The sequence below is a fragment of the Podarcis raffonei genome, chromosome 17 (assembly GCF_027172205.1).
Source record: "Podarcis raffonei isolate rPodRaf1 chromosome 17, rPodRaf1.pri, whole genome shotgun sequence".
In the NCBI taxonomy this organism is placed as follows: Eukaryota; Metazoa; Chordata; class Lepidosauria; order Squamata; family Lacertidae; genus Podarcis; species Podarcis raffonei.
The window spans coordinates 38204355-38348533 of NC_070618.1; the positions used below are offsets into that span (position 1 = coordinate 38204355).

Below are 144179 nucleotides of genomic sequence, written 5' to 3' on the forward strand. Positions count from 1 at the left end.
ATCATTTTAAATTGCGAGCATGAAGTAGGAACCCCAACAAAAGAAAGCTGTCTCCAGCCTCGCCTTGTTTATTCCCCATCCTTCTCCGACTTCCTTTATGTAATTTGCAAGAAACTTGAAATCTTCTTTACCACCTCATTCCATTGTCAAAGCAATGAAGGTTCATCAGCTACCCCCTGGTAAACAGATTTGGCAGATTTGATCTTGTTTCAAAAGCATGCAAAACTTGTTTGACCAGGGACTTGTTGTTGTTGGCATCCGCCTGTCTTAAGAGGCAATGGAGTACACCTTGGTGTGTGTGTGTGTGAAGTAATACCACTGGAGAATCACAGCACCTGCTGTGGCTGCAGAGACCAGTAACTTGTAACTGCTACCTCCTGCATTGTTTCTGCTGTGATAGTAGCACCAAAGGAACCTCCCTGTGGTGCACGCTTGGGCAGAGTGTATGGGGGTCCTGGGCAGCCCAGACAACAAGACCCCCTCTCCCAGCCTCACTGATGGGGTCCAAAGGAAAGCAGAGCAATACATTTGGCACCAACTTGGCTGCAAGAGTTTCCGGAAGGAGGCGTACAAGAGACTACTGTGGAACAAAAGGAGTATGTGAGTAGCACACCACATGAGTGCAGTTCTCTCATGTTTTAAAAAACTATTGTCTGTCACTGGCCTAGAATTAAATATATTTTTGCTAAAATGCAAAAGTAGCTCCCAGTATGTTTATCCTGATTTCTCAGCACTCAGCAAAACCCTCACGATGCATCTCTCTGAAGGATCAACTCATTCTCTCTGTTGCTTGTGGCAGCAGTCCCGTGCCCAGAGTTTTCCCTGTGTTAAGTGCCCATGCTGCTCTTTCTCACTGAATTCAGATGGAGTTCAGCCTAGGAGATGGCCAGGAGATTTGAACATCCTGCTCTTCTGACCCAGGTAGTAGCTGGTGGATGATGTGTATGAAACATTTCTGTCAAGGTTGTAGCAGTGCAAGCTGCCGAGTATCAATTACTGATGGGAGTACAACAGTATGGAACTGGGCAGGTGCCAACTCCTGGCTCCTTCGCACAACACTGCAGCTTGGCATGATGTGGCTTCTGGCAAGGGTGCTAAAGAGAAGTTTTAATCCGCTCCCCCCCCCCCGTGTTAATGAGATTCAAGCAGGATGTTCATATGGGAGGAGGGGAGTTAAAGGGGATTTAGAAGAAGTTCAGGAGCCCCACCCTTGACTCACCACCATTTCCCCTCTTCTAAAAGCAACCAAATAAGCTGTCACAAAAGGCAAGGGGGACAGATCCCCTCTGCCCCCCCCCATATATCAAACACTGGTTTTCAGCTACTGCAAGTATTAGATACTTAGAACACATAATCTAAGACACAAAGCACAGGTTTTAATATAGTGGAAGATTTTCACATCCTTTATTGGAATAACTCAGGTGAATATAAATTGTTAACCATCAGGGCTGTGTGATATTGAGGAAAACACAGGAAAACCTGAGAATATGTTAGTCTTGCTAGAATTCACCTTTAAGAAAGCTTCATTTACTATAAACTAAACTAAGCTACTTTCTGCTCCTTCTGGTTTCAAAATTCTGTTCTGAGGTTCTAAACAACTTCAGCCTTTTTTAAAAAAAAGATATTTATTGAGATTTTCCACCTTAATACATTAAAAAATCAAAAAACAAAAAACAAAAAAGTTAAAAACACATAAAGTTTACAATCCGTATTTTCAATAACATATTTCCCTGACTTCCCCACACCTCCCCTTCTTATATTCCAATTCAAATTGTTAGTTCAACAAGTTCTTATCCCCAATTTTTGACCTTTTTATATTTAATTCATTTTAGAAAAACCAATTTTAACTTATAAACATCAATATTTGTACATCAGTGCTCATTCTTAAAACTTTTTTCTAAAGTCGACCCAAATTCCCTTCCACAAATTCCCCAATTTTCATACTAATAACAAAACAAAATAAAAAAACAGATTATAATTGTACACCCTTTGGATTCCCAAACCCCACCCCACCCCTTTCCCGGTTTCGATCCCCAACAAATGTCCATCAGTCTTAGTCTACTATCAGCCTGGAGACCTCACGTCCGAGGCTCTTAATTCTCTCTCAATTCCTCTCTGCCGGTTTTTTTGGTAGTCCTTGGTATTAAACACCAGATCTCGGAGAAGCTCTGTCCCAGTAGGGTCCATGTTTCTTCCAGCCAGACCTCCATACTTAAAAGTGGAGCCCGAATCTTGTTTCTTACTCCTTTTAAGTCCAAATGTCCCGAAAGCTCCAACTTCCACCTTAATCAAATTTGTAATCCATAGGTCTTCAGATCTCCACATAAGGAGATCTCTCCATTCTTCAATCTCCAATTCAGACCAGATTTTCATCATCCAGTACTTATTTTCCTTTGTAACCATCATGTCAGGCCTCTGGCTCTCCTTTGTCATCTGCAACATTACATCTCCTCCTTCCTTTTCCTCAGAAACAACATATATCTCTTTCTCCACACTCTCAAATCTCTCAAGTTTCTCTTCTTGTCCAGCTGCATGAACTTCCTGAGTCAAATCCTTATCAAATTCAATGAATTTGTTTACTGTTAAGTCCAGAGTTGCAACATTGGTAGCCAAAACATCAATTTGACCTTGTAACTTTCCCAAGAGAAGAAAAACTCTGTCCAATTTAGCTTGAATTTTTCCTCCTTCGGCCATTCTTGTAATGTCCCAAAACCCCCTCTAGAGGGATTTTGGTTACTTAATCTTCCTTCCAGTTCAAATCCAAAAATCAAGTTAGTTTGTATCAGTTCTTCCTTGTTTTCAGCAAAATATAACCAAATTGAAACAAATATATCCAGCAGAGACAGCAGAAACAAAGTTCTCTTTTTCCTTCTTGACAGCTAATTTGACAGCTGTCAAACTCTTCTATATCTCCTCAACAGGCTCTCTCGCGGATCACTCCCGGGTCCGGGGGGGGTGGCACTTCAGCTCTCAAAATTAGCTCTTATCCTCCAGTGAAATTACTTATACTGCCAAATCGTGAAATTAATGTCTTTTACCCAATAAAGAAGAAGAAGTTCTCTCGACCTTAGTTAACTAGTCCTTGCTTTAAATTATTTACAAGACGGGGAGACGGACTTCTTGTTTGCGCCTTCCCTGATCGTGCCTAATTCAAAAAATTTTTTTCTTTGCAAATCCAATTTCCGTACTACTCATGGGTTGTTGCTTTTAAAGTCCAATTGTTCACAAGAAGAAGTCAGCGCTCTCTGACCATGGCATGCGGCTTCACTCCGCAGGAGAAGCAGTCGACTCTCAGCACCGCACCGCTCGCCCCGTCCCCCGTTCCAAAGCCTTTAAAAAGGCTCCTTCGCGGGTCGGGGGGGGGGCGCAAATGGTGCCCGCCGAGTCACCAGGTTCACAGGCTTCAGCGCCTGTGATTTCTGAGGGTCCCCGCATCGCCGCAGCGGCAAGACCCAAATCCTGCGGAGCTGATTCCCTCCGGAGCTCGGAGAGAATCCGCCATTAGTCGATGGCGCTAACCCAGAAATTCCAACAATGTTCAGCCTTTGAACATTGTTGTTGTACTACTACTACTACTACTACTACTAGTATACTGTCCTTCGACCACAGGACAGTTCACAACATAAAAATACACAAGAATACATCACAAAGCAAAACGAAGAATAGCAACAAGCCAATAAACCCTTTCCTTAATTTACACCATCATAATAACTTACGTACATCCCCCCCCCCCCATGACCTACAGATATTGCAAGATAATATGTAGTATTTGCGGCTGAGTTGGATTTTGAAACCAGGTTTCACATGGCCAAGGCCACAGCATTATTTGCTGTGGCACACAGTATTCAAGCTCTGATGTTCCAGAAAATGTAGGTCATGTTTTGTTTGTGGCTTTTATCTTGCTATCTGAATATGTTCCTTGCACTTCTGTTACCTTTAAATCGTGTTCACTGGGTTTTTTCTTCTGGTGTACCTCAGTGCCCAGTGTGCTCTTCCAATTTACTCTATGTATGTGGTGAAAGTTAGGTTAGGCTTAGTAAATTTGTATTTATATGTCAATAATTTGCACTTCGTGAAATTGACCCTTGACTATGGATTTGAAAGTGCACGTCACAATAAACTGCCTGATTTTTCAGATGCCCCAGGACTTTTTCACTGTGACAGAGACTTGAACCTTGGAGGCATGTTCCTCAACAGCCTTCTAACGAAAAGGATATCCTCCCAAATGTTGTTTCAGACCCTCAGTCACTGCAGTACAAATGCATAGATTGAAAATGTGCAACCAGCCATGAGTTGAGCAGTCTGCACAAATGCAGGACATTTCCTTTTTTCCAGGCTTCATTGGAGAACTCCACTGGAGGCTGGATGGGGTTGGGGCTGGTGAGGCAGTGGTGGGCTCTCCCATCCATTTTTTTCACCTGCTTCTATCATTTGTCTCAACTCCCAGCCCCCACCCTACCAACCTGCTTGGCGAAGAAGTGTGTGAATGGCAGCACCAGATGGAAGAGAGACAGGAAAAGACCCATTCTCAAATTTAAAGGGGGAAACTCTGGGTTGCAAACTGACAACTGTGCTGAAACTGACCAGAGGCTTCCAATAGGGTAAACACCATGTGTTTTCCTGTAGAAACACCATTGTGCACAACTAGATGCCCTCGTCTGCCCCAGCTGCAACAAAATATGCCTCTCCTGCATTGGTCTCAACAGCCATAGCAGCTGTTAACTCTCCAACGGGTTGACTTTGCCCCCAATGGCACACTCTTCCTGAGACAGACAGATGCCATCAAGAAAACCAAGATCAGCTGGCTCTGATGTATATTATGGTATAGAAAAAATAGGGGGGGTTGGCTTTTGATGCCCAACTCCCCAAGGGACTGAGTCCCCTAAGTCCATGATCAGTAAGAGATGAATGGATGGAGGCAAGATCCATAGAAAGCAAGGCAGATCTTTATTTTTCTGTTGCAACAAAGTTCCCTCTCCTCCTTGCAAGGAGGTGGCAGAGACCCAGAACAATGGTGCGTAAGCCCTTATAAAGACTTTTGAAATTGCCCACCCTGTAACCCAAGACCACCCCCAAAAATCATACCTACGTCACAGAAAGAGGTGGTCTTCAGCAGAAATTTGAGTGTGTTGCTTCTCCCCTGTCTGCCAGGATACCAGATAATGCCTTACTTGATTGCATTTTCTGGGCAGCCTGGCCATTCTTTTGAGATGGTAAATACTTTAGTTACTGAACCTCTTACACATATTGATAGTTTGCTCAGCTTAACAGATACTTGCCAGACTGTTTTTTCAGGGAGGTGTAAGCCCCTACAGTCCAAAAACAATTGGAAAGCTTTACCCATTTCCTTCCTCCTTGCAGAGAAATACTTGAAGTCAATTTGGGAGAGTCAAAATGGCTTCAGGATTGCTCTCCTGTACTATTTCAGAGATGTGGTTTATATATGTTTGCCTTGTACATTTTTGAACATTGATTCTGTATTTGAGACCTTACAATTGTCATCGATGTGCACGGTACTTTACAGTCTAATATTTATTTAGCTGTGCAGGGGTTGGACTCCATGACACTTTGTGTCCCTTCTAAGTGCAGAGTTCTATGAATCATAGAATTGTCGAGTTGGAAAGAACCACGAGGGTCATCTAGTCCTACCCCCTGCAGTGTAGGAATATTTCGTCCAATGTGGGGCTCAAACCCCAAACCCTGAGATTAAGAGTCTCATGCTCTACCAACTGGGCTATGATTTGTATTATAAGATAAACAGGAAAGCAAGAGGACATGTTCTTTTTCCTATTTTTTATATATGTTGTGGTGTTGGTTATATCTTTTTGGTAATGCACTATATTGTTTTTTCTTATGCTGTCTTTCCCCCCCTTTTTCTTCTTTGTGTTTTGTTTGGTCATAAGTGTTATAATTGTGGAAAATGTAATAATTTTTTGGGGGGGAAAAAAAGGAAAACAAGAGGACGCGAATGGAGGCAGAGCAAACATGTTGTTTCAGTTGCCTTGCTTAGGCTTAGGTCTAGTGTATGCTGCTGCTTAGCTATTTACTCAGAAGTAAATTCCACTGTGCCCAATGGGAGGCTTCCTCCTTAGCGATGGGTAACTCCGGACTGCAGCCTCATCCATCCGTCAGGCCATTTGGTTCCAAATGAATTTTGAACCGGCACCCTCTCGTGGGGAATCGTCGTAAAACACACGCCACGGCTCTTTTCAGTTACAGGTAACTCGCATCTTACACTTGCACGACCACAGGTTTGTGCGGGTGGCGGGGAAATAAAGCAAGGGCGAGTTGGCGGGGGGGACGGGGACCTGTCCGTGGAAAGAGCTCTGCCTTGCTCCCGGAGCCCTCGCCAGTCCTTCCCGGAACCTGGAAGGCTCCAAAAGCTCTTTCCGCGGTGTGTTTCCCCGTTTGTGTTTCCCTGCTGCTCACGGAAAAACCTGCCCGGGCCGGAGCTTCAGGCCTCCGCTTCCCTTGCTTCCCCGAGCCCCGGAGGCGAGGCGGAGGGCGAGGACGTGTCACTGCAGCGCTGCGCCGAAGAAGCGCGCCCGGGGCAGCAGCCGGCGAGGGCAGCGCTGCGCCTGGAAGCCTCGGCGGGAAAGAAGTCTCCGCCCAGGCGAGGCAGGGAAGGCCGGCCGAGGGGCGGAGAGCAGGAAGAGCGCACCGGAGCGCGCGGAGGAAGACGGCGCCGCGCCCGAGAGGACGTTTCCTGGCGCGCGCCTCCGGCCCGGCTCCGCTTGGGGGCGACGGGGCCCGGGAGCTGCGCGCCGGCTCGGCTGCCTTTGGTCCGCGCGGAGGCGCCACGCAGGGCTGCAGCGCGCGGCCGGGCCGGGCTCCTCCTCCCCCCGCGCGGCGGCGCCTGCTCCGCGGCCTCCCGCGCCGGCAGCTGCGCGCCTCGGCTCCCGCCAGGAGCAGGTCCGCGGAGGCGAGCGAGTGCCCGGGGTGGGTCGGGGCACCGGAGGGGGGGGGCGGCGGGCGAGGGCGGGGCTGCGCCCTCCTTTCCTTTGTGCAGATGGAAACCAGGGAGGCTCCGGAGCGGGGGGTGGGCTCTGCAGGGCCGGCGCCATCCTCAGGGCAGCCGGGCAGCCGCCCAGGGCGCAGACCTCTCGAGGGGCGCAGCCTTATGCAGAAAGACCTTCGTTGTATCTTACAAAGTTCTGATAACATTTTACTTTTGTATTTTATATTTTGAAGGATGTTATAATTTGTACAAGACATGTTATTTTTTGACAAATCGAGGTGAGCAACCAAAAAAATTGGGTGGACATACTTCGCCTTCCTAGTGTGCAAACTAGATTGGCACCAGCTGGGCTGAACTTTGCAGGCTCTGGGTTCTGCTGCCTCGGCCTCGGCACTGTAATGCCAGAGGGACTTTCCTACCATGGTTGAGGGGCTGGGCATGGTGTGCCTTTCTTGCGTTCCTCCTTCCTTCCACTCCACTTTCTTCACTGACTGCAGAACCCATTTTTGGAGATACCTTAAGAAATGTTGGTGGATGCAACTCCCCTGATCTCTTACTGTTGCTCAAATCGGCTGGGGCTTTTGGGAGTCCCAGCAGTACCACAGGTTCCTCCATCCCTGTTTTTAAACAGCCCTGGCATTAATGAATTGTGGGTTTCCCATTGGGGCACCTGGTCAGTCAAGGTGAGAACAGGATGCTGGCTTGGAAAGGCCATTGACATGGTCCGGCAGAGCTCTTCTTCCGTTCTGATTCATGTTAGTTGATTCTGAGTGTGCATACTTCCTCTAGAGTAGAAAAGATAGCTGGAGGAGGAGAGTGGCTGCCCATATATATATATATATATATATATATGCATATGTATATGTGCATATATACACATGCTCCCTCCCTTGCCTTCCAGAGCCATATTCGCTCTCAGATAACCTGGCAGGGGCTCCCCCACTTACACAGAGAGAAAGACACATCACCCTCCCCCCACACGAAGATGTATCATCAGGATGGGGAGGGAGGGCAGGTTTAACGCCCCCCCTCCAAATCCCACGCACACTGCTCTTAGCTTTTCTTAACTCATTTTTATTGGATGGGGAAGTGAAGGCTTAAGACTCCCCCACCCCAGCAATCCTGAGGAACATCACCCATGAATCCTGCCTCTGCTGAACTGTGGGTGAGGTTTTCCCTGCTCTGACGGAGGAGGAGGAGGAGTGTGGCCTTGGCAGAGGTGCCATGGGCCAGATCCGGCCTGTAGCTTAGTGGTTCTTTCTCACTGGCCTGTACAGATACTTTCACAATGTCCTGCTGGGAACTCCTCTGATTTGTTTGCAGTGGGAGGAATATCAGTGTCGCACTCTTCCAGTTCGGCTTGCATGGCAGATTCATCTTCCCTCCTCCTCCTCCCATGTGCTGTTCTGGGGGTTCTCCAACACCCTCTCCCACCCACACCGCTGATTCAGTGGAAGTAGGCCAGAGCTGCATCCCTTCTCTTAGTGTGAGCGTATAAAGTGTTGCCTTACCATATGTTAGGAACAAGCACGTTCTTGTATTTTCTGGATGCCGTTTCCATTTAATCCTGTCCTCCTTGCGCTACAACTTGCTATGAGCATGGGTGCTAGTATTAGGTGCTCCTCTTGACAGGAGTTATAAATAGTGCCCCCCAGCTGTTTTAGATAATGTTTTGCTTTTAGGCAGAGATGGACTTCCCTCCATAAAAAGGTAAAGGTAAAGGGCCCCTGACAGTTAAGTCCAGTCACAAACAACTCAGGGGTTGCTGTGCTCATCTCGCTTTATTGGCCAAGGGAGCCGACATTTGTCCGCAGACAGTTTTTCTGGGTCATGTGGCCAGCATGACTAAGCCGCTTCTGGCAAAACTAGAGTAGTGCCTGGAAACGCCGTTTACCTTCCCGCCGAAGCAGTACCTATTTATCTACTTGCAATTTGACATGCTTTTGAACTGCTAGGTTGGTAGAAGCTGGGACCGAACAACAGGAGCTCACCCCGTCACAGGGATTTGAACCGCCAACCTTCCAACTGGCAAGCCCTAGGCTCTGTGATTTACGCCACAGCACCACCTGCGTCCCTTCCCTCCATATCTGTCCTTAATTCAGTGCAGCCTGAGCATGCAACTCTTGCTAGACTGCCATGGCCTTAGGGAGTGGAGCAGGTGGTAGCAGCTGACTGTCAGTCAAAGGAATGGGACTCAAAGAGCAGCATCATATTGGGAGCAAGGGGCTTTGCCTAGGCCGTTTCCTAGGGGCGTTTCCTAAGGCAGTTTTGGGTTCTTTTTGTTTCTGCAGGCTCTTTGGAACACACCAACATTCATGGATTCTGCTGGGTTGTCAGAGGCCGGTCAGGTAGCTGCCGATGCCAGGACACACTTCAAAGTCTGCAGGTTCATCATGGAGGCAGGTGAGAGGGGTGCTGGGCTCTGCATTTTGTTGCAGCTGAGGAACGCTTGGTCAGTAGTGCCCCAATTCCTGTGAGAAAGGAGGGTTATGTTGGAAGGGGAAAGGTGATTTGAGGAGACACAGGACCAGGTGTGGCAATCTTTGTGGCTTGGAGGGTAGAGGGTCCTGCCTGGTTGGGTTGGAGGCAAGCCCAGAGCTGCGAAATGAAGGAGTTGGTGGCGCCATTGTTAGTCAGTGAGAAACAGGAAAACAATTCAAGCAGTATGCTCTTTTAAAATTAATGCTGTTTTCGGTTAACTGTAATAAATTGTTAAGCTCAATGACATTTTGTTTTTAAAAATAAATTGCATAGTGTCGGTACTTTTGCACTCACAGGAAAACTGAAAGGTGGTGGAGGCAGGCTTGGGGTAAAAACATTGTCTGAATAATTTGTCTTGTATCTCCAAAAGGAAAAGGCTGGTTGCTTCATTTTAGAACGGAAGCTAAAACGTCAAGGAAAATCAAGAAATATTGTTTAGGAGGAAATCTGCCCTGATTGAGGGAAGGGGGAGCCCATAGGAATCTCTAGGGTGGAAGCGACATTTAGGTGCCTACAGGCAGAAAATATGAACGCCCCTTCCTCCCAATGGTTAAAATGGGATGTAATCCACTGGAAAAAATTTCTGAGTCTTCATCACTGAAAGGAATTGGATCTGCGCATGGTTTGGCACAGCTCCCATTCATTTTAGAGAGGTTTGCGCAGGAGAACTTCCCAGTGGATTTTCCCTCACCACAACCTTGTTAGTTTGCCCTCTCCCTCTTCTGCACCCTGCTTTGTGGCCAAGCCACCTGTGAGTCAAGGGGCCCTGCACTTTGCTTCCCCCCTCAGCCCCCGGTCCTGGCCTTGCTGATTCTTTTCTCCATTGACAGGTGTGAAGCTGGGCTTGCGCTCTGTCCCCATTGCCACAGCATGCACCATTTACCACCGGTTCTTTATGGAGGTGCCTCTGGAACCTTATGATCCCTACTTAGTAGCTATGGCTGCCCTTTACCTGGCGGGGAAGGTAGAAGAGCAGCACCTGCGGACAAGGGACATCATCAATGTCAGCCACAGGTAATAGGGACTGAGTGTGAGCGCTGGACTTAGCTGTATTAGGAGTATATATCTACATGGATGCAGAATAAGGCAAGCAGTTCAAATTTTTCTATTCCCTCCCCAACAGCCATTCCTTAGCCACTGAGTACGCTTTGTTCTCACTGGCCTTTTTGGGGGGGAGTCGCTTTCTAATTTACTTTTTTTGGACTTCTGCAGACCTTGGGGTTTCCCCAAGCCTGCTGATTCCGCCTTCTTGTGCATGAATAGTGGTGTTGTACCTACATAAGGAGGCATACTTGGAGAACTGAGTTTGCTGTTAGGATGTACAGTATGAGGGATTATACAGTTGTGCCCCTCCTCACTCATCTTGCCATTGTATCCTCCGCTTTCCACAGTGGGTGGGTGTGCTTGCAAGAGCAAGGAATAACAAAACCACCCCTCTTTTAATTTGGTTAAAGACATACACATCCCCACTTGCTTTTTTGAACTGCTTAAATCCAGTTATCCTCTTGACTGGCTTATGTCAAAGTTTATTCACAAGTGGCAGTGCAGACATTTGCCCCGTATAGTAAAATTTGTAGGTCAACCCTAATGTGAACAGCCCATGTGGCATAAACAAAAAAGGACCCCTTGCTGCAACCATCAGCCAGACTAAAGAGAAAACTGACTTAAAAAGTGAAATAAATGCTTTATCCATTAGGCTTTCTCCTTGTTGATTAAAAGTGCCCCCCACCAATTAATCAACTAACAGCTGTAGTTGATAAATCTACTAGTTATGGGGAACAAAGGCTGTAGCCCGATTCAGAATTCTAGGCAAGGGATTTGGCTTTCCACAAGATTTCCATAGAAGATTGTTCAGGCTTAGAAGGAACGCCTCCCTCTGTAAGACATTTGCACACAGCTTTTTTTGGGTGTTCAGAGAAAGAGAAAAATCAGTTTAATTTGTCACCTGCAAGAAGGAACCCCATAAACCCCCAGAATTTTTCCTCTTCTCCCCCACAGGTACTTGCACCCACGAAGTGACCCCCTGGAACTGGACATGCATTTCTGGGAGCTGAGAGACAGCATTGTCCAGTGTGAGCTGCTCATGCTGCGGGTGCTGTGCTTCCGTGTCTCCTTCCAGCACCCCCATAAGGTGCGGGCTGCTCAGGGTGCAAACGGGGTGCTTGACTTGCTTGGGAGGCAAAGGGCTACACCTTCACGACTCTCCTCCCACCTGGAGGAGCTCTTCCTTGCACGCCAAGCCTCTGGGTTCTGCTTCCACCTTCCAGATGGGAACAGACTGCAGAGGGTTAGACTAGGAGGAACAGATCAGAAGTCACAGTTCTGGCCAGAGAAGGGAAGGGAAGGCAGACATAGTAGCGGGGAGGAAAGATGGTACCCAGCAACACTCGTTCCCCAAGTGGTGGGGGAATGAACCCAGGCACGCTGGGAGCCAGCACTCCTGACTTTGGAGCCTTTCTCCATGGTTGAGAGCAGGTGCAGTAGGATTGGACGCTGGGGCAGCAGAATGTAGGAATGCAAAAGCCAGTATGGTGGCATGAATAAAGTACTGGGCTTGCGGGAGAGACCTGAGTTCAAATCCCTCACAAGTCATGAAGCTCACTGGGCAAATAGCTTGCCAGTTTCATCTGTGTTCCAGGGTTATTGTGAGAATAAAAGCAACACCTATTTTGCTTTGAAGAGTTGTATAGAGATTTTTCCACTACCAAGTGGCCAGGTGGTCTTCAGTGGGGCTGGGGAAGCTGTGGCTTCCACCATTCTCAATCATTAGTTGGGCTCAGGTTGTGCCTGATGGGAGTTCAGCAACACTGAGGGCCACAGTGTCCCTGGTGTTCAGGAGTCATCCAGGTTTTTTCCTAAACCAAGGTGACCTCTATGGTGGAGAGCCACACGCATGTGAGGACAAAGTGGGGGAAAGTTGTGAGTTTGTGTTGTTAGCCCCAAGGGACTGAATTATGGGACCAGAATCCAGTGGGGCTGAAGCAAGGGACATGGCCTTCGAAGAGCATCTGCCATGGATTTGCCACAAGCTCTAATCCCTTTTTGAAAGGAAGAGCTTTTGTGAGAGATGCTGCTCACAGGCGAAGCCCCTGGGTTTTCATCCATCGCTGACAGTTACTGTTCTCTTTCTGCAGTACCTTCTCCACTACTTGTTGTCCCTGAAGCACTGGATGAACCGGCACAGCTGGGATCGGACCCCAGTGGCCGTGGCAGCCTGGGCCTTGCTGCGGGACAGCTACCACGGGCCTCTGTGCCTGCAACACCCCCCTCAGCATATCGCTGCATCCGTCCTTTACCTGGCCCTGCAGTGTTACGGGGTGGAGGTGCCTGCTGATGCTGAAGCAGAGAGGCCTTGGTGGCAGGTAAGGGCGCGGGAGTGAGAGGTGGGCAGGCTGCTGGCGGGGCAAGCAGTCGGGTATCCCCTTTCAGCCCAACCTGGACCTGGACTCTTGTCTTGGAGCTGGCCCACGCAGTAGCCTTCTTCCTTCTTAATGGTCTGTTTCTATGCTGAATCAGAAGTACAGATAGTGCCACCCGTCGGCTGCTGAGCCTCTGCAGTCACATGGACTCCATGCTCCACACCAGCCACTTCCCTGCCTGTTATACAGTCATACCTTGTGTTGCGTTCCGCTCTTGTTGTGGACTTTCAGCTTACGAACATGGCAAACCCCCGGAAGTGTTTACTTCCGGGTTCGCCGCATGCACGGAAGTTATCTGAGCTCTTTGCACACATGCAGAAGCGCTTGATCGTGCCGCGCACATGTGCAGAAGAGGCACTCTAGTTGCAGACTTTTCAGGGTGCGAATGGCACCCCGAAATGGATTAAGTCTGCAGCTAGAGGTACCACTGTACAGGGATGTGCTAGGCCTGGGAACCAGCACAGGGGGAGGTTGCAGGCCTTCCCCTGCTGCTCATCAGACCCCCCTTCAATCCTCGGTGTGCCCTTAAGGGACAACTTAGGATTCAGAGGCCAAATGATACAGGATGCAGGTGATCTGCAGTCCTCCCAGTTTGTTATGGGAAAAAGAAAAAAGACAGATGCAGCCACAGGGTCATTGCACTGGATCAGGACGGGGGCATTAGAGAGCTGCTGCTGCTGCTGCTGCTGCTGCTGCTTTGTTTAAAAACCCTTTCTAGGACCCTCGTACCTACGGGGCCGCCTCTCCCGATATGCCCCACGAAGGACCTTAAGGTCCATATATAGCAACACCCTAGAGGTCTCGGGCCCTAAGGAAGTCAGATTAGCCTCAACCAGAGCCAGGGCCTTTTCAACACTGGCTCCAGCCTGGTGGAACGCTCTGTCTCATGAGACCAGGGCCCTGCAGGATCTGATTTCTTTCCGCAGGGCCTGTAAGACAGAGTTGTTCCACCTGGCCTTTGGCTTAGAATCAGTTTGATTCCACCCCCCCTTCTTTCCTTTCTCCTCCTGTGAAAAGGCTGCATCCTAATGTTTTAATGTTGTATTTTAATCTTTTTGTATTTTAATCAATTTGTTTTTATTATTGGTTGTTAGCCGTCCTGAGCCTGGTCTTGGCTGCGGAGGGCGGGGTATAAATAAAAAATTATTATTATTATTATTATTATTATTATTATTATTATTATTATTATTATTTCCCATACCTTGTGTGCTTGGTTCAAGTGTGCCCCCCCCCAACCAGCTGCCCTTTAAATTGTAAGCCTGAGGGCAGGACAATCCCTTGTTTGTTTTAAATAAATTGACCAGACATAAAAGAATAAATTGACCCATGGAGCAAAACATTCAAGTACCATATGGGGCAAACAGTAGCTGTGTATCAGTTTCAGCTGGGGAAACGGTGTGTGTGTGTGTGTGGGGATCCCTGCAAATTCATCTAGTTGCATCCAGAGACTGGAGCACATCCTTGCTTCTCTTTGGTGAGAGGAATGGTCACCAGTGCTCCCCCCCCCCCGAAATAAAGGTCCCAGTACTCACTATGAAACAGGGACGCGGGTGGCGCTGTGGGTGAAAGCCTCAGTGCCTAGGACTTGCCGATCGAAAGGTCGGCGGTTCGAATCCCCGTGGCGGGGTGCGCTCCCGTCGTTCGGTCCCAGTGCCTGCCAACCTAGCAGTTCGAAAGCACCCCCGGGTGCAAGTAGATAAATAGGGACCGCTTACCAGCGGGAAGGTAAACGGCGTTCCGTGTGCTGCGCTGGCTCGCCAGATGCAGCTTGTCACGCTGGCCACGTGACCCGGAAGTGTCTGTGGACAGCGCTGGCTCCCAGCCTCTAGAGTGAGATGAGCACACAACCCTAGAGTCTGTCAAGACTGGCCCGTACGGGCAGGGGTACCTTTACCTTTACCTTTTTACTCACTATGAAGTTACAACACACACACAGAAATGGGAGTGGGGAGAGAGAAATGGAGGCCTTTCACAATATCTGCAGCCATTTTACAGATATCCCCCCCAATATTTAACTGTTAAGCGAACATGTGATATCTGTACCCAATCGGAAGCACACCTATTTCCTACTTGGCTACTGAATAATCTTCATACTCCAGAGCTGTGACAAATTCCAAATATATCGGAGTGCTACAAAATGCATGCGGCAAAGGAAGCCTAAGGCTTTCCCATAAGGTGGGTAGGTAGCAATTGAGCAAAGGCGGGTGGTGGTGGCAGAGGAGGAAAGTCTCCCGCATGAAGCAATGGAGAGTTTCAAGGCACTGGGGAGGCAAAGAGGTTGGAGACAGTGAACGCCAGCGAGTTCTGGGCTTCGCCAGCTTCAATGCTAATAAGGAAGTGGGAGCAGCTAGGTCTTGGAAGAGGGAGACAGGGGCGCCCACTTTGCTGCTGCCAAAACCAAAGCTGCCACCGCTTCTGCTGCCACTGGAGCAAACTGGGAGGGCAAAGCAGCCTGCCAGGAGCGGCGGCTTTGGACTGGCAGGTCGGCCTCTCCAGGAGGCCCATCGTATTTTGACAGTGGAGCGGTCTCGCTCGCTTGGGAGGTGGTGACCTCTAATTCCTTGCAGGTTTTTAAGCAGAGGTTGGGTGGCCATCTGTCATGGATGCTTTAGCTGAGATTCCTTCATTGCAGGGCGTTGGACTAAGTGATCCTTGGGGTCCCTTCCAACTCTACAATTCTCTTCTGGTTTTCTCTCCTTCTAGGTGTTCAGCGAAGATCTCTCCAAGAATGTCATTGACCAGATTGTCTTGGGCTTGATCCAGATCTATACTCTGGATACAGAAATTTCTTAAGTACATCGGGCCGTAAGGAGAAGGCTTCAGTGTCCCAAGTCGACTGGTCACTTTAAGTGGGGTTGAGGTGATAGTGTTGCCCCCTGAAAACACACCAAATTTGTATCCTGTTTGTTTTGAGCGACCCAGTAGAGCAGAAGGGGCTGGATTGGTGTTTGTGCCTGGATAGACTGTGTTCTGTGGTGTCCCTGAATCCCTCTCCTGCCTGGAATTAGTCTGAAGCCTTTGATCCTCTACTCTCGACTTGGTGCCAGCTCAGAGTCCATGGGGAAAGAAGAACATGGGGAAGGAACCTGTTCCCTCCCTACTACAGGTGAAACATGTTGCCAGGATATTTCCCCCACCTGTTTCTGGAATGGCTCCCCAAAGCTTCAACGTACCAGTCATAGATCTTGGATAAAGTACCATGACTCCATGACATCTGACAAAGACTCCACTGCTGTGAATGCCTTAATTCCAGAGTACGAAAAATTCATGGATGAACTATGGCTGCCAATGAATCGAGAAAAATGGCATCACTCATTTCGAGCCTCATCATACCCCCTGCAGTTCTTTCCTCCCAGTGTTAGAAACTCAGACATATAAACTAGGAGCCAATTGGCACCTTGAATCCAGGTTGCGGTTGCTCCAACAGGGGTTGGACTAGATGACCCGAGTTCCATCTGTCAAGCTGAAATTTTGGCACTGATTGAACAGTCAGAAGTTCAATCCTTGAGTTCTTCCCTTTGCTTTTTCAAAACTCTACAACTCAAGTTTCGTCCAGTTTCACGGCAGTATCTTCAGGACATGCCAAAGTCTGTATGCTGATAGCACAAAATAATTAACATGAGATTTATTGCCATGGAATGTGATGGCTCTTAAAAAGGATTAGGCAAATTCATAAAGCCTTGGTTTTCACTGCTGTTAGCCTTGGTAGCTACTGGATGCCTTACTAGAAGCAATTCATAAATAAAATTAATATTAATAAAATTAATAATAATAAGTAATGTGTCCACAGACAGTATACCTTCTGAGTGCCGTTTCATTCTTATACCTCTGCCTGTTCCACTTGGGGTGGGGGTCAATTCTCCATGCTTCATAATGGCCAGATAACAAGAGAAAGCTCAGGGAGGCTGCCTGCCTTTGGCAACTTTCAAGGACATGCTGCAAGTCAGGTCGAAATGATGAGCCACTGCTGCTGCTGCCATGTGCACTACAGTCGCCCCCCCCACCTGTGGTTTGGGGTGGTTTTGCCCCCATCCCTCTGAGAATGAGCAGTACAGCAGAGGCAGATGCCAGCAGAGCCCTTTCTAGGGCATAGCTCTTGTGCCACAGCCCCCTGCTGCCTGTGCCACTGAGGGCTGCCAGCTCACCACTTGCTAACTAGATCTATTCCAGATTGACCTCTCATTGCGGTACATTTGCAGCTCAGCTCCTGCATGTCTGCCATATTTAGAGAGAACTTTAGTGACACACAGCCTGAACTTGTAGGAATGACTCTTTAGTCTTCAGTGGCCCATGGAAGCAAAAATGGCATTTCTTTATCTCTAGGGTGAATGCCCTTTATACTTCGTATTAGAAGTCAGAATGGAAAACCAGTTCAGTTTTCAAACGGAAGTGAACGTAAGGACTGAGGATGTGTGTGCTTCTAGTCCCCCCCCACACCTGTGGTGCGTCTTCCAAACCTGGCAATACCCTTAGCCAGCATACTCTAAGAGACCATCTACAGAGAGTGTTGTCAGGCATCAAGTGGAGAGGATGCTGGAAGTGGAGTTGTAATAAAGGAAGCATCTGCTACTGGTTAGAACAAGTTGGACTAGCCACACGGTGTTGCAGAGAGACGTGCTCCAGCTCTTGGTTCTAGCAAGCCAGCCACCCCCTCTCCCCCCCACTGTCAGTCGGCATCTTGTGTCCCACACTGCATACTTAGTTTTCATTGTTTTGCGACCCCCTTCCACTTTTAGGGTTTTCTTCTACAGTTTTTTGGGACAGTGGATGGAGCTTACTATTAGTGTATACTCCTTAGGATGGAGGAGAGGGGGGAAAAAGGTTTACCAAACTTACGCAAACTGTAGGTCCCTTGTGGATGGTCCCCAGTGTGGTCCACTTGACACTGATGATGGTAGCAGCCAAAGAAAGGAAATAAACTCTACATGCTATTTATTACAGCCCAGTGCATTTTGAGAAAAAGTCCTTTATCAAAGGCACTGTAAATGTACAAGTAACAAGAAGGATAACTGGTACAAAATGCAATAGATTATCATAAATGCATGTTAAAATTTATCCAATACCCAAGTTTGGTGGTTTATATATTACTTGTACATTTACAATGCTCTTGATAATTCCCCCCCCCCCAAAAACAAATTGGGTTTACAAACAATATTTTGTAGCACTTGTAGTTTATTTCTCCCCCATTTTTGCTTGAAAGTATTGCTATCCTGGGACTATGGCTGGTTTTCTGCTTTCGCTTTGGGTGTTGTTTTAATAATCAAGTCATTAAAGCAATTTAGCAATCCTGGGGGCTTTTAGCCTGATGGCTTTGTGATTTTTGGATGGCCTCTTCCATTTGGACAAATGTACAAGCGCTTTTTTTTTTTTACTTTATTATTATTATTTATTATTATTTTTAAAAAACCTTTCACCCTCTCCCCCTTTTTACTATGATTTAGGAAAAAAAAATATCCCCAATGAAACGCAATCCCCCCCTCCCTTAGAAGGAATGCCCTTACCCTCCCGCCCTTGTGAAATAGCAGAAACTCACTGATAAACACCTGGCAAATTTGTACAGCAGCAAAGTGATCTCTTTTTTGTTCGGATGGGGTGTGTGTGTGCATATATAAGTCCAGACTGGGACTAAAGCTTTCCTTTGGTGGCCCATTCCGTTTACTTGAAAATTAAACACTTAAGATTTCCATTTTTATTTTTTCCCCCTTTAAACACTCAGATGAGGAAAAAGAAACTTTTTTTGTGTTTTCGTTGTTTTTCTTGGAAAGAAAAGATGACGACAAAAAGATTTACAGATGGGTTTGGCATTTGCCCTTCCGAAGAAGGGATGGCTTTTCTGACAGTGCTGCAGCTGGTATTTTCAAGCAGGTTTGCCCTGGGAAAACGCAGAGTATGTTCCACAGTTTCTAAATATTACAGACTTTTAGCTACGTGTTTTTCATACACAGAGAAAGCTGGGGCTGCAAGGGGTTGAGGGCGACTCATCTTTGCAGCAAAAGAGAAAACAGTCTGGTCAGGGACGGCACCCATGAATCCTGACTCCTTCTCCATCTCCCCCTGGCTGCTGTAGGTGCAGCTCCTTTGTCACCATGTGTGGCAGAACTATGAATGGTTCTTTGGTGGCCTCTGTGTAGCCCCACATTGCGGAACTGTATCAGTGCAGACCACGGCACCAGATACTTGTAAGAAACCCTCAGCATCAGCAAAAGGGTGCTGACCCTTCATTTAAGTTCAGTGGTTGCACTCTGCCCTGATCCGTGCTTGCTGCCATGGAGAGCCAGTGGCAGTTTGGAGCTTTTCGCAGGTTCTTTCTGGCAGGAATGTTGTATAACTGAGGTTAAGATAAGCTGGTTTGGTTTGGAAGAAGATGAACGCAAGCTTAACCTGGTGGAAGCCAGTATTCTCTCTGGGCGATAAAGGCGTTTTTCTGACCTTATGACACCATGTGCTGCTGTGCTGTGAACCTCAACTTTTCTTTCTCTGCCCTCGCCTGCTAGACCAAAGGTTCTCTAAGCGAGAGCCAATGCAGTGCATCCATCCAATAGCGTGTCATAAACAAGGGAAATCACACCCAGCCATGGAAGCTACTTGGTGGCCTCTGATACGGCATGAGATTCTTGATCTCAGGGTCGTGCGTTTGATCCCACCTTGGGCAAAAGACTGCTGCAATTTTGGACTAGATGGTCCCTTTCAACCCTAGGATTCTATGAACTCATTCTCTAACTCTCTGTCCTGACAGGATTTTTGCAGGACTAACATAGAATAATGTGCTATAGGCTACCCTGAACCGAGAGGAAGAGGGGGATATAAACGAGCCAAGAAAACAGTACCTCCTCCCCACCCCCTCACAGCACTTATCTGTGCATAGGATCAAGGTAGCATGTGAGCCAGGAATACACACTGTTCAGCAGCCGGAATCTCTGCCACCTTCAAACGGTTGCCTTGTGATTTTGGCGTACGAGGCAGAAATGTGTACAAATGGTACGCATTCTCTACTGCTAACTAGTATGAGGCACAGCCCACCAGGCCATTCACCCAGACAGGCTGAAAAGTAATGCATGGGAGCTGCAAGAAAAGGCAGCAGTGCTCTCTTTTCTCTGTGCGGCAGACCAGCTTCCCAGTGAGTTGGGCCTCATGGACCTGTCTCCCACCTTGTCACTCCTAAGGGCACCCCAGTCCTTGCTGCCATGGTACCTTTGGGATCTTCTCTGATTGTGGGGATTGCAAAGGCTGAATTTGTGGGTTTGTGGCTCCCATGGTACACAACTGTGTGAAGGAAAAAATAGTGAAGTAGAATGGATATGCATGAAGTCTCCTTAAGGAAAAGTGGAATTTTCTTAATAACCTTGTTTCTCCCAGCCCAGCATTTGCAGGTACTGTCATTGGGTCTGGAGATATGCAGTCCTTGAAACCAGTGTAAAAGGAAAAGCATTATAACATGACTAAACTCTGGAATAAAACTGAATATAAATCAGCATTATTAAGTAAAAATGAGTGGAAGCCAGAACTACTTGATGAGTAGTCATTAACTGCTGGCCACTAAGCCTGCATGCTTTCAAATGTCTTTCCACAACCATGAGGGCTAGAAACCTATTCCTTCATTTTGGGCACAAAATATAAGATTATCAGAAATACAACTTCTTTGCCAGTCTGATCAATGCTTTGAATGAGAAATTTCAAATATCAAGAAAGTTGTTGCTTTCTTTCTTAGTAGATTAAAAAAAAGTAGTTCAATCTTTTATCTTTCCCCCCCTTCTAAACAGTCTCTTTTGCTCAGATATTTATTGGAAGCTGATCAAAATTACCAGCTTTAGGAAGCACTTGGATTGAGAGTACTTCCCGGGCGGGGGCTTGGTGGGCAGGGCCCCATTTCAGGGAGGCCTGGTTTGGGTCAGGTTCTGGATAACTGAAAAGGCCCAAATTTGTGCCAGTGCAACTAGACCCTTAATTTCCGCCACTCTGCATCTGTGCAAGACCCAGCCCACCAGGGCTTCTGCCCCACAGTCAATTCCCACTCCCAAGAGGAAATAACCAGTGTTCTTTCCCTGGCAAACCCTGATATAAAATACAAGCTACAGCAAGCAATGATCTTTTTTTAAAAAAACAAAACAAAAACAGATTTGCCCCAGGCTGAAATTCCCTTGGGGGAGAGGGGAAAGGAGAAAAGAGGGTTTGATAACAGGCATGCGTTATGGTCAGAAGGTCCGTTAATACATCTGTTGGTTGGTATCATATATATATATTTAGGATAATAGATGTCTAGATTATTCCTCTTTTTTCCTTTTTCCTTTTTTTTTGGTTCTTTTTCCGGTGCAAATATAGTTCCTTTTTAAAACTTTTTTTTTTGGGGGGGAGGGGGAAACCTGAAAAGAGGTCCCAGAAATAAATCAAAGCAACCCCCAAACGGGGGATTATCGTGGGTTCGGTGAGTGTGTTTTGTGTCCAAAGAGAAACGAAGAACAGACTAGAGAAATGGGTGGTTGTTTTTTTTTTCCTGTACACCCTCCGGGACTCAGCCACAAACCCCTCATGGGTGATTCTGAAGAAAACTTTTCTCCCCCTTCACAGTTTGTCTATCGCTTTTCATTGCATCAATTCAGTTTCTCGTCTTCATTTGCCTGAGCCAACCAGTGGCAGAAACCGTGTCCATTTCCACCCCGTTAAGAGAAAAAACCTCCAGTGTCAAGAGGAGAAACACCATCTCCTGCCCGCTTTCTTTCCTGACTCACTCACTCAGCTAGTCCTTGTCTCCCAGGAGGAACTGAGCACCCCTGCTGTGCACAAAGTCATTTTGACTGGTTGCATGGTGGGGTTGTGTTAGAGGGAAGTTTCCATGCTGTGGAGCGGGCTAACAGGGCTGGACGAGGAGGTAGGTGTCTTGCTGGCATCCGTGCTTAGGTAGATGCCGCTGTCAATGGCGTTGTTGTTCTTGTTGGGGGATGGTGGGGGACTGGCCCGGAAGCGCCGTCTCGGGGGACCCTCGCTCTCCTCCACGTCTGTATCATCAATGAGGGGGATGTTGTGGATGTAGTCGTTGATCAAGAACTCGGGCGTTGTCATGAAGTTATGGATGGAGGTCTTCGTATCTGGCTTCTCCAGCCCTTCGTAGAGGGAACTACGGAACGCTTTCACTACGCGGATCTGCAGGGAAGGCCAAGAGGAAAGAGAAGAGAGAGAATGAGAGCTTGCCTCTTGAGAGCCGGAACTGACGCCAGGCCACATTGGTGGGACTTGCTAACTTTGTCCTTTGCCAAGCTGGCTTGGTCAAGGAGAAGGCTGAGGAGAAGGGATAGGACCTTGCAGTCCTAACACTTAACTTTCCTCCTCATTCCAGCCCATGTCAGTGCAGGCCAAGCATTGTCAGTGGTTCTCCAGGGTTTCATAAATATCTCAGGTGAATTTGTTTTCAGCCCTGCTAGCTAATTGAGGGCACTTCTATGCTACAAAACAGCATATATCAGCTTTATACCAGTTTAACTGTCATGGCTTCCCTCAGCAAACTGTAGCACAGTGAGGGGGCTAAGAATTCTGTATGTCCCTAATTCCAATTAAAGAGTTACGATTTCATGGGAATGACTGTTAAGCCAGGATAAGTCTGTGATGTTGTACATTTTAAGGTGATGGTAACTTGGACGTAAGCCATACACATTTTGTGTGCTGCATAAGCTCTGCTCTGACCCACCTTCCATAGGCTATAAGCAGAAGCAGAGAGGCCAAAGACAGGCTTGTGCAGCTTTATACAGCTTTATACTGTTCTTGATATCACCTCCCGCTGCCCTACTTCATTTTCTTTGGTTTCTAAGTCCCAAGGCCCGACTCAAAGATGGTGGAAAGAGCGGCCGCCCATGCGGACAACCAGCCCCTCTGCTTTCTTAACTATAGCCCAGTTTTCGTGTGTTTTGTTGTTCTTTATTTTCCATTTCCTCGCCATACCTGGGATATTATTTATGATTCCTGGTGGACATTGATGGAAGGGGTGATTGGGGAGAAAGGTGAGGGGGGACTAAAGGAGCCCTCATCAGCAGTGAAGAACTAAAAAAACTAAAAGGGATGAGAAGAAGAATCAATAGAAAAAATGGCAAGTGCGGATGGTTAGAAGAGGAATGGGGGAGGGTGTTATGTGGCCAACATTTTTTCATTGGGTGAAACAATCTAGTGGCTTTGTAAGGGACAGACAGTGGAGGGTGGAAATGAATTTAATCTAAAGAAAGTGAGAGAACGGAAAAGAAAGTGTGTGTGTGTGTGTGTGTGTGTGTGTGTGTGTGTGTGTGTGTAAAATCCTCTACACTCAGGAAAAATCCTGAACTTTTTGTTTTGAGGTACAGCATTTCATACCTGCTCTGTTTCTTTGCTGCTTGTTTCCCCCCATCTTCTCGCCCCTCAGTCTGGCAATTGACACAGGCGTTTAAAATTCAGTTGGGCTCCCCTTAATTTCCTCAGAGTTGAGAACATAGCAGCTAATTTACCAAAGGTGACAGGGGAGTAGCATGTGATTTCCCAGCTTCAGAAAAAGCTTAAAATATTCTCAGCCTGTCTGGTTTCACGAACTGAACGAACCTGCTGCCTCTTTCAAGGAAGGGCTGGGGGGAAATGGCCCCAAAATAAACAAGCAGTGTGCTTACTGCCATGTCCATCTTAATCAGCCCTGCAGTGCTTTGTGGGTAAAAATCCTACACCATTCTGCTCCTAGCTCAAAATTTCTGGTGCGTTTTGGTGTGGGAGAAGGGGGAACACTTTTTCTCCCATGAGAGAGGAGTGGCTCATCTCGATTAGCGCTTAGGAAGCTGGTGGTGGACAAGAGACGCATAATGTGGACTCGTCTGCATGCCCAGTGAGCAAAAGAAGTAGGACAGAAGCGCAACATTCTAGGGCAGCGCATGCAGTTGGGTGCCTTCATGCCACATCATGCTTTAGGGGCCCAGAATCCAGTTCCTGTACCCAGGAGATGGAGTGGGAAGGATCAAGCTGAGGAGAAGGCCTAAAAGAGAAAGACAAAAAGCAACAAAGCAAAACCCAGAACCCCAGCACAATTCGGAAGCATGCAGGAAAGGCAGAAATACTGGCTCATATACTGAAAGGTAGCTAAGCAAGTAAGAATGGAGCTTAGAGAGAATATGGCATTTGAAGGTCTGAGGCTCCTAAATGCTCTTTCCTCCATTGGGAAGGGTGTGCGGCTATTATGTGAGAAGAGAACCATTTTAGGTTCTACAGTCAGCAATGAGAAAAATATGGTTCTGTTGCTGCTGTTCATGGTAAAGCAAGGAGTCCTACAACCAACTTTCAGCTTTGCCCAGAAAGTGAAAAACAAAACTAGAACCCAACATTTTAATGTGGCTGCTCGGAGTAAACTTTTAGTGAATACACACGGTTTTTTGCTGGGTGGTAAGATACTAGATGGTTCATACAACCATTTGGTAAGCCCATTGTTTCTATTGTTCTGCCAGGTTGTGAGGAAAATCTTCATACTTATCAGAAACCCAGGAAATAAGGGGAGAGGTAAAATTTGTGTTAGCACATGATAAAAACCATGCTGGCTTAACAAGTGGTTACATGTACACTGGTAAATTACCAGCTAGTAAATGGTCAGCTACATGAAGGGAAAGGGGGCAAGTTCCTATGCAATTGTGTAGTCATGAATGTAGCAGGTGCTACATTCTACTTAGGCCCCTCTGGGACTGGGAGTGGAAAGATTTGTCTTAGCATCATATAATAAATCTAAAAGACTAGGAATATGTTCAGTTTACTCTGTGCCATGTTGGCAATGTCATTACTTTGCTCTTCAACCCTGGCCTCTGATTAGTCAAAGAAGGTAATTATATCACCCTGGGTTATACTGCATTGGTTGCTGCATTATGTGTTTAACTTAACATTATCTGTTGAGCCTTTCCCCCCTCAGGGTAACACTGTGCCCCTGCCATGAGGTAAAGCGAGCTTGTTGCCTCAGGCAGATTTTGTGCACCATTAAGGGCAGCAGAGTTGGAGACCAATCCAATGCATGAAGTTCAATCCACCAGGATGTTCTCATGCACAAGTCCCACTAAAAGGAACAACTGCTTCATAATGATACAGTGGTTCATTTCAAAAGGGTGTACATATGAGACATTTTCAAGGTTAGTTAGCAGGAGGGAGGCCATGTTGTTTTTCCATCTCATTATGTCTTTGGTCAGCCCTGTCTACCTTAAACAGTGCTCTCCTTTTTGGTTTCCTGGCTCTTTCTTCCTCCCTGAACTGTTGGCAGTTGACTATCTCAGACCAGTGACCTCTCAGCATATCACCATCTACAGGGCAAGTTTTAAACGTTTCTGAGCACAGTTCAAAGTGTTGGTGCTGACCTTTAAAGCCCTAAACGGCCTCGGTCCAGTATACCTGAAGGAGCGTCTCCACCTCCATCTTTCTGCCCGGACACTGAGGTCCAGCACCGAGGGCCTTCTGGCGGTTCCCTCCCTGTGAGAAGCCAAGTTACAGGGAACCAGGTAGAGGGCCTTCTCTGTAGTGGCGCCTGCCCTGTGGAACGCCCTCCCACCAGATGTCAAAGAGAAAAACAACTACCAGACTTTTAGAAGACATCTGAAGGCAGCCCTGTTTAGGGAAGCTTTTAATGTTTAATAGGTTATTGTATTTTAGTGTTCTGTTGGAAGCTGCCCAGAGTGGCTGGGGAAAACCCAGCCAGATGGATGGGGTATTATTATTATTATTATTATTATTATTATTATTATTATTATTATCATCATCATCATCATCATCATCATTATTATATGATTGTTAAGGTTCCCCCTGTCAAAGAAGGTAGATTGCCAATCATCATACTGGAAAGACCTAAATCACTCTCAGAACTACATTTCTCACAAGAGGCAAAAAGCTTTTGGGGGGCTGGTGGGGGGGTTTCTTTTTAGTAGATAAAGACCTAAAGGGCAAAGGGTAAAAAGCAAAAATAAAACAGCCCTCCATGCAGCATGTCTTCATGTGCAGTTTGTCTCTAAAACCTGAAGGTGGAGCAGGGATGCATCACCTTTTCTCTGTCCGGTTCAAATTGTCATAAATGGGTATTGTAACCAGACTGTATGTAGCTCACAGGAGAGTTGAGAGGATGAATTAAATGAGACCTACATAATTTGTAATTCACCAAGCCAGCCCACGAGCTTCCTGTTTTTGGTATCTGCCTGTTGGTGTCAAGTATCTACCAACTGGTGGTATCTACACAGCTGGTGGGCTACATTCAATTTGCAGGGCCAAAGGCTGTGCAGAGCTGAATGAAATGGTCCCATAGTGCTTTTTCCCTCTTAAGAAGGGATGGAAACACAGGATTATTACTGGGGCAGGAAGGGAATCAACTAAAACAATTTGAGATTTGAAATAGAGATATTGGTCGGGGGGGGGGGGGTTGTTTAAAGGAAGCTGGTGATGCCATCAGACTACATTCCTAACCAAGCCGTGGACCCACTTGGAGTGCTGCCCTCTTAGGAAAAGGTTGCAGTGTTGTGCTGTGCAGATGGGAAAGCAAGGTGGTGGATGGTTTGCAGCTGCTGGTACATATAGCAACACGCCCCCCCCCCCAATGCACCACTGGGAGAGTGCAAGTTTTGGATGGAGGAAGTGGAGATGAGGAAAGAGGGGTTGCTTTCATGCTGCAAGAAAACCAGGGCAAAAAACCCAAACTGTGACTTCAGAGAAGCAAAACAGCTCAGACAGACAGACAGACAGACAGACAGTGAAAGATGCCTCCAATTACAGCCTCAGGACACGAAGTGAAGAAAGACCCATGCATTGCTGCAACAGTACGGTAAACTTTCGAGTATTGAGGCCCATCCTTGCTGTTTTGGGGAGGAGACAAGGGAAGGGAGGATTATGAGTTCATGCTGTGCCACTGGTGCCTCCGTCCATGCCCCACAGGCTACCCTCTCGCCCCTGCCCCAAAGCGGATGGTAAGACACAGAAAAGAAAGATGAGCCAGCAGGTTGAGGGAAAGCAGCAGGTGAGGGGGGCAGGATAGGACCCTTTTGGAACATAAGGTCTCAAGACACTGGGCATATAGTGGAAATACATATGATTCAGCATTGGCTCTGCACTAGCAGTTCAGGAAAGGTTACAAAACCCACTGCTAACACTCCCCCCCCCCGACATGTCTGAATTCCAGCCATAAACTGATCAAGTAGCAGTTCTGCTTCTGGGAAACTGCAGTTCTCTGACAGGAGCTATGCTTCTGTAATGGAGAATTCTCACCACCCTTACCAAACTACAATTCCCAGGTTTCCCAAGGGGAAACTGACCTGGGCCAGCCCCACTAACAGGCTGAAGCTTCAAGTGTTCCAGATTTTATAGAATTTACTTTGTACTCTAGAACTCAGATGAAACCACTGATTCCTGAAATTGCCTGCCATCCCTTCGTCTTGGCACTTCTTCCTCAGTAGAGGCTGCCTCGAGGTTCCATATTGTGGTCATGTTAGAGCAGGGGTGGAGAACCTGGTACTCTCCAAATGTTGTGGAGCTCCAGCTCCCATCAGTCCCAATCCAGCATACCCAGTGGCCAAGGATGATGGGAATTGCAACATTTGGAGGGCTACAGGTTCCCCCAGCCTGTGTGACAGAACCACTGGCTTTTATAAGATGAAATTTAGATGCCAGATCTAAACTCCAGCCCTCTTGTGTCTCCAACCTTAGCGAACTCATTCAGACAGGGGAGGAGTTCGGTAATTCAAATTTCAGCAGCACCCTATGCAAGGCAAAAATTTGGCACCTGACCCTTGCCTTCCTTTCTGCTCAATTCACTACTTCATAGTTGTGGTGCCCTGTGCTGCCCCCCTGGGCTGAGTGCCTGGTGCAGTGGAAATGGTTGTGCTGCCCTAAACCTGCCTCTGATTGAGCTACTGTAGGCATCCCTCGCAAGAGAGCCTTCTTATATTAATGGGGGCTGGACAAGTAGAAGCTCCTCCCCTCCAAGAATGAATGACACCACTCACATACATGGGTGGAAGTAAAGGCATGTCTTCAGGAATACCACATGGATAGGTGAATCCAGTGGGTCTTCTTCCTCTCAACACTGTTCTGGATTTTAGCATTTACTTTATTCTAACTTCTGATTGGGGATTTTCCAACTAGATCAACCAGGTCAACCATGTGGGGCCTCTGGATTTCAGATCTGCTTTCTCCTTCATTAAGAGGCCCAAATGCCTGGTGAGCCTCACTCTCAGCTTTCTAAAAGGCCCTTTACACAGTCAGATAGAAACCATATTCTAAAACTGGTTTTAGCAGGCATCTCTCTCTTTGTTGATCCTAAAGAAGCAGCCACTATAGAAAATCTGGACCTTACATAGCTGAGGGCCATGCTAAAATAGCTGAGGGTCTTTCTATCTTTTCCATTCTTTCTTTGTTTGGTGAGGTGGCAAGGGTTCCTGGGAAGGCAGGCTGCATCCTGTACCTGCATGTGATGACCCAAGTCCCCATGAGAAAGCAGAAAGCAGCAGTGATGAGATGAAGGTGGCAGGTGGAGAGAAAACGAGGAAAGGGAGTTGGGGGAGGGAGAAGGGAACACCTTGGCTGGTTTATTGTTTGGGGTTATTGTTTTTTGTGTCTATTTTTGCTTTTTCTTTTTTTTACAAAAACACTACAGGAAATCCCCGGCTGATACTGAGGTGGTTCCATCCATGATATCTCGGCAGCTGCAAAGGGGAGAGAATAGGAAGGGAAAGTTTGTAAGGGAAAGGTGCAAGGGAGAAGGAAGAGGGCAGGGGGTTCATGTCAGGCTCGTGAAAAGGGGTTCCAAAAATAGGTTCCAAAAAAGTCCAATGCAGCCTTCCCCCACCTGCTTCCATCCACCTATTTTGGATTACTGCTCCCATCAGCCTTAGTTACTGAGTTCTGAGGTTGATGGGAGATGTTATCCAAAACTCCTAGAGGGGACCAGGTTAGGGAACATTGAATATTGGGCAGTGAATATTGGGCAGCAGCCTGTGTGAGGCTGCAACCTTCTACTTAGGTATCCAATATATCTTAGACTTGGGTATCGAATATTGGGTTTTGTTTTATGTTGTTTTTGTCATGCATATTGTGCTTTGTGTATGTAATATGAACTCAGCCTCCCTGGGAAGGTGTTAGCGGAACTGGGAGTGTGTCCCTAATACTTCCTATTGTCAACTACAACCAATTATACCTTGATAACATTATTAGTACAGACTTCAACTACCACATTCTGGTTCCAGATTTACAAACATGAATCAGAGCCCAAGTCTTTACTAGCCCTTGTTATGACGACAGCAGGATGGCTATTAGTGGGCAACGAAGTCTGTGTTGTCTTATACATGCTTATCTGGGAGCAAGTCCCATTGAATTCAGCTTATTTCTGAGTAGAGAGGTTTAGGCTTGCAGTGAAAGTTGCAAGTTGTGATTCTGATTATGCACTCCTAGGATGCCTCACGTCATGGCTGAGCTGGCAAATTGTGTACAGATTATAGCTTTCCAGATCCATGGAGGTGGTATTGTAGAGGTCATACAATGCTTATAATACATGTGCCCCATTTTGTGTGTATGTGCAACTGCTCTCACAGTATTGGCCAATTTGATTTTGCAATATAACAAATTCCTGAAAGTATGACCAGGATTTTGCTGTAGTAGATACTTTTACCTCAGCAGTGGAGCACTTGGGTAATTTTAGATTCTGACTAATGTTCTTATGTATGAGAGATGTCTTTAGAATATTTGATTATTTCAATATGTAGCTAGCTAGTCCTTTTGAGTTTGGGGGCTCTCCTGATCATTCTGCTGACTAGGACCTTGGACATCTGCCCCAGAATCCTGCCCTGACAGTATCACTGCTGTTCATGATAAACACAACTAATTTTGTCTTTCTAGCTTATGGTCAGGGAAAGTAACGCTATGATAAAAACATATAAGCAAACATTTAAATTGAATGAATTTTCTTAAAATAAATATTAAAACTCCACCCCACTCTTATTTAAACACTAGCCCTAGCAAATAATAAAATGTACACCCACATCCAGATATGATTCTTACATAGGGTCTACAATACCTGGCACATCTTTAAGAGTACAGGTAACTCACAACTTACGCACATTTAACTTGTGTGCATTCAGCTTTACATGCTTGGCAAAAAAAATGTGCTTTGACTATATGCAGAATGTAAGCCAGTGTAAGTTGAGAGTCACCTGTATATCAAAACAGATGAGCACTTGAGCAGTCAAAGTTTTTCCAAGCAGGCAGCTGCAGCCTTGAAGAAACTTTCACTTGTCACCAACTTGGATGTCGGAGTCTGCTATGAATGGCACAGAAGTCTTGCCAATAACTGCTCAGCTCATGTGTATGAGATATGATGTTAAGGGCTCGTCCGCACTTCCACTTGTTCCACTGCTTTTCCACCAGGGAAACCTGCTGTTTACCACTGAATCAGAACAAACCTGTTTTTCTGCAGATTGATGTTTGTCATAATTCAGCAGTGGGTTTTCCCAGGGGAAAGTGGTGGGACAAGCGGAAGTGTGGACAAACCCTAAGCTACAAGGGGAACTGCAATTGACTTTCCACACTATTAAGAGGTATATGTGTAGTTTTCTGTGCAGGCATCCTGTTGTGTACTATCCCAAGCTGCTGTGGTTGAAGCAATCTGAAATTCATTCACTATGACCCATGCAGTGAGTGGCATTTTATGACACCACTTTTTAAAAAAATCATTTAAAATTAGATCTGAAATGTTATTCCACCTTTATTTTCTTTAATGAAAGACAGTTATGCAACAGGAAAATGCTGTTAAGTGTCTTTCTGTATTAAGGTGTTATAGTGCTAAAACACTGTAAAATAATAATGCTAACTAGTAATTTCTTGCCACCCTGCCACAGCCCTGTCTAGGTAAGCTGCAGCAATGCTGGTGTCAAATAGGGGTGCTGGGTTGTTTTTTTTACTGCTCTGCCTACTACCGATGCTAATTCTTTATTTAAAAAAGATGTAATAAACTTTTGGGATGTCATCCATTTTATCAACATGGTTAACGGCAGTGACCAAAAAGGGTTCTTGGTGTATAGGACTATACACCTCTTTAAGTAAATAAATCTACATTTGTGGAAATTGTGTCACTATTCTGTTCATGTCAGTTTCACCCTAATCATTTAGTGTAGAAGCACTCTTAACACAGAAGCATTTGTGCCACCATGATGAGAGGAGGAAGGTTACATTGGAATCTATCAGGCCTTATTCCAAGAGGTGAGGTGAGATAGCTGCCTGCGGCAGTGATTTTAGGTGTCATTAACAGTTGTAGGACACAATCCACCGGGACGTTCTTGTGCAGCTGCCACTTTGAAGTGAACTGTTACATGGGTTTATTCAAAACAAAAAAATTTTTCCCTTCCAGTAGCACCTTAAAGACCAACTAAGTTAGTTCTTGGTATGAGCTTTCGTGTGCATGCACACTTCTTCAGATACACAGTGTATCTGAAGAAGTGTGCATGCACACGAAAGCTCATACCAAGAACTAACTTAGTTGGTCTTTAAGGTGCTACTGGAAGGAAAAAATTTTTTTGTTTTGACTATGGGTTTATTCATTTCATTATGACTTGATCAGGGGAGCTGCTCAGTATTTTGTGCCATGTGCTAATTAGGGGCAAGGAAGAGGGAGGGTGGGAAGTGCAGTTTGGATTTTCTGTTTCATGCACCAAAATGTTTCAGGTGGTCCCTGTTTATACTGTGAGCCTGAAATGACAAACTCCCCTTTGGAAAAATTAGGGTGGAGAAACCCATTTGCCATCCACAACATGGTTCCTAAAAAAGAAACATAATCATCATCAAAACAAAATAAACCAAAATAACTGACACAGCACTTCCAAGATGCAAGAGGTGGGGGAAAGACCAAAGGCCATTAATGGATATCAATTTCCCAAGGAGCAACAGCAGTTCGCTGGAAGGGAAGGAAGAGAGTTTAATATAAAGGCAGCATTTAAAGAGAAAAAGAGAGAGAGAGAGAGAGAAACAACTGCTGAAATTGCAGCAAAGATTACGAGGCCATACTCGAAGGTTTACATGGTAGGGTGCACACCCTTTGAAAAGCAAGGCCAGTACATGTCATACCAAAAGGTACCATGAAACTGCCACACCACAGCGCTGGCATGACCACCAGCATGGCTTTGATTGGTTAAAAGAAAAGAAAAGAGACTGTTGAAATATTCTAAACAAACCAACTTGCTGAGAATACCTGAGACCTAATCCGAGAGCTGGAGTTCAGGGAGTGGACAGCTTACCTCTTTGGTTCTTTCACTGTCGTGCAAAAAATGAAAAATAAAGAGGGTTTTTGTGCCCCCCCTCCAAGAAAGCATTGGCATAGCATAGTTTCTGAAGAGGGAAGGATAGGTGAGGCGCAGGAAAGAGACTGAGGAGGAAAAAAGGAGCAAGGGAACCACTTTTTTCATTAACATACAGAGGAACTGGTCCAGGACACCCCTGTGGGTGCCTTCAAGAGGCATATTCTCACCTTTTGCTTCTGAGCAAAGTGAAAGGCTCCCCTTTCCTGACACATCCCAGACCCCAGAGTTTCAGTCCTTTCCATAAACATGCTTTTCACTTTTGTAATGCCTTGAGCCTTCAGAGCAAGGATTGTTGTTTTCTCACACAATCTCTTTCAAAGTATTTGTTTATTCAGAGGCTTTCTATAATAAATTCACTTTGAGTGGGGGGTGAACAAGAGCTGCTATGACATCTTCTCTGGACCCCATATGCTGTCTACCATGCATATTTAAACCAGTTTCAAACCTGCTGCGCTGCTTTGGCTCCCAGTCTAGGAACCAAGACATACAAATAAATGTAGTTTGCCGAGGATGCTGCGAATTCTGTTCGAGATCCTTGCCCTGCTCCTCCACACAGAACTGCAGTTCCCAGGGTTCCCAAGGAAGAAGGAGGAACTGTTAAAGCAGTTTGTCTCTAGTGCAAATGTGCCTGGAACCATAGATTTATGATAGCTATCTTACAAAAAGAAAAAAGAAAAAAAAAGACAAATCTACTCAACACCCTGGATTTTTGATGGGCAAGCCTGACACTAAACCTGCCCACGCTGGTTTAAATGGGAAGTGTAGGTGGAAGATGATATTTGGAATCATGTAAGTGAAGATGTTTGCAGCTGCTGTTGAGCAAAGCCTCTTTATTCCAATGTGAATTGCACTACAGCTGTGATTATTAGTGGCCTGAATCAGCCTCATCTGGTGTTTAGAGGTAACAATACGAGTCTGACCTGCCAGCTCATTCTAGTGTCCTCTCCAGTCAGGGGCATGAAGTCACGGTTAGAAGGAAGAACTTCTCCTGTGTTGGTTGACTGGTTCTATGCAAAAAACTGCATTTCTTTTTCTTTTTGGTACTGACTTCCTACAGATTTGCCTTGATCCTCACTATGATCAGCAGATGACTTCATATTTATCCCAGGAATGGTGATGCAATAAGCTGTTATTGTCCAAAAGTTTCATGTTGTGGGGTCTGGTACCCAATCTTTTGCTCTCATCTATGCAACACCCATCCACCCCACCTCAGCAAAACTCTGACGTGCAACAGTGAGTGACACACACCAAACACCACAATAAACACCAATCACCATCAAGATGTGTGGCCAGGCAGAGAAACGAAGCTGGATCCCCAGCTGGTAGTGTTCTATGGTGCTTCAGTTCTTTTGACTGAAGCACAACCCCCTGCCCATGCAGACCCCTCCCTTCCTGCCCATGACCTCACCAGCTGGGGATCTGACTCCAGTCCATTAAAAACCAGCAGCCACTGATAGAGAAGGTGAAAGAGGTGAGCAAACGAAGGAGAAAAGGGGTGCAGGTGGCTAAAGAAGGAGGGGCAAAGCGCAGAAATTGTATGGCTTTATATAAGTTGTAAATCCGGCATGACTGAGACCGGACAGAGAAAAAACTGAAATAAATAATATTGCAACAGTGATTGCAGCAACGAGGGGCCAAGGGGGTGGGTGGGTGGAGTGGATAGAAGAGAAGGGAGGGGATACTGGAGGAGGGCAGCAATAGGATGGGGTTTTTTTTTGTCTTTGTTTGGTTTGGGTTTTTTTTAAAAAAATCACAAGCAGTAAGAGGAAATCAAGACTCACTCCCGGCACCGGCGCTGGCATTTGCGGCGGAGAGAATTACGTGAGTGGGGGTAGAAATATTGGTTACATCGTGCAGTTGGCTGAGGACGGAAGAGCGGCGTCGGACAGCCCCCTGAAAGGAGCCACTTCTCTTGAAGGTGCTAACTACCTCCATCTGCGGGAGAGAAAATGAGATAGAAAATTTGGATGGCAGCGGGCAGCGGCTGCAGTGGAACAGCGCATACCAGCCAGAATTGGCCATGCTGGGGGTTTGGCCTCCTGCCACAGTTTATGAAGCATTATGCACCAGAGGCCAGCTAGTGGGAGTTGGCACCACACTGATGTTCTTTTATGGAAAGAGCAAATTGCACCAGCAGAAGATCGAGGCAACTGGTCACACTTGAAGGCTCCATTTCTAAAGAGTTTACACGAAGTACAAACCCTTAGCAGCATATTATACCAGAATTGTTGGGGGGAAATCCAGCAAGACACAAATGGCTGTAGCCAATCCATTAAGAACAGAGTGCAAGGCACAACTGACCTGAGGAACTCGTTGCTACAAGAGGTTTGTGAAGACCAGTGTTACAGCTTCGTTGGGGGAAATAATAAAATAATTAAAAGACAAGAATCATGGACAATAGGTTCATCATTAGCCATCACCAAGGGGCAAAGAGTACAGCCTCAAACAAGAGGATGGTCATAAAACATTTGCACATTTCAAATTGCTATACAGTGGTACCTTGGGTTACATACGCTTCGGGTTACATACGCTTCAGGTTACACACTCCGCTAACCCAGAAATAGTACCTCAGGTTAAGAACTTTGCTTCAGGATGAGAACAGAAATTGTGCTCCAGCAGCGCGGCAGCAGCAGGAGGCCCCATTAGCTAAAGTGGTGCTTCAGGTTAAGAACAGTTTCAGGTTAAGAACGGACCTCCAGAACGAATTCAGTACTTAACCCGAGGTACCACTGTATAACTGAGCAGTAATACAAATCTCTCATTCAAGAAAAGTCTGTTCCTTCTCAACACATTCTAGCATGACCAAGGAACTGAACCCAAGATAGGATTTTACACATGAAGGGGTGGGGTTTTGTAGAACAGCTGGCTGGATCCTTGAGGTCTGGGGTGACCAGCGACAGGGAGTAGGGTTACCTCCACTTATAATTGTGTCCCAGTGTATACCGTTTCACTTCCTCTTGTGCATGTGAACAGCTGGCATTAATTCCTAAGGGGAAAAGAAAAGCTCTGCCCTTGAAGTCACGGTTGCTGTCAAGGCAAAATCTGCTCCCTAGCGCCTGGCCTTCCTTGGCAGGATTCTGACAGAAGGAAGTGCAGTCTCTAAACGGTGCATTTTGCAGTTCCCCTGCTCTGAATCTTGGGGGATACTATGTATGTTTTGAGCAAGATTGTCCTGAACCCAAGCACAGTTGATTGCATGAGAAGTCGCTGTAAGAATATACCCAGCTCCATGAAACTTTCCACATGCGTGGAAGCCCACCAGGAGCCATAAACAACTGAAACATAGTTGTAGATCCCCTTATGTTATGTCAGCCACTTTGAGATCTTCTGGTGGATAAGCAGCATATAAATATTTTCTAAATAAATCTGAGACAAATTATAAATATAAGGCTAATTCACACATTCATACAATGAGATTCTATTTCTTTTATGCTGTTGAAGTTGCCAAAGAAAACCAATTCTCCACTTCTGATTTGTTGAAGCAACATGAACACAGTGGGCTTACTCAGAACAAAGTGCTGTTTTGTTCTGTTGTTTTTATTTCCTGCTAACGCACTTAGAATTGCAGCCTAAATATTGTATATAAAAACCATCCCTATTTATTGTTGAAGGTTGATTATGAGTAGCTTTTCATTCTGTAGCCTATCTCATTGTTGGAGGCTGGCTAGGAACTTGTTTTGTTTTGTTTAATCTTAGTTATGCAAATAAAAATTGTTGGCAAAATTAAGTATAAAATAAAATGTCTGGCAGCAGAGTGCTAGGGGTGTGGCCAGTTTGGGTGCAGAGCCCCAGGGGTTGTCAGAACTATACTTCAGAATGGAGAGGGGGAAGGCACTGGATTTTGGCCCTGTGCTGTTGTGCAGCTAGCTAGATGAGTGCTCCAGTGCTGGTTTGTATAGAAAGGGAGCACACTGCTGCCCAAGAGATAAATAAAAGAAACAAAAAGAATAGTAAATTATCATTAAATTGCTCAGTCATGTGTGAGCGGAGACGTTTGCTACCTACATTTGCCACTTTTTTGCTTTAAAATTGAGCTGCCCTACATTGAAGCATGCTGTGCCATGCCATATAAGTAATGAATCAAAGGACTAATATTCGAATATTACTGTGTAGAAAAGGCTGTCTACCTGAACAAAAAAAATCACAGAGCATCTACCTCCCAATCCTGCAAATTACCCTCCTTGAATTCTTCTTTGATATAGTTCACTACTATACCAGAGTGTGAAAGCAAACAGGCCAAGATGTTTATCGAAGACTCAAGCAAGCAAGTCATAGTCACATGGTTAGGAAGACACCCCCTCCCCAGATTTAACGGGGGGGGGGCATTTCACCTGCCCAAATATAGCAGTTGTATTTGGTACTTCTGAAACACACATAGCTAATTCATGCAGCAGGGTTATGGGACCACTTTATACAGAATTGGGGTGGATAGTGGTGTCATCCATTTCTGTAAATGCCTGAGTGAGTATGCATTGCTCACATTATTTGTCCATTGAGAAAAAGGAGTGCAGGCATCCTATGGACAAGCCTGGTCCCATAGGCATTTATGTTTGTAGACCCTGGTTCAAAGTTTTTGACGGAGGTAAAAACACACCTGACTGCATGTGTCACCTGCATGCCAGGGTTCTGTTTAAGCCAGCCCTTAGCCACTAACCACCATCTCATCTCCTTCCCACCCAAAAAAGCATAATGAGGTATTAAAGCTATTGATAGATTCAGCAGAATTAACCAGTGAAGCGCTTCCTAGCACTTTGGGGAATGTTCCCCAGAAACAAACTTGCACAAGTAGAAAACTAGTATGTCAGGGAGAACATGCCTTGATATGCCATTTTTCTAAATGCAAGGATGTGTCATTTATTTTTATTTTTTTTGTAGGAGGAATCATTCCAGTATGTAAACAACACCTGCAATAGTAAATGGTATAGTGATAGTCCATAGAAAGCCTTACCATTTGAATTGCACTGAATGTATGAACAAGGTGTATCCCATGCACCTGACTGAGCAACTATGTCTAGGGGGCTCAGGGGAAAGGATGGTGGGGAAGGGAAAGAGCCCTTCAGTCAACCATGCGTAAATAACTGAACCATAGAATATAGGAGTTGGAAGGGATCCCAAGGATCACCTAGTCCAAGATCCTGCAGTGCAGGAATCTCAACAAGAGCATCCATGACAGGTGGCCATCTGAAGTACCAGAATAAGAAACAAAAATCTGACTGCCGTTAGCAGTTCTCAAATATAGGCAATTGTATGGAACATGTGATGAATTTCTTCTGTTGCAGAAATCACAATTCTCTCAATTCTCAGTCTTGTGGAGTATTTCAGTCACACTGCAAGCTCACCTTCATTGCACCTTCACTTTTTCATGACTACCAGCAACATGTGAGCAGTGGCACAAAGCCAGTGTGGCTCTGCAGGGAAAATAAATTAAGTGTGAGAGTTTTAGCTCAGACATGGACTCACTGAGGTGGCCTTTGGCAAGTCACTCTCTTGGCTGCACTTCCCCCCAGTTATGCAATGGGGAACCTGTCCTCAGTAGGTTGCAGCAAAGGTTGTGTATATTATTATAAAACCAAATGAACCCATCAGGGAATGGAGGGAAGGCCATGGACCAGTTGGGAATTCTTGATCTCCTGCTGGTGCAAATGGGATGAGCAGCTGGATGCAGGAGAGCCTCCATCGTTCTGAGGCCAGTCATCTTTTTATGCAAGGCATATTCTGAACCACAGGAAGCACCCTGCTCCCTTCTTCCTAGGCTGGCACCACAAAAAAAGCAAACGTATCAGCCAAAAAGGGGGACAAAAGAGGACACAGATTGCATACAATTTGTATATGCTAGTTTATATGTATAGGTGTAAGTTTAGAAATAATTACTTTAATTTAAGTCAAAATACAGCACATCTCACCATAGCAGGGAAGAAGACCATGACTAGCTGAGCTCTGTGTGTCTGCACAGTCCATATGCTAACTATTGATGGGCAACTTCAAGACAGGGCTCTTTAAACAGTGCCTGGACCAGACAGACAGCCCTTCAGGTACAGGATTATCCCCTGCAGAGCAAGACACATGGTCATCCTACCTCTTTAACAGCTAGCCGACCTCTGGGGAAATGCTTCCACCTTGCAAGTTGATGCAGATTGGTATTAACAGCAGGTTGCTGCCATGCTTTGCCACCATCTCACAGGATAAAGCCAGTTTAGCGTGCTGGGGATAAGGCACAGTGCTTAAAAGTGAAAGAGCTGGGGCTTGGGCCTGCCTGGAAGCTCTACACTCCATTCTGGAAGCCCTGCTCCTTCATTCCTGTAGGGGAACGTCTTGTGAAGTTTACCGTATGGAGCAAAACCAGGATCCCTGGGTTGCATTGCATTGCTGACACATGCTGCATATGAGTGTGTGTTGTTTTCTTCTTGGAAAAGGGAAACAAGAGGATGGGGACAGCTGAGCAGTCTCCCTCACTTTGGGATGCCTTGGAATCAGCCATATTTACATGGAATGGAGCTGGTGCAGGAGAAGAGTTGGGATTCCGGGTTCTATTCATTTCATTTCATCCATTAAGCAACAACTTTGCTATGCAACATGCCATTGGTCATTCCTCATCATGCTCCAGGCCTGAGAACTTCTGAGATCCCATGAGCATCAAGTCTTAAGGCAAGAACAAACCACCTTTTGTTTGACTTGCTAAAGGGAAAGAAAAATTGCCAGGCACATGTCCCACCCCCTCTTTAAGGCAGTTTGAGGAAGTGGGAAGGGAGGAGGGGGTGGGGAAGGGCTGCAATCAGAAAGCATGTTGTTAGAACATAGAAGCTAGACATGGTTGTCTTGAAATCGTTCCTCTCACATGGACCTAGTTTGAAGTATGTGGCACAGAAGCCCCACAATGGCTAGAGGTGGTACAACCTGCCCTCAGGTGGGTTTTGTGTCCAAGTATAATCTTGCATTCTTTTTTGCAGAGCTAAGACTGTGGTACTTGATCTTCAGTGCTGATGTCAGATACCAGATAATCCTAGATTTGATTCGCCTTTTAGAAATAAGTTTCTGGACCTCATGGCTGTTTACAAGCCTGATGAAGTAAAAGTGGTTGCCTGAGGGTGCTTCCAGACTGTAGGCTATTAGAGCTACCCAGACATTGCTCTTCTGCTTTAAACAACATGTGAAACTGAAATGGACTTCCCATACTTCACTCAGCATTGCACTTTTGGAGTATGTACATCTTATTCTGTTCTGTCCATATTAAAGGGCGTAACATAGCATTATGGGTAAGAAAGTAAGGCAGGTTATTGTGGACACTGGGCTTATCCACACTTGCATTTTGCCCCACTCTTTAGTGTGGATAAGCCCACTGTTCTGCTCATGCTTCCAAGTTTTTCACAGCATCCACACAACAACAACATCATCAAAAAGATGTCCCATACACCCCCCCCATTTAATCCCTATTTATAATTTTCACAGGTTCCCTTTTGATGAAGACGACTTTGAGTGGGTGCTGCACAAAACTTGTATATATGAGCAGCACCAAGGCTGCTACAATAAACTGCCACGTGGAAGCAGTGTAAAAATGCATTTCAGAAGCATGTTCATTTTATTTGTTAATTTTAACATTTGCAGTAGAATGCTTTTTCACTGAAGTGTTATTGTGTTGCTGCTCTTATTTTTTTGTTAATGTGACAAAGCATTTTAACACAAATCTAAAAGTAAAGCTTAAAAAATTCAACACACTGCTAAAATGGAGCCAGATGGATAGGTAATAATGAGTGTTCTAAGGTGAAAAGGTGTGGCAGATTAGGGCTCAGTTGCCCCAAATGTCACTGCACACATCAAAACCACATTTCTTAAAAAGATAAAAAGAAGGACAGAAGAGTAGAGTTAAGGTGCTTCTGCAGCAGTTCCATTCTATTCAAACAATGTCGGCATTTGTGGGCTCTCAAAATAAGTTGAAAAAAGTACAGGGAAAATATAGGGCAGCTGCACTTTAATGACAATGTCATATAGATGTCCCTTAAAAGAGTAAGTGGACAAAGAATGGCAGTTCCAGAATAAACCCCTAGTGTGGAAGCAGCCTGAGACTTGAAGGAGAGTTGCAAGGTTTCCAGTGACTATGGAAGGAGTTCTTTTCTGTGTGTCACAGTGCCTATTTTCTGTGAATACCTCTTTTCCTTATAACTGGGATAATGTCAGTGTCACTGGGTGGTATTCAACTAAGATTTACTCAGGATAGGCCTACTGAAATTAATGGATCTGGCTTAGGGCTTATCCGTACTTCCTGTTGTCCTGTTGCTTTTCCCTGGGGAAAACTGCTCTTTAGCGCTCCATCAGAGCAAACAGCAATCAGGTTTTCTGTAGATTGTCATTTGTTCAGATTTACAGCTAAAGAGGGGATTTTCCCCGGGAAAGGAGCAAGGCAAGGGGGGAACTGCTTGGACCCATGCCTAGAAAGTGGGTTAAGCAGAAAACTGCTTTCTGGGCATGAGAAAAGTGGAAGTGTGGATGAGCCCTTAGTCATGTTCATTAACTTATATAGGTCTACTCTGAGAAAAAACTTGGATGAAAACATCCACTGTGTCACTGTTGTAGGTGCCAAATGAAACTTGTGTCTAATAAATCACATTTGAATGATTTATGGGTCTGGTAGAAAACCAACTACCCAGTCAATTAAGCACATTTGCAGAATTTGATCTCCATATTTTATTCTTCTTGTGGCAAACTTGTAAAATCTGGCTATAAGGAAAGCAAGGACTGTCTTACAGAGGAAACAAGGTGCATGTTCATACTTTGAGGCTCTAGATGCTACTCAGTGCAGTTGCCACCATATGGGGACTATAGACATCATTAATCTACAGGGAGGTATGTTCCTGCCACTAGTAGGATGAAGAGTTATAAAACCCAAATGACTTGGGCCAAATTCCTCATCACTCCACCACCGAAATGCCCATTCTCCTTCAATCTGACAAATATCATTTCCCCTAAACCTATATTCCATTTGTCCACCACCCACTGCAAGGCTTCACTTTCTAAAATATATTCCAGGCAGGGAAGAAAAGAGGCTTTGAAAGAGGGTTCATAACAAAAGTCTGCTTCCTGGAATCTGCTTACTGCACCTCCCCAGTACAAGGAAGCACACAGACATTTGCAAGCGTGTCTTAGGCACAGATACCAATTTAATGTCAATAGCTTGGGCTATTTCCAACAGTGGCTTGGTTTGAGAGTAAGTACACCAGCCTGTGGCTTTGTGGCCCTGCAAATGTTCAGATTGTGTAGACTATAGTAGGGTGAAAACACTGCAGGATCTTATGTTTGATGCCCCAGCTTTAATACCACACTGGGTTCCTGAAAAAAAAAGCAGGAGCAATGGAGCATGGAGCATAACATCTTGGGTGATTTAGACAGTGCATGTTCTGCTGGCCTTACTATGGCTGCCTTTTGCCCTTCAAATGGGGCAAGAGCACAGAATATGGGCTCAGCTCAGGGAGCATGTGGCTTTGCAGGGATCCTTGCTACTATCAGAGAGGTCAGAACTGAGTCCGTCTTTAGCTACAGCCACACTGGATGGCCTTGGACAAGTCACCATCTCTTATCCTCCATTCCCTAAAAGTAATATGGGAATTCAAATGACCTGCCTGATAACTATAGAAAGAGCTACTCTATGACTGCTGCTACTCCTGCTACTTCCACCACCACCACTTCTGCTGCTACCATCTCAGCCACAGATTTTGTTCTCATTTTCCTGGGCATTTCCAAACCACCCAGCAACTCGTCATCCCATTTCTGCTTCTATAGGCTGCCTCTGTTCATGCATCCAAGCACTGCATTCATTAGTTCTTTCTGCTGAAACAAGGCAGCGGGGAAATGAAATGCTTAGACCAGCATTGGAGGTCTCTCTCTCTCTCCCCCAGGCATGAGCATTGGGTGTCTTGGGATGGGGTAGGAGATAACCAGATGAAAGGTTTTTCGTCAAGTCACTGCTAAAGCAAAGGAAGGGTTGGGCAAGGGTGAGGGGAGCCCTGGCGGGAGGCGCCTCCCCATTATCTCATACCTGGGTCTGGATACGGTTGAGGCCACGGAACCAAAGGATCTGGCCACGACGGAGTTCCCGCTCAGCATGGTCAATTTCCTCCTCATCCTCCGCCATTTCCTCATCAGTGATCTCATCCTTCCCGGGGCCATGCCCTGCCTCCTTCAAGCATTTCAGGTGGCTGGTGGGGATGGTGGCGATGACCTACAGAAGGGAGCAGATGTTGGTTGAACATTTCAACATTTTCTCACTAGAATAGGAGCCCTTATGTGACTGCATAGCTTAAGCCAGGGTCAGCAAACTTTAGGAGTGGGGAATTTGGAGAGAAGTATTAGTAGGGCAGAAAAGGGGCACTCAATCATTTACCATGTGATTTTCATCCCTATCAAGATCCCCAGAATCTGCCCAAACTCTCTAGCACCATCACCTCCAGAAGCAGTAAAACCAGGGTTTTTTTACAAGTATAAATTTGCTTGATTGCATGCATTCGTGTGCAATGTTTGGTTACAATTCCCAAGATTCACAGCATTATTTTATTTATTTTACAAAAAGATTCTAGCTCTTCAGGTGAGGCCATGGGTTTCAGACAGTGGTGGATCACCTTGACCTCACAGCACTGGAGTTGCTGCAATTTACCCAGAGGATATGAGGGGCAAGGCCAGCATGCTGCAAACACATTGGTGGGAACACTACATAGACTCCCCAGCGCCTTGCCCCCCTCTTAGTGACCCCTGCCAGAGGGGTCAGGTGAGAAGGCCCTCCACTCTGCTCTACCTACTGCCGACAGTAGGTAGGGCCTGAGGGCTTCATGGCCTTCTGGGGAGCCCACTGAGGATCATATGCCAGTGCCCCAAAAGTGAACACCCCGCAGCTCTAGTATGTCCAGTTAATGAGTCAGCTCATTAACTGGACATACTAGAGCTAAACAAGGGTGTTGATTGGTGCTTCCCCAGTTCCAAGAGAATGTGGCATGCCTGTCTTTATCTGACTATATGGTGCACTCTGACAACTCACAATAAAAGAAGAGGTATAAAAAACTCGATCTTCTAATCCTACATGGTTGTTGTGCCAGTGGGCAGGATTCAGTGGCTTGCAATTTCTCAGGACAGCAAGAAAGAAGTACCTGCATATGCTGCCTCTGTGCACAGTCCTGCCTAAACATTAGTCCGCCAGATCAGCATTTTGTTCCCAAGCCAGGGCCGGCCCACTCATGAGGCAGTTGCCTCAGGCAGTGCACATGCCCAGCTGCCTGCCTCCTTTTACTCCTCAGGCTGCCTCAGGTGGCAGCACAGGCATGCAATGGCATTTTCCATTGCCCAGGGCAGCAAAACAACATAGGCCCAAGGTAGCCAAAATTCTGTGCATAGAAAAGCTAGAGTCTGTAACACATGTACATCATGCAAAGCAAGCATGTTTTCATATATTTGTGTTGAGTTCGCAAGATACATTCTGTTTCTCCATAAAAAAGAGGTAGGATACAATCAGGACACTGAAACCATACTCATGGCTTCTGAGATTTTACTGTGCATTTTAATGCCATCTTTGCAGCCACAAGGACTAGAAACTTGATGTTTGTTTTAAAAAATGAAAACAAAGATACTTAGGAAGCTGAGTTCTGCACTCTGCACCCAGAGGTTTTTCTGCACTTGTTTGGGATACTGCAGTTTTACAGCATGGCTGGGAAGTTTAAATGCTACACGAGTGTGGGAAATAATCTTGAGCCAAAATCATATTTCAAGTTTTGCTAGATAATCAAAGGTTAAAAGACACATGGAGTTCCTCTATAAATTCCCAGAGGTCTCATCTCCTGCTTGCCCCGGTGGGAAAAGTAACAAAGGAAAAGAGTCCTTACTACTTCCTCTCTCCTCAGAGTTCAGTCTCATTTTGCCATGGAACTGAAGAGAAAGGATGCTTGTTCTGTGTTCTCTTGAGAGCAGATTTCATTTTTTATCTCAACCATACATTTTATAGCATAGAAGTATATTCTGCCTGTCTTGTTTTCACTGCTGTAACCAAGTCTGGAGCTTTATGTAAGCAAACAATATTTTTATCCTGCCATGGGTTCTGTGTGATTCTTTTGTTTAGAGGGATGAAAAGGGGGAAGGCCCAGCCTGCTAAAATATTATCCGTCTTGAATAATTATTAACAAGGTTAAGCAACCTTGTCCCAGAAGTTTCTACATTTTATGCTGCACTCTGCTAACCGGACACTAAACTCACACAAGTGAGGAAGAGGAAGGATTAATAATAAATAATATCCTATCCTGCACCAAAACCATCCAATGATGAGCACAAATGAAGACGTCAGAAGAAAGGTTTTTTTACCTGTCCCCAGACAAGCTCCCCAAAGCCCACAAAGAGACACCAGAGCCATTGCTGCGCATTCAGCGGCGAACAGCTGAACGGTTTCCCCCCAAACTGCACAATGACGATCTGTGGGGGGAAGAGAGGCAGAGTGAGACTAACTCCTGTAGAGGGAAGCCCACCCTCCATATCTACACACACTGTTGGGAAAGGGTGGGCTCATGGGAGCTGGTGGCCAGGCAGGACTGCATATAGACGAGAGGAGATAGAAGACTGGATCCAGGAAGATCAGAGTGGGCAATACTGACAGTGGGAACAGAGAGCACACAACCAAGGGTGCTTAATACTATCAATGGGTCATTGGCAACAAAGCTGTTGTCATTATATTGGACTTCCCCATAAAGGGCTAATCTGGATTAAGAGTCATCTTGGTTCCCAGCTTGAGAGAAAGGTGGGATACAAATACTTTGAATAAATACACTAAAAATATGGGCTGGAATATTGATGACAATAACACTGTGTGGACACTGCAAAAAAACAAACCTTGCATGCATGAGAACCAATCCCACAATAAAAACATGTCTGGAAGCACCCCAAGTTGAAGGAAAGAGTCACAGATGTAACAGCAGGACAAGGAGAACCAGAGGTCTGAAGAGGACAACCACGAAGATAGAAGGAAGCAGAGCTCTCTCTGAGGCAGAACTGTGGAATTTGCTCTTCTTGTGTTCTTAACCAGACTGCCCACAGACTTGTCCTGACTTTTTGAAGGGCTGCTGGGATATGGGGCTAGAGCAACAGATGTTTATTCCAGCTGTGCCTCATTCCTCACCCCTCAAGAGAAAGTGAAGCCTAAATACATATATATGCAATTGCACACACCTGTCTCCTGTTAAGGATTCCTCCCCCTTTCCCTCCCTCTCTCATCTTCCTCACTTTCAACATTTATACAGTAAGCTCCTTGGGGCAGGGGCCTGTCTATTTCCCCTTTTGTTACTTGAGGCTGTGTATACACACCACACCTTTAAAGCATATTCAAAACACATACTTTCCCTCAAAGATTTCTGGACACTTGTTTACCTTTCACAGAGTTACAATGTTCAGCAACCAGGGCTCCCCCCCCCCAAGCTGGAACTCACCAGAGCTCAGTTCCGGCACTTCTCAGGTGGGTGCCCTTGCCATTCTAAGAGAACGAGGGAGGCATTGAGTCCTGGCACCTCTTTTTCTAGAAAAATAGCACTGCCAGCAACCCTCAACAAATAACAGCGCCCAGAATTCTTTGAAGTGGAAATGTGCTTCAGATATGCTTTAAAGGTTTAGTGTGTACACAACCTCATTTAAGATGCCTGATATATTGATATAATAGCAACAACAGTCTATGGAGCCAGGGGCCTATGAAACCTCATAAGACACGAAGAGCACAAGCAACACTGTATGATAAAATTTATTATTAAAGCAAGAGTGTATGAAAAGCCCAGTTTCTTAAAAAAACAAACTAGCCAGCCAGCCACCAATACACATTTCCATCCATGTATTCATCCATCCATCTTGTCTTTCCCACCCGCCCCAACTCAGTTTGGTTCTTCACATCCATTTAGACCAGGCCTGTACCTGTATGCCAAAGGTTCCCAGCACAATGCTGCAGAAAATGGGGTTGCCAAAAATGCCATCAAAGACATTGCGCTCGCCGTGAATTTTGCGGGCGTTGATCTCATTGAAGAGTTGCATCATGACAAAGGTGTTGAAGATGATGGTGTAATGCTCTGAGGGCGGGGAGTGCAGGGGCGCATTGCGGCCACTGTCAATGTCAAAGAAAACCTCACCTGTGGGTGAGGAAGGGGGGGGGTGTAAAACAGTGCATCACAGAGAAGACACCATGCCCAGCAAACCATGCCTCTCCCTCCTCCCTCTCTGAACAGTGGACCCAGACCCACCCCTGCCCCTCCCAACTCCAGCTCAGTGTCCTAAGAACCCACCCACAAAGAGGAGGGTGAAGATGATAATTAGCTGGTAGACAGCATGGCCCAAAATATTCTTCATCATGGTGCGGGAAATGAGGGGTTTGTTCCGTCCGTATGGCTTGCGCAGCAGCAGGGCCTCCGTCGGGGGTTCGGTGGCCAGAGCCAGGGAAGCAAAAGTGTCCATAATCAGATTAACCCACAGCATCTGAACTGCCTTGAGTGGAGAGTCCTGCAAGAAAAGTGGAGATGAAGGGGCATTGCGGCATTGGAACATCAGGTATTTGATGGGCAGGGATGGCATTTTGATGGCAATGACATTGTACGGATGCTGTGAAAAAACATGCATACGTCAGTTCCACAGTAAATAAGCTCCTCTATCTGGAAGTATCCAGCGCCATCGGGCGAATGGGGTGGGAACTCCCATTTGTCTTGAAATAGGTAGTTCTGCCCTGAGGGTTTGGAGAGTCAGAGTAGTCATTGGCTCAGGAAGTCCTTAGACCTGACGGGCCAATGGTCTACGGGAGCCTCATATGCTTGCATTTATTTTGGTTCAATCCACTTTGCAAAGGTTTGTTAGGGCATGGAAAGCAATGAACTGGACCGGTATTAAACCATCTACAGGATTAGTTCAATCCAGAGAGAATTTACAGATAAAATTTGAAGGTGTTTCTTCACGCTGTTCCTGTCTGCTAAAAACTCCCCTGTTAAGGGTGTTGGGGGTTTTTATGTCTCTGAAATATTCCTGATTCAAAATCACAAAGCAGTGGTTCTGTTTACCTTTATCCTTCAAGACAAATGGGCCTTACCTCACAGATTATCTTTGGAGCCTGGTAAGCAACTACTCCTAAAGGACCAATTTACTCAGCCCCAGAATTCTTCCCCACGTTCTCAACATTCTGCTCAGAACATGGAGCTGGGCCTCAAATCTGCTTCCTGCCTGGTTCTCAAGTATGTTCTTATAGGAGAACCTGACTTGATATTCTCCAAGAGCCATGTATAATAGAGAAACTGTATTCAGCATTTCTCTCGTGTCAGCTTAACCTCTCTGTTCCTCAAACATTCATTTTCCACGCACCTTTCCATGATTCTCCCCATATGGCTACTCTTTTCCAGCAAGGCTATGAGATACACCTAAAACTCCCAAATGTGTAATTTCCTAATTTTTAGGCAACATTAGCTATGTTCAGCAGGCATTTGCTTAAACGTGCAGTTGAACAGGGATGGGAACAAACATACAAGGGACATACAAGCACCCCACCCCCAATGTCCCAGGGCACACACGTCAGATCTCTATGCAGGTTGGTGAAGAGGGTTTACACCCCTCAGAAATGGTCCCCCCAATCAGGAAGCCTGATATGGCTGGCTCCTACTTGTGGGGAAGTTTCTAAGCAGATCGCATCAAACACACTCAGAAATCCTGCCGGGCTGGCTGAGGGCAGGCTGAGGTTGATGGGGCAAGTGTCCTCTTCCTCCTCATGGGCCAGCCTCCTCTAGGCTTTGCCACTACTGCACAGCAATGAAGCCTACCTGTGTGATGCAGGCGCCAGTGAAGGCCACAATGACTGCCACCACATTGACTGTGAGCTGGAACTGCAGGAATTTGGATATGCTGTCATAAACGTTGCGCCCCCACATCACTGCCTTCACAATGCTGGAAAAGTTGTCGTCAGTCAAGATGATGTCAGAGGCCTCCTTTGCCACATCAGTGCCTGCTATGCCCTGGGAATGGCACAAAATGAGGGGTACTTTATGGCACAGAATCCTCAACCGTCTCTCTCCCTTGGGCCTAGTGGGTCAACTTTATAATAGCACTTTAGCCTCACTGATGCACAAGGACCAAGCCAGCAATTCAGAGAAGGACTTCTTCTGCAGGAGCTTGAATTGATTCTGCCTTCATCGTCTCTTGTTGGGAAAGATGTAACCTGTTAAGTTTTTCTATAAACAACACAACCACAAATTTCATGCCTTTCTCCACCACTTCCTTTCCTCTTGGATGTCAAGATTTACCTTGCCAGAAAACTCTGAACACTTTCAAAACTTGACTGCTGGGAATATAATACATTATGCATGGTAACCAGGGAGGTAAATTACAGTGGTACCTTGGGATGCAAACGGGATCCGTTCTGGAGCCCTGTTCGCATCCTCAATGGAACGTAAGATGCGACGGCACGTCTGTGTGTGTGCGGGTTGCATTTCGCCGTTTCCACACATGCGCGTGACATCATTTTGAGCGTCTGCGCATGCGCAAGCGACGACACTCGGAAGTAACGTGCTCCGTTACTTCCAGGTTGCCGGGGAATGCAACCCAAAAGCACTCAACCTGAAGCACATTCAACTCAAGTTATGACTGTAGTTGCATTTCCCCCGGAAAATAAATGAGGCTTAAAATATGTCACACAACTAACTTCTTCAGTTGATTTCAGTGGGATCTGTGTTCAACTAACTGGTTAGTCTGCATCCATCCCTTTGCAATTTGAAGCATGCAGTTTTATTTGCTTTACATAATTAATCGGATTGCGAATGTTAAGATATAGAGTTAAGATATATGAAAGAGGGTAAGGATTTGCTGACTTGATTATGTAAATGGGAATACAAAAAGGGGAGGTGTGAGGAGGTCAAAGAAACAAGCAAAGGAGTTTAAAGTTATGAAAAACGGATTTGTTTTTTAAATTTTTCTTATTTTTCTTTTTTCTCTGTCTTTTGTATGTTGTATTCTTTATTCTTATTTTTTTCTTTTATGTATTTTTGTATTCATGCTTTTGTAAAACTTTAATAAGTATTTCTTAAAAAAATAATACATAATTAATCGGATTGCGGTATTTGTGTTTCATCAGGTAGCTGCATTTTAATTGCATATTCAATATTAAGTCTTCATTTACATTTATCACACATCTGCAGAACATATCCGTAAACTGAAGGGATAGCAACGATGTTAACAAAGAATAACTGCTCACCTGGGGCTCTGGGTGGGCAACATCTGCCACATGGCATGGCTGTGGTGGGTCCAGAGAAGCCGCCATCTTCTTCCGCGGACAAGGGGAGGGGTTGGTCACCTGGTGCCACCCCACCTCTGGCTGCGACAGTCTATCAGGTATGGGCAGGCAATGCCCAAAAGGCCAATCAGGGGCAGGGGCTTGGGGGCTGCACCTGGCCCACTCCTAGCCTATTTAAAGGAGTGGCAAGGGGCAGGCTGGATTTCCCCAGCCACCCACCATGTCTGTTAGGGCCTGATCAAGTGGGGAGCGGGCGTGTGGTGTATTAACCTTGCTATGGTTTACTCAGTTGCCATATTCAGGGCCAGGAAGGAATTTTCTCCTGGGCAAGCAAATTGGCCGGCTTGCAGGTTTTTGCCTACCTCATAGCAACAGTAACAACTTTGGCGGATAAGGCATTGGGCTGGATCCTTAGTCACTGGAGTACCCCGTTAGAGGGGTCCTGGAGGGGTGACTCTGTCCAGCAGTCCACAGGGGGCCCAATGGGCCAATACACTTTGCCCCATGGTGGCCTGTGTGGGGTCATGGCACCCAATCCATGTTGGGGGCAACTCCCCAACACAGGCTGACCCCACCAGGTTCCTATACATGCCCAATGCCTGAGCCAAACCTACTCTTTCCTGTAATCAAAGTTGTGGCCCAATTCAACACAAAGCCACTCCTGACATACGGGGGTGGGTGGGTGGGTGGGTTGCGGGCTCACGCCCCATTCACACCCTCGTGGGGCTGGCTGCAGCCCCGCGGACTTGGGGAATCCCAGGATTCATTAGCATTCATCATTCACCGCGCCAGCCAATCGGCTGGGGCGGGGGCGGGACCAGTAGGGGGCATTTAAGGTCAGGGCAGCCCATGCTTGCCCCTTTCTTTTCTTTCAGCAGCTGCGGTAATCTTTCCTGTAATCAAAGTTGTGGCCCAATTCAACACAATACCAGTTTCCACTATGTGCCTGCGCTGGCAAAGAAATGTCTATGGAACGTATTTTAACCTCTCCTTTCTCCTGCCAACCTAGAAGCCTGCCTAACCATCACTCCGACAGTAACCTCTCATTTCCCTCTACATCCCACATGTTTTGCTCATCTACATTATTCCCATAATACACTAGGCATGTGTATTATCTTAGTTTGATCGATTTTAAATTTAAAACAACATAAAAAACAAATGTTAAAATAAAGGGTGTGACGCATTCTACCTAATGGGAGATATAAGAGAACCCTGCAATATTTCACCACCAAAGCATTCCAGAATGGTATTCATATTTTCCCCAAATTATCTGTCTTTTAAAAACCAACCAACCTATGTTTGCTGTTTTGTTCTTCTATCTATGACTGGTGTGGGATAACCAGCCTCATATAATCAACATGCTTAAGTCTAATTAATGCCTGAAAGGGTTAATACCATAGAGTAAGCTGTCCTGCCAGGTTTAGCTATGTCCACTTCCCTTACCTTGGGAGGAAATAGGTAATCAGTCCTATTGTTCTTCTCCAGTCTACCTGAGAAGCTCAGGGTGTGAAGAGGTTTAAGCTGGTTGCTCCAGCTCAGACTGCACACCAAGCCACTTTAGTTCCTATACAAATAATTTAGAAACTTATACCACTTTGTAACTAAGCCAAGTTTTACTGCCTGTGCAACTTTTTCTGAATGCTGTATGGATAAAGCACATGAATCTGATCATGGGAGACTTTATAAGTACACCATTTTTAATTTTTCTCTATGCTAGGGAAAGAGGGAAACTTCGGAACTCACTTTAATAGGCCACATCTTAAGGTTTTACAGTTTATATTTCCACACTTTACTTTGTTGCATGTTTTGTGCATGCAAAATCTCTACAGTATTGGGGTTCTCTCACCAAAGAGTACTTGCCCCAAATTTGAATTCTCTTTTGTATATACTGATTTTTTCCCTTGGACTAACAAATGGAATGGAATTTAGTGAATTTTCAGATAAATTGTTTGGCAGTTACACAAGTTCTTCCAGGACAGGCTTCTTGTGATTCACTCACTGTGCAAATTTCTGGGTTATGACAAAATATTTGGCAAGTGTAAAGGTGAAATTGCTCACTGCACTGATTTGTTATATAGAAATTGTCCTCCGAAGGAGCAATAATAATAATAATAATAATAATAATAATAATAATAATAATAATTTATTATTTGTACCCCGCCCATCTGGCTGGGCTTCCCCAGCCACTCTGGGCGGCTTCCAAAAAATATTAAAATCCTCTAATACATCAAACATTAAAAGCTTCCCTAAATAGGGCTGCCTTCAGATGTCTTCTAAAAGTCTGATAGTTGTTGTTCTCTTTGACATCTGGTGGGAGGGCGTTCCACAGGGAGGGCGCCACTACCGAGAAGGCCCTCTGCCTGGTTCCCTGTAACTTTGCTTCTCGCAGTGAGGGAACCGCCAGAAGGCCCTCAGCGCTGGACCTCAGTGTCCGGGCAGAACGATGGGGGTGGAGACGCTCCTTTAGGTATACTGGGCCGAGGCCATTTAGGGCTTTAAAGGTCAGCACCAACACTTTGAATTGGGCTCGGAAACGTACTGGGAGCCAATGTAGGTCTTTTAAGACCGGTGTTATGTGGTCTCGGCGGCCGCTCCCAGTCACCTGTCTAGCTGCCGCGTTCTGGATTAGTTGTAGTTTCCGGGTCACCTTCAAAGGTAGCCCCACGTAGAGCGCATTGCAGTAGTCCAAGCGGGAGATAACCAGAGCATGCACCACTCTGGCAAGACAGTCCGCAGGCAGATAGGGTCTCAGCCTGCGTACCAGATGGAGCTGGTAAACAGCTGCCCTGGACACAGATTTAACCTGTGCCTCCATGGACAGCTGCGAGTCCAAAATGACTCCCAGGCTGCGCACCTGGTCCTTCAGGGGCACAGTTACCCCATTCAGGACCAGGGAATCCTCCACACCTGCCCGCCTCCTGTCCCCCAAGAACAGTACTTCTGTCTTGTCAGGATTCAACCTCAATCTGTTAGCCGCCATCCAACCTCCAACCGCCTCCAGGTACTCACACAGGACCTTCACCGCCTTCACTGGTTCTGATTTGAAAGAGAGGTAGAGCTGGGTATCATCCGCATACTGATGAACACCCAGCCCAAACCCCCTGATGATCTCTCCCAGCGGCTGCATATAGATGTTGAAAAGCATGGGTCAGCTTTAGAATGGGTCATCCGCCACCGGCGCTCTAGCCGTCTCAACGATTGTTTCATTGCCCTCAGATCCGTGGAAAACCACGGGGCTGTTCGGACACCAATAGGAATGACTGAACATGTCCCACAACATGCGGACTAGAAGCAGCCATTCCATCAGGTTGCAGCAGAAGGAGAGATGAGACAACAGGGCCACTCCATCAGCTCTGCTGGGAGACCAGCTCCATGTGGTTCCTCTCAACTGTTTCCACCTCAGCTGGTCATTTTGAGAACTTTGCAACTTTAAGAACTGGTGCCTGAGTTTGCTTGTTGTCCTCTTCCCTCCTCATTCCTTTTTCCTTTTGTGTCCTGTCTTTTAGATTGAGGGCAGGGGCTGTCTTATCATTACTGAGTTTATGTAAGCTGCTTTGGGAGCCTTTTCAGCTGAAGAGCAGGGTAAAAAAAGCTTCAAATAAATAATTAAACAGTTGCCCCCAGCATTTTGCTTTTGCACTTGCACTTGGGATTCACGTTTTTGTCAGTCTATATTGAGACCAGTAGGCTCTGAGACATCTTCTGCAGCACAAAAATGCACATGGCTATCTAGTGAGATTTCTTTGATATGTTTTTGGATTGGATACTTGGGTAGCCTGATTCCATATTTCAGGTCCTATAAAGTGAATTCAGCATCAGAGTTTAAAATTTCGTAAACTAATATTGTACCTTTATTCTGAATGTTTGCTGTTTTCAGGATCATACATATTTATGGAGCAGGTTCCTGGACCACAAAGATTAAATAAAAGTTGTATCAATTGAATATATTGCCAGAATGCAAATATAGGGAACGCACATTTTTGTTGCAACCCCAGAAACAAAAGGATATTAGCTTCATGATTAATGTCATTGCACTGTTATACATACAGGATTCACAAACACAGGATTTTGTAGAAATTCTTAGATCCTGAGATATTTCCATATTGGAGATAGAATATGTATAATGGGACTATTCCTCTTTACTAGTTTAAAAATCACAGGAGTTTCAATGTGCAAGACAGATTTGTGCTTTGCAGACAGTGCTGCTGGCCCTTCAGGCAGGGCTGTTACCACTGATCCAAATCTTACTCAGTTCTTGTACAATCTGGTGGAGTCCATTTCATTGGCTTTCAAAGCACTCCTATACATGTACACTCAGAAGGAAGAGATTGAATTCAATAGGACTTACAGCCTGTGCTGTATGATAAATTTAAAGATTAACAAGGTTAAAATTTGGGATGTGCTAATTTTCATGTTTGAACATTTTTGATGTAAAAATAGTACTTTTAAGGGCTAGAATAACCACCAGCCTGAATCCCCAAACTCCATTTTCACTCTTGTTTGAGGTCTGCTCACTTTTCAATTAGCTGTTTGTTCTGCACCATTATTTGCTTATTTTCAATAGTAGGGGTTGTGTTCAATGAACTTTTACTCTGACTGACTAACTAACTAACTAACTAACTAACTAACTAACTACCGTAAAACTATTAATTTCACCAGGTCTACTCTGAAGAAAGGTTAGCTGGATACAACACAAGGGCTTCTTCCTGGCTATGAGATTCCAACTAATAGGAGATCAAAGAACTAGCATGACAGTGACAAAACATCAACATGTAGCCAATTGGATCTGGCTATGTGATGCCAATTCAGAGCGAGGGCAGGCAAACTGTCCTCACTCTACATGGGCAGGCATTTCCCTCCCTGTCTGCAGACCCCACAGGACAAAGGATATGTGACACGCTCTATTTTTATGACATCCTGTTTCCCTGTGAAGGAAATGTCCCTGTGGACACAGGGGAGGGGAACTCAGTTCAGCATCTCTTACCATGGCAAAACCCACATCAGCCTTCTTGAGTGCTGGTCCATCATTCGTCCCATCACCAGTGACAGCAACCACCTGGCGCTGGTCCCCGATAGTGCTGTCAATTATGCCTTCAAGGGTAAGAATGTGGGTTAGCTAGTAGTGAGTGAGCTACACATCCAAATAAATACCAGTGACTTTACAGAGAAGTTTGCATCCATATATGGGTAAGACTTGCATAGATAACCTGGTCTGCATATCTGGAATTCACTGGCAGAAAATGACAACCAGACTCCATGACAGCCCTAACTCCCACCACCCCATGTTACTCTCTCCTGCATTGACTATGCACAAAGAGACTGGCATTCTCTTACCTTTCACCAAGGTGTGTTTGTCGGTGGGTGACGATCGAGCCAGAACCCTCAGTTTTGGCCAGATTTTATCAAGGCGTTCTTGTTCTATCTGCAGGGCAGAGAGGCAGAGACAAGTAAGATATGGTTACCAGATTTTTTCCAATGAATCTGGGGACCCTTTTTTTTTTTGAAGCTGAGTAGCAACAGGGAGTCAGTAGTGGGGATGGTGAGGCAAAAAACCCTGGGCCCAAGCACACATGCATATTGTATAAAGGTGCTTCTTTCATACCCTGTAGAACATAAATGTGCAGTTTTTAAAAACTGGGCAACGGCGTGCCGCCTGCCTGTGACTCCCAAGCCTTCCCTGATCTCCTACCTCCTTCTCCCTTTGTTTTGACAGATTGGGGGAGGCTTGGGAGTCATGGCCAGCCATTGCCCAGTTTTTTAAAAACTCTGCACATTTATGTTTCGCAGGGTGCAAAAGAAGGGCTTTGCACCTTGCCTGGCAGAAAAGCTGTGTTCCTTGCGCCCCTCCTGGGCAACGGCCGGCGGCCCGCAACTCCTGAGCCTCCCCCAATCTGTCAAAACAAAGGGGGAAGGGGGCAGGAGATCTGTACCACCGGATGTCCCTGGTTCACCTTTGGCAGTGGTGGCAGCTCCTGAAGCCAGCCAGCGCCAACTGCGCTACCAGGCTGGCTCCGGGCTGCTGAGGCTGCCGCTGGCATGTTTCCCAGGGACAGATTTGCAAATCTGGGGACATTCTGGGGACGGAATTTGTCCGGGGACAGATTTGCAAATCTGGGGACTGTCCCCAGGAACTGGGGACGTCTGGTAACCCTAAAGTAAGAACTACTCACTAATAAAGCGAAATGAGCTGCCTTCTATTGAGTCCATCGAGTTTGGTATTGATTGGACCAACTGACAGTGACCCTTCAGGGTTTCAGATAGGGTCATCGCAGTCCTACCTGGAGTCGCTAAAGACTGAACCCAGAACCCTTTTCATGCAAAGCATGTGCTCTGCTCCTGGGACCCTGGACCTTCCCAGACACGGACCACACTTACACAGTTTCTCTCAAATACTTCAGGACTAGTTCAAACAGGCATGGTAATCCTTTGATGGCTGAAAATGCAATCCGAACCTTGATGACTGACAGCACAATCAGAAAAGATTGGATGGCCATCCGTCATGGATGCTTTAGTTGAGATTGCAGGGGGTTGGACTAGATGACCCTCGGGATCCCTTCCAACTACACAATTCTAGAGTCTATGAAAGTGGTGTTAGGACTGCAGCCTGGATACACCTTCCCAGGCAGAACTTTCAATCCAGTCACTGCAACACTTGTTGCAGACTGAGGCAGAAATAAGGCAGTAGACTGGGCTGCACTGTTGCATATTTCATTCATTAATAGAAGGATCTATACACCACCCTTAAGTATGACCTATCAGGGCAGCTAATAATATAACAAAACAATGTAAAAGTCTGTCGATTTCAGAATGTAAAAGTCTGTCGATTTCCTTCACCTGCCCTCACTGAGTGTTTTTGCCTGGCTGCAATGTGTCCTTGAACTCTGACAATGCTACTTGCTTGCCTGGATGGAAGATAGTGAGGGGTGTGGCAGCATGAAGAAACTAGCCTGCTGTGCAAAATAATACTTGCCCGACTTTTGCCTCTGGCCCCACCCACCATTGCCATGTGGCCCTCATAAGGTTGACCAGGAGAGAAAAAGGTCCTAGGGATCTTAGTGAACCACACGCTTAACATGAGTCAACAGCAGCGAAGAAGAAGAAGAAGAAGAGCTGCTATTCTAGGTGGCATCAACAGAGGTCTAGTGACCAGATCAAGGGAAATAATAGCACGATTGTATTCTGCCTTGGTCAGACCACACCTGGAATATTTTATTGCGTGTTTTAAAGTTATGTTTTATTATCACATTTTTGTATTGTATTGAATTGGATTGTTATAAGGTGTACATTCTTTGTTTCTTCAGCTTGTAAACCGCCTGTAAACCGCTTGTAAAGATGGTATACAAAGTAAAAGTGATGATGATGGAATACTGTGTTCAATTCTGGGCACCACAATTTAGGAAGGTGGAACGTGTGCAAAGGAGAGCAACCAAGATGATCAGTGGTCTAGAAATGAAGGCTCAAATCTGCTATCACTTTGCACTGCTATTGATAATCATAGAATCACCCTGGAATTTTAGGAGCAGCACCATTCCAGACACTTAAAATAATTTATTCAGTCACCTCTCCCTTTTCATTGCGGATCCGCCGGTTGAACTCCTTTCCTTCTAGGCACAAGAAGTCCTCCCCTGGCTGGATGATGCCACACTTGGCGGCAATGGCCCGGGCTGTGTTTATGTTGTCTCCTGTCACCATGCGAACTGTGATGCCAGCACGTTGGCATTTGCGAATGGCATCTGGCACCTGCAAAGGAGGCACAGGGCTCACGTCGATTTTCTGCAATTCAACATGTTTCCTGAGCGATCACTTGCCCCCACATTGAAACTGCTAGCTGGTTTTGTTGTAATATACAGTTATTGACTCCCTCACATGCCTGAAAGGGTTAACCTGAGCCCTGAGCTCAAGTTACCAGAGAGGATCAGTCTCTCCCCCACCCTCTTCTTGGTCCTTTCTCTTGGTGCTTCCTGGAACAAACAAGAAGCCATGTAAAGCTGACTTCTATATATTACTCAAATGAAGGAAATGGCCCAAATTTTCTTACATTTGCAAGTTTTTCTGCTAATTTTGCTAATCATGGGAATTCCTTCTCCAACTACTGGAAATCAGTTAGCCATTTCTCTGGCTTCTAAAATTTCAGTAGGCATTGCTAGTTATGCTTTTGCTGCCATGAGAGGTAGAAACATGATCCCCATTTTGCCTAAAAATATAAAAGCAGAAATTCTTAGGACGCTGAATTCTGCAACAAATTCTGGGTTGTTGTTGTTGTTGTTGTGCCATTCAGCAGAACTGCTGCATTCGTGGAACATTAGCAAAGTTCTCCCTGGGTCCAAGTCCAACATACTATCTACTGTATCATGCAGGTGGTTGAAATCCATATTTTTGTCATTGTTATTAGCAGGGGTCCTGTGGTCCTATCTGTCTGAGATCTTAGAACTGGAATCAATTCTCCTCACCCAGAAAACACTCAGGATGGGCTGTGAGTCCCAAGGGACAGACAGGGATTTATTCACAGAAAAGGCACCCTAGTTTAGCTGTTACCTCAGGCCGCACGGGATCCTCAATTCCCACCACAGCAATGCACGTCAAGTCTATTACAATATCGTTCTCACTGTCCCATTCGGGCTCCTTCCCTGCTGGGAAATCGCGGTAGGCTATGCAGATAGTCCTCAGTCCATCACATGCCATGGGCTCTATCACCTTTTTCACCATTTCATCTCGGTCACGGGGCCGGAAGGTGCGCAACTCCCCATTACTGTTGAGAATGTTTGTGCACCTGGAAAAGGGGTAAAGAGGAACAGTTTACAGAGGATTATTCTCTCTGGAATATGCAGCTTTGCCACACATGATATGCAGCAGCTTGGTCCACCAGGCTCCTTATTACTTGCGCCTGAAGGGGTGCCTCAGGGTTCTGTTCTATTTTTTTTTATATAGATTTTTATTAAATTTTTCCATTACAAATAAGTCCAAACAACCATGTTTACAAATTTCCAATTTTTGAGCTTCCACCAGCACCTCCATCAATCATCCATTTTTCCTATCTTCACGCATTTTCTATATATAATATTGCCAGTTAATATTATCCTTCCATCTCTGTTTCTTTTTTACAATATACCTTGTACTATCACAAAACCTCCTTAAAACCCACTAGCGTTATCTGTTCATCACATATAGTTTTCAGATAATCCGTAAACTTTCCCCAGCCCTCGATGAATTTGTGATCTTTCTGGTATCTATTTTTTCCAGTCATTTTATCCAGTTCTGCGTAGTCCATAAGTTTCATTCTCCACTCATTCAAAGTCGGTAGTTCCTCTTGTTTCCATTTTTGGGCCATTAATATTCTTGCCGCTGTTACTGCATACTGAAACAGTTTGTAATCCCTTCTATTTATCTCTCTTCCTGTTATTCCTAACAAAAAGGCTTCTGGTTTTTTTACAAACGTATATTTAAGCATCTTTTTCAGCTCGTTATATATCAGTTCCCAGAACCCCTTTACCATCTTACATTCCCACCACATATGAAAAAATGATCCTTCTTCTTCTTTACATTTCCAACACTTATTACATGTTTTGAACATTTTTGCTAACTTTACGGGTGTAATGTACCATCTGTATACCATTTTCATAATATTCTCCTTTAACGTCGTACATGCAGTAAATTTCATATTTTCATTCCATACTTTTCCCCAATCAGCCAATTGTATATTATAACCAAAATCTCTGGCCCAATGTAACCTCAGGGTTCTGTTCTAGGCCTGTTGTTGTTCAACATCTTAATACACAACTTGGATAGAGGAATTGAGGTGATGCTCCTCAAATTTGCAGATGACCTCCAACTGGGGGCGGGTTAGCTAATGCCACCAAAGACAGCATCGGGATTCAAAACAACCTTAACAGACTGGAGAACTGGGCCAAAACTAACAATAGGAATTGCAGTATAGGGCCAAATGTAAGGTTTTACACTTAGGCAGGAATAAGCAGCTGCACAAATCTAAGATGGGGAACACTTCCAGTGTGATTACTTTTGTTGGCATCCATCTGTTGCAATAGACAATGGAATGCACCTCCAGGGGTGAAGTCAAGATGCTGGAGAATCATAGCACCTGCTGTGGCTGCAGAGACCAGGCTCTGACTTCTTGACATTCTCAATGGTCTCACTGCCTTCTGAAGTAAGGCAACCTTCTCAGTACAGTACTGACATCCAGTAGTCCAAAAGTGCCCTGAAATTTCCTTTCCCCCATCTGAAGACCTTTTTATGTGCCTTACTGCTTAAAATATAATTTGAAACTGTTTGAATTTACTGAGTTTTTTGTGTCCCCTAACATCACCGCCATTAGTGTTGTATACTTCTCTGCGGCTTTCTTGTTTTAGTAAAATTTGCTCTTTTCATTGGTTTTAAATTGTGAGCAACTCTGAAAGCATTTTTGGAGTTGAAGAGCAGGGCAGAGATGCTGCCAAAGGACTGCATGATACTGTGCATACATTATCGTGCATTCTCAAGTGTTGTTGTTATGCTGGTGCAAATTTCAGAGCTAGAATGAGCACTCAGTTAATTCCGGGGCAGTAGCAACAACTTGTGTGGGCATCATTTAAACTCATACAAGGGAGCGCAGACTCACTTTTTAAGGACGATTTCAGAAGCGCCTTTGCTGAAGAGGCGGTAGCCGCCATCAGGCATGCAGATGACGGTGCTCATGGATTTGCGGACAGAATTAAAGGTGTAAACCTTGTAGAGTTTCTCCTCGGGGATCTGTTCACGCACAGGCTGGTAGTCACGCCGCAGGTCAAGCACAAAGCCCAGCAGTGAACACTCCGTCTTGTTGCCGACCTGGCGTGGCAAGCCCCCTTCTTTCTCTGGAGGCTGAAGGAAGTAGAGAATAAGAAAGGAGAACCTCATTCTTCAGTTCTTGAAACCTCATCCGTTTCCTCCGCCAATGGGCTGAAAGTTTTGGGATCCCATAACTGCAGCCCTGCAACAGGCCTTGAATTTGGAGGCATATCCACACTATACATTTATACTGTGGCTTCCTCTCCGCATGGATTTTGGGGAACTGTAGTGGATTACAACTTTCTGATCAAAAGTTCTTAGTGTCCTCAAACTACAATTCCCGGGGTTACTTGGGGAGCACAGCAACAGAAATACAGCTGTGTAACCAACGTAATTATGCAGAATGCAGGTGAGGAGAGTTGAATCCTCCCCAAATCCTCTGTCTATCTTCCTGCAGGCTCTCTTCCTTATTTTATTTATGTTTATGATTATCATTGCATTTATTCATGGCATACTACATAAAATATCTCAAAGTTACTTACAATTAGGAAAGCGTGTGTAATACAAAAGTAAAAACACATTAGAAAGTTAAAAGAGCATTATTGTTCATCCTGCAATAACATAAAAAGGGAAAATCCTATGCCAATCTACTAGACACTTTTTATTCTAACTGGGTTTATATCCTGTACTGGAGCCTTGCTGGGGGGAAAAGTGTCTGGGAAGCAGATTGCAAGGAGGCAATCCCAAGGAATCAGGAGGGTTCAGATCCTCTCTCACTCATATACCATAAAGGTAAAGGGACCCCTGACCATTAGGTCCAGTTGCGGACGACTCTGGGGTTGCGGCGCTCATCTCACTTTATTGGCCAAGGGAGGCGGCGTACAGGTTCCGGGTCATGTGGCCAGCATGACTAAGCCGCTTCTGGCGAACCAGAGGAGTGCACGGAAACGCCGTTTACCTTCTCGCCAGAGGGGTACCTATTTATCTACTTGCACTTTGACGTGCTTTCGAACTGCTAGGTTGCCAGGAGCAGGGACTGAGCAACAGGAGCTCACCCCATTGCAGGGATTCGAACCGCCGACCTTCTGATCGGCAAGTCCTAGGCTCTGTGGTTTAACCCACAGCGCCACCCACATCCTCATATACCATACCAGCTCTTAAAACTGATATTTCTCCCTTGCTTTATAAATGACGGGGGCAAAGTAACATTTACAGTGGACCAAGAGAATATGCCAGAGTCTTCTACAACATTTATGAGTTCCATCCTTCTGAGCTGCCCTAACATTCAAATGGCAGCCAAAGGTAGTCTTGCAGCACTGGCCTATCTAGCCTGAGGATGCAGTGGGGCATCCCTGGCCCCCACTCACTAGTATCTTGGTGGTGTAGGCACTGTTGATGGCGATGGCGTGCACAAGCAGATCCAGATTCTTGGGTGTAAGGTTGCTGGGGTCAGGGGTCTCCTTGTAGTGAGTGTCACCCATGTAGGACTGCACAACGGTCATGCGATTGGTGGTCAAGGTGCCTGTCTTGTCAGAGCAGATGGCAGTGGCATTGCCCATGGTCTCACAGGCATCCAGGTGTCGAACCAGGTTATTGTCCTTCATCATTTTCTGCAGTCAAAGAATGAGATCAGGAGTTAAGCTGCACCCTAGTGTCTTCCTCTAAGGTACTGAGGGGTGTGTGCTGAACCAGGACCTCCCACAGTCAGCTACCATCTAGGCTGTCAGCTGACCCCACAGAAGACCCCACAGTCAGCTGACATCCCAAAATATGCAGAGGCACCAGCCATTCCTTCTAAGCATGTCAAGTCATCTGAAAAATGCTTCCCTTCAGCCAGCAATGCAGACTCTCTCTTGCTTTGCCTAACATCATACTAGCCCTGAACCACCTCCCTTTACATCATATATCTAATGCAGTATTTGACCTCCAGCCTCTTCTGCTTCTGTGTCATGGTTCAGCCGACACAGACCTTGAACCTGATGAAGACCAAGGGGAGCAGGACCCTCCAACGATGTTCATACTACCAATGACCCCGACAAACCAACATATTTGCCCAGGACTGGAGATACCTTACACCGGTTGCCACTCTGCCCCTTATTTCTCACCCTAGGGTCAAGGAGCAATGGAGACAGAGAGCTGGGCAGGAACTTCAGAGATGCTGCTGAAATGCTTGCATATGAGGCTATCCAGGGGAGGGGGAAGTGCAGGGAGACAACTGCTTGGACCAGGGCCTGGTGGGCCTCCAGCTCCTATACAAGCTTCCAGTTTGAGCTGCTGCATTGCTGAAGCAACAAGACCCATCCAAGCTGCAGCCTTCCTGACCTGGGGAAATGGACATTCCTATTTTCCTGACCTGTAGCCTTGTAGTTCATGACTATGCCTCCTGTCTAGCATGTCTACGGCCTTATCAGGGTCAGGCCTCAGTTCTTTGCTACCTGCTGTAAGCTAGGCCCCAGGCCTGGCACTCTTCTTGACTGAATCTAATAGATATTGTACTGAGGGCAGAGCAGAAGCAAAACATAGAAGGATCTAAAACACCATGCATCTAACTCCCATTGAAGTCTACCACATGAACGCTATACCTTAATTTGTAAGAGATGACCATCAGAGGGCACTACTTTTGCCAACCTGGTATTTCAGAGACAGTCTCTCACACGGGAAGGATACCAACCCTGTATGCCAGACACTGAAAATTTGATTCTTACCTTCACAGAATAGGCTAAGGAGATAGTGACGGCCAATGGGAGGCCTTCAGGGACGGCCACGACCAGGACAGTGACACCAATAATGAAGAACTTGACAAAGTATTGCACATAGACAGGGGTGCACTCAGCCAACCATACCTTCCCATCGATTACAAATGTCTCAATAACAAAATACAGAACCAGGATGATGACAGTGATGGCTGACATCACCAGCCCTGGCAGGAGTAAGAGAAAGAAAGAGAAACGGACAATCAGGTGTGACAATTAGACCTAAGCCTGAGTACCTGTGATCACCCACCTACCCCAAGTTCCACACTTTAAGAATATTCTGGCTCTAAAGCCAGAACACGAGGAATTGAAACTAAGGCTGTGTACACACAACATTATATTCAGTGCTCACCTGGGGCATGTGCAGGAAGGAAAAGGTGTGGATAACCTAACTGGGGGATTTCAAGCACATTATCAAGGAATCCCACCTACCCTTGTGGACAGCAGGATCATTCTAGAATTTATGTTGAGGATTAGCACGAATGATTCCATATTCAAAAAAACTACATTTTTGCACTACAGATAGGAAGTGTGTCCACATCCTAAGTCTCCTTTGCAAGGCCCCTTTGCACATTACTCATTCAGTCCCCAAAGCCACGTCAGGTATTTTCTGCTAAGACAAGGGTTGATAGGAGCAGGCTATCTAGAAAGGCAAAGGAATTAAAATGTTCAGAAACTTGCAAGGTGATGGGGTGGAAGAGAAAGAGGATCAGTGGGTAACCTCTTTTATATTGTTTCATATCTAAGTTGAGCAGTGAGAAATTGGGGGCAGCCTTCACAGGTCACAGATATTTTTGGAGAACTGAGCACTGGAGACTTGTTATTTACAAATATGCAAATTGATTTATGGAGGTGCCAGAGGAAGCAAACAGGTGATCAGTGCTGCCTCGCTGCAACAACTGAGTTTTTAACCACTTTTTTGCTACCCAAATTCAAACTAAACACTATTTAGTTCTCTTTGTTCACAAAGTTCTTTTGACCTTCCTCAGATAAGAAAAAACTGATTTCCCACCTTCACCTTAGCGAGTTAGGTGTGATTTCCATTCTAGATAATTGAGTCAGAGCTTGTAGGGCAGCTCCATCTTTTAGATTTAGGGGAGCTAGTCTCAAACGTTTGTTGGGGGAGATATAGGTTTATTTGGGGGGATTTATTTGTCCTGTCTTCACGCTTTTTATGATGGAGGATCGCTGTAGTCACCCCCAACGACACCTTCTCAAGATGGAGGGTGAGGGAACAGCTGCAGTCGCCTGTGGTTCCTGCGCAATGTTTGCCATCTTGCCAAAGGTTGCAGGCAGCTTTACCTGCAGCAATTGCATGTTGATTGCCCTCTTAAAAGACAAAGTCCAGCAACTGGAGGAACGTGTAGCTACGCTCCAAAGAATTAGAGAGCTGGAGCTCTTCTTGGAAGCAACAGAGCACACCGTCTCCACCAAGGAGGAGACAGGGGACTCCCCTGAGAAGGAGGCTAGTTCACCAACACAGGAGCCAGATATATGGAGAAACGTGACTCAAAGAAGTAGGAGGCCCAGGGTTCGCTCTGATTGTTTAGAAATACGCAATCGCTTTGAGGTCCTTTCCCCTAGCATGGAAGACGAAGAGCAGACTCCATTTGAGGATCTCTCCCTCATTACAGTCGATCAGGTATATGAAGACGAGCAGCAAAGGCAGTCTTCAGGGAATGTGCAGGCGACCTTGGAACGGACAGCTCACGGAAGAACCCCGACCAGACCTAAGAGGAGGCGTGTAGTGGTGATAGGGGATTCCCTACTGAGGGGAACAGAAGCAGTGATCTGTGGGCCTGACAAGATGTCTCGGGAAGTGTGCTGTCTCCCCGGGGCTAAGATCCAAGATGTAACTGAACGACTGCAAGGAATCATAAAACCCACTGACAAATACCCCTTCCTCTTGGTTCATGTGGGAACCAATGACACTGCAAGCAATAGCCTCCAGAAGATCAAAAGAGATTACGAGGCTCTGGGCAGGAAATTGAAGCAATTAAATGCACAAATTGTCATCTCATCTGTCCTCCCAGTTGAACGACGTGGCCCAGGGAGAGAGGGAAAAATAGTGGAAGTGAACAACTGGCTTCGCAAATGGTGTAAACAGGAACGGTTTGGATTCTTAGATCACGGAATGCAGTTTCTTGAAGATGGACTTCTGGCAAGCGATGGGCTGCACCTCACAACGGTTGGTAGGAATGTTTTTGCAAAAAATCTCAGAAACCTCATCAGGAGGGCTTTAAACTGACTAATGTGGGGGAGGGAGACAGTGCTCCTGAAGGTAGGAGTCTATCAATTGATGAAGATGATCATCCAAATGTCATAGACCGAATGGAGCAAACAGCACGCAGACCTAGTGGTGGGAGGAAAAAATCCTTAAATAAGAGACACGGGGGAATGATTAATGGACTTCAATGTCTGTACACTAATGCGCAAAGTATGGGAAATAAACAAGATGAGCTTGAGCTCTTGGTACAGCAAACTAAATATGACATAATAGGCATCACTGAAACCTGGTGGGATAAGTCCCACGATTGGAATGTAATAATGGAGGGATACAATCTATTTCAGAGAAACAGACCAGACAAGAAAGGAGGAGGAGTGGCGTTATATGTCAGGGATGTGTATACCTGTGAAGAGATCCAAGATTTAGAACCTCAAAGCCAAAGTGAGAGCATTTGGGTCAAAATTAAGGGAGAGAAGAATAACAGTGACCTCATTGTGGGAGTTTACTATAGATCCCCAAGCCAAACGGAGGACATAGATGATGCCTTCCTGGAACAGATGGCCAAGCATGCAAAAGGAAGGGAGATAGTAGTAATGGGGGACTTCAATTACCCGGATATTTGTTGGATGTCAAACTCAGCCAAGAGCATAAGGTCAAACAGATTCCTCACTGGCCTTGCAGACAACTTCATTGTCCAGAAAGTGGGAGAAGCTACAAGAGGAACAGCCATTTTAGATCTGGTCCTAACCAATGTTGATGACCTGGTTAGTGGGGTAGAAGTGGAAGGATCATTAGGCGCGAGTGATCATGCTCTTCTGAAGTTTACTATACAGCGGAAAGGAGCAGCCAAGCATACTAGGACTCAATTTCTCGACTTTAAGAAAGCCGACTTCATAAAACTTAGGGAAGTGCTGGGTGAGATCCCATGGACAGTAATACTAAAAGGAAAGGGAGTTCATGATGGCTGGGAGTTTGTTAAGAGGGAGATAGTAAAAGCACAACTTCAGGCAATACCAATGAGACGGAAACATGGAAGGTGCCTAAAGAAGCCAGGGTGGCTATCTAAAGAACTTTTAACTGAGTTAAGATTAAAAAAGGATGTGTACAAAAAATGGAAAAGGGGGGAAACCACCAAAGAGGAATTCAAACAAATAGCCAGCACGTGTAGACACAAAGTCAGAAAAGCTAAAGCACAGAATGAACTCAGGCTTGCTAGAGAGGTTAAAAGCAACAAAAAAGGCTTTTATGGGTATGTTCGTAGCAAAAGGAAGAACAAAGAAACAGTGGGGTCACTCAGAGGAGAAGATGGTGAAATGCAAACAGGGGACACAGAAAGGGCTGAACTCCTCAATGCCTTCTTTGCCTCAGTCTTCTCCGATAAAGAAAACAATGCCCGACCTGAAGAATTTGGAGCAAATGATTCAGCAGAGGAAACACAGCCCAGAATAACTAAGGAGATAGTACAAGAATACTTGGCTAGTCTAGATGTATTCAAGTCTCCAGGGCCAGATGAACTGCATCCAAGAGTATTAAAAGAACTGGCAGATGTGATTTCAGAACCACTGGCAGTCATCTTTGAGAATTCCTGGAGAACAGGCGAAGTCCCGGCAGACTGGAGGAGGGCAAATGTTGTCCCTATTTTCAAAAAGGGGAAAAGAGAGGACCCAAATAATTACCGCCCAGTCAGTCTGACATCAATACCAGGGAAGATTCTGGAGCAGATCATTAAGCAAACAGTCTGTGAGCACCTGGAAAGGAATGCTGTGATCACCAATAGTCAGCATGGATTTCTGAAAAATAAGTCATGTCAGACTAACCTGATCTCGTTTTTTGACAGAATTACAAGCCTGGTAGATGAAGGGAACGCAGTGGATGTAGCCTACCTTGATTTCAGCAAGGCATTTGACAAGGTGCCCCATGATATTCTTGTAAAGAAGCTGGTAAAATGCGGTCTTGACTATGCTACCACTCAGTGGATTTGTAACTGGCTGACTGACCGAACCCAAAGGGTGCTCATCAATGGTTCCTCTTCATCCTGGAGAAGAGTGACTAGTGGGGTGCCACAGGGTTCTGTCTTGGGCCCGGTCTTATTCAACATCTTTATCAACGACTTGGATGATGGACTCAAGGGCATCCTGATCAAATTTGCAGATGACACCAAACTGGGAGGGGTGGCTAACACCCCAGAGGACAGGAACACACTTCAAAACGACCTTGACAGATTAGAGAACTGGGCCAAAACAAACAAGATGAATTTTAACAGGGAGAAATGTAAAGTATTGCACTTGGGCAAAAAAAATGAGAGGCACAAATACAAGATGGGTGACACCTGGCTTGAGAGCACTACATGTGAAAAGGATCTAGGAGTCTTGGTTGACCACAAACTTGACATGAGCCAACAGTGTGACGCGGCAGCTAAAAAAGCCAATGCAATTCTGGGCTGCATCAATAGGAGTATAGCATCTAGATCAAGGGAAGTAATAGTGCCACTGTATTCTGCTCTGGTCAGACCTCACCTGGAGTACTGTGTCCAGTTCTGGGCACCACAGTTCAAGAAGGACATTGACAAACTGGAACGTGTCCAGAGGAGGGCAACCAAAATGGTCAAAGGCCTGGAAACGATGCCTTATGAGGAACGGCTAAGGGAGCTGGGCATGTTTAGCCTGGAGAAGAGGAGGTTAAGGGGTGATATGATAGCCATGTTCAAATATATAAAAGGATGTCACATAGAGGAGGGAGAAAGGTTGTTTTCTGCTGCTCCAGAGAAGAGGACACGGAGCAATGGATCCAAACTACAAGAAAGAAGATTCCACCTAAACATTAGGAAGAACTTCCTGACAGTAAGAGCTGTTCGACAGTGGAATTTGCTGCCAAGGAGTGTGGTGGAGTCTCCTTCTTTGGAGGTCTTTAAGCAGAGGCTTGACAACCATATGTCAGGAGTGCTCTGATGGTGTTTCCTGCTTGGCAGGGGGTTGGACTCGATGGCCCTTGTGGTCTCTTCCAACTCTATGATTCTATGATTCTATGATTCTATGAGGCAGCCAAGTGCACATTGTCTCCTCTCAATCACCAGACCAGGCAGATCTACTATGAAACTAATGATCCCTAATCCCTGAGGGGTCCCAGAAGTGAATTTAGTGCACATTGCTTTAAAAAATGGGTCTAGTACAACTCAAATTTATTAATTTTTTTGTTGTATATATAGTATTTCAAAAATCCCAAGTTTGAGTCTGTAGCACAGATGTTGTAAAGGTGGAGGATTGCGTTAAGTTGGCTGCTAATTCTTTCCCCCTTTTAGCACAGGTCAAGACCACTGAGATGAATAACAATGAGTTCATGAAAGTACTTAAGCGGATACCAAAAATCGCACTCACAGAAGATTTGTGGAGATCTGCCATGGAACAACCCCATTGAAGAAGATAGCAGTGGTTACCCGGACCTTGTTGCTGGTTATGAAGCCCCCCCCCAATAATTCAAGCTTCAGGGCCCCCAAAATGTAGGTCCACCACTGGACCAGGCCACGCAAGGCTTAAGGAGAGACCCATTTCTCCGCAGAGCAGAGTGGGACTGGGTCACACAACATTACTAATTGAAAGACTTCTCCAAAATGGGGCAGGTCAATGATGCATTGGGCATCACCACCTCCAGTCCCTATGGGAAAAGGCTGTGTGTCAAATTCAGCTTCCTGAGAACCTCTGTTTCTAGTCCTTGTTATGGTTATGAAGATATGCCTCAAAGTGGTCAATGCCTGATGAAACCTCAGAAGATGGAGGGGAGACTGAATATGGTTTTCATTGCCTCTGGTTGGGGCTCCAATAACCAAGACATTTCATTTAATTGTCCCTCCTAAACACTGATAAAACCTGAATGATCAAAAGTGTAAAAAGAGAGAAATAAATCGTTCAAAATAAAAGGAAATAAATCCATGCAGAACTTTTGTTCTTCTTCTTTTGTTTGGGGGGGGGAGGAGAAGAGGAATTCATTTCTTTTTGTCATGAAGCACAAAGTTCTATCTACATCTTGTTTCCCATCCCATAAGAAAGGCCACCCTCCTGCTATTTCTCAACAAGGGTCGCTCTGCTTGGTCCTGTGAGACGGCATCCCAACATACCTGCTTTCCCGATCTGCACAGCCAGTTTGGTGAGCTTCCCTTGCAGGACAGATTTCTCTTTTTTGGGCACACTGGCTTTCTTCTTCTCTCGCTCTTCCATCTCACCACCTTCTGCACTTTTCAGTGGTTGCATCTCCATGGCAACTGCCCCATCCTGCTTTTTGGCTGCAGAGAGAGAGGGGGAGCAAAACACTGGTTCACCCATAAGGGAAGAACATCTGTCCCACCCTACTGTCATATTAATCCTACAGCTAGGATTGACACAAAACAAAACAAAAACAAACCAATAGAAAAGCCACCCTGCTCTTGTGCTGCTAAACAGCGTCCTGAGGCACTAGAAATAAGGTACTGAAGCAGGAGCTGGGCAGCCATCTGTCAGGGGTGCTGCCATTGCAAGATTCATGCATTGAGCAGAGGGTTGGATAAGATGATACAGGAAGCTGCCTTCTACCTTTGGTCCATGTAGCTCAATATTGTCTACACTGGCTGGCAGCAGCTCTCCAGGATTTCAGGCTGGAGTCTCTCTCAGCCCTACCTGGAGATGCCAGCGGGGACTGAACCTGGGACCTTCTTGCATGCTCTATCACTGAGCTACAGCCCTTCCCTTAGGGTCCTCTAATGACCTCCAAGGCCCTTTCCAACTCTAAGTTCTATGGCAGATGAGGTTCTCCACATATCTCCCCCCCAACCCCCCCAGCTGAATTTCTGTGTCACATGCTGATGTCAACAAGGGTCTGGGTCACAGAAAAAGTGGCAGCCCCATCCGCTGACTGCTCTAGTGGGGCTCCATTCCCTGCAGCACATCTGGTGCCATCAGGGATGGGGAAGCCTTCCCCTTCTGGGGGCCGCATCCTGGTGGTGATCGGGGCCAAAGACAAAAGCCCATGGGGCAGCAGGTGTGACTTTGTACAATATGCCACTTTCCAGCCATGCGAAAAAGAACAGCAACAACCACCCAGGAGTCCCCGCCTCTCTCTCATACCCCCCCAAGCAAGCAAGAGGCAAGCAAGAGTTCGTGGACACATTCAAGCAGCCAACTGCACTTGAGGGGGGGGTGCAGTAGCGAGGAGTGTGGCCTGGGGAGAGTCCTGCTGAGGGCCAGACAGAGAGGAGTGGAAAGCTAGATTTGGCCCCTGGCCTGATGTTCCATCCCCCTGTTCCAGATGCTTCCTTGGGGGAAATAGGAATTTGCCTCCTTCTAGGGTAAATTCGAGTGAAGAGCTGGTTTCTTAGAGGACCAGTTTCAGATCTGTCCGCAGAAGGCAGCACACACAGGCATCCACACTGTCTCTTGTTGCCTCTTTCACATTTTCTCTCAACCCACAATACACCCCAGCTGTGCAAAAATATATACAGCCACTCTCGTGCAGCCTTATCACAGGAATATCTCCCATGTAGAGAAAGTGGAACTAAATGTGGTTTAATTGTCATAGCTTCTCCCAGTGAACTCTGGGAATTGTGGTTCCCTGAATGAGATCTTTCTGACAAAAATCTCAGCACCTTCACACAAAACTACAATTCCTAGAGTCTTTTAGAGGAAAGTCCTTCTAGTGCACAATTCAGGTGAACAATTCTTTAATGGTAGGTTCAAAAAAGCTTATGCTCAGTTGGACAGCATTTTCTAATACTTACATACATGGCTACTGAACCAAGAGAAACACAGGCGTGCATGTGTGTGCACACATGCACACCACTCCTATCCCTTGTGATTCCAAATACCCAACACTGTCTGACATGCCAACATTTATTTTGATAACACTCTCCCACTAGCCTTTGTACAAGATGATTATTTCCTATGAACATGGGAGTGTCAGGTCCAATACTGGAGTTCCAAAATCTCTGAGTTTAAATTCCAGCCCAATAACTGACAAATATATGCAATCTCTGCACTTTGGTACACCCCTGTCTATAAACAGGGAATATTTTTATTCTTCTGTAACAACTACAGGAACTTTCCTGGTTGTGTTGGCTCTGCCTATTCTGAGCAGCACATGGCAGGCCAAGGACTCTCTTAGTGTGACCAGAGGCAGAAGGAGGAGATCAACCCTCTTGCTTTCATAATTGCACAGAAGGAAGAATGTGGAGAGGTGCAGCTTGGCGTGAAAGGTTGGAAAAATTGTACCCGCTTGCCAACTGACCAGGATAAATACAGCTTGGCTACCTTTTATGATTGTTAGGCCAGTTGCTAGAAAAACAAGGGGCAAAATCACTCTACCCCTCAATCCTCATTCACATGTGTGTGTTTTAAGCTGTACAGCTTAGGTGAATACAAAGGTTTTGTGCTGGGTACTACCAAGGGTTACCGTCTGAAGACCTCTAAAATCAGGAACCCACTGTGAAATTGTAAGAAAATAATGTATTACATGTGTCAGAACATTTTAACAGCACTTCATTTGAATATACCACCCTTGTAATGAACAAAATTGAAGTTGTTTTGTGCAGTTATGGTGCATGTCACAAATCAATGAGGTTTCTCGTTTGCCTTGAAATGAGAAAGTCTCAACCGCTAGACTTGTTCAGAATGTATGGGCTCTGCCCACAACTCACCCAAAGCTCACTGGGCTGTGCTCCTGTCTCCATTGCAGGCTGGCTCTGGGCTTTGCTCCCCAAGTTAGCAAGCTTAGTACGCAGCTCCACCTCTCATGTATTTCAAGAGATAACAACCCCAACAGGAGCTCTGCATGCTTTTGCCTCTGGTCACACGAGGTCTTGCTTTGCTTTGTTTAAACATGTCCGTTTTCTGAATGCAAATTACATATACGGCTAGGAAATCTAGAATCAGTCTGTTAAAGCCTAGTGATGACTAACTGTTTCCACTATGGATACTACTCTAGCTAAATGTAGAACTACAGGGGAGGCATTCAAAATGTGTTGGGGGAGTGTCCCAGGATTTTTACCTTTGTTCTGATTATTCTCCACTGCCCCATCCTGCTGCTTTCCTACAACAGAAGAAGGGAACGCAAACACAGGACGCTTGAGAACAGACAACACGGCACCAGCACAGAACACACAGTATGGAGACAGCATGGGCATTGACAAACAAGACATTCCATCTCATCCCACTTCGCCCCATGGAAGAAGCTGGCTAGGTGGCTTTACGAGGACATATGGGCAGGCAGAGCATCTACTGAGAAAGAAAACGGACTTAATCTGGCAGGCTCCATTTCTGAGTCAGTTGGCAGATTTCCTGCTCCACCCACTACAAAACCACGCACATAGCCCAGGCTGGATATCTTATTGGTTGTAGAAGTGCAGAGGGTGGGAGCTGGTTAAGGCTAACCATGATGCAGGTTACTATTAGTGCACAGTGCTCAAGGTGAGAGAGAAAAGGAAGTGGGACAGTTTAGTGTCTGGTTAGGCTGGACTTGAACTGCATCCATTGAAAAGAAATGGTATAGCTGCAGATCCCTCTGAAAAAGAGGGGGTAGCAACTGACTCTGTCTCAACCCATAGCAAGCCCTGGATGTACATGCAGAATACATGGGTATAACGAAGTGTGCATTAATACAGCAACAGATATGCATATGTTTCTTGGTTATTTAAAGTGAAATGCACTGAAAAACAGCATGTTTCCTACTATAGAGGATGTTTCTTAGGGAAGCCCATTAATATTGCCCTATGAGGACCTTTAGAAAGCTGGTAAAATTTTACTTATTTTGTGAGAGAATGGGAATGTGCATATGTGAACTTTTGCTACTGGTTCTGTGGTTTGGCTGTTGGAGTTGGTGCTGTTTTTGTGTAAACCCAGTGTTTCCATGGAGGCAGCCACGGTCGTCCCCCCATACAATTCCCTCAGAGAGTGACAGAAGGTCACCAGATACTGCTATTTCTAGGGGGACTTGCTTTGTTCCACTGAAAGAAGCAGCAGCAGCAGCAGCAGCAAGAAGATCTGTCACATCAGCTGCTCCAGAATTCTTCGCAGCTTTATAAAGACGGGAGGGGCTTTTGGCAGAGGACCAAGGCAGGCATTGCTGGGCCCTCAAATTGGTAGGATTGTGAGTTCTAAAGTGGGCTCCGTGATCTGGTCATGATGATCCTTGATGATCCATGATGATGGCTCACATCAGGTGAGATCCAAGCACTCCTGCTTCCTCCTCCATTCCTACCCATATATAATAAACTGCTGTGGCTTTGACAGCATCAACTACATTCCCCAGGCTCTCCTGCCAGGCTTTCCTTTTTGGTTTTAATGGTGCTGCTTTAAAAAGGATTGATTGTGCTGCTATTGCAATGTTGCAGCGAGGCACCCTGGTGCGCCTCCGGCAAGTTGGATGGCAGGTAATGAACAAGCAAGCAAGCAAGCAAGCAAGCAAATAACCTAAATGGCAGCAGTGTGGGTTGTCTGTGTTGCAATCACAGCTGACAGGAGTGCCCCTTCAAGGGAGCTGTGGCCTAGTGTGTGCATCTCTATGTGTGTGGAGGAATTGCTGCCTTCTAAGAATGTGCAAAGATAAAGGTGAATGCTTAGAAATGCACGTTGTCAGTGTCACATAGTGATGTGGCAGCAGCATGCCTCTGATTGACAGCTGCTAGGAGGGCAAAGAGGACGGTGGTGTTAGGGATGCTGTCCTCATGCCCTGCTTGTGAGCTTCTGAGGGGCATCTGGCTGGACATTGAGAGGAACAAGGTTGCTGAACTAGGTGGACCTCTGGCCGGAACCAGCCAGGCTCTTCTATTGTTCTTGCTGGTGGGGACATACATGTCATGGATGCATGTCTAGCATGCATGGTTGGCCTGTCTGGGAGCGTATGCATGTATTCTGGAGACGCAGATATATGCCCTTCTGCACATACCCCCCTTGTTCTCAGTTTCGGAAGTCTCTGCATTAGCGTCTAGGGGAAATGAATGAAAGAAGGGACCATGGGAAAGAGGAGGTTGGAGTGCAAGAGGAGGGGAAGTGCAACAGGGGTCAGACGTGGTGGGGATCAGGGAAAAGAAAAACAAAACATTAATAAATAATTTTTCAGGGTGAACTGACAGAATGCAGCCGCCAGGGGGCCAAAAGGCCCTCTCCCAATGCTCCTTTCTGGGCTTGGTCCTGAAGGCAGGTTCAGAACCAACGTAACACAGTGCTCCAAATTCCTATTCCCCAGAGCTGATCCAGGGGAATATGAAGGCTGATGGTAGACCTGGGAGATATTTCAGTTCAATAACAGTCTGAAACTGGTATGAAGTTCAAATCGTGATACTGGCTTCAGAATTTTTGAGCTGGCAATACATTGTGGCTCCCTGGCTGCCACCAGCACAGGGCATTTTACTCCCTGTATGTTTGCCTTTGCCCGAGCAAGCTGGGTCGCTCAGGAGGAAAGAGGCAGCCTCCTCCGCTTGGCGAAGGCCAGCACACAGGCAGGCAGGCAGATGGAGCACCTTCTCAGGCTCTCTCTGCTGAGGCTGGGTTGCAGAGGGAGGGAGGGGGCAGGAGCTCCTTTGCCCAAGCAAGCGGGCAGCCTCCTTCCCTTCCTCCTGGTTGCTCCTCTCTCCCTCCACAGCCCAGCTGCTTTTTCAGCTTTTCCTGTGTTATTTCAGGCACTGTGTTATTTCACTATATTGCAATGGTTAGCTGCTGATATATCACAATGTTGAAAACCAGATATTGCCCAGCCCTTGTTGATGGTATCAAATGCCAACAAGAGATCAGGAAGCAGGAGCAAGGACACACTGCAGCTGTCCTGCTCTCTGCAGAGGTCATCCATCTGACAAAGGCCAACTCAGTTCCATGAGCAGGCCTGAACCCAAATTGGAACGGATCTATATACTACTACAGCGATACCTTGGTTCTCGAACTTAAACCATTCCGGGAGTCTGTTCAACTCCTGAAACCATTTCAAAACCAAGGCGTGGCTTCCAATTGGCTGGAGGAGCTTCCTGTACTCATGCAGAAGCAGCATCAGATGTTTGGCTTCCAAAAAACATTTGCAAACCGGAACACTTACGTGTGGGTTTGCGGCATTCGGGAGCCATTTTGTTCGGCCACTAAGCTGTCCGGGAACCAAGGTTCCACTGTACTAACAATAACAATAACAATGATGGTTTTATTATGTGTACCTCGCCCATCTGACTGGATTGCCCCAGCCACTCTGGGCAGTGTCGAATAAAATACAAAAACACAGTAAAATATCAAACATTAAAAACTTCCCTCTACAGTGCTGCTTCCAGATGTGTTTTAAAAGTCAGATAGTTGTTTACTTCCTTGACATCTGATGGGAGGGTGTTCCATGCGGCGGGTGCCACTACTGATAAGGCCTTCTGCCTGGTTCCCTGTAGCTTAACTTCTCACAGTGAGGGAACCATCAGAAGACCCTTGGTGCTGGATCTCAGCATTTGGGCTGAATGATGGGGGTGGAGATGCTTCTTCAGGGATACAGGGTTGAGGCCATTTAGGGCTTTAAAGGTTAGCACAAGCACTCTTAAACATACTGGAAGCCAATGTAGGTCTTTGGACCAGTTTTGTATGTTCCCATCGGCCATTCCCAGTCACCAGTCTAGCATCCGCATTCTGGATTAATTGTAGTTTCTGAGTCATCTTCAAAGGTAGTCCCACGTAGAATGCATTGCAGTCCAAGTGGGAGATAACCAGAACATGAACCACTCTGGTGAGACAGTCCACGGGCAGGTGGGGTCTCAGCAGGCATATTAAAAGGAGCTGGTAGACAACCATCCTGAATGCAGAATTAACCTGCACCTCCATGGACAGCTGTGAGTCCAAAATGACTCCCAGGCAGCACACCTGGTTCTTTGGGGGCACAGTTACCTCATTTAGGACCAGGGAGTCCCCTCACCCCCTGTCCCCCATAATTAGGCTGCCTGTTGGAAACAACAGAAGGAGAAGACTGGGAGGAGTGAAAAGATTTCATCCTATAGAGCTATTTTCCTTGAAAACTGGAACCTTGTTGTGCTGGGAGTGATTGAGTGGAGTTACTTCAGTGTTTCTACACCTTATGTGGGTCTGAGGTAGTTAATGAGTTGAACCCTTCTTGTACTGAAGGCCCAACAATAAAGAGACAAACGCCGAAGGCTTTGAGTCATGACCAGTCTCTTTTCTGAATCAGACTCCAAAAATGATGAGCCATAATTCGGCAGATGAGTCAACAATGTTGAGCAAGAGTGCCGAGTCAAATGCAATTACACTGTGATGCCCTTTAGATGTTCTCCTGGCTGTGTGGGAGTCACTTATCCATGTGCAACTGAGAGAACATTTAAATGGCCCAATCACATGGGCCTTTCCCATGGAATCAGCAAACCCTCTCCCTGCTCCAGTAGCAGCACCTTTTCTGTGCGAAGGACCCTCGTGGTTTACCTCTGTGCATGTGACTGGGCTATTTAAATGCTCCCAGTTGCATGAGGAGCTGCCTATGAATAAGCAGCTCCTATGTCGCTACAAGAACATTGAAAGGACACTTGTGCCAAAGGACAGCTGGATGGGACTGTTTTACGTCAGGGAAAAGAGGTGACCTGCACCTGCACCTGGATCTGGATCAATAGGGCAAAGGGATGATGGGAAAATTGAGAGGAGGGCTGGCAGTAGAGCTGGCTGGTCAAGCATTTCTGCTTCAATTTTTGATTTTCTTTTTTTAAAAACACACAAGTTCTTGTGAAAGCTCATCAGTATTTTAGTGTAGATTTCTTCAAATATACACATTTTTGTATGCCATTTTGCCTAAAGTGTGGGATCTAGGTAAGCTGAAGAGAGGCTCAGACTGCCAAGAAGTGAAGGATGTTAGACAAAAGAAGGAATGATGAGCAAGGTCTGCAACAGCTGTGTCTGGTTTCACAGATGGAGAAGTCGCAGGAAAAGGTAGTAGGGACTGAAAGAGGCAAGATCCAATCCAGACAGGGAAGCTTACCAGAGGGACAGAGCCAGAAAAGCTGGTGGGCCCAGGAGATTTAATGAGCCCAACAGAGGTGCAGTTCTGTCTCAGCCCTCTCCACCACCGTAAGAAACCCCCTAAACTGCTATCCAGGAACAACAGGCCAACATCTACAGCCCACAAAATACTTATTTGGTATCCAGTGCTACTGAGCCCATAATGCTGAGTTATAATATGAGGCAAACATGTTTAATAGTGTAAGTTAAACAGCTGATTCAGGGAAAGATCTGGGCAGCAATATAGTACTGTGTGAGGATACTGACTCTGTCCACATTCTACTTTTGCAGCACTTTTGAATCACATTATTTCCCTCAAATAATTCTGGGCATTGTAGTTTGTTAAGGGCTGGAAATTGTTTGTGAAAGGTAAATGACAGTGCCCAGAATTCTTTAGGGAAGGAGTGCCTGAAGGCACAGCACTGCTTGTATAACCAAGGACAGCACGATGATGCTAAACTTGAGGGCACTTGAATGAATTTGATGACCTTGAAGGCAATATCTAAGTAGTGAGGTCCTATTATGTTGTAACCATGATTGTGTGCATTGACTACACAGATGAGAGACATTGTGGACAAAAGCTGGCCAATTTTGAAAACACTGTTGAAAGACGGACCCGAGAAAGACTGATCATGTCACTCTTGCATTGGTAAACAAATGGCTGACCTGAACATGGAGACTTGAAATGTGTCACAAAGGCTACAGATATGCACTGGGGAATGGCTTACCTACGCCAGAGGGAATACATTACCTTTTTTGTCTTTCTTTTCCTCCTCTTCTCCACCAGCACCCAGCAAAGTGAAGATAATCCCAGTCTGTGAGTTGACCCCAACGGCTGTAACAACCATTCGCCCAGAGCCTTCCATGACGTGGGTGCCTGGGAAAACAAAGGGAGAGTCAGTAGGGTAGCAGAAGAAAGTTGCAAACCAATCCAGGAGCAGAAGCCTCGCCTCAGATCCCTTGGAGTCACTACAAGATCCCATAGGCCAGTGGCCATTCAACTGTGCCCTGGGGAACACTGGGGTTCCGTGGAAGCTTAACAGGAATTTCTTGATGAGAAGACCAATAAAGGCAAACAACTCCCCTGAAAGGTAATTTGCCAGCCACTAACAATTTTCCTTCATGATCTGCAGCCACAGGAAAGTACTGGGTGATTTTTAGGTACATGATGTTTATGTGGGACATTGGTGAGCCTGAAAGTTCTGGCCAACACTCTGCATATGCCCCCTAGACCACCCTCCAGGATCTTTTGTAAATGTTCATGAGTGTTTTGACAGACAAAATGAGGTGCAGAAGGTTTCCTGAAGGTAGAAAGTTTGAAAACCATGCGATGGTAGCCTACTAAGTGTTGCTCAGAGTAGACCAATTGAAATGAACAAACCTAACTTAGCAAGAGTCATTCATTTCAGTGGGTCTGTTCTGAGTAAAACTTAGTTGAATACCACCCCACAGTTGAGTAAATGATCACTTGAGTAGCCCCACTTCTCCCAGCTTCAGCCCCTTGTTGTACAGGAATTATGGGACCTGGGTGCCAACTGTAGTAGATGGATGAGGAGGAAGATTGTCAGGGTCCTCAAGCAGTGTGAGGTGCCTCCAGCCACATATTTCCTGAAAGGAGGTGGCAAAAATGCAATTTAGTAGAATAGTAAAAATAATGGGCCTTGGTGCTAGCTTGGTGCTTGCAAGGCGCCAGCATGCAAGGGTGATTGGGGGCCCCTATGTCATGTGTGTGATGTTGTGATGTCCCAATGTTGCACATGTGACATCAAGATGTTGGGAGGAGCCAGAGATGGGTGGGCTTTGGGAAGATGGTGGGAGGGGTCTTGGACCTTGTCGGAGCATTGCGCCTCCCTCCCTAAGCTGGGCAGAAGCTTCCCGGGCTTTGGGAAGGGGGCGCCAGGCCTGTGACAGGATGCTGGAGCCCTCCTTCCTCCTTCCCAAAGCTCTGTGCTTTTGGGACTTCGGGGTGGGGCTGGCAGTGGCTTTTTTCTCCTCCATGGCCGTCTCTGGATGTGTCCTTCTCCCTCCCTTTCACTGTGCTAGGCTTTAGTCTCTCTGCTCTCTCTCCAAATTTCAACTCTCCTTAGAATCTTCTCTCGTTCTCTCCCAGCCTCTTCAGAATCTCCTCCAAACCCTCCAGGCTCCTGCAGTAGCTCCTGCAACAGCTCCCAACGTGCTTCAGATGTGCTACTGCAAGCTAAATGGTGTTAAGATCAGCAGAGAGAGCCTTCTAAGCTACTGAATAGCAACAATAATAATTTTTTTATTGGTACCCTGCCATCTGACTGGGTTGCTCCAACTACTCTGGGTGGCTTCCAACACATGTAAAAGCATAAGAAAACATGCCTTCTCACAGAGGTCCATGCATCTGGCCCCTTCATTGTATAGCTTTTGCCCTGCGCTGAAGACCGCACCCTATTATTTCAGTTATAAATTGTTTTAACTTATTTTAATATTGTGTTTTTCAATTGTTGTAACACACCCTTATGGTGAAGGCCGAGTAATAAATCTAATAAATAATAATAATAAGTTGCATTTTGCAGTTGCACTTTGTTTTAAAATATTGTTGCAAGGGTGACTGTCATACTTATTGTGAACAGAGTATGGTTTTGCAACAGGAGCTGGAACTGATGGCAGGCAAAAGGAGAACTGGTCCAGTCGCCGAGGCAAAAGGAGAACTGGTCCAGTCGCCGAGGCAACGGGGGCACACTTCTGCTCCTGACACCCATTCCGACATCCTTCGGCATATGCCAAAGTCACCATGGGTGCCATAGCAGCATTCACAAGCTCTCCTACAGGAGAGGTTTTCAAGTTGTGATCCAGGGAGCTCCGCGGAAGTTTATCCGGGGCTTTGCAAGGAGAAGATCAGCAGTGGTGACAGCAGCTACAGGAGAAGTGGTGGGTGGTGCTTTAAGACTCAGTTTGTGTGAGGCAAGTATGCCCCCAGCTCCTTAAACCAAAGGGGGCCCTATGGCAGCCACACTCGTTCCTTGCAGATGCACCACAGTGGAAAGGGTTTCCTGAAACCAGAGAATTTGGAGGCTACTGTCAGGGGCGGAGGAAGAGGTGTGTGGTGGGGGCGGTGCGCCCAGGTGTCATCACTGAGGGGGGTGATATTCGGCCTATGACTCCCAAGCCTACCCTGAGCTGTCGGGGGAAGGGGCAGAGCTGTGACACCTTGCCGGCGGCCTTCCCCCCTTCCTTCATTTTGACAGCTCAGGGGAGGCTTGGGAGTCACAGGCAGGTGGCGGGCCATTGCCCCCCACTCCTGGGCTGCTTCCTGGGGGGGGGGAAAGCCTCCCCTGAACTGTCAAAAGGAAGAGGGAAGGGAGGAAGGCTACTGGCAAAGCAGTGCAGCTCCCTCCCTCCCTCCCCCCGCCCAGGAAACAGCCTGCCATGGGTGGCTCACTCCGCCCCATGGGTGTCTCACCCCTGGGACACTGGCCTCGTCCCCGGGTGTACAGCATGCTGGGTGCTGGAGCAGCTAGTTCCGCCTCTGGCTACTGTCAGTGCACAGCAACCAAATCAGCACATGATCCTTCTGGCTTTCCTGAACTGCATCCCTTTCTTTCTTGTGCCCCTCACCTGACAGCAGCATGGGATCCTTGTCCACTGATTTGCGCACATGATCCGACTCCCCCGTCAAGGAGCTCTCATCAATCTTGAGATCGTTCCCCTGGATAAGCACCCCATCTGCAGGAAGCAAGTCACCTGGAGAAAGAAGCAGGTCAGAGCCATGGTCTCAAAGAGCAACTCTGCTTAGGCTGCAATCCTATAAACACTTACCTAAGAGGAGTAATTCCCACAGGACTCAGTGCATCTCAGGAGACATGCACAAGATAGTGCTGTTTGTCTCCAAATGCCACCTTCTGTCCTCTACCCCATCTCAGTTTCTTAGCGCTAGCAGGGGTGCCCATTTAATTACCCAGTCCATATACTATGTTTGGAAAATGTGGTCTGCTAGAAGGATGCTCTCAATTGTTGTTCTACCACTGCAGAGCTTTCTGAACCTGGAATTATGAGGATGCCTTCTCCCCCCATGCGCCACTGAAAATCTCTTGACAGTGCACCCATGCATCACATCTGCAAGGGAACCTCACATAGAGGTAGGCTCTTGGTAACTGCTCCACAGCTGTGAACCAGCCCCATCTGATGCCACAGGCACCCTTCATGCAGCAAGGATCTCAAGGATTCCTCAGCAGATGTTAGATCTCAGGACTGTCACAGATCAAATCCCAAAAGTTTATCTTGATATCATTACCCAGGCTCTCCCTGTAACAGCCACGCTTTCAGCAGGCCCCCAGTAATGAATCCAGCCCAGCCCGCCCAGACCCTTCCTTGTCCCTTACCATATTTGATTTGAGCAATGTCCCCGGCAACCAGTTCAGCCACAGGGATCTGGACCTGTTGCCCATTGCGGATGACGGCAAACTTCTGCTCCTGCTCTATGCGGCTCTGCAGACCTCGGAACTGCTTCTCCTTACTCCAATCATTGAAGGCTGTGACCAACACTACACAGATCACCGAGAGCAGGATGGCAGCACCCTCAATCCAACCAGCTTCTGACTCACCCTCATCCTCTGCGCTGGCTGCCACGTTCCCGCAGACTAGGAAAATGGGGGAGAAAAAGAAGGTGTTGGAGAGGGAGGAGACTACTATCATTATGACCATGTCATCCTTCAGTCAGGGATGAGGAACCAAGGTACCTCCAGAAGACACTGGATGACAACTCCCATCATTCTTAGCCACTGAGTGGGGATGGTGGGAGTTGGGGTACAACAGCCTCTAGAAGGCCACCATTTCCCCATACCTGCCTTAAGTCTTTGAGGTGTTTTCTTACAATCAAGTGGTACAGAATTTTTATTAAAGCCAGAGGTCTGGGGCCCTGCTCAGCAGATCACTTTGCCATCTAAAGCAGGGGTGGGGGGTAGACAGTAAGATCATGAAGTCCAGAGTCTGAAATTACCTAAATCACCTATCCCTAGTCCTTCTTCCAGATTGTCAGTTCCCATTCTGTGAATGAGGCAAGTTAATTTTCTGGTGTACATATGTCCTGAACATCTCACAACCTTCAGGTATGTTCCATAAATATAAATTTATCTTGGTGAATTTGCTTGTTGTTAACTACCAACCACAACTACGTGGATCTGGATGTTTGCCAAAGGCTACCCTAAATGGGTCATTGCATGGGTACGCTTGGAGTGTAAAGCCCAGTTCAGACATGGACTTGTGCAGGAGGACTATGAGAATAGCAGTCCTCTACCTCAGAGGGTTGTTATGCAGCTGAAAGAAGTAGAGAATCACATAATACACTTTGTACATTAAAAGTACTTCATAGGAACAGGAAAACGAATGAGTCAGCAGAGTAGATAAATGGAGCAGTCAGTGGAAAGTGATGGAGAACTCGATAAATTTCAGAAGACTGGAAAGCAGAAATAGTTGTTGATTCGATGGATGTTTCAAGAAGGCACATTGATCTTCTGTTGAAAGACAGATCTTAGTTTTGACCTCAGCATTGTGAAGCCAAAGGCAGTCTGTGTGGGCCTGAGATCAGGCCTGGGACCCCCAACATATGAAGCTGACCTTGCTTCTACAAGATAGAAGGGCATTCAAGTCTGTTAGCACCTAGGCTGTGGGACACCTTGCCTTGTAATATTAAGCAAGCACTTCAGCACTTTGCTTCAAATGCCTGCTTAAGACCTGATATTGTTGTTTAATGAATGCTAGCTGCCCTGGGCTCTTAACTTCAGGTGGGACATAAGGTGACCAGCTAGCTAGCTAATAGGGGAACCTATGGCTCTTCAGGTGTTGCTGGACTTCCAACTCCCATCAGCCCAGGCCCTCACAGCCAATGGTGAATGATGATACAGCTCAACATCTTCTGGAGGGCCACAGGCTGCCAGCCCTGCTGCAGGGTCTTATGGGAAAGGCAATATCCTAGATAGGTTGGCTCAGAGCCCGCCTTCTTCCTTTAATTCCAAGACTAGCAGGCCATGACCTCCTTGAGAAGGGAGTTCTGCTCTCCAACAGATCTAATGACTCTATAAGGAGCACATCTCACCTTCGCTTTCTTCGCCTGGTGGAGCATAAAAAGACAACCCCAGGGAGATTATGGCAGCAATTTCAAGAATGATCAGTGTCACATCTTGGAGGGCCTCCCATACTAACTGCAGGAAGGTCTTAGGCTTTTTTGGGGGGATGAAGTTCTGTCCGTAGATCTGCCTTCTCTTTTCCAGGTCAGCTGTGTTGTCCGAGAGTCCTGCGGAGGTGGAGGGGGGAAGAAGAGAGAGCAGATGACATCAAGCTGTACAAGTTGTAATTCCAAAACTAGGTGATTTATGGAGGGCTGTTGCCTGCTTTTCCATACAAATGCTCCAAGTGGTGTGTAAAGTTCAAACGTACTAGGAAAAATACATTTAAAAAACAAAGAGTGGATTTCCTGAATTGGTGAGGGGTTGGGTGGATGGCTTTTGAAGGTCCCTTCCATCTCTAGTGTCTCTTTGTGTAATTTCCAGTTCCCAACATCCTTTCTCCCTCCTGCTCCTGCCGCGCCGTCACCGCGCGGTTTCTATTCACATCTTGGGGCAAAGGTCTCAACCCGAGGTACTACTTCCGGGTTAGTGGAGTTTGTAACCCGAAGTGTTTGTAACCTGAAGTGTTTGTAACCCGAAGTGTTTATAACCCGAGGTACTACTGTACTGGCAAATTCAGGATGTATAGTTATAGTTGATTGGGAGGTCTTCTGCAATAAACCCACTTCCCCACAAAGTGAGGGAAAGTGAAATGCAGTGGAAAGGTTGGGGAACACTTGTTTTGGTGCAACATAATCTAACCTCATAAGCAAATCAGAACAAATGCTCATTATATATCCAACCTCCTCTAATCTCCCTGGAAACAATTCAGGATGAATGCTCAGTACAGTGGTACCTTGGGTTACAGATGCTTCAGGTTACAGATGCTTCAGGTTACAGACTCCGCTAACCCAGAAATAGTACCTCAGATTAAGAAGTTTGCTTCAGGATGAGAACAGAAATTGCACGGCAGCGGTGCGGTGGCAGCGGGAGGCCCCATTAGCTAAAGTGGTACCTCAGGTTAAGAACAGTTTCAGGTTAAGAGTGGACCTCCAGAACAAATTAAGTTCTTAACCTGAGGTACCACTGTAAACAGGTTGTCTGGAAGCAGCCAAAGAGAGGTCCAATAAAGTCATTGCCTGGCTTCCTGACTGGTGTGTCCTCTAAGCCGGGGATGGGGAATCTCTGGCCCTCTAGATGCTGTTAGACTCATCAGCCTCAGGCAGCAAAGGCAATGGTCAGGAATGGTGGGAATTGTAGTCCAACAAATATCTTGAAGGCCACAGGTTCCCCAGACAGGTTCATCATGGCAGCCACAGGAAGGTACCATAAGTAGTGTTTTGTTTTTTTAACCCCTGTGCATTCACCATCCGTGTATAAGATGACCCCCAAATTTTGTCTAAACCTTTTTAGCAAAAAGCATTGTCTTCTACAAGGAAAAATACGGTATTTTCTTTTGTTTCAAGTAAATGTTATCAGCTGTATACACACCGCACATTTAAAGCACATTGAGAGCTCACACTTCAAAGAATTCTGGAAACTGTAGTTTACCCCCCAGCAAGCTACAATTCGCAGCACCATTAACAAATTACAGCTCCCAGGATTCTTGGGGGTGGGGAAATGTGCTTTAAATGCCTGGTGTGCATGCAGTCAGGATGGCCAGTTTAACTTCATAGAGCAAGCGGGGAAGAGACTTTAGCAATGTGCAGTCAAGACAGCGATCCTTTCTCATGCTAATAAGAATTTATCACACAAGAGTGTTACTATTTTCAACTGCAAAATGCAGGAAAGCATGGACATCCCAAGTATTCTCAAGAAACAGACAACAATGCCGAAAGCACTGTTCTCACACAGCAAAATTTGTCCTGAACTGCTGTACACCTGTATTATAGACATTTCAAAGAGTTAACACCTGTGGCGATGGAGGAGGCCTTCGCCCCAGGCTCGGATCCCACTCCTGTGAGATGAAAGAGCCCCAGGGTAGCACTGCAGTCATTCTCTCTTCCTTTGCTTAGCCTTGGACTCAGGGTGGGAGGGCTTTGTGAAATATTAAAAATGTCAGAGACCCAGGCAGCCAGCAGGAACCACAACTCAGGGTCTGTTGTCAGATCCCCTCCACAGCTGGCCATGAAAGAGACCGGCCAGCAGATCACAGCAACCCTGAGTCCCTCTGACTAGGTATGACTACCTTCCCAAAGCCAGGGATTCAGATTCCACTGACACTGCCTCCCAATCTGCTCCTTCTCCCTCTGACCCAGGGGTGAAACAAGGCTTTATTTCACCTGGGTCAAAAACCCAGTTTGGCATCACCAGCACACAAACACACACAGGCTGCAAGCCTCGTTGGTGCCCCTCTGGAGGCTTCACCCAGGGCTACAGCTCTGCTCTGACCACTCATTGTCATCCCACCACCAGTGGTGTAGCGTGGGGGGTGCAGGGGGGGCTGGCCGCACCGGGCGCAACATCTGGGGGGGGCGCGCTCGCACTCGCAGCTCTCTGCCCCTACTAAAATCCACGGGTTAGGGGGCGCAAATTACTTGCCTTGCCCCGGGTGCTGACAACCCACGCTACGCCACTGCCCACCACCAATCCTCTGACTCTGAGCCCTCTTCCCTGGGGGTTCCCGTCTGGTGCCTCCCACTGCTCCTCTGGGGAAAGGGTTAAACCTGCACCTCCCCCCCATCTCAAACAAATCAGAATGAATGCTGAATAAACAGCCAACACCAGGAGCTTCCAGACAACCTAGTTACTGAGCAATTCATCCTGATTTGTTGGCAGGGAGATTAGACAACATTGGCTATTTAATATGCACGTTTGTTTGTTTGTTTGTTTGCTTGCTTGCAGGGATATTAGATACTGTTGCGTTCCAGTGCATTTTTCAACCTTTGGAGAATGTGGGCTTGTGAGAGGCTTCCCAGCCGTGCCAGAATTTGCTGCTTTGTGATTGAATCCCATCAAAATATAGTGACAGTCAGGAAGCGGCCGTCATGTAACCTCTCCACAAACTTTGTGCAAACATATCGAGATGAACACTTAATAAACAGGTTGTCCAGAAGTGACCCTCTGCCCACAGGTGGAAAACAAGGGCCAGTCTTTTCTCCTTAGATTAGAAAACAAAATGCCATAAACCTTGATGGTGCTATATAATAAAGCTGCAATTCTAAATGCATTTGCTAAGGTGTAAGCTCTCCTGAACACAGTGTGACTTGTTTGGGAAGCATGCAGGGGAACTGTGCCCAAAGTATTTTGGGGGTGATTGTAATAAAGAGAGTCTATAAAGATCAAGGAGAGAGTTGCTGTTTGATGGACAAGATGGCACAGATGCCTGAGAAGTTTGAGGCCAAGAAGGGATCTACTGACATTTTCCTGTCTCTGATGCTATTGCTTCTCTCCCCCTGAACATTCAACTTGGATTTTGTAGTGCTGCAGGCAGATCTGAATCACCATCACTCCCTCCAATCAAATTGTTTGCTCCCTCTCACACATTGAGAAACTCCAAGTACGGGATGAGGACTTCCCCCTGGTGAAAAAGGATGACTTTTTTCAGTCACACTTGATGCTTAGAGCAATTCTACCTTCAGCCCATATTATATTCCACTTGTGGCCGTGAACAGGGCTGGCCCTACTATTAGGCAGAGTGAGGAAACTATCTCACACAGCTGATTTTGAAAGCCACAGCAAGACAGCACCATGTGACTTTTAAATTTATTATTATTTGTTTTTTGCTGCCAGGGAGAGGAGCTCGCAAGATGTTGTGCCTTAGCTGCCAACAGCAATCAACCAGCCTAGTTATAAGGCCCTTTGACTTGGGTTGCGTTTGCAGCAAAATGTCTGGAGCTGGTCCTGGCAGTGAGGCCTCTAACACAGAGTGGCTGAGCTGGGGTGACACTTAACCACTTGGCCTTTGGGTCTCTTTTGACTTTGTTGTTCTGTTTAATCTGGAGGATTTTGTGTGTGCGCACACACAGTACTTTGATTTACAACATGCAAAGTTTCCAAAGCACTGTACACACATTATTATCAGGAATTCTTAATGAGACTGAAGCCTCGTTTATAAAAACACCAATCAGAGGTGACATGCAATGCCCACAGTTCCCTGAACTGGACCCCTGCTTGTTTCCTCAAGGGTCAGCCTCAAGTGACTTTGACTGGAGAAGTGGTTTGGGGAAGGAAGGAAAGAAGTGTGTGGGGTGTGTGTGTGTTTAACCCTTACCCCTCAGGCCATTTTCCTGACCAATATCCCCCCTCCCCGAGCTGCATTCCTACCTCCTATTTTTTCCTCCTGTGGAAACAGCAGCCTGGGTGTGTGGATTTTGGTCAGAAAAACAGTGCAGGGGCCAGATGCGGGGGGGGGGGCACTTCTAGAAGACCTGCTTGTTGAGTGTTGAGCCTGATTTGTCTGCAGGGAGATTAGATGGTGCTGACTATTTACTGACTGTTCATTCTGATTGGTTTGTGGGGAGGCAGGAAGACAGATGCATCAAGGCAAGTGTTGCCCCACACTTCCCAGTGCATTTTCCCACCACTTTCCTCATGCAGGAAGCCTGATTTTTTTTGCAGAAGTGGGTTTACTGAGCAAGTTTCCCCAATCAGCTGCAAATGCACATCCTGGGGGCTTATCCATACTCCCCTTTAGCCCTGCTCTTTCCAGGCACAGCTTTAAAGCTCCATGTCTGAGCACCTTTTTTTTGCCCCAGAGCTTTCCCCGTGAAAACCTGCTTTTTAAAGCTGACACACAACAAATGGCAATTTGGGTTTTCTGCTGGAGAGCGCGGAGGAAATGTAAGTGTGGAGATGTCCTGAATTTGCCAGTGTGTGATTGAATCCCACCCCGAAATAGTGACAGGCTGGAAGTGCCTAAAGATAGGACTCCTGTTATCAGTGATGGATGGAAGAGGAAATATCAGCAGGTGTGGCTTGCTGCATGGGATGGAGGGGGGGGGAGTGACACCATCCAAATCTGGACCCAAGAAGTAAAAGTACAGGAGCCCTGGAGCCTTCCTTTGCATCCCCTCATGCAGACAACCTGCCAGCAACCATTGCATTTGGAATGCTCCCTGTTTCTCTCCCCACTTCCTCCTCCCCAAAGCCTTGCTCAGACAGCTCCCGCTCCCTCCCCTGCTCCTCCTCAGTTGCAGGCACCTGCTGCCCTCCTCATTTGCCTGATTTCTCCTTCCCTTCTCCTCTCTGTGTGATGGGGAAAGAAGCCTTTAGCTCCCTGCAGCAGAGAGACAGTACCGGCTGCTGCTGCTGCTGCTGCTGCCGCAACCTCAAGGACAATTCAAGGGGAAACCGGCAAAGAGAGAGATGCAGGCAGGCGGCTGGACCAGTCTGCCATGAATCTTCTGGCAGTTTCCGAAGGTCTCCTCGTCAGGCATCATTGCCCTCAGAGGAAGGAGCCTTACAGGGGGCTAAGAGGGGACCGCCTGAGCAGACCAAGCCCCCACCGCCTCCCCACACACAGACAAAGGGAAGAGGGATGCAAACATGGGCATGCCAAGATTTGAACCTATAGCAGATGCTGGCCATTAACCATGGTCAGGGGCAGGTCTTTAAAAACAAACCACCCCCACACCTGGGAGAAATGCCTTCGATAGACTGGATATCCTGCCCCTAAACCCAGAAGTGTGAGGGCTGTCTTTGGTCACTCACTAGCTGCTAAATGAAATATATTCTGCATGTGTTCTGAGGCACTCTTTCTTTTCACACCCTTCACTGTGCTGAGGGGCAGACCAACAGGCAGATTAAGCACACATCCACACCCACCCTTACACACACGCATTCGTACTGTTAATTCAGACATACACTAACCTACCCATTCACTCACCTGCTATCTTACTTACATCTGCTCAGAGTGATTTAAGTCACAACCCCACCCACTTAGCTTTAACAATGCAGCTGGGCCATGTCTCCTCGGACTATTCTCTTCTTCCACCTTTCAGTGACCCGGGTTTTATGAAAATCTTCAACCCAGACAGAAATAGCCAGTGAATGAGTCACAAATGCCAAAGGTCCTAATAGTGTTAGAGCTGCCTATGTTGAGTCCGTCTAGTCTAGTGCTCTATCTGGCAACTGGATGCGTCTTGGAGAGTGTTCAAATGGGTTGTAATAGGGAGGAAGGGGGCTTTTAATGAAATTGTGAATTATTTCCCCCCATTGTTAGCCAAATCATGCCCCTTAATCTTCTCAGACAGGAGCCAAGTGGCTGTCTGAAAAGGTAGGGCACTGGCCTCTGTTTTCCCTTTCTCTCCCCCCCCCCCATAATTTGAACACTGCTCTGGAAAACTCACAAATGAAGAAGGCAGAGTCAGGGGCAATTCTTTGTTGTTTCCCCCCAACATCTGCTAACTGGAGGTACAGTTCCTTTAGATATGGGAGACAGTATTTGGAATCACAGCAGAGACTGCAATGCCAAGGTGGGGTAGGAGGGGAACGCAATGTGGGGGTTCTCAGGTATAAGAGCCTTCTCAACCACGCTCCAATTCTGCAGATCAGAATTGGTAGCTAAATCTTCCCTTCTGCCTCTGGAACCACACACACTGACCAACCCACATGGTCGCCCATGTAAGTCACAGTGGTAAGGAGAGGGGAAGTGTGAACATGGGTCTGAAAACTTGTTGCAAAACAAGTGGATGAGATGGGATCAGGGGGGAATCAGTGTCCTCAGGGAGCCCTGGCTAGTTCTTTGAGTACCATGGTTTTATTGAAGAGTGAGTGAAGTTTCTTTTCCACTTTCTCACCATAAACTTACTGTCAAGTCTTAGGAACATAGAATTCCATTTTATATGGAGTCAGGCCATTGGTCCACCTAGTCAGTATTGTCTACACTGGCTGGCAGCAGCTCTCAAGAGATTCTGGCAGGGGTTTCCCCTGGGGCCTTCTGCATGCACAACAGATACTCTGCCCCTTCTCTCTTCCCTTGCCACGAATTCAGAACTGAACAGATGATGAAGCAGGAGGGGATCCATTTCTGACACCAGAGCTTTTAAATGTCAATGCTGAATGGCACAGAGGATCAAAAAGGAAAGGCAGAGCTCACTTTCTCCCTTTGATGAAGCGTGGCCTAGGCAAAGACACTGGTTTATGCAACCATCAAAGAAGGATAGCAAGCTTTGGGTCAAGCTGCCCGCAGGAGGGGTGCGCTTCCTTCTTTTCATGGACTACCAAATCAAACCCAGTTGGCTATTAGCGCCTGTCTGTATTAACCTTTGATGGCCAACCAGCCCAGTTCCCTTGCTGTGTCAAGGGAAGCAGAAGCTGGAAGCTAAAGGTGGCACAGCTCCACTTCTATCCATTTATACTGGGAGTGAAACCTCACAAGCTTTGCTCAGCCTTTGCCTTCACTCCCTTAACACATCCTAAACACATTTACTAGGAAGAAAGTCCCGTCTGCTCAAAAGCTTAAGGGGGTATGGACCATTCTGCTGCCTGGGGACGGGTCCTAGCTTAGCATGCAGAAGGTCCCAGGTCCAGTCCCTGACATCTCCAGGTAGGACTGGTTGATACTGAAGCAAGGTGGACCAATGGTCTGACTCAGTGTAAGACAACTTTCTATGCTGCTATGTTTTCATGGCTCAGCTGATTCATCCTCACCACATCCTTGTGTCCATAGACCAAACCTCAGATTGCGTTCAACTGGACTTATTTCCAAGCGTTTGCAGAGGACGACTAATGCTTGCTTTTTAGCAGTACCTTGGCCCTGACCCTATTATCTCTGAAGGAAACAACACTTCCAAAGTCTGAATTGGAAGTCTGCAAAACACGAATCAATTTTTAGCGTTTATGCCTCCAGCAATCCATCAGCCAATTTTGCTTCTGAGTGGCAAACACAGCAGCAGAATTGACTAAACAGATGAACATTGGTTAGATTATAAATAACAATAGCAATAATAGTAATAATCATGCCATAGTGATTCACTATACTTAAACCTAGAAATTGCCATGAAGCTATGCCTGTCAGTCTAAGACTAAAACAAACTGTAATAAAGAGCTGGTCTTCTTCCACAACTGAGAAGTAGCTGCATCTCAGCCTCATAAGAAGAGGGATCAGACCAAAGGAGCCAACTGCATGTCTATGGGAAGCTCAGGCAGATGAGGCCAATAGCCTTTTCCTGCTGCTGGTATTCATGAGGCAGACTGCCCCTGCGGTAATATAAAGCCATCATGGCAAAGAACCATAGAGGGCCTTGTCTTCCAAGTATCCGTCTAATTTCATTCCACATCTCAGAACATTTCATTGTTTTAACTATGGTACAGAAGTCCTCTTTGCCTGCTCTAAATTTCTCATAGTTCAGCTTCATTGGGTGACCCAGGGATCAAGTACTGTGAGAGATGGAGAAAAAACTTCCCCCATGCCATGCATGCTTTTTGCACTCCAAGGTGCAAGTGGACCTCATTCCATGCACACAGCATAGTTTAATCCTGCCTGTTTTGGGGATTCCAAGTCCCACCAGCCCCAGCCAGCAGGGACAAATGCCAGGAGGACAGGGAGTTGCATTCCAACAACATCCAACATTCCCCACCTTTAGACTATGGCACTCTAGGAGCCAGGATCATTGGCTCCTATTAATTCTGGGATAAAAATAAGATTTGCTGGTGATAATAAAAAGTATCATCATCAACAACAACAACACCATTGTTATTAATAGATTAATTAAATTTATATCCTTCTCTTCCACCCAAAGGAGCCCAGAGTGGCAAACATAAGTGGATCAAAAATAAAATAAAAGCACATTTAACACATTTCAAAACATGTAAAATTAGGTTGAGATGGGACAGACTGGACTGTTCCATTCCTCTGATGAAAGTATGATAATGAGAAATCAGCAAGTGGAGTTTTAAAAAGACACTGGAGGCAAATATTATCACTTGCTTGTTTGTCGCAGAGCTGCCACTAAAGGGTCAGAAGCAGGAGCATGTTAAAAAGCCGGCAGTCTCAAAAATTGGCAAGTTTAAGAGCCAGTGCTCCTGGATCCTGTTCTCACAGAGCAGGACAATCTGGAGGCTCTGAGGTTGTATCCCCAGCTCTACAGATAGGGGGCAATTCGGGTGGAGAGATACAGGTTTCTTAACAAGTAAGAGAACAGACATTTTGCGATCTGGGGTTTAAGTTTAAACTGCATGAGTCAAAGAAAGCAAAGAAAGCTAAATGTGGGTAGCCCAATAACTGTAGTTTATCCCCGCAACCCCCCATCACCCTTCACAAACCACAATTCCCAGGATTGGGAGAAATCATGCACTTTAAAGGCATGGGGTGTGTGCAGCCTAAATAAAAGGGCTAAAAGCAATAAATAAAACAAAACTACAAAGCCCAAAATTCAAGGAAGTAGCCTGCTGAAACATTCCGAATCTGGCCAGAAGTTTTCAAGCTCTCACTGTAGCTGTGGCTTTGGACTGGTGTGCAAGGGTTGTGTGAACAAATGTCATAAATGTCAGAGGTAGTAAAAAAGAAGAAGCAGAGACATCACCTTGCCGACAACGGTCCATATAGTTAAAGCTATGGTTTTCCCAGTAGTGATGTATGGAAGTGAGAGCTGGACCATAAAGAAGGCTGATCGCCGAAGAATTGATACTTTTGAATTATGGTGCTGGAGGAGACTCTTGACAGTCCCATGGGCTGCAAGAAGATCAAACCTCTCCATTCTGAAGGAAATCAGCCCTGAGTGCTCACTGGAAGGACAGATCCTGAAGCTGAGGCTCCAATACTTTGGCCACCTCATGGAAAAGACCCTGATGTTGGGAAAGATGGAGGACACAAGGAGAAGGGGACAACAGAGGGCGAGATGGTGGGACAGTGTTCTTGAAGCTAAGAACATGAGGGAGGCAGTGGAAGACAGGAGTGCCTGGTGTGCTCTGGTCCAGGGGGTCACGAAGAGTCGGACATGACTAAATGACTAACAACAACAACAGTAATGCTTCTGAATACCAGTTCCTAGAAACCATAGAAAGAGTGAGAGCTCTTGTGCTTGGGTCCTGCGTGCCAGATTCCCACACGAATCTGGTTGGCCACTGTGAGAACAGGATCCTGGATTCAATTCCCTGAGCCAGCAGGCTCTCTCCTTCTGTTCTTAAGCACGGGAGACTGTGGGGACTGCCTGCCTATTCTGCCCACCCAGCCCTACCCAAAGCCTGGTACCTTCAGTGGGGGAGGTCTTGAGTCTCCTGCAGAGCCCATTGACATCGGTGTAGGTCTCCTGGACTTTCTGGATCGCCTCGGCCCCACGCAGCTCCATGAGGGAGCGCAACTCCGCCAGGGTGCAGCCAAAGCCACCCGCATGGTTCAACTCTCGCCGTTGGCCTTTGGGGTAGAAATCCACGGAGCTGTTGGCCATGTCTCCCATGGTGGAGGTGAAGCTGCAGCTGAGCTGAGCTATGCTGGGCAAAGGTGTGGGGAAAGGGGGCAGGGGGTGAAGAGTTGCCTTGGGCTAGGTCAGCCTGGTAGACAGAAGGAGAAACCTGTGGGGATGGAACAGGAAAAGCCGTTCACTGGAAGGAAAGGAAGTAATTCCAGGAAATAACTTTGACCCCCCCCCATGCCCCGGATAGTAACCTGCTCAGCTTCCCTGCTCAGTCACAGTGGTGTCCTCTGTTCATCCTACAGAGCCCCAGATGGAGGGGCCACAAAGTGTTATAGAGGCCAGCCAGGGGACCAAGCCATGGAAGAGGCGGAGGAGAAGTCCTTGTCAGAGTGTGGCGCCACAGGTCTCCCCACTGCAGAAAGAGAACCTGTCAGAAAGGCAACATGGGTGTTAGCAGAAAATTAAAAAGACAACCTTGCCACATACATACATCTGCACAAACATAACCTGGATGTTTCTCTCCCCCACCCCCGCAGCCCCTTTCATTTATTAATCCCTTGTTTGTTTGCTTGCTTATTTCCAGTATGGCCCTCTACATCCCAAGGTGTAGAGTCCTGGGTTCGAATCTCCCCATGACCATGAAGCTCATTGGACCAGTCACAGTCTCTCAATCTAAAGTACATCACAGAATTGTGAGAATAAAACGGGGAGGAAGAGGACCATGCATGCCACTTTGAGCACCTTGGAGGAAAGGTGGGATAAAAATGTGATAAGTAAATATACGAATAACAGTTTAATAAACAAAAGCTACTTCTTGTTTATAGAAGGAATGGCCATCTTTAATATTTTCTCCCATTTCCTGTAATACACCTGAGATACTTTCTCTCTCTCTCTCATGCACTGATCTTGCTAGGTCAATTCATCACCAGTGGCCAGCAGTTGACAGTAGGTCACATCCATGTTCATAACAACTTATATTCATTTGAGTCAATTCTGTGATCCTTTACACTGTAACACACTTGCCTGCTATCTCTTGCTCTGCTTGGTAAAACACACACACACATTTTCTCCTTCTCTTTCCATTCATGATAAACCCATTCACTTGAGATTCACTTCATTCACTTCATACATCTGACAAACTGAACTGTGGCCTACAAGGTTTCTGCCAGAAAAAGTTAGTCTTTACAGTATTAAATAATACTATTACTTCTAAAAATATTACAGAACTCTTTGTTCTAAAACCTTTCCCTTGATATGATATTTCTCTGCATGCAGAGTGTTTTTTGAGGGCATGCATAAACATGAACACACACCTGTAGCTGAAGTGATGTGCTCCAATGAAATTATCACTCAATTCAATGGAAATCTATTGAATGCGTGAACTTGCCCTCATTAGACCTCAAATGTAAGCCAAACTGGCCCCAGAGAGTGTTCTTTCCCCATAAACAGGTGGGGACTACATGCTTATTCCTGATTCTGAGGAAGGATTCCTTTACATAGTGTTTAGAGCAGGATGGGGAATAACTGCTGGGGTCCAGGACACGACTTTGTCCCCAGCTCAGACAGCAAGCCTCATGGGGAGTCTGTAGGTTTGTATAAGTGCTGCCTGGGGCTGATTAACGAGGGGACTCTCCAGTCTCCCCCCCCCAATGCTTTAACAGGTTAAGCACAATGTTAATCTTTACTTGTGGGACGCGGGTGGCGCTGTGGGTTAAACCACAGAGCCTAGGACTTGCCAATCAGAAGGCCAGTGATTTGAATCCCCGCAACAGGGTGAGCTCCTGTTGCTCGGTCCCAGCTCCTGTCAACCTAGTAGTTCAAAAGCACGTCAAAGTGCAAGTAGATAAATAGGTACCGCTCCGACGGGAAGGTAAACAGTGTTTCCGTGCGCTGTTCTGGTTTGCGAGAAGCAGCTTACTCATGCTGCCCACATGACCCGGAAGCTGTATGCCAGCTCCCTTGGCCAGTAAAGCGAGATGAGCGCCGCAGCCCCAGAGTCGGCCACGGCTGGACCTAAAGGTCAGGGGTCCCTTTACCTTTACTCTTTACTTGTCATGTATTGATTAAGGAATATACTGCATGAATGCTTGCTGAATGCATGTATGAATGCATATTTTAAAAGGTGGGTAACTGACACCCCTAAATCAAAGCTTTGAGATACCAAACAATCAATGTACCCACCAGTGTCTAAGGCTACAAACAAGATGTACACTGTCTGGGGCCTCCCAATCCAATGCTGCTCGCAGGATGTGATAGCAAAATTTTAAAATATCTGTATTTATTAATATATTTTACTTTATTTACTTCATCTCCAAGATCCTGAATGAGTATGGCACATTAAGCTGTTGGAAAGGATGAAGAGCTGTCCAGGGTCCTGAAGCAGGCTCCTTAGCCCAAAGCTGTGCTTGGTGCTGATGCGGAGGAATTTAGACAATCTTTATGGTGACTGTACTAGTATTCCCACAATGGAACTTCTGTGTGAGTATTACTTATTTAAATATAGTAACATGTCACAGACAAGTAGTGATATTGCAGCTCATCTCCTCCTGAAATTCCTCTGAAATATGGGGTGTTTTGGACATATATACAAATTAAAAATGATGATGATGATGATGATGATGTGCTGCTTGCCTATTAATACATTGGTTTACCTCTGCTTTAAGAATGTTCTCTTTGAAAAGGTTTTGAGAACCCAGATCTACAGCAAAGATCTATCTTTCTTTGTCTTAAACACTTTAATCACTTCAATTCTTGTATGTGCAGGGAGTTCCCATCCCCGCCCCAAGACAGCAACCAAACATGCTATTTCTCATCTATGAGATACAGTCCAGGAAATGTTTACCCCTGAATCTGCTGACTCTATAAACTGTATCTCATCTGTCATAAACCTGGCATCTCCACTGGTTCTACCATTACTGCCTAGCCCTGTTTTCATGACCTTGTCTCATTTCATAATCTTGTCTCATTTTATCAAGGAGAACCCCCTGAACTCAGCTATAATCTGTTAGAATTCTCTGCATGTGTTAATTTCTGTTCTGCAAGATCTGATGCATGAAGACGTTCCCTTTTGTAGAAGATGAGGAGTCAACAATGGCACTGTAACCATGCAAAATCATAAAATGCTCTGAAGACCATAAGACAAACCAATCCTTCCTAAAATGAATTGTGTTTGAGGGAAGCATGTTGCTGAATGTCTTGTGCCAAGTGATTCAGGTGTGCGTGTTTTCCCAGAAGAGACACGTTCCCATCCACCTGACACCCCCCCGTTCCCACTAGAATCAACCTTATCTCTGCTCTTGTAATTGTAATCATCAGCCAAGAGTTAAGTAACTGGGTCTTGTGTTATGCACACTCAACAGGGCTTTGGGCTTGGGCTTCTTGAACAAGCATTGCCATCAGCAGAATGCCACAAAGCAAACTGCTTAAAAAACTGAAGGGAATTGCAAAAGCAGCTTGTGACATTGGACAGGAGGGAATTACCACTGTTCAAGGTGGGGGGAAGTGAAAACCCCCACATGGTATGCCCAAACACTCAAATTTACAAAAATATATAGCAATTACTTTGATCCAAGACGTAAACTGGGGTAAACCTAATCCCTTCCTATTTTCCCCAAATTTGTGGGAACTGAGCTGTCTTCACATACTCAACCAGGCATGTGGGAGCCTGGTGTGCAATGTGTGCAAACACCAGGAGCCACTTGGGCAAGGCCAGTCGCATGGGTTGCCTGCAATGACTGCAATGACTGAAGGAGGCCTAATTCAAGGGACAGATTCCAAAGCTATGGCCAGGGCTGTAAGAACACTGCTATTCTGCGTAATGAAAGGAACTGTGCAGAGCTGGCTAGTGGATACCAATTGGAGCGGCTGATAGAGCTCTTTAGTGATCATTGGGTGGAGCTTCAGTCTCCTTTGCATATCTCTTTGTTCCTTCCCAGTAGCAGCCAGTATGGTGGGGAGGGGCAACTCTCCTGCCACCAGCATTATCGCAGTTCACACGGGCAGGGCTGGGGCGGGGTGGTGGGGAGATCGCAGCTGTGTGGGTGCACTGACAGGGGTGCTGGTTTGGCTCTGCCGGTGCATCTGCACAGCCCAGACCTCACCACAATGCTGCTCCACCAGAGCCCCATTCAGCGAAGCTGCACCGAAGCTGGTGATGGGATGGCTGTTCTGTAGTCCTGTCCCACCACACAGGTTGCTATCACTCTTCCCCGTCACTTCCAGAAGTAGATATACAAATGACACAAAATAAAAGAAACCATGTAAAGGTGCTTAATTTACACAGATTGCAGATATCAGCTTTTCTTGGCACAGAACTGGGGTTACCTGGATGCAGAATTTTGCTTATTTTAGCACACACAGCCCTGGTCATGCTTGCACTTGGATCTCCTCCCTTCTCTTGCTTCTGGTTGGTGGAGTTGACTGAATGGGAATTCGAATCTTTAAACAAAGTCCTTTGCAGCTGCCTAGTAACTGGATGACATGCTCCTTAACCACTTCCAGATCAGCCCCAAATGGGTGGGAGTGCATCCTGCCGTTGCTAAGAAACCATACAAGGCTTCTCCCCTAGTGTTGCAGTTTCTGCCAGAGATAGAAAAACAGCAATTGCTCATTGGCATGTATGCAGATCTCCTCATACCCTAGTAATGAGCCAAGGCTCAGTAACTAATCAACCAGGTATCAAAAGATGCTTAAATTGGGAGCCTCGAGACCTGCACTGGACTACAATTCCCATAATCCCTGGCCATTGGCCATGCTGGCTAGGGATGATGGGAGTTGGAGTCCAACAACATCTGGAGGACCACAGATTTACCATCCCAACCAAAAGCATACACAGTGATCAGTTTGTAACAAATTTAGTATAAAGTCATCTACCTTACCATTACACGTACATCATTTTGTTAATTGCTTTCTATTTGTTATTGCTCAGGTTTTTTAAGAACCCAATTATATTATAAGGTGCATATTTCTTTTCTGAGAGTGGGTGATACACATTTCAGCTGCTGAGCTCCCAAAATACTACCAATAGATATAAAGGGATTAAACACCTGGACATTTCTGTAATAATACCTAAGAAATTATTTCAATAATACATCTTTAATACTGCAAATACTAATGAAACAGTCTTTTCCTTCATTACAACCTCAAAAGCTATGTAGCAATTTCTAGCATATTATATTGATCTTAAATGGGCTCAACCACTATTGATAATGGATTTCAAATACACCTTTTTAAAAGCCCAAACAACTGATGAGGAACAATATTCCAGATGGTAGCCTGCCAAGGTGGTTTAGAGAACAGGGTGCTGAATTCAGTACTGGGGGAAATTGTTTCCAAATCTTAACCAGGAATCTCACTCAGTGACTTTGGATCAGTCATTATCCTCTCCATCTACCCTGGCCTGAAGGATTGTTAAGAGCATCACAGCCAGCCCAACACATTTTTCTACCTGGGGCAGAACAGCAAACAGTACCTGCTCCCCAAGTCCAGGTGTCTAGGACCCTAGACTGGCCAAGTTATTTTGGCACCCACGGCAGAAAGTCCCATAAGTGCCATTCATCCCATGGAAGTAAAAATAGAGCAATAAACGAAAAAGTAACATTGGCTAGTTTTTCATGGCACCCAGACTCTGCTGCCTAAGGCAGCTGCTGAACTCCGCCAAACAGTAGGGAATGAAATGGAGAAAATCGCGATCCAGCTGCCCTGAACTCCTTGGAGAAACAGAGAAAAATGTGGTGAATGAATAAACAACACTACTATTCCATGTTCCATGTTCCAAAAGTAGGGGAACCTATGTAACTAGGAAGAGAGTTGAGGAGAGCTTCCCCGCTTTTGTGGCTATCTTTCAGTCCCTAATGAAGGCTGGGCCATAAATGCCTAAAATAAAATACATCGGTATCAACTGAAGGTATGAATGGACTAGTAACTCTTTGCAAACCTATTTACAAGGCTGAGCTAAATAAAGAATGTGCAGTAGGCAGCTGGGAGCAATGAGGGATACAGGGAATGTGGACTTTTAAGGCCTGCAGCTCATGCCGGAATCTGTTACAAGGACAAACATTAAATCCTAAAGTGCCCCCTAAAGGTACAGTATATAGAGATGTTCTCTCACTTCTGTTTGTTGAGTGCCCAACTGCTTCTGGATTCAGTCCCATCATATAACATTCACAAAGCATCCTCTTGAAAACAGCCACACCTGAATAATTCTGAATTTTTAGCATCCATTTACAAACAGCTAAATTTTTGCTGCTGCACTAGTACCAGGAAATCCTGAATTCCTGGACAGGTGTAACTTGAATACAGAGCTAACTCATGCTCTGGCAATTTATGCACACACCTGCCCCCCCCCACATTACTTGCTCTTTGTGGGGCTGCCCTTGAAAATGGCCTTGAAACTTCAACTGGTGCAGTAGGCGGCTGCCAGACTGCTAACCAGCTCTGGCAGCTGGAATCATTCTGGAATACTTGTACTGGTTACCTATACACTAGGCCAAATTCAAGGTGTTAGTGATGACTTATAAAACCCTGAATGACTCGGGACCTGGATAGCAAAAGGAGCGCCCCTCCCAGAACTAGACTTCCCGTGTTTAAGATCTTTATACTGTGGTGTGGGAAGGGGTCTTCTCTGTGGTGATGCCCTGTTTATGTCACACACTGAGGGACAGTTGTTGCTGACTCTGCCTTTGTTTGTTCTAACTTAAGATGTAGCTGTATACCAAGGCTTTAAAAAGATGTTAGTTCAGACAGGATTACGGCAGAAGGAAGGAAATATTCTGCACAGCAAGGATGGGGAACCTTTGGCTCTCCAGGTGTTGCAGGGCTACAATTCCCATAATCCCCACTGGCTGAGGCTGATGGGAGTTTGAGTCCAGCAGCATCCCGAAGGCCACAGGATCCCCACTCCTGTCCTACAGTCTTAAAGGCAATAACTGCTGTTATTATTAATATTTTATCTGCTCTGCCATTCTGGGTAGTGCATTGTTGTTCGTATTAAACCTTTGTGGTTTTAAAAAAATCCAGTTTCAGTACATGTTAAACATAAATTTAAATTTTACCACAAAACAGGTATTGAAATGTGTAATTCGTGTCAATATTTGAATTTCCAAATGTGTTTTATGCTAAATTATGTATCTCTTTAATGCATTTTGATCCATTATTTGAGATGGGAATTGTATATCACAAAATTCAGAGAAGTGCAAAATGTGAAAGGCAAATATGTTCTAGTCCATCATATGCAAATGGGCTCAGTTCACTTAAAATTCTCCCTTATTCCTGGACACAAAGAGGCTGCTACTTCCTAACCATGTCTGTAGCTAGGATATCCAGCCTAGATTTCTGTTTCACATGAGCTTCTGCTTTTCTGCTTAAGAGAAAACTCTTTGCCGTCACCAAGGGTCATTCTTACACTCGTGAAAATATGCAGTCAGACCAGTGGCCTAGTTAACCCTGTTGTCTGTTGACAGGGACCACACAGAGATGACAGGCGGACTCTCTAGCAAGGCAAGCTTCTCAAACTGGACCCCTTCCCTGTTATTAGTCTCTGCTCCCTGGTATTCAGAGGCATACTATCTCTGAATACCATTCGTAAACCTATCTTCAATTTGTTTACCAAATCTGCTTTAAAGCCATCACAATGCCATGTGGGCCTGAGTTCCTCAGGACAAATTAAGCACTGCGTGAAGAAGCATTTAGCCATCTTTGAAACTGTTGTTTTCACTTTGAAAAATGATGTGACATATTTTGAAAACTCAGAAATTGCTATGAAATAATAACAAACTATTTAAAGTTTTACTAGTGGCAATCATTTGTTCCTATTATTATTATCAGCAACAGCAGCAACAGCAGCAGCAGCAAGGCAGACGAGAAGGCACCACCATAAAGTGAATGCAGCCGTCACGGCTCAGTGTCAAACTGCAGAGACACAGAACGGGTAACCTGATACCTTTTATTGGACCAACTTTCACGCACATACACCAAAAGAAGTTTGTCCAGCAAAACAAATCTCTTTCCTCATCTCTTTCCTTGGAACCAATAGATCAATAATCTCTGCAACTTGCTGGGAGGAGGTAACAGGTAGCATTCCACTAGAATGGCACCATTTCGTAATGACTTGAGTGAAGGAAACTCATCTGATCTTTCCGATAATTAAAACATATAAATGTTGCTAGTTGCAACGACTGCAGAGGATGTGATTTTAAATCTAAAATGATTTTGGTTTATTTGAGTACCAGGCTGGAAGCAATAAAATTAAATTGAGCACATTCAAACCATTACATATGAGAAATAAAAACAAAATGAGTGACAGTTATCTTGGCTTAGGAGCTGCTGTGGAATATCATATGTAAGCTACATGGAAATATGAGCACCATTTAGGGCTTAGCTGGACTATTGCATCTGTTTTGGTCAACATAATTTAAGGAGCAAACAAGCAAATTTGAGATTATTTGTGTTAGCAGCAAGGATTAGAAATGGTTTGAACATGAGACTAGTGAAATATTATTTATTTTATTTCATAAAAATTATATACCACTTGACTGTAAAAAACCCAAAAAACCCTAACCCTCAAAGCACTTTATAACAAGAAAAACAAACAATGACATTATCGGTAAAAACCATTAAAACAACTATTTTAAGCATTCAAATTTCCCCAACCCCATATTCAGGTGAATTGTTCTACAGGGATTCACAGGGGCTCTCTAGGGTAGTCTGGTTGGCAAAGGTTGCTCTAGGGTTTCAGTGAGAAGGGGGGGGGGAGATGCTGCTCAGGATGCAGGGCCGGCCCACCCATGAGACAAGGTGAGACAACTGCCTCAGGTGACAGGATCCACAGGGGCAGCAGATCCCAATGCAGATCTTTCTTTCCCCTCTTGCTCCTGACGTAGACCTTCACTTCCCACTTCTTCTCTAGCAGGGAGAGCGGAGGCATTTTGTCATTTGCCTCACGTGCCAAAATGTCTCAGAGAATGTTGGGCAAAGGGGTATTGAGAAGCTTTCATTGGGGTGGTATTTTTGCTGTTATTTGAATTATGTTTTTGTATTGTTAAGGTTTACTATGAATGATGAGAGATTTGTTTGATTTTATTATATGATTCTCAATGAGAATGTTTTCATTAACATATTATTTGAATATTTAAATATTGCCATATTTTGTAATTGCAAATCATGTAATCCCCCCTCCCCTTGTCGTAAACCACCTTAAGCATGGGAAAGCAACATGCAAATAAATGGGGATGTTTCTTGGAGATGCTGGGGGTCAATCCTGGGACCTTTTGCATGCAACCTGCTATGCTCTGCCACTCAGCTGTGGCTCTTGTTAGGTTGCAGCCTGCAGGATTTTTCTATAGAACAAAAGGTATGTAGGTACCTGCACAGGTGTGTATTGATGCGCAGGTGGGCATGCAAATGAATAGATTTGATACCGATCAATGTCTGCTTTGTGCATCACCTTGAGGAGCCTTATGGCCAAAGAGCAGACCCAAAATGTTATAGATAAATAAATATTGTGTGGCCAGATCTTCTGGGCACCTCAGTGGAGGAATCTGGTCATTGGTGTGGGCTGTCACAGCAGCCCTGTGGGGCCCCCTCCCCTGTCAGGAAGGGGCGCTATTAGAAGATGGAGAGAGTGGGCAAGAGTTGCAGGAGGAAGAAAAAGGGAGGGAGGGAGGGAGGGAGGGAGGCAGACAGATGGACCAACGGAGGAGGAGCAGCAGAGCAGACCTGACCCCAATGGCCACGTAAGAAGTCACTGGCAGAGTGTGAAAAGTGACAAAAAGCAAACTTTTTGAGTTTCTGGTCCATGGTCTCTCCCAGCTTTAGTGGCTCCGATACACCTCCTTGCCAAGGGCGCAAGGGAGCCCAATACATTTCTGTTGCTGTTTGATCCATCTGAGCGCTAAAGAGCAGTTTCCCCGGGGAAAACAGTGGGACGAGAGAAAATGTGAAAAAGCCCTAAGTCTAAGGCAGCTTCCCAGGCTCGTAATGGCATAAGAATTGGCCAGGCTGTTCTCTCCCTCACCCCCTTCTGGTCAACCCCTATTTATATCCAGCAGCATTGATGGTGGTTCCCATGGCCTCCTCCCTCCCCCTTTATAGCCACACAACAACCCTGCGAAGCAGATGAATCGGAGAGGTCAGGACTGCTCAGGCGGACCCAACAAGCTTTATGGCGGAGCAGACATGCATGAATCAGGGCCTCAGAGCTGACTCACTACCATACGCTACTCCACACTGGCTCAGAATTCACTGCTTCTGCTGGGGGCTTTTCAAAATTAAATCTGGCAATCTTGGCTAAATATATCCATTATACTGCTTTCTGCCTGATTTCAATCCACATCAAGGTCTGAGTGACCACTCAGACTTCCCCCTGTTTCTGAAGTCCAGAGGTGAGAGTGTAGGTCCTTCATTGGGGTTGACACCCAACCTGTGTAAGACAGAATTGTCCCTTATTCCAATGTAAAATGCTATGTCCTGTATTGATTCAATACAGGATGCAGTTTATATTTCCCCTACTTCCTCTGCACTCCCTCTTCCTCCCTCCCCGCCCCCGCTCTCGCTTCTTTTCTTTTTTCTCCTTGCTCCCTCTCCTCATCCTGCAAGGAGGAGGAGGGCTTGTTGCCCCTTCCAGTTCTTGCTGCTTTGGCTGGGCTAAGGAGACCATCCACAGAGCTGCAGCCTGGAAGTGCTGGGCCCAGTCCCTCAGAGAGCAACAGGTTCTGAGTCTCTAGAAACAAACAGTTTTGTGTCACTGTAGCTCAGAAGCCCCAGTTCTGAACTCGATCTGCATGATATTTGAGAGAGGAGGAGCGTGGGGGAGAAGTCGTTCCCCACAAGGCATGTCCTCCCCCCCCCCCACACCCTTAATGTTTTTTCTTGCTAAAGTGCCACAACTCACATGTTGGAAGGCTCCTCTGACTAGCCTGTCAGGGAGAAGGGAATATATTTGTATGAAAAAGCCCTCCATTGTGAGAACCTGCAGTCTGAAGTGACAAAAGTCCAGATGCAGGTACCATATATCCTTCAACTATCATGAGGCAGCTGTTTCCAGAATGGGGACTTAGCTTGGCTTCCATGCCTTCTCCTTCCACACCACAGGGCTTGCACATCCAGCTCCCTTAGGCAACTGTCCATAGCACTAGCAGAGCCATTAACAGGCCATTAACACTTTAAGGGATGCTTTTTCCACAACTCACAGGAGAGAAAGTAAACATGGTGCTCTCCAGCTGTCCTGGACTTCAGCTCCCATCATCCTTGACAGACTGGCCAAGCTGATGAGAGATATAGTTCAGCAACCTCTGCAGACCCCGGGTGAGGAGAAGCACCACATTCTCACAGTAACAACACCAGGTTTATTTAAGGATTCCAGTTGACTCCTGTTCTTATTCAAACTGCAATAGCTTATTCAATGCAATAGCTTAAATTGGACAGTACTAAATTGCATTCATGGGCATCATGTGAGTATTTCTTTTAATTATTATCGTATGATTGCTAAACCATTCTGCTGTAAGGAATAGTTTTAGTGAAAGACATTGCAACCCCTAAACTGGTAAAGGGGTAGTTGGAAGGGCATAATGCCCTAGGAAGGCCTGTGAGCAATTTGGCAGGGTTCGCTCATTTCTCGCCTTCATTTATCCTCAGGTTTAGTTAACACAGTCAACTGAAAGAGGCAGAAAAACTTTTTCCATAATTTAGATTATGGGTGGGGTGGGGTGGAGGATAAGAAGGATGTTAAACGTTTGAATGGCACCCTGCCATGGAGCAAAGCAGCACTGCTGCAGCTGGCAATGACTGACACCACCTCAGATTCCCAGAGAATGGCCTAGAATTGAATCCCATGGTGCAGCCTTCCAGCTCACTATTTCTCTCTCTGAGCCAAACTGCACATTGGCTCCACATTTTTCTGCCATCCCTGCTGCCTAGCTCAAGGGCTAAAGAGACAAACTCCAATGGGTGTTACCGTATTTTTCTCTCTATAACACGCAGCTTTTTTTCTCCTAAAAAGGAAGGGGAAATGTCTGTGCGTGTTATTGAGCGAATGTGTGGTCCCTGGAGCCGACTAGGGTGAGCGCAGGAACAAAAATCAGGCAAAAATCAAATCGCGTGTCGGAGAAGGGAAACCTGAAAAGAGGAAGTTGCTGCTTTCCTGCATTTTGCCTCAGGGTCTTACTGCCCACCTGCTTGTGTTTCGTTGCTGTGTTTGCTCAAACGGAACAAAGAGCAGGCAAATCCCCTCCCCTCCAGGCAAGCAGAGGGGAAAGCAGAGCGTCCTTCCTTCTAATTCCTCTCCCTGCTCCTCACAGGCAGCCAGAAAACATGCAGGTGGGAGAGGGGGAGAGAGAGAGAGAGGGCTGGCTTGGGTGGGGGGACTTTTGCCCTTCTTTCCTCCCTCCCGTTAAATCCCTCTCCTGCATTCTTAGCCAGCTGCTTCTCTGCACACCCCTCTCATGCTCCTTGTCCCTTCTGTGTTTTTCCTTCCCTCCCCACTTAAAATGTAGTTACAAAGCATGGATCCACATGGATCCTCAGGATCTTTGCATTGGGTCACCCCAAATTCACCATCAGATCACATAGCATGTCCATGGCTACAGCCTGCCCCCCCAAAATCACGCACCCACTGTTGCCTGGGGCTGCAATGGTGCAAAAACGTGGTTAAAAAGCATGGATCCACATGGATCCTCAGGATCTTTGCATTGGGTCACCCCAAATTCACCATCAGATCACATAGCATGTCCATGGCTACAGCCTGCACCAAAAAAATCACGCACCCACTGTTGCCTGGAGCCACAATGGTGCAAAAACGTGGTTACAAAGCATGGATCCACAGGGATTCTCAGGATTTTTGCATTGGGTCACCCCAAATTCACCATCAGATCACATGTCTGTGGCCACAGCATGAAGCACAAAAATGATACATCCACTGTTTCATTCAGAATTCCCCCCCCCCTGTTTTCCTCCTCTAAAAACGATGTGCGTGTTATGGTCAGGTGCGTGTTATAGAGCGAAAAATACGGTACATTCCAAAAACTGGAGAGAGGTTCTTAGTTATCAGGAACGCATCTCCTGCCGTTCGCTTTCACTGATGAAAAATGATCATTAGTAAGTAATAAAGGATGGTCAGCCAACATTCCCACAGCACCTTCCGGACTGCAAAAGTTGCCAGAGCTGGGATCTGTGTGAGCTCCCTGTTCACCCTGTGGTTGCTTCCTTTGTTCTCAGACCACAGCCAGGTACGACCATCTGCCAGGCCAAATGTGCTTGCTTAGCTTGCTCTGAACACCAGCTACACCTGGCGAATAAGAAGGTGTGCATTCACAAAGCTTTTAAAGTACTCCTGCAGGTTTAAGAACAACATATAGCACTTTGGAGTGCTGCTAGTTCTGGAAACTCACTAGTTGTGCACACGCCGACGCATGGGAACAATTAAATGGGCATATGCACTAGGCATGCATGCAAACAGAGGCATACCTGGGCCCCCTTGGCAAGGAGCTGTATTGGTACCTCACCCCCATCCCTTGTGCCCTTGGCAAAGAGCAGCCTGGGAAGTGTGCAGACAGCATACTCCTAGCCCCTCTCCAGAGGTGGTTTTTTTGCACCCGCTCTGGGCCTGCACCCTTGGCAGGTACCCCCCTCATGCAAAAAAGACACATATCCCTCTGCTTGACAACAATGTACAAATAACATTGCTGCTTACCTATCTCCCTGTTTATCTGCCCAGCATCTACTGTATATATTAACACACTGCACACTGTTAAAATATTATTTGCCATTTGTTCTTGAATAAATACAAGAAAGGGCCTTTAAACTTTGCTAAAAATCTCACCACTGCTTTTAAAATCTCACCTTTGCTTACAACTGAAATCTAAAATGGCAGATTTGCAAGTAGGTATTCCAATGAAAGATGCTCACACAGTTATTTGGTAACCATGGTGAGCAGCCTGAAACAGAGTCAGAGGAAAGGCTGAAGGGGGGGGGGTAGATTGAGAAAAGGCTGGAGCAAGCCAGCAAGTCAAGTATGGCCCATCGCTGATGGTGGACCACCAGTGATTTGCAGCCCTGACTTTTAGCCTGTTCTGTCAAGCATAGATTCCCCCCCAACCCCGAGAGCTGTTTATACAACACACTCTCTTGGTCTCTATTATTTATATTAACTGTTTTTCTTAATAACTGTTAATATTGCTGCATTTGTCAGGTTTGATTTTTAGATTATTATAACCCCTGGCTCTTCCAGACTGTTTTCAGGTGGGATTCAATCACATAATGACAAATGCAGGTTGTACACTTGTAGCTGCCTGTGAACCCCCTTCCCCCAAACACAGGACTTTTTGCAATCTGGAAAGTGACAGAGAAACTGGAAAGTGTGAGCTAAGACTGGCTTTGATGCAGCAGCATTTAACCTTCTCACAAACAGATCAGAATGAACATTCATTAAATAACCAACTTGCCTGATCTCCCTGTACACAAATCAGGATAAAAGCTCATTAAACAGGTTGTCTGGAAGTGCCCAGTCCCAAATATGACATGATCTACAGCAAAATATGCCTCAGTGGGAATCACAAAATTACATATGCTTTGAGACTACAGATCCCACGGCTGAGCATGACTTAGGGTGAAAAATATACGTATGTGAGGATATGCAGCCTCAAGAATACAACCCCATGTACATCACTACATTACGCATATAAGTGACTTATGTGAGAGGCAAAAAAACCCAAACGAATGATTGCAAGTGGAGAGCAAGAATTGCCTCCAGGGACCCTTGTTCTATTTCTTTTAGGCTATAGAACACCAGCAATGCTCATTGAAAGGAAATTCCAGGAGAGCCCTTTATAGTGTCCTTGGAAAGAAGAAGAGTGCTGCAGATTTCTAGTGCTTTTGCCATATCATCTGAAAAGCATGCTCAGCATTTTGTGACATTTCAGTCAGTCCTAAAAAAGGCATAACACACTATAGATCTTGAAAGTTTTCTTATGGACCAACATGGCTGCTTTGATTCTTATAACAACAACAATTCCTATTATTCAGTCAATAAAAAGTCTCCAAGTGACACCCTATCTGGTTTACATTCTGGAAGAAGCAGGCAGAGAGCAAGGCAGAAAGTTATAGTTGTTAAAGGAACATCATCTCCCCAAAAGTAACACCACTTAAGAGACAGTACTGGTATTTAGCAGTATTTAAACATATGAAGAAAGAAAGAAAGAAAGAAAGAAAGAAAGAAAGAAAGAAAGAATGAATAAATATACACCATGCCTTCTCTCCTCTACCACTACTACACCAAACAACCTTGCTTGGTAGCCAGATGCTGTTCAACTACAACTTTGATCAGCCTCGGTCAGAATGGCCACTAGGCTACCCCTCATCTCACCTGGTGTAAATGTAAGCGCTTCATCCAATCTCATTCACCTGAGCTGCAAGATCTGCAGACAGTGGAGTCCTGTACAGCTTGCAATATTGTTTTGTGGCATTTCGGCTGGTCTAAGAAAGACAGTGTGTATATCTGTGTTGTGTATTATAATGTTTTAATTATAGGTGCTATAATATGTTTTTTGAGACCTGTCTGTTTTATGTTTGTTTGTTTTTGGCTATAACCTGTATTTGGTTGACAAATAAAATCTGATGCTGATGAAATTGCCCTAATGCAGATTTCTTTTGGAATCTTTCTTCCGGGCCGAGGCCTTTACATTTGACTTCTCACTTTACGGCTCTCCTAGATTCTGAGACAGGCGGGTAAAGGTGTCCCTAGGAGGGCCGTTGGCTAAATGGGCTTCAGATGAGGGCAGTGAGGGCACTTGGCACTCCATTCCCTGCTGGGGCCTCCTGTTCCACAACCCCTGTACTCTCAGGGAGCTCTTGCTATAATTAACTGCAGCCAGCTGGAAATTCCGCTCATCTGTTCCTATGAGCTCTATTTCCTTGGCCACCTTCTCAGAAGCTTGTAAAAATAATTATGCAAAGGGAAAAAACCTCAAGACTCAAGCAGTGGATGGAGGACTCCCAAGGGTGTGTGAATGCGAAAGTGTGTGTGGGGGTATTCTCTAGAATATTGCTTTTCTGAATTAAAAGGCTAGCTAGCACAAGTTTCCAAACAGGCACAGCTTGGATGCTGTCATGCTGGAATGTCACTACGACTCTGACCAGGAAGGATGCCACCATGTCAGAGATAGCTCAGCTGAGGCTCAACAAAGCAAGGGGAGTGAAGTTGGGGGCACATTCGTTGATTTATTAAATTTAAATCCCAACTTTTCCTCCATGGAGATCAAGCGGGCAAACATGGTTCCTGCCTTCTGATCCTCTCAACAATCCTGTATAGCAGTAAGGAGGGCATAGAATCATAGAATCATAGAATGATAGAGTTGGAAGAGACCACAAGGGCCATCAAGTCCAACCCCCTGCCAAGCAGGAAACACCATCAGAGCACTCCTGACATATGGTTGTCAAGCCTCTGCTTAAAGACCTCCAAAGAAGGAGACTCCACCACACTCCTTGGCAGCATTATTCTGGAAATCCTTGTCAAGATTTTGTGGAACTGTAGCAATCTCCCATTTGGATTTTATGAACATGCAAAGACATACATGGAACAGAAACTAGCAAATATTTGAACTCTATGCATGAACTGATCTATTGGGATTTCTGTTTACTTGGTTGTACTTTATGTGTTTATGTGCAAGAGAAATATTTGATACTGTGATAAATACAGAAGAGCATTGTTTATTTGAATGCAAAACAAAACAATCCTGAATAGCGGGATGACCCATAGTCGCCTTTGACTGTACTTAACCATGCCAGGGTCCTTTGCCTTACCTTTAGGTTAGGCTGAGACTTAAGTCCCTGGCACATGGTCATCCAGTGAGCTTTGTAGCCGAGGGAGGACTGAATCCAGTCCTAGTCCAACACTCTGCTCACTATACCAGAGATTAGGAACGTGTGGCTATCTAGATATTATTCCGTTCCAACTCCCATCAGCCTAAGCCAAGATGGTCAATGATCAAGGATTCATGGGGAAAGCTTCACCTATGGGATTTCTGCCTGGTAGGCACCCATTAAACCGGGGTGCCTGACCTGTAGCCCTCTATATGTTGCTGGACTACAACTCCCATCCTCAGTGGCCATTGGCCATCCTGGCTGGGCTGATAGCTGTGGTTCAGCAACATCTGGAGGGCCGCCACAGAATCTCTGCAAGAAACACAGGTGGCAACTTTACTGAGCCTTATCATTTGAAATAGATTCTGGAGCTGAGATGTGGCAAGCTCTGGTTCAAGCAAGCATTGCTGCTCCGCCACCAGGGCCACAGCCACTCACTGTGGCCTCCCATCTCTGCCCATTTGAGTCTCTGTGTTTGTTGCCTTGCCTTTCTTCCTAAAGTCCGTGGGCTGGGGGAGAGATGGAAATAACCCCAGGACAACGCTGTTCCCTGCCAAAGATGCCCCATCCCAAAGTACACTGTCCAATCGGATTAACGTAGGGAAATCAAGAGAGTGCACTGCTGTTGTGCTTTATTTTATTTACATGACTCATTCACATCAGATTTGGATTTCTCAGTAGATAATTGAAGGGTTTTTATGCAAATAGTTATCACGACCAGATATATATTAGCAAGTGTTCCAGAAATCTCTGAACATTTCTTTGACAGTTTTTCCATAATAAAATATATTGTCGTGGGTGACCTTGGTCTCATAAACAAGGGCAATTCAGGTAACAGGGGTGGGGGTCCAGAACAAGCAACACTGCATCATGCTGAATAATGTCTCAGCTTCCCTGAGACAATTCTGGCAAGCTGAGCACATAAAACAGAGCAGGAATTCACTTGGAGAAGGCGCTCAGAGCAGAAATGACTGGACGTTTCTCCTGCAGCTTCCCCCACCCTCCAGCGCTTGAAATAAATAGGGCATGCAGAAGATTCCTGTGCTGGTGCCACTCACCCTCTCCCTCCCCCACCCCACCCGCCGCCCCATATCTCTATATTTGCAGAAGGGTGTTTCCCAAAGTGGGACATCTGGCTTCCTATGACAATTGGAGCAGCCCAGTAGGTAGGAGCAGATATCGACTCAGGGAAACTGCCGGTTGAGGAGTCTTTCCGCAGCACAGGGAGGCTGCGGGGTTGCAGAGGAGACCTGCTGGGATGGAAAAGAGATGGAAGACTGCAGAGCTTTGTCTGTCCTGTCTGGCAAGGCAAAGTCCCTGGCCAGGCAAAGGGGTGACTTTTCATTCCATGCCCTGGCGAATAGAAGCTGGTGGCAGGCTCACTTCCCAGACATTACGATCATGATTATTTCGATTTATAGCTTGCCCTTCCTCCCCAAGGAGCCCAGGGCAGCAGACACAGCAGTTACAAACTTTGTTAAAAATTCTGAAAACAGTTAAAGGCATTTTGAAGAGAGTTTAAAAAACATTATAAGGACATTAAAAAAATATTTAATTTTCAGTTGCAAAAATACATACAACACTATAGCTTCATATTGTAAGTAAAACAGTTACTTCAGATTTGCCAGGAACAGCACCTTTTGGTCACCAATGCCTAGGTAAACAGGAACATTTAAAATTTTCTCCTGTCAATAGTGAAGGTGGCAGACACACCTCACTTTTGAAGGTCCCAAACTTGGAACCACTATCAGAAGGCCCTGTTACAGGTCAACACAAACCAGGCAGCCCTTAGTGAAGGCACCACCAAGAAGGCTTGAGGTGGTTGATATTGGGGGAGGCCTGTTTTTAGGTACTGGGTCCCAATATATGCTAGTGCTAGCACCCTGAATTTGGCCCAGTAGCTCCTTGTCAGCCAACGCAGTACATTCCGGACAGAGGGTCCCATCAGGCAACAGTGCTTACTAGCATGCACTAGCGGCAGCCTGCAGACCATCTACAAGGGCAGCCCCACATGCAGTGCATGGGAGGAAGTCACCAGGGCATGGACAACGGAGACCACTCTATCCCAATATAGGAATGGCCATGGCTGGTGAACCAGTTCAAGCTGGGCAAAAGCCATCCTAGCCACGTTTGACTCCTGTGACTAGTTGGAATCCAGACCATGAACCTGTTCCTTCAGCAGGAGGGCAGTCCCTCACAGAAGAAGTGGTGCACCTAATTCCCAGACATGGGAACCATCGACCAACAGCACTTCCGTCAGACTCAGTATTTATTGGCTACCATCCAGTCCACCACTGCCTCTAGACACCTGCCCAACACCTTCACAGCTTCTCCTGATTCCAGAGACAAGGAGAGACCAATGTCACTCTACTTCCAAAGCCCAGGGCTGGATCTAGACACATAAAAACAAGCGTTTCAGAAAAACACGTTGCAAACCTCAAAGCGGGAAATCACGTTGGTGAAAGATGGAACTCCACAGCACCATCTGGTGCCACAGTGTTATAACACATATTTATTTACTAATGCAGCTGAGTCCCAGGATGAGAGTTCCCAACATTTTCATATGGATATTAAATATCATAGGAGACAGAATGGACCTTTGGGGGAAACCCACAGCCCCCAAAGCCAAGGAAGTGAGCAATGTTCTCCTAGTGCTACTTTCTGGTAGTGATTCTGCAAGTAGGAGTAGAAGAACTGTAATACAGTCCTTCCAACTTCTATCTGAGAGGTTCCAGAACACCAATAGTGTCAAAAGCTGCTGAGAGGCTCATCCACCCATCCATCCACCCCCCTACATGCCTCTCCTGATGGCTCACAGAATCAAGAGTATGCCCCCACCTAGCCCCACACAGAGGTCAGATTAACCTTGAGCCTAATTTCCTTCAACCCACTCTGAGCCTCAGTCAGCCCAAACCAGCAGGCTTTGCCATTCTTATGAAATTTCATCAAGGTTGGACTGAATCTGCAGTGGGAAGGAGTATCTCCAACAGAGAACAGCCACCATCAAGATCCAGTCTATTCCTGTTGCCTGAAGCTGGCAAGTGGTCTGTCCCATTAAGGCTCCAAGGGTGTAATCTTTTTCTCAGTTTTAAAAAGCAACTGTGAGGCAGCCCCAGGTGGAGAAAAACAACAGGAAAAGGTTGGAAAATTCAAGAGGAAAAACACACAGCAGGTTAAGTACTCCTCTTACAGCTTCTGACCAGTCACTCCTCGCTCAAGATTGAAGCCTCTGAGGCCGCTTTGCATTAAGAAAATTAAAGTCAGAAGAATGTGACATGTATCTGTGAGTAATCTCTCTAGTCGTCTGATCTTTTGCAGATTTCAGAGCGCCATCATCATGTGCGGTGGGTGGGTGGGGGGACTTGATGGAAAGCTGTCTGTAAGGGAAGCTGTTTCTCCTGGGTTTTCCGGATTCAAATGACCCAGTTGCGTTTGCCAGGCCCTGCAGTTCGGTAGCCCTGGGCTCCTCAGTTTCCTTTACAGCTGGGAGAAAGTGAGATGCTGAGAGAGAAGATGACACAGCTGACCTTTGTCTGACGGTGACAAAGCCAACTTTGACTGAGGTGCTTTTAATCTTGAACCATGCTATTATTAGCCAAACACCTTCTGAGAGTGAAAGAGAATGAATGAACAGCATCTCCTTTCCCAGGAGAACATTCAGGTTGGCCATCAAACAAAATGGGGAGTGCAACAGGGAAGTTAGCAGTAGAAATAACCTTAACTCTGCCCCTGTGCTTCAGTCAGAGAATTGGTTTGTCCCGTCCCCGCCCCGTCCCCCTGCCCCGTGAGACACAAGACTCGTTTTGATGGTGGTGGTTTAGAAAAACAAAATGTTGCCGTGCTGCTGAGTACTCCTGTTCCACATTCCAGTGAGCCAGCCAGCCAAGCTCCCCTTCCAAGCTATACCATTGCATGTGGCTATACTTCAGGGTCTATTCCATTCCACCTCCCTCTTCCCTGGCCCCCTAACACAACAGTCAGCATTCTGTGGGCACTGAGCATGCCCAGTCCATGCTGGATCATATAGGGTTTTTATTTCCTTTTCTAAAGATACTTCAGCAAACCATGTAAACTCTCCTTGCCTGTTGATGACACTGTTTTGGCTGCACGACACGCAGACAAGAACTTGTAAATCTGTCTGTGCTTTGCTACCTAGAGCTTAAAGAGATGACCTTTCACACCCCTGCAGTACTGTACAGAAATGCATGCAGGCCAGGGCAAAATAAACAAATAAAGAGTGGGGGCATATTATGATGAAGGAACAAGCTTGTTCCACATATTAAATTTCTGAAGGAGAGAAAAAACTGACTTGGGAGGGGTCAGGAGAACCCTAAGAACTGCGTACAGGTGAAGGAGAAGGAGGGCGTCTGTCAAGCTGTAGTGCTTGCGCAGGAAGAATGCTTGTCATAGCGTGACATTGAATCCCCCCAATATAATTAATCAGACCCTTCAACTGTCCCTATTTTCCAGGGACAGTCCCGGATTTACAGGAGCCATCCTGGTTCTGATTTGATCCATGGAATGTCCCACTTTTCCTTAGGATGTCCCTGTTTTCATTGAAGAAATGTTGGAGGGTATAGAGCTATATGACCCCAGAGCCAAGGAGATAAGTAGCTAAACAATCTTTAGAAGACATCTGAAGGCAGCCCTGTATAGGGAAGTTTTTAATGTTTTTATTTTGTTTTATTCTGTTTTATTTTATTCTTGTTTTATTCAGTTTTATTCTGTTTTTATATATTTTGGAAGCCGCCCAGAGTGGCTGGGGCAACACAGTCAGATGAGTGAGGTATAACAACAACAACAACAATAATAATAACAATAATAATTGAATGGGACATCCCTATTTTCATCAGAGAAATGTTGGAGGGTATGAATTAATGGGATGAACAGACCTCCAGCAGAATGAACTTCTATAACCCAGGTTCAGTCAGCTGGTGATTACAGAAGCATAGCATAATAGAATTGTGTAGTTGGAAGGGACCCTGAGGATCATCTAGTCCAACCCCCTGCAATGCAGGAATATGCAGCTGTCCCATACAGGGGTAGAACCTGCAACCTTGGCATTCTCAGCACCATGCTATAACCAACTGAGTTATCCATCAGCCCCAGCCAGCAATGGCCAACAGTCAGGGTGATGGGAATTGTAGTTCAGCATCATCTGGGGGGCCTCAGGTTCTCCATCCCTGCCGTAAAGCAAGAGGAAATGGTCCTTCTCTTCCCAGAGCAAGAGAGGATGCTCAGGCGCAATGGGTCAGCAAGCTTTTTCAGCAGGGGGCCAGTCCACTGTCCCTCAGACCTTGTGGGGGGCTGGACTATATTTTGAAAGGAAAAAAAATGAACGAATTCCTATGCCCCACAAATAACCCAGAGGTGCATTTTAAATAAAAGGACACATTCTACTCATGTAAAAACATGCCGATTCCCGGACCGTCTATGGGCCGGATTTAGGTGATTGGGCCGGATCCGGCCCCCGGGCCTTAGTTTGCCTACCCATGGTGTACATCATCACTGCTCTAGTCCACTGAAATCCCTCAATGTCATTCAGGCTCTGAGCCCTGCATTCTCTTTGCCGTGTTCCAAAATTTGCAGGATTTTTGGGGCTTCTGATTGTTCTGCACTCTCTCTCTCTCTCCTCCCCATCTAGTGCCAGGACTGGAGCAGTGAGTGGAAGCTGCAGTGATGCTGCCTGTGAAATATTAATGAGACTGTCTCTCTCTCTCTCTCTCCACCCCCAGCTAGTTCCAAAGCAGCAGCAACAACAACCCCACAAGTTAGGTGAGGGTGACTTGCCCGATGGGAGCGCCATAGCTGAGCAAGGATTTGGGTGACCCACGTCTCCTTGTTTCAAGTGTAGCCCAGCCCTGCTGGCAGTGCTGGCCCACCATCTCCATAAGCAGCAGAGTTATATGTAGTTAGGCCATCGAGCTGCACACTTCATGGGCTGTTGGCAGCAGAAGCTCCCCAGGGTTCCCAGGAAAAGGCCTTTCCCAGCTCTGTTACCTGACGGCTCTTAACTAGAAACAGCAGCAGCAGCAGCAGCAGCAGCAACAACCACCACCACCTTTGAGGCTAATTACAGCAAAAGCTTTCATGGACTAGAGAACGCTTTCACCAGTTGCAGATGGACCAGATTATGATGCCATAATCAATTTGCTAGTCTAGCCTTCAAGACCTGTGGTGCAGTAAGGCAATTTTAGACTCTGTATTACCTCACTGGCTTCACAATGCAGCAAGCCACTTCTGCTGCCTCGAGAGGCCCTCTTGCTCAGTGGGGCCTGGATTTGTCCCTCAAAGTCTCTCCCACCCACATGGCATTTTGCTACAGCGGACCAGCACAGTGCAGCCTGTCCTCTAGTTAAAAGTAACAGTCAGGCGTGGACTGAACCAGGAACCTTCTGCCTCCAAAGTGTGCACTGCTGCACCACTGAGCTTTGGTGCTTCCCCACAATCCTCTCACGGGTCAAAGGCCCTCATAGCGGAATGCAGCTATCCTTCAACGTTTGCGCTTCTCTGAACAAATGCATATATTAGGGAACAGCCACACCATGATGCATTGTATTAAAAGAAATCACTTGCAATAATGTGTGTATCATGTACAATTTGAAACCAAAATATGTACCTTGGGTTACATATGCTTCAGGTTACAGACTCCGCTAACCCAGAAATAGTACCTTGGGTTAAGAACTTTGCCCCAGGATGAGAACAGAAATCGCGTGCTGGTGGAGCGGCAGCAGCGGGAGGCCCCATTAGCTAAAGGTTAACCTCAGGTTAAGAACAGTTTCAGGTTAAGAACGGACCTCTAATATACAGTGGTACCTTAACCCGAGGTACCACTGTATATTAGAAGTAACCACGAAATGTGTACAAATTATTGCGTTGGTATTTGTGGGGGGGGGAGCAAGATTGCAAACTGATGTGGAAATGGGGTGAACTCAACTTAAAATCGGAAAAATAAGAAACAGAGGGCCATTGAAATTGACAGATTTCTTCACTCCTATTCTACATAAAATTGTAGAACTGGAAGGGACCCCGAGGGTCATCTAGTCCAACCCCTGCGAAGCAGGAATCTCAATTTAAAGCATGCATGGCAGATGGCCAGCCAACCTTGGCTTAAAAACCCCCAAGGAAGGAGAGTCCACCATCTTCCCAGAAAGGCTCTACTGTCAAACAGCTCTTACTGTAGAAGGAGTGTCCTGGTTCTCAGGAAACTGTATGAAGAGATGCTAGATTTCTAAGCAATAGAAATCTTGCACTTGCTCTGCTCTGAGGTGATTTGATCTGATGGATAATTTTTTCCATATTGAAAACGTCCCATAGAGCTTTTTCCATGTTAGAAACAGCAGCGCATGGCTCCTCCCACCTGCAGTCTGAAGTGGTACAGTCCAGAGTCCTACCAGCTCTTCCTCTATACATAATGTACCCACTGACTCTTAGCCTTTTATGTAGGAGAAATGTTGTGTGCATAAGATGCAGCCCAGGCACCTAGGGAAATGAAGGAGAGAAAAGCAGAAGGGAAAGAGGCACAGACATGGTGGGCTGATTGTGCAGAGGGCCAGATATTTCTCCCAAGCAACCCAGCAAAGGAAAATTTAAATGCAGTGGAGGTGAAAACCTTCTTTCCCGAGGCAACAATCTCTGGGGAAAACAGCAAGTTCTGTCCATCTCAGCTCTGGCTGGTATTCTGATCTTGCCCACATCAGAACCCAAAACTTCTCACTCAGCCCACCAAGCCAAGTCCCCAACGGGATGTGATGCAGCTTCCAGGAGCAGCAATAGCAGGAGCCCCGACCAAGAGAGACGAGGGCAGGACTGTGCAAGCAGGAGACAACTTCCAAATGTCTCCATTTCCTAGGGGCAGGGCCATGTTTTCTGGTGCTTGTCCTTGGCAAACCACTGCCCTGTTTTAGCTTTTGGAGAATACTTCTTTTTTTAAAAAAAAGAATTTTGCACTTCCTTCTCTTCTGCTGCACAAGTACAGCAGCCACAAACAGGAAACTGTGAGGCCTGCTTTTTTTAACAAGCCGTGTGCCAGAAGCCAGTGCAAAAGGCAGACTACTTGCGGAGTAAAATGACTAACCTACACCTAGGATTGCCAACACTTCCTCCTGCGTGTTTAACAGCAGCTTGATCTGCAGCAGTGAGCAGGTGATGACATTTCTCTCCATGCTGCAAAAAGGCTTTTCCTGTTGCCAACCCGACTACACCTACAGCAGACAGAGCACGTGGGCCTTCAGCAATTTGCCATGACAGAAGAGGTGAATCATAGAACCGTAGGGTTGGAAGGAACCCTGAGGATCGTTCTAATCCAAGCCCCTGCAATGCAGGAATATGTAGCTGTCCCATACGGGGATCGAACCTGCAACCTTGGCGTTATCAGCACCAGCTGAGCTATCTAGGCTGAAGGGCCACTGCTCGGGGGCAGGCACAGGCTCTGCATGCAGAAGGTCCCGGGTTCAATCCTCAGCATTTCCAGGTAGGGCAGCCAGAGACTACTGCCTGAAACCCTGGATTGCTGCTGCCATTCAGTGTTGGCAGTACTGAGCTAGGTGAACAAGTGGCCTGGCAAAATGATACTGGGCGTGAGGGTGGGGTGGTAGAAGTACACCGTTGCAGTGGCCCTGTTTTCAGCTGTGAGATGACCTTGCGCTGGGTCCATCCAGCCCAGTTGGCAGTCCCTCTCCAGTGGCATCTTTCTCGCCCCTAATACTCAGCATAAGAAGAGCCCTGCTGGGTCAGAGCAAGGGCACAGCAAGGTCCAACATCCCCTTCTCACAATGGCCCTGACAGTGAAGGAGGAACACAGCCATTGTGGCTGGCAGCCACTGGTAGCTTCTTGTGTTCTGTCGCTCTTGCCCTGCCCCTGTCTGCTTCTAACCACTGGCCCCTAATCTGAGGAATCACTGCTCAACCTCTTTTCTCCCACTGGGGTCCCGTTCCTCTTGCCTGGCCCTTCCTTGCCCCATTGGCATAGTGTTGGACCATCTGCCTGCCTGCTGCCATTCCTGTGTAGCATCGAGGGCAGTGCCATGCTGGGGGAGGGGGAAATGCCTTTGATCTCCAGCTGCTGAGCAGGTGCTCCAGGTGTCTGCCTAGTGGCAGAGTTGTCCCTGCCTCTTGGTGCTGCAGTGCCCTGGCCTGCCAGTGCCAGGCAGCCTATTCCCCTTGAGGCCTGTCTCTCCACCGCCTCTCATTTCCAAGCCACAGATCCCTCCTAGCTCAACCCACCAGCCACTCTCAGCCCAATTACCACGTCAGAGCCGAGATATATACCGTTGCTATATTGACCGATGCAGCCGTCTCTGTGTCTGGCCAAGGGAGATTGAAGGGGTGAGGTCGGGGGAGTGACTCAAACTTCTCTTCCCCATTTAGGTCATTACTCAGGCCCTGAGCAGTTCCAGCAGGTGCTGGGAAGGACGATGTGAACTCCAGGCCCGGCTTCTAATGGAGCCATTAGCTGCTTGTTAGGCGGAGAGCAGATCTTTGGTGGAAGGCCAAAGCAGCTTAATGCACTGGCTCTGGTGCCCGAAAGAGGGTCCCCGAGGGCAAGGCAGGGTAGGGGAAGAGAGGGAGAAAGTGGGAAATGGTGGGTGAGACATTCAAATCCAGACCAAAGTCCTTGATTTAACTCATTGGGATTTATCACTATTTAAATTGGGCCCACTTATGCATCCGATCTGGTTATTGACACCCCCCTGCCTGGCCCACTACTTGGGGTCAGGAAGGTCTCCTCAACCCCAGGTCAGATTGGCTAATAATTCTAAAGAGTGTTTTTCTTTTTTAGCTTTCCCTATTACATGTGATTTAAGACCTTTCTGAAATAATCTGAAAACAAGACTGTACATGGGGGGGGGGGTGTATGCGGTGCAAGGGTAGGGGTCGTGTCTCTGGTGGGCTTGGGCCCCAAAAAGGCCACCAGTGCTGTTAACACAGTGGTTTGGCTTGCGCCTCAGGGAGGTCACTTCGGTGCTGCTAGGGCAGCAGTTTGACTTCACCCCCCCCCACCCGAGGTGTACTCCATTGTCTCTCAAGGCAGACGGACGCCAACAACAACAAAAACATACTTGGCACCAGTGGCGGCTGGTGCCAATAGGGTCTGGTGGGGCCCAAGGCAGGGCACTCTGCCGTTGGTTGGAGCCAGAGCCAATGACGAGTGAAATGGACTGAGTCTAGTATTGCTCCATCGCCCTCCCTGCTAAGTTCCACAAGGAGCAACACTGAGACTAAGGAGGTGAAACCTGGCAGGCAGCACTGCCATCCCCAACACAATGGTTGGAAGGGAGAAGGCAGGCAGGTGGAGACTGGCTAAGGGCAGACTGGGGTTGTTGGGTCAGTGCCCCATTCCCCTAATGGACCAGCCTCCATTGCTCAGCACTAATATTTATACAGGGCTGAATTCTGTAACCTATATAAAATTGTGCAAATTGAGCACATTTGCAGATTTCTTTTTTCTTTCTTTGCATAATGCATTTTGCAATTTTGGTTACTATTTTTGCCAAAGTCTTGTTGCGCTAATCACAAGTGCGGGAGGCAGGGATGGCAAGGCAATGAGCTATGCAGAGTGCTGAAAACCTCCCCACCCCTCAGTCCTCTGAAAATCTATTTTGGCCACCCCTCTCACTTCCCAGATTTCAGCAAGTGTTTCACCCACACACTTTCAGGCACAGCTTCACAGCCATAAGGGCTAGAAACACTCTCTCTCTCTCTCTCTCTCTCTCTCTGTGTGTGTGTGTGTAGGCTAGGGTTCTCTGGAAACCACATTCATAGCTTAATAGCAATTTCTCCTCTTTTTCTGTACACCAGTGGAGATCTCAGCATGCATGCAGCCCTGTCTAAAGCTACCAGTTCTGCCAGCATTTGACTGCAGTACACCTGCATGCACACCTCCACGTTTATAGGCAGGACCATCCCTTCTGTTTCCAGTGTTCAGGCTGTGAGTGCCATGGATTAGGGTGGCAAAACATAATGACCCATGCTGAAGAGGGAGATATCAAGAGGCTTTGGTGATGGTGAGGGGGGAGCAAATCCCAGGTATGCAGTGCTCTGGAACACAAGGTCTTGGCTACAGTTGTCTGCTAACTTATTGAATTATTGTGGGGACAGGGCACATTTTAGGAGACAGCATGTGGTTGGAGGCTGACCTAGCACCCAACTCTCCTCTGAGTAGGGCAGGGGGTGGGAGGATCATTCCTTGTTCAGCAGCATCTCATCCCTACTTGCACCAAATCAGCTCATCGGCCCATTTTAGCTCATTATAGTCTACGATGATGGCCAGTGCTTCTGCAGGGTTTCAGACAGGTGGCTTTCTCAGCCCTACCTGGGGATGCCATTGGGGACTGAACATGAGTCCGTCTGCATGCAAGGCTTTCAGGATACTTGTTCAGGTAGTGGGGAGACTGTGGCTTCCCCTTATGCCTAAACCAGGTTGAAGCCTCCAGTCACTTTGCACTCCTATCAGTGTGTGTGTGTGTGTTTCAGGAGAACCTCTCCAAATCCCCCCAATGACTGCCATCTGGGCAAGCCCTAGAAGAAGAAAAGCCACTAACTAGAATGGAATTTTTAAAGCAGCATTTCCAACAGCAGTCTCTCTTGGAGATGCCTGGGATTGAACCTGGAACCCTCTCCTTGCAAAGCAAGTGCTCTGCCCCTGTGCAACAGCCCTTCCCCAACTCTAGAAAAGGGGCTCCCTTGTGGGGCACTGGACACCTGGAAGAGAGAGTGCAAAATTCCAGGAAAAAGGTCTGGGCTTGAGCCTTCCAGCCCTTATTAGCCAAGCCCATGGTGGGAAGATCTGAGGTCAAAAAGTTTGAGAAACCCCGCATAACAGCATGCTGAGCTTGCCCCAAAGACTATCTCTTTGCCCCAGGCCTGTCACTGAGTGCCTGGTCCTCTAAGACTGCAGCATCAGTACAGCCAAATTCTTCCAAAGCCTGTGCTATTTTTACCATCTGTTGCCAAGCGATGGGAGGTGGAGCTGCCTGTTTCCAGCTTTGCCACGTTCCCTAACTTGGCACAAGCCCATTGCAGGGAATAAGAGTTGGGAAGCCAATGGAAGGGAGCTTAGGGGCTGCGGTAAGTATTCCCAGGAACATCAGCATTGTCTTGCTGATCAGGTCAGCCTCACACAGCAGCTGGGCAGGGGCCACTGGAAGCACGATGGAGATGGCCACCCCTGTTTAGCATTCCGAGGTATGCTGTCTTTGGACACAGAGGCTCCATTTTTAGATATTTCCTTCACAATCCCCCATCTTTTTGGAAAGCCATATATGTGTGTGGCTATAACACACCTTTGGGGCAATTGTGCATTGCATGAAATATTTCCACCTTTGCCTCATTTCCACTTCATGATCTTGAGTTCAAAAGTTCTGAGAGTGGTTGGGAATGGAGAAGACACCTCTCTCCACAACACTCATAATTTTATAAATCTCCACCATGTTTTGCTCACATGCATCAAACCCACTCAGCTTTTTCTTTTTCTAAACAGTTGCAACATTTAGAGCTTTGTTTTGCAAGGATGACTTCTCAGTAGTGGCACCCGCCCTGTGGAACACCCTCCCACCAGATGTCAAAGGAAAAAACAACTACCAGACTTTTAGAAGACATCTGAAGGCAGCCCTGTATAGGGAAGCTTTTAATATCTGAAAGACTATTGTATTTTAATATTGTGTTGGAAGCTGCCCAGAGTGGCTGGGGAAACCCAGCCAGATGGGTGGGGTATAAATAAATTGTTGTTGTTGTCGTCATTATCATCATCATCATCATCCCAGGGCCGGCCCACCCACAAAGTACATTGCGAAAACTGCCTCAGGCAGCAGGATCCACAAAGGCAGCAGATCACAATGCAGAATTTTATTTCCTCCTGCCTTGTTCCTGATATAGAACTTCACTCATCCCTTTTTCCCTCGAGGGAAGGGGGCCATTTCGTGGTTCATCTCAGGTGCCAGAATGCCTTGGGCTCACCCTGCTTTCTCCCATATTTCGGCAACCTAGTGTCCTCCTGATGTTTTGAACTACAACTCCTGTCTGCCCCAGCTAGTTGGGATTGGCAAAGTCTGCTCCATCCCTTTCCCCACTGCTTCAGGTGCCCTCTTCAACACCTTGGCTGTATGATCCCCATTTTGAGGCGGCCTAAAGAGCATTGCCTACAGCATCCCAAACAGATTGTATAAAAGCAGCATTTTGTTTTCAAAGCCTTGTTGGCGGAGAGGGAAGGTGGCTGACGAAGTGGGAGGAAATTCAGGCTTCTGCTCCTAGCCCTGTCAGGGCCATTCAGTCCTGATCCACAAGCTAGCCCAACCTAGTACTGAGCTGGGCGCAGCCCCAATCCACATTCCTTCCGTGAGCTCTGCTTAGGGCAGTCAGGAAGTGCTAGATTTGACTGGAGCCTGTAAGCAAGGGAAATGGGATCAAGGGGTCATCAATTCAATGAAACCAAAGACTTCTGGTTCCCATTTGAAATTCAGGGCAACCAGTGGGTAGGAGTGAGTAGGAGATTTACAAAGCACCAGAGTAGTTTCTCCCTTTTGCATGAACTCCTATTTTCAAACAGAAAATAGAAGGTAGGTACAACTCTGTAGGTACAACTCTTTTAATTTTTGGTATCTGTCTGTTGGCATTTCCTGTCCATAATGAGTCCTTTAGGGAGAGCCTGGATAGCTCACTTGGTTAGAGCGTGGTGCTGATAAATGAGCCCTTCATTTTCTTGGCTGCAACACAATGAGTATTTACTTGAGAGTAAGCCCCACTGAAGCTTTCTCTCACTTTCTTGGCTGCATTTCTATGCATATTTGGAGCAAGCCCCGTTGGAATTTGTGGGGCTCACTTCTGAGTAAACATGTATAGAATCAGGCTGCACATTGGTTTACATGAGTGGAATTCTTATATGTCTATCACTTGCTACTTTTGGAATGATTGAAATATTTGTCCATCCTAAATGACGAAATGCATGTCTCATTTTTATCTTATAAAAATGTGAATTGTGAAAAATGCATTTAAAAATCATGGTGATTGGAAGAACATTTAGTTTTTGAAAGGAGAAGAACAAATGATGTCTCACCTCAGTGGACTACTTCCCACCTGAAAACTTGCCACTTGATAACCACAGCATCAAAGAGTGACTTGCTTGTGTGAAAGAGCCATCATCACCATGAAGGGAATGCCCACCTTCTCTCAATGGCAGACAAGGCTTGTCAGTGGCTTCAGCTCACACATGAAGCATTGTGCAACCAAGTGAAGACAAATCAAAAAGGCAGACAGAGGTATGTGTGAACCATCCTGTAGATTTCAGTCTCCATGTGAGCTCAAATGGTAGCCTTAGAGAAAGACACAATCTTTTGCCTTCCCCATTGGCTAAGAGGACGAACAGATTCAAAATGTGAAATGACCTGCATGTTGCTATGCACTACCCGTTGTTGTTGTTGTTGTTGTTTAGTCGTTTAGTCGTGTCTGACTCTTCGTGACCCCATGGACCAGAGCACGCCAGGCACCTCTGTCCTCCACTACCTCCCGCAGTTTGGTCAGACTCATGTTTGTGGCTTCGAGAACACTATCCAACCATCTCATCCTCTGTCGCCCCCTTCTCCTTGTGCCCTCCATCTTTCCCAGCATCAGTGTCTTCTCCAGGGAGTCTTCTCTTCTCATGAGGTGGCCAAAGTACTGGAGCCTCAGCTTCACGATCTGTCCTTCCAGTGAGCACTCAGGGCTGATTTCATTAAGAATGGATGCGTTTGATCTTCTTGCAGTCCATGGGACTCTCAAGAGTCTTCTCCAGCACCATAATTCAAAAGCATCAATTCTTCGGCGATCAGCCTTCTTTATGGTCCAGCTCTCACTTCCATACATCACTACTGGGAAAACCATGGCTTTAACTATACGGACCTTTGTTGGCAAGGTGACGTCTCTACTTCTCAAGATGCTGTCTAGGCCTGTCATTGCCCTTCTCCCAAGAAGCAGGCGTCTTTTAATTTCGTGGCTGCTGTCACCATCTGCAGTGATCATGGAGCCCAAGAAAGTAAAATCTCTCACTGCCTCCATTTCTTCCCCTTCTATTTGCCAGGAGGTGATGGGACCAGTGGCCATGATCTTCGTTTTTTTGATGTTGAGCCTCAGGCCATATTTTGCGCTCTCCTCTTTCACCCTCATTAAAAGGTTCTTTAATTCCTCCTCACTTTCTGCCATCAAGGTTGTGTCATCTGCATATCTGAGGTTGTTGATATTTCTTCCGGCAATCTTAATTCCAGTTTGGGATTCATCCAGCCCAGCCTTTCGCATGATGTATTCTGCGTATAAATTAAATAAGCAGGGAGACAAAATACAGCCTTGTCGTACGCCTTTCCCAATTTTGAACCAATCAGTTGTTCCATATCCAGTTCTAACTGTAGCTTCTTGTCCCACATAGAGATTTCTCAGGAGACAGATGAGGTGATCAGGCACTCCCATTTCTTTAAGAACTTGCCATAGTTTGCTGTGGTCGACACAGTCAAAGGCTTTTGCATAGTCGATGAAGCAGAAGTAGATGTCTTTCTGGAACTCTCTAGCTTTCTCCATAATCCAGCGCATGTTTGCAATTTGGTCTCTGGTTCCTCTGCCTCTTCTAAATCCAGCTTGCACTTCTGGGAGTTCTCGATCCACATAGTGTTTGAGCCTTCCTTGTAGAATTTTAAGCATAACCTTGCTAGCGTGTGAAATGAGTGCAATTGTGCGGTAGTTGCACTCATTTCACACTACCCACCCCTCGCCTAGTTGGTGTTGGATGGCCTGGTAATATGTTTTTGGAACTTGGGTCTCATGGGCTGGTCCATGCATGCATGTTACTATCAATTACTGCCATGTGAAGGGATTACCTACATGTATGAATGGACTATTGCATATCTAGCACCACAGAAAGAAACAATGTAAATATATGTGTGAACTAGGCTTAGGGGGAGGAGAATAGAAATAGGTGGAAAAGATGGGCTACAACTTCTGATTGGACCCAGTAATGGGAGGTAGATATAGAGATGGATGATGATAGATAGATGATAGATAGATAGATATAGATGATGATAGATAGATAGAGATAGATAGATGATGATGATAGATAGATGATAGATAGATGGATAGATAGATAGATAGATAGATGATAGATAGATGATAGATAGATGATAGATAGATAGTGTGATAGGAATTTTATGGTCTTAGATATATGGTAATGTTCATAACCGCACATACATGGATCAGCACAGGAAGGCCAACCTGGAACCATGCCGCAAGTAATTTAGTAACAAAATGCAACATATGTTATTTTTATATGATATATTTACACAAAGGCATCTATTTACAACATATGATATTATTTGTGGGACAAAATTTTTTAAGAAAAATTCTAGCCCCAAAGGGGGGATAATGTGATAGGAATTTTATGGTCTTAGATACCGGTATATGGTAATGTTCATAACCGCACATACATGGATCAGCACAGGAAGGCCAACCTGGAACCATTTTGATTCCTAAACTGACCAAATGTTTTCTCTGCAAGGTCAAAATGGAAAAGCCTCCCCATTGTCTTTTCCTTCACAAATCCTGTCTTAAGGGTATGTCTGTGTTTGAATAAGGGTGTGAGCCTGTGACCTGGCCCAGGAACTACTTATCATTACAAAAGACTGGCCAGGCTCCGCAGGCAATCCAATCAAGTAACCTGCCAGACAGGAAATAAACAAGGATAAGAGAAAAACAATATTGAAATTTCTGTTTTAAGACCACCTTTTCTGTGATGTATCTGAGGGGTGGTCTTAGGTTACACCCCTTCTGTGATGTATGGATAATGTTTCTGGGGGTGGTCTTGATCTACAGGATGGGAATTTCAAAAGTCTTTATAAGCCCTTGCACAGCATTTTTGTGGGTCCTCCTCCTCTCCTGCGTGTGAGGGGAGCACCCTGTTGCAACAGATCAATAAAGATCAAGCTTACTAGCCGCTTTGCTTCTCAATATGCTCTGGTTGGCCTCTGTTATTCTCTCCTACCAATAGGGAACCTATGTAAGGACTCTATATGGGTTCTTGGATACCCCATAAGGGAAAAGGGCATATTTTTATTTACAACAATAGATGATAGAGATGATAGATAGATAGATGATAGATAGATAGATGATAGATAGATAGATGATAGATAGATAGATAGATAGATAGATAAATAGATAGATAGATAGATATAGATATAGATATAGATATAGATATAGATATAGATATAGATAGATAGATGATAGATAGATGATAGAAAGATAGATAGATAGATAGATAGATGATAGATAGATAGATGATAGATAGATTGACAGAGGTGTGGGTGGGTGTATTTAGTAAGTATAAAGACATGAAAATTAACCAGCAGTTCTGACTATCAGGCCTTCCACTGTTCCCTTTAAGGCTTCTAAGGAAGGCAGAACATCCAAGTTAATGGCTGGCAACCTTAGAAAATGAAGGAATTCAGATTCAGGCCTCAGCTGTGACCCACCTCCCTAGTCAGATGGGTAGCCAGATGGCAACCAGATAGCACATCCTTCAAAACCTGACATAGGAAAACAATTGCATTTATTTTATATATTCAGCAAGCCAAATGAGTGTACCATTTTTGTAGAGTGTGATCTTGGATGCCATGTCCTGCAAAAGCAACTGTGAAAAATAAAATTTGGGGTTTACATTTCCCTACTACTCGATAAACACATTTTCACTTTTCAGTGTTATAAAATTGAAAGGGGACTTTAAAAAGAAAGTGTTTGTGTTCTACCGCAAACACACCTTCTTCTCCAAATGCTTAAATCTGCCAGAAATTCGGTGTGTTAGTAAAGTTGTGAAATTCAGTTTCCAAGTAACTCAGATGCTATTGTGCAAAACCACATTGAGGCAAATGGAATGATTGCGACAGCGCATAATCCTTTCCAGGCTTACAGAGGGGTGAAGGCCCCCAGTGAGATACACCAATATGTATAAGGGAGATTATTAATTTAAGAAAACTGACAGCATATCAAGGGCATATAAGAGACTGCAGAAGAATAGCAGAAAGCTGGGAACCAACAGTAACATATATTCACAACTATAATATGATTCTTGTTGGGCTGTATGGAGTGTTAGGGGAGGGGTAGTACCTCCAGTGTAGGACATGTCATGCTCCTTCTGGGGTTGTTTGCCCACCTTTGGTCCCAACCCTGCACTCAGCTCTCACCTGTGGCTCCTAGAAGCTGTCAGCATGCGGCAGTGGCCACACCCTGGGAAATAGCTTCGACTGGCCAGATAAACCAGGTGAAGGGAGCTGATGGGTCTCAAGCCCTTGGTGAGTTAGAGACTTCACCTGCATGCAAAGAGTAGTGTAGTGATGTTGGGAAATCTTAGCAGGCTAAAACTTTGGCTCATGTTAAAGAAGAGCATTGTGGGAGAGCCAGGTGCTGTAGAATCCTGGGAATGTGTATCTGTTTCTTTAAATGCAGACTTTCTGTCTTTAAGAGTGTGAGTAAGTTATCTTCTCCATCTGTAGGAAAGGGAGTTTCTAGCTGATTTGTGGTTCTTGACACCTGGCTGTCCCGGACAGGCATGGATTCAGTGTGAATGGGTTATCTTGTTAATTTACAACTCAAAGGATCTCGCTGTCTGTGGGAATGCTTTAATCTTCAAGGTCTTGGGACAAACAGGATTCAGTTGCCAATTCTGAACACCAGTTCTGAAAGACCAGTACATTTCCAAGCACAATTCAAAGTGTTGGTGCTGACCTTTAAAGCCCTAAACAGCCTCGGTCCAGTATATCTGAAGGTGCATCTCCACCCCCATCGTTCTACCTGGACACTGAGGTCCAGTGCTGAGGGCCTTCTGGCGGTTCCCTCACTGTGAGAAGCATAGCTACAGGGAACCAGGCAGAGGGCCTTCTCGGTAGTGGCGCTCTCCCTGTGGAATGCCCTCCCATCAGATGTCAAAGAGATAAACAACTACCTGACATTTGGAAAACATCTGAAGGCAGCCCTGTTTAGGGAAGTTTTTAATGTGTGACATTTTAATGTATTTTTGATCTTTGTTGGAAGCCACCCAGAGTGGCTGGGGAAACCCAGCCAGATGGGTGGGGTACAAATAAATTGTTGTTGTTGTTTCTTTGACTTTTGACAGCTGGAGCACAGAGTGGTGGTTGTTAAAACTGGAGGGACACATCATCCTATGCATAACAACAACAACAACAACAACAACAACTACATAGTCTTTCAATCAGTTTGTGGAACAATGGGTGGGTATCCTCCAGAAACTGGAGGGTAGCAGCCCAGTGCCTCGTGTCTCTGGAGTTTCCCACCCTGCCGTTTGCTTAGTCGCTTCAGGGTCCAGAGAGATGGAGCAGTGCTCTCTGGGCATCAGTGGTGCTTCTGGGGTTCCCCTGCACCTGTCAGGGGCTGGAGGCCGGGCTGCATCTGGGAATCCCAGAGTGTCCTTGCTGCTTTCTTCAAGATGATGTTAATGCCCAAAGACTGGCACCGAGGGAAGACTGTCAATAATGCAAAATGACTCCCTACCCCCAGAACTGATGGCTGTATCCAACTTGATGACCTGACTTCTCAAGGTGCAAAAATCTGTGCCTCTGACGGTAACATCAGTGTGTGCCAACATACAGTTGGGAATCAATGCTCCCAAGGTTCAGCACCTTGGACAGCGTTTCCTTGCATTGCCTTTATTTGGAATAGGCATGTCATCTTCTCGTTTGAGAGGCCACTACTACTACTTATTGCTTACTTCTCTCCATCACCACCCACTGTGGGAAATGCTAAAGTCCCACCCACTATGGAAAATGCTAGAATATAAGAGCAAGGAAAATCATATCCACTGCAGCAAGTTCACAACACATTATTGATTAATTAGTGAAATTTATATCCTGCCGTCCTTCCATGGAATTCAAGGAGGCAAGCATCCTAAGTGATCTCCCATCCAGATACGGACCAAACTCGAACTTGCTCAGCTTCAATGAGATTGTTGCATAGAGTGCCTTCAGGCTAAAACAAAGCAAAATATCATGAAGGAGGAGGAAATCTACAACCTCAGCTTTACCACTAGAATCCTGCCTTAAGGCACCACCAGAGCTCTGCAAGGCAAATACTTTGCAAAATATCTGAGCTGCCACCAATCCAGAATCAAAGCCAACACAATTCTAGTGCTCTCCAAAGACCTGGTCTGCTATCAAGTATTTTTGTAAAGAAATCAGAAATCAGAACATGCAATTAAATTATTGTTATTTGAGATAGCTTTCCTTACTTATGAGTAAGCCGCACTGGATGCAGAAATAATACAAGCATCACACTTCACTCTTAACTCTCATTATGTGTATAATAAAAAAGGTAAAAGTAAAGGACCCTTTGATGGTTAAGTCCAGTCAAAGGCAACTATAAGGTTGCGGTGCTCATCTCCCTTTCAGACCAAAGGAGCCGGCGTTTGTCCACAGACAGCTTTCCAGGTCATGTGGCCAGTAGGACTAAACTGCTTCTGGCGCAAAGGAACACCTTTATGGAAACCAAAGGGCACAGAAATGTCGTTTCAATAATAGGAATAGGAATAATAAGCTCCACTGAAAACACTGGGAGGAAATATCAGAGGAAATATTCATAGGATCAGGCTGTTAACAATAAGAATATTTTTGTTTGTGTTACAATGGTACCTCGGGTTAAGAACTTAATTCGTTCTGGAGGTCTGTTCTTAACCTGAAACTGTTCTTAACCTGAGGTACCACTTTAGCTAATGGGGCCTCCCGCTGCCGCCATGCCACCGCCTCATGATTTCTGTTCTCATCATGAAGCAAAGTTCTTAACCCGAGGTACTGGGTTAGCAGAGTCTGTAACCCGAGGTACCACTGTATTATCAAATACTATAGTGATGTTTTCTCTTGCAAAAGAAAATATACTGTATATTTCCATGTATAAGACTAGATTTTTTTCCTAAAAAATAATGTCAAAAATTAGGGGGTGTCATACATGGATATATCTCCCCCCATTTTCTTAAATCTGAGTCCCCCAAAATAGAGGGCATCTTATACATGGGGACGTCCTATAGATGGAAAAATACAGTATATCTTCTGCAGAACTGTGTTAAAATTCTGACTTTTCTCCAACTGAGTTAACAGCAGCATTTTATTTATTTTATTAATATTCCTGTTTATTTCAGCACCAAAGGTGTTTTCACACTCAATGCTAAAAGCCAAGTGTACAAACTGTATTACATCTGGTTTAAAAATGACTCCTGCCAGCTTTCCATCATGCCTTCACATTTGCATGTGAGCAAGAATGTGCAAGGAGGGTTGGAATTCGTTTTGGTAGTGGTGGGCTTTGATTTTTGTTTTTTAAGTCCATACTCCCTCAGGATCCCAGATAATTACATGTCTCTCCAAAATCATGCCAAATACAAAAAGGGCAGGATAACCTTCCTGGGTTAACATTAGCAACCAACGCTGGTCCAAATGAAAAAGTGTCATAGCATTTCTGGGAAATGTTCAGATTCTGTCCATGCTTGGTGAAGTGCGCCATAATTGTGCAGCTGCTTTAGAGAATTATTACCTATAGCACCACATGGATTTGCCACATTGTGGGAGCAGTTAGAGGAGTGGAGCCTGCAGAGATTGTGATGGGGGCCTGGAACAAAAGGTAGCCTTCAATAGAGCATGATGAGGCCAAGCAAACTGAGGGCTTCAGGAAACTCATCATCTTGAATTCTGCCCAGAAAACAAGGGAAAGGCCCTGGAGCACTGGATTAATGTGCACCTGAAAATCTCCAGAGGAACATGAAATGTTGCCTTATAACCAGTTCAGGGCCCTTCCAGTCATCCTTTTATTGTGCCTTCATAATGATCTGTGCTCATGATGCTATCAGAGCAGTTATACACAAGGCCGCTTTCAATATTGTAAGTTTATTTATTTTTTAAAAAAAGATATTTATTAAAGTTTTCAAATTTAATACAATAAAAAAAGAATCAAAAAGAAAAAAGCAAAAAAGTTTAAAAACACATAAAGTTCACAATACTTATTTTTCAATAACATATTTCCCTGACCTCCTCATACCTCCCCTTCTTGTATTCCAATTCAAATTGTTAGTTCAGCAAATCCTTATCCGTAATTTTTAACCCATTTCTATACCCCTTTTTTTCTTTTTCTTTTTTTCCCCCCATATCGCTCAAAGCATTACAGCTAAAAACCCCTTAATTTCTATCCGACATCATTCAACATTCTCAATATTGTAAGTTTAGGGGTGGATATTCTGCTTCATTTCCAATCAGTCCATGCCCTGTAGCTTCCTGTTGAAATATGGCAGCTGGTCATACCACAAGGCCCTGACTGATGCTCTTTGCATTAGATGCAGCAACGTTTGTCCTCCGCTTTCATGGCCTGTATCTTGAGTGTTGTTGTTTTATTTTACCACATCACTTTCCCCAGAGAAACATGCTTGTTACTGCTTAATCAGAGCAATGGGCAATTCAGCTTTTCTACGGATTGCCATTTGCTCCAATTTGGCGGTAAAGAGCAGGTTTTTGCAGAGAAAGCAGTGGAGAGAAAAAAACCATGCTTGGACACGGAGCTTTAAAGAATGGACCAGTGCCTGGAAAGAGTGTAGGCAAGCCCTTACATAACTTCAGTGTAAGAGCATTCTTGTATTTAGGTATTCTGCAGCTTCTCATTAAGATACAGGTCCCACCCATTTCCTTTTGCAGTACTTGAAATGTGTGAAAAGGCAGCAGATCAGACAAGGAAAAGAACAGGCCACAACTATGCTCAAGGGAGGGAGTCAGATTACAAGTTGCCTCACATGGAATAAAAACCAAGATTCCACCTAGACCAGGCGTCTTATCCTGAGCCCTAGAGGGGCTGCCACTTTTCAAGGAGGACGAGGTGCGTCCGGCACAGTTAACAGTTGTGCAGAAGACGTTCCACTCAAGAGGCTGAAATTCCTTCTACACAACCATTAAAAAGGCAGGAAGAGCCTGGTCCTCTTTTCCATCTGACGACTCAAATCCTGACTGCAAGTCTCAAGCTGGAGCCTCGCCCAAATTGCAAGTGCAGATTCTTGAAGTTAGGTTGCTATGGATAATTGGTGTGGGAGCACTTTCATCAGCCCCTCCACCTTTTATTTTTATTGAGCAAAGGTCCAGGGCTGGGGCTGGGATTCTGGATTTTTCTCAATAATGTTTTTTAAAAGTTAAATTAAATTAAATTAATTTTGGAAATGCAGTAAAATATTATAAAAATAAGGAATCACAGAAAGGGGGGGAGTTGAAATTAGAGAGAGAGAGAGTTTGGTTTTTAGGGGTTTTTTTATGCTGTAAAACTAATTTTATAAATAAAAATTTAAAAAATGTTTTTAAAAACAGCACCCCAAAAACCCCTATTGCCAATACTCTTGCATAAGAACCTTCCTCACTGTCTTCTGTTTCAGCCACTCTCATTTACTGTACTGCCTTCCATCTGCAACCCTGGCGCTATTTTAATGAAAGATGCTAAGCAAAGTAAAAAGTGCTACAGGCCAAACATGTCTGAGCATGTGCAGCAAGGTACCTCTTATTTACCACTCAAGCAGCTTCCCCACCCTGAGCAGCCCACCTCCCAGATGCTGCTAGATGACAGTTTCCATCATCCCTGTCCATTGGGGCTGATGGGCATTCAGAGTCAAATATCTGGAGGGCACCAGGTTGGGAAACGCTGCACAAAAGCAATTGCAGCCTGTCACCTGCTCACTTAGAGTTATTTATCAGAGCTTCCTTCCAGGTCAAATGGCAGGGTTGCCATCTCTGCCTGAACCCTAATCTCTCTCTTTAAAAGAAATGAAACTGATATGACAATATGGACTTCAAATCAGTTTGCGATGATACATTGATGTATCACCCAGTCTTACTAATCAGCATGGCCAGGGGACAGGAATGGTGGGTACTGTAGTCTGTTAACTTCCAGAGGGACATTACTGTTCTAGGTTATGTGCTCTCAATCTTATACCTGTGTACACCACCTTTGAATTCTTTTTCACTCCATAAGTTTTTTCATATATGACTAAATCTTCAATCCAATGCCCATTTATCTTGAATAAACCCCATTAAACTCTGTGGTGTGCACTTGAAAATGTCAAGGCTGGATGTGACAAAAGAAGTGTGCTGAGGGTATGCTGGACTGCTGGCCAACCAGAGCGTGTTGCCATGTGTTATGGTGAATGGCTGGATGCCTGTTCACATTTGTCATAGATTTCTTGCAGTGTGGCCCTGAATTTCTAGTCCACCTAACAGGGCAAGCAACAAACAGAAGGGGAAGAAATGCAATGTAAACCGAGTGCTCACAGCACACTCCTCCGCTGTAGGATCAGTTCCAGCTTATTCCCAAGTTCCTAACTGAAATGACAGGCAGGCAAGTCCACAGACCAAAGTGATGGCTCAGTAGTGCTGTCCCTCTCACCCACTGAAACAAGTGGTTTGCCCTTTTATTTTCACAAGCACTATGTGAACATTCTTGCACTTATCTGTTAATTTGTTGTGTTATTAATTTTTTTCTTTTAAAGAAATCGAAGTCTTGTCATTGGAGTTTTCCCCCAAGCATTTCACTGATGTAAAGGCTGTGGGCCACTCAGCACCCTGAACCAGCCTCTGCCTCCAACCTTGCAGAACCAGTATTCATCCCCCCCAGCAGCTTTGCATCCATCTTCACCCATAAATTCTGCCTGCAGTGTTTCTGAGGCAGGAGCTACACTCCATTGTCTGATTGAAATGGGTACTGGCTGCCTAAATAATGTATAAGCTGTTGATAGCAGAGAGGCCTGGCTGGCTGCGTTCGGCCAAAGGGGTAGGAGACCAAGGCTGATCAGTAATGCACTGACCCCTGGCAAGGGCCAAGCAGGAGAAGTGAGACACAGACACGCAGAGAGAGGCAGGCAGGCTTCAGTTGAAATGGATGGTTCACAGTGTTTTAAGGGAAGTATCTGTAAGGATGGATGAAGAAACCTGGATGAAAAGAGGAGGAAGGAGCTTGAGTAGGAGGTCAGCATCCACCTGCTGGGACTCAAACCAGGAGTCTCCTTGGCCTGTGGCCTAGTAGCGCCCCCATCCACTTGAGATGACAGAGGGGGAGAGGGAAAATGAATTTGATGTAAGTGAAACATAGCTCAGTTGGTAGAGCATGAGACTCTTAATCTCAGGTTCATGGGTTTGAGCCCCCCACTGGCCGGGGTGTGTGGTCCACCCCGGGTGTCATCCTTGAGGGGGGTGACAAAAGGGCACACTGAAGGGGTCAACACTTACTGCGGGGCCTGGCCTGCAGTGCGCCTGAAACATGCATCTCTCCTGGGAGTAACGCAGTGGCTTAGGGCCCTGTGCTGCCCAAAATGGCAGCGTGGGGCTTGCGCCCACCAGGTGGACTCCTTGGGCAGCTCGCTGCACCGCCCCCCTGGGCGGATCGCCACAGTGCCCCCGTGTGTGGATCACTATGGTGCCCCTGTGGGCGGCTCACCCCGCCCCTGCTGCTACGGGCGCTGGAGCAGCTAGCTACGCCCCTGCCCATTGGTCAAAAGATTCCTCCATTGCAGGGGGTTGGACGAGATCAACTTCATGGTCCCTTCCAACTCCACACTTCTCTGATTCTATTCTCTCCCTGCCCTGCAACTCCAGGCTCAGCATAGCTCCATCAAAGGCAACCCCTTGCTCCCATCTAATCAGATCTGCATTTAAGAATCTCTACCTGACTTTGGCCTTGCTTGTATGGCTGGCCAGATCTCTGCCTGCCTATTCCTCCCCATCTCCCTGCTGCTTGATTCTGGCCTTCATTTCAGCCCTCCTTCGGGTGAGCTTAGCAGAGCTCAAATCCTGGCATACCATTAGCTCAGCTTCCAGGTTGGCTGGCCTGCGGATCTGCTCCAGGATGCCAGCAAACTCTGGTCCTAATCCTTCCAGGGCTCCTACTTCAACTCCATGTCCTTCACTGCCTGTGGCCCAGTGCAGATGGTGGGTCACAGATGCGTTGGACAAAGGAGCCATCAAATTCAACACATAATCATAAGATTATGACCACCATAATCTTGGTGAATCTCAAATGGAGAACACCACGCTGAAGCCCCCCTGCATACCAAGCAGAGCCATTTGTTATGATGAGGGCTGTACACATGTTGATTCTTTGAAAGTGAAGGAAGGTGAACCAAAACTGGGCACAGTATTCAGTTTCCTTTAATGTATGAAAAGCAAGGTCCTTTCCCTAATGGAAACAACGCTATGTTGAGTGCTAAGTCTAGCAAAGTTTTCTTGGAAATCAGAAAAACTGCTGAATCATCTTTCATTTGGGCAGATTTCTTAACCTTCTGGTTAAAGAAAAGCAGCAAAAAATATGCAAAATAATATTTTGCATATTTTATACAGGTAACAGAATTCTGCTGCCTGAGGATTTGAGGTTTTTTGTCCCTGAACCCAGTGCTATTTTTCTAGAAAAAGAAGTGCTGGAACTCACCATGAACACCTCCCTTGTTATCTTAGAATGATAGTGGTACCACCTGAGAGGCTGAGAGCTGAAAAAAGCCTGCCTGAACCACAAATCATCATGTTCAGTTAAAAAAAAATATTACCTTCCCAAAGATAATCAGTAAGTCAAACCATGAGCACTCATGATCATGAGCCACATTCCAATGTATACCAAAATTTTCTCATTTATATAATAATATACAGAGAGTGGGCTACTAGTGGGTTTCTTGGCCTAGTAAAAATATTTGGCATCTTTGTGAGGTATTAATATGATTGTTTTCACTTATTGTTACAGACTGAAGGCCTTTCAAAACACAACTTCTGCCAGGGGCCAGGTTTGCGGGCCTCTCAATATCCCACCAGTGCATTAATGCACAGATGGATAGAAAACATGTAATCGGATGACAAATGAAAGAGAATGAATGAGTAGCAGAAAATCAATGCATTATGGCAGCCTTGGGCACCCTGGCACCCTCCAGATGTTTTGGACAACCAGCTCCAGCCAATTATAGTCTGAAACATCTGGAGGGCACCAGGTTGGCAAAGGCTGGATTAGGGCCTGGATGGAGCTATGAGTTGAAGTGTCTGAAACCAAACCTGGCATTGATCTCTTGCCTGAAATGAACTTCCAAGGACTAGGAAAACTACTTCTCAATTTCCCCCTGAAAACGCCCCCTTCCCCCAGGCCATTGTACATTGTGTTCCCCCAGCCAGGTTCAGAAATTGGAAATAAGCTCATCTGGAGGAGGCAGGCGGGGGGGGGCAGAGACACACTAGGAGAAATAAATTGAAGGCAGGGGATTAAGCATCATTCTCATCTATGCATTCTCCTCTGCAGTTGCCCCTACACACACACAGGAATTGTGCATTATCTTGGCAGACAAAGGTTTGGAAAGAAACACACACTCAGTGGTTTTAGCAGGAGCCCCGGAGCTCACCTTCCTAGTATTTCCATCAGATCTGGCCAATCCAGAGGATTCATACTGCCTTCCAATCACAGCAGCTGGTGTTGTGCTATGCAATTCCCTGCTACGCCTGAAGTCCCTTTCCTAGGCTAGATCCCAAACTTGAATATTCATTAAGTTTCTGGTTTAAGCATCTGATATCCTAATAAGGTACATTAAATATGTATCTGTAGAGATATTCCATAGAAGATGTGGAAAGCCAAAGGTGCAGAAAATGCCCCAAGAAGAATTTCTGGGGTTGAATTATCCAAAAAATACTAGTGCACACATCTCTCTCCTCCACCCACAATTGTTTACATAATAGACTCTGGGCAGGACAGATCATACAGACCAAATAACAAATACAGACAAATAACATACTATGCTAAATAAAGCTAGGAGAATTTGCTATCAATGGAGATACAACCATTCAATCAGAGGTGTCATTCATGGGCCAGGACATCCTGTTCTTCAAACTGCAGGTGTTTATTGGCCTTATTACTTCTTACTATCTCCATGATAGAACTCTGCATATTGAAAGCCTGTTGTTACGAACATACAAATGGACTAATTTACATAGTATGCACACCAAAAGCACAAATCCATTTACTTTTATTTTTAAAGGATAAATAACAACTTACAAATATTTTCTAAAAGTTTTACAGAGATTAAAAGGCAGCACAGAAAGAAACCACAGAGAATGCTCTTGAAATGTCCCTTCCCACACTTCTGTTCTTTACAAAAGCAAGTGAAAAATATCACTCTTATTCCCAGCCCCCAAATCTGAAAATGACACCCCAGATGTTGTTACAGAAAAGCTGTAGCCTTCTCTAAGGGGGGAGGGGAGAAGTTTGTCTGGCTGGTCTGGGACCAGAGAGGGGCAGGGTGGGGAGTGGCAGAGACATGACAAGGGCGACCGCAAGAAGGGGAAACACTTGAGTAGGTTACTTAATACAGGATTATATAAGCAGAGAAGGGGGGGGTGTAGGTGGATGCTTAGTTACTGGAGCTAACCATGGTTCTTGTGGAGAAAGCTAAATTATGGAGGAATCTGAGGAGAAAGCTAAATTTCCAAGGCTGGAAATCTCCTGGAGGTCATTAATCTCTCCCTTAAAACAGCGTCCATCATAAGCACAAGGTCTAACTCGAGAAGAAAGATGCAGCACAGCTTTCCCCACATTTAGCTGTGAAGGGCTATGGGGTCCCTGCAGATCTGAAGGAGATTCCACACACCATATAATTTGCTGTGTTGAAGATAGATGTGTGTAGAAAATAACAAGCATGAGGAACATTCAAGATGGCTGGATGAATGAACCCAGGCACAGCTCTGTGGGTACCACAGACCCATGTGAGCAGGTGAAGGGAAATAGATGGGTCGGCTAAGAGCTGTGTAAATATAATAGACTTGTGAAGTGTGGGTATGTGGTTGGATAAGCAGAATTTCTAAAAACAAGTTGTACACAGTGTCAATGACAGAAGCAAAGAAGAAGATATATATATATATAGTAAGGAGGAGAAAGGGAGCGAATAGAGCCTGACTTGCACGCTGACTGAACTGACGGAGGAGACTCCAGCCCACAAAAGCTGCTGCCACATTAAATTTCTCAGCCTCGCAGAGGCCATCTGACTCTCTGCTGTCTTTGCTGCAGCAAACTCAGTTACCTCTCTGGAAGTTGTCACCAGGCTGACTATCATTCCTCTCCACCACACAAGCATGAAATTGGTGTGTGGGGTAATCATATGTCCCATTTGTTTGAGGGTGTTATTCGTGCATTGTGAGAGTTGGGTCTCCCCCTGGAACACCCAACATGTGTGGGGTCGAGGGGACCCTGCTCTTTCCCACCAGACAAGAAGGAACGCCTGCCTGGGAAGGGCATGAACCAAGGGAGAGGAAGGCAAGGCCCCTTTTAGGCCGTAGTGGACATCACCCTTCCTAAGTCCAGGTCTCACTTTTAAGCTGTGACTTGGGATCCATGATTTTTATCTCACATAGTTAGGGTACCATAATCTTTTACTTGCTCACTTTATCCAGGCCGGATATTTTCTCGCTTCCCTTCTTTTGTCCTATTTCTCTGCCAGGCTTTCTCCTTCTCTTGATCTCTGCTCTCTCTTTCCCTTTCTCTCTCATGCTTTACTCTTTCCCTCCTCCCCTCCAAGAGATGGTTGCGGCACCATCTTGCCCAAGCCTCCTCTTTCCCACAGTGGCGATACAGACGCCTCGGGGAAGCAGAGCACAGGCGACCCTTGGATCCTTCGCTGCTTGTTCTCACAACATATGGTACCCAAAGGTATTCTGCCTCTGAACGTGGAGGCTCCAGTCTGGCTACAAGCCACTGGGAGGCCTCTCATCCTTCGCGCCTTCGTCCCATCCCCTTCTGCAGCGCACTCGGCAGCAGCCAGGGCCCCAGACATCTTGTGCGGGCAGCGAATTCCACCAGTTCATTCTGCACAGAGCGCAGAAGTGCCCGTCACTCCGTTGCACCGAGGGGTCGTGAAGTTCTGGCAGCAGCAGAGGCAGAGGGAAGGAGACAAGAGGATGACCCTCAAAGGGAAGGAGGTCCCTCCCCACCCCGGGAAGCAAAGGCAAAGGCCAGGTGGGGCTGCGGGGGGCCATCCCGGTCTTGCCAACCTTCCTGCCGCCCCTGCCCCCATTTGCCACCTGCTGCCGGGCCCAGAGATTCCTGCGCTTCCGCCCCCTCCCCGCCAAGGCCCCCTCGCCCTGCCCGCCCCGCCTCCGCCAGACGCTTCCCCACCGCCCCCCCCCCCCCACGCGCTGCCAATCAGGCCTGCTCGGCCAATCAGGAACAGAGAAAGCCAGCCCCGGCAGCCTGTGGAGCCCGCCCCCTCCCCTGCAGTTGCCTGGAAAAAAGCAAGCGCCGGAGCGCGCCCGCCCGCCCGCCTTGCCATCCCGAGCAATGCGCCAAAGGAGAGCGCGGAGAAGGCGCTCGCTCGCTCGGTGCCCTTGGCGAGCTGCCGGCGGACTCGGCGGCCGCGCAGGCAGGCTCTCCTCCCCCCCCCCGCCCTCGGCGCCGGCCGCCTGGTCTCCTCCACCGCCCCGTCTCCTTCCCAAGACGTCCTTCTCGGGAGCCGGCCGCCCTCGCAACGAGCTGAGGTCGCCATGAGGCCCGTTGGCTGGCCCGGGGCGGAGCGGGCGGGGAGAAGGCCAAGAAAGAGAGGGAGCCTGCGGGACACGAAGCAGCGCATCTCGAGGGGAGAAACCCCAAAGGGAGGCTCACATCCCCTCGCATCCTTCCAGCGCCGCTCTTGCGCTACCGTGGGGCGTCTGGCTAGGCTAGCCTCTCCCGGGACCGAAGGGACCTTTGGAGCTGAGCGAGATCAGCCGGGCTCTGAGATGGAACACCCCGCAGAAGACCCCCCCCCCTTCATCTCCCTGCTGTCTCGGGCCTTTCTCGACCCATCCCCGCGTACTTCAGCCCTTTGCCCTCGGTTTTGTCCCTCGCCATCCCGCCAAGTGATACAGCGATCATTTCGTCTCCTTTCTTCGTTCGCAGTCTCCCTAGCCAATCCCTCGGCCCCTCCGTTTCCTTTCATTATCCAGCCCAAGCCACTGAAAGAAGCTGCCCCCAAAGGATCCCGAGAGATTCGTCCCCACATTCACATGTTCTTCCATCAGCCAAGACATTTTGGGGAGGGAGAAGGAGCAAGAGGAGGAGTGTTCCCCTCCCCCACATACGACAGCAGGGATGGGGGAGGCTTGGAGCTGTCAGAAGCTTAAGTGGCTGCTGCCCCCTCCTCCTGCTGCCCTCCGTTTAATGCAGGTACATCGCTGCAGTGGGTGGGTGGGTGGGAGATCCCTATTGGGCTTGAAGTACGCCCCCACCCACACCCCCTTTGCTGATCTGGCCAGGTACGTCACCGGCGCTGCCTCCTCTCTCGCGCTCGCTTTTCGCTCCGTGTGTGTGTGCGCGCGCAGCGCTCTCTCTCTCTCTCTCTCTCTCTCTCTCACACACACACACACACGGTCACCACAGGAACATGTCGCTGTCACCTTGAGATGCAGGCAGGCATTGCAAGGTGCACCGGCGGAGAAATAGACGCCAAGGCGAAAATGATGGGAAGGGGCAGTGGAGGAGGTGGGAGCGGGGCCACGCGCGAGACACGGGACGCTCTCCCCCCCCTGCCCTCCCCATGCACATTTTGCCACTTCTCCCTCCCTAAAGCTGGAGCCGCTTTCGAATTCTGCCTCCTCCTCCTCCTCCAGGTCTTCTGCTCAACGCCTCTCCTCTCTTCCCTCATCCCTAAATTAAAGGTTGCAGGGAAAGTCTAGTAAGGTGGTTTTTTTCTTTTTAAATCCCACCCGACCACCCAACCTTTTTTTCTGCAGTGACTTGTCCGCACGCCATCCCGACCGCATTGCCCTCCCTCCCCGCGCACCCACCCCCAGCTCCGCGCATCTCTGCATTACAGATGACGGAGGCTGCCCGGATTCCCCTCCGCAAGAGGAGGAAGGGGGAGTCTTTCATCCATATCCCCCCTCCGGGAAAAAAACCCAGGCTCTTTTATTTTTATGTTTTGACCGACAGTCTTTTCCATCTCTCTTTTTCCCCTCAACTCCCCTCCAAAATAGAAAGTCTCCTCAAGAGGAGCTACTTACCAGGCCATGCTAGAACCCAGGAGAGACTGAGGTGGGGAGGAGGGAGGCAGGTGAGGGAATCCGCTGCGGGGAGAAGATGAAGCGTGGGGTGGAACTGCGGGTCTCTCTCTCTCTCTTGGCCCGGATCCAGTCGAGAGGAGGAGGAGAAGGAGGGGGAGCTTCCTCGGCCTGATTTGCCCCCCTCAGGAGGGGATCGGAGGGAAGGGGAGGGTCAGGGCAAGGGTGGGGGGAGCCGGTTGTCTACAGCCCCGGGGATGCTGCGGCTGGCATCGCAGCGGCTACATCCTGCAAGGATGGAGAGAGCTCGCTGAGCGCTGGTCCAGCTGCAAATCTCAGCAGAGCGGGGAGGGGGAGACGAGGGGAGGAGGGGAACTGTGGTGCAAGCGGGGGGGAGGGAGATGTGACTGGAGGCCGAGAACCAATCGCAGTTCTAGCCTCCTGCACCCCCTCCCCCACTTCACGCAGCCAGGTCCATCCCCCCAACTCCTCCTTGTTCTCCACACCTCCCCAAATCAAGAGACACCCATAGATGTATTGCTGGAACTCACAGATGGCTGCTTCCTCCCCCCACTCCAGTCCCGGTGATGGTACGTTCCAAGCAGCCTCTCCGTCACTGATGGAAAGGATGCAGGGATGCAGCGATGGAAGGACCATCTGCTTGGTGCGGATCGTACCTGCCCCTGTAGCATCCCAGCCACAGCCACAGAGTCCTTGGCCAAGTGGGCAGCTCCGGATGCCTGAGTGGTGCTGCTGCTGGTGGATGGGCCGAGAGGGAGTGCCTTTCCCAAGCTCATCCACGGAGCTTCATAGCCAAGTGGTGATTTGAACCTGGGCCTGCCACAGCCAAGCATCAAACTCTTATCCACTGCATGCTAGCGACGCAGACACAGTGGCAGGACCCAGCTAAGGGTGCCACACACAACAGAAGAGAGGGCTCTTTCAGCCATTTCGGCAGGGTGCTGTGGAGAGTCAGGAAACTGCCCTTGCCACCATGTCACCCAACACCACTACTATGATGGAGGGTAAAACAGAGGAGCCCTTTACCCCTTTTCTCTACTCAAAGCCTATTGCACTTGCACCTGGTGCTTTTGCTGGATCCTGCAGCTATCGAACAGAAAGACACCTGGGTGAATTTGAACCAATCTAGCTGATCTCCTGTGCCTATCCTCTTTCTATCCTCTTGTTTGTGCAGTGCTATAATCCCTGCCAGGTTTTGGGACATTACAACTGTCTGTGATCTCTCTTCCAGTCAACTATTCTAATTTTTTTCCTCCTTCTGACTGCTGAAAACTTCATGAACAGGGTCACAATCCACCTCAGCGCTTGGTTACACATGTTCAATCCCATCTAAATAATGAAGTGGCTGAAAACAAACATTCCTGATGTTCAGCTACCTTTCCATACTGCCTGATGAAGCATTCTGTAACTTGAAACTTGCATTCTCTGATGACAGAATAAACTAGTCAGTCAGATTACATCTGTCACCAAAACTAATTTGTGTTAGAACTGAACAGAAATGTATCAGAAGACTAATCCCATCCTTTTCTCTCACCTAGAAAAAGTAGGCCACTTTGCAGGAGTGTTTCCAAATATTCTCCAGTCGTGTGTGTGTGTGTGTGTGTGTGTGTGTGTGTGTGTGATGCCACTGCACCCTCCTCAATGCCCTGGAAGGACTCCAAGTCTGTGTATTGAGAAGGATGCAAAAGAGTGACCAGGTACACAGTTGCTGCTGTTGCCACTTGCAAGAGCTACAATAACTAATCACAGGGTTGGGGGGGGGGATAAAACTATGCTACTGTCACTGCTTGTAAT

At 46.4% G+C, this 144179-nt stretch overlaps 2 protein-coding genes across 11 annotated transcripts in view; one reads left to right on the forward strand and one right to left on the reverse strand.

Moving 5' to 3' along the window:
• Positions 1-16183, forward strand: part of CCNQ (cyclin Q) — a 69102-nt gene extending 52919 nt beyond the window's left edge. Inside the window, exons 1-6 of one of the 4 annotated variants that reach the window (XM_053371096.1) lie at positions 6858-6912; positions 9250-9361; positions 10270-10453; positions 11438-11570; positions 12574-12801; positions 15562-16183. In XM_053371096.1, coding sequence (XP_053227071.1) covers positions 9274-9361; positions 10270-10453; positions 11438-11570; positions 12574-12801; positions 15562-15651 — 723 coding nt within the window. In that variant the 5' untranslated portion in view covers positions 6858-6912; positions 9250-9273 and the 3' untranslated portion in view covers positions 15652-16183. Of the gene's footprint in view, positions 1-6857; positions 6940-7888; positions 8124-9249; positions 9362-10269; positions 10454-11437; positions 11571-12573; positions 12802-15561 lie in introns of those variants that run through there. The other 3 variants (XM_053371095.1, XM_053371094.1, XM_053371093.1) reach the window with 3 other exon arrangements.
• Positions 16184-20932: 4749 nt separating this feature from the next.
• Positions 20933-93672, reverse strand: ATP2B3 (ATPase plasma membrane Ca2+ transporting 3). Of its 7 annotated transcripts, XM_053371087.1 has the most exons (22): positions 93336-93672; positions 83191-83388; positions 81479-81736; positions 80715-80840; positions 77881-78006; positions 74059-74097; positions 72163-72204; positions 69266-69430; positions 62880-63094; positions 61542-61784; positions 60026-60267; positions 57949-58183; positions 56974-57153; positions 54748-54835; positions 54398-54504; positions 47948-48139; positions 46436-46649; positions 46071-46282; positions 44484-44591; positions 42181-42363; positions 33935-34088; positions 21868-21996 (listed from the first exon to the last, which is right to left on the reverse strand). In XM_053371087.1, exons 1-22 carry the CDS (start codon positions 93538-93540, stop codon positions 21971-21973), a joined length of 3558 nt encoding a protein of 1185 aa, XP_053227062.1. In that variant the 5' UTR covers positions 93541-93672; the 3' UTR covers positions 21868-21970. The 7 variants fall into 7 exon arrangements, with proteins under 7 accessions (XP_053227065.1, XP_053227059.1, XP_053227060.1 ...); XM_053371090.1 differs by lacking the exon at positions 74059-74097 and having other exon boundaries at positions 20933-21996; positions 33975-34088; XM_053371084.1 differs by lacking the exon at positions 33935-34088 and having other exon boundaries at positions 20933-21996.
• Positions 93673-144179: the final 50507 nt, after the last annotated feature.

Coding starts and splice junctions, on each gene's coding strand:
- ATP2B3 (XM_053371090.1), bottom strand. CDS start 93,540: ATGGGAGACATGGCCAACAGCTCCGTGGATTTCTACCCCAAAGGCCAA. Junction 78,007..80,714: donor GGATCCCATGCTGCTGTCAG/GTGAGGGGCACA, acceptor TTGTTTTCCCAG/GCACCCACGTCATGGAAGGC. Junction 46,650..47,947: donor CTGGCGCCTGCATCACACAG/GTAGGCTTCATT, acceptor CTTTTCTTGCAG/GACTCTCCACTCAAGGCAGT.